Here is a 144179-nt window from a genome sequence, read left to right on the forward strand (position 1 = left end):
GAAAACTGGGATCGGAAGCACCATTTGACCCAGCTGTCCCACTCATTGGTTTATAACTAAAGGACTTAAAATCGGTATACTAAAAATTCATTAAATTTCATTTAAATTAATACAATTTAACAAAGTCAATTTAAATAACATTTAATATAGATTAAATCATTTAATATGAACTATATAATAAAAATATTAATAAGATTAATTTTAATAAAAATCCACTTAGTGGTTTTAGAAACTACAGGTATCAGAGAAATATTAGCTATATATTCTACTTTTGTCTGCTCTCTCATTTTGCCTAACTTAAGCTAGAAACTTTTGTTTATCTTTTCTCTTAATTTACCAAGATAAAAATGGGAAGACAAAACACCCAGTAGCTACACACATCAGCTTTTCCTTTGTTTTTTTCTAAATTTTGCCTTAACATTTACATTATTTTATCCAGTATCCAGGTATTTTCTTATGTTTTTATGTTAAAAGCATATGCCGTTTGATTTCAATCTCTTTTCAAATACATATATCTAAATCCCTGTTGCTTCTGCCATTATAGTATTTTAATTTAATTCCATCTTGATTTTTGCTTTAATCTAACAATTATTTGGAATTGTTTCTATGGCCCTAATTTCATTGTATATGGAATTTTTTTTTTTTTTTTTTTTGAGGAGTCAAAATTCTTCTAATTTTAGATGCACAAGGAATTGCAGCCTGTGTGATAACACCTTTACGGAATTGGCTGGCGTTTTCATTGTGGTCTAGGGCATGGTAAATTTTGGTGGCTGTAGCCTGTGTGTTTGAACATGATATGTAGTTTTGTGTGCATGGTACAACTTCTTGGTATAGCTCCTCAGTCAGGCTTCTTAAGTGCATTACACAGCTCTTCTCTATCCCTCCTCCCTGCTTGTTGGTGGTTCCTTGTTTGGGTTCTGAGAGAGGGATGTTCAGTTGATGCCTTTTATTCTGCAGGGTTTCCCATGTTTTTGCTCTATGTACCCCACGGTGTGGTACCCCAGATAACTATCTTATTGTTGTCCTGTGCTCTGTGATCCCTGGTATGTAATACTGAAAGCATGAAGCAGCCTGTTACCTCTCAGCTTCTGCAAGTGAACTGTTTCCTTGCACGTTCTATGTTTGCTTTTGTCTTTTCAACTTGATCTACTCTTTCATAATCTATTTTTGTGTTCAGTCCTTGAAATTCTCATTCTTATTTTGGATCACTGAGCATTTCAAATGTCCTTTTCTAACTTCTATGAGGATTTGGTGGTAGAAGGAGAAAGAGAGGTGAAACATGCTCATTTTCAGCCTTTAAGATTGAACCTCAAATCTTAGTGTAGTTTTGATTTTCACTTCTCTAAGTGCTAGTGATGATGAGCATATTTGCATAAATTTGTTGATTAATTTTATATCATCTTGGGAGAAGTGTCTGTTCAGGTCCGTGGCCCATTTATTGAATGGGTTATTTTATTTTATTTTATTTATTTATTTATTCGTTCATTCATTCATTCATTTATTTATTTATTTATTTGTGTGTGTGTGTGTGTGTGTGTGTGTATTTAGATTTGTGAGTTCTTTCTATACCCTAGAGATTAGTGCTCTATCTGATGTGTGATGGGGCAAAACTTTTCTCCCAAGATGTAGGATCCCTATTCACCTCCCAGATTGTTTGTTTTGTGGAGAAGAAACTTTTTTAGTTTGAATCTATCTCATTTATTGATACTTGATTTTAATTCTTGTGCTATAGGAGTCTCATTAAGGAATTTTGGGACTAATCCCATATGATTGGAATTAGGGCCTACTTTTTCTTCTGTTACATGCAAGGTCTCTGGTTTTATTCCTAGGTCCTTGATTCATTTGAGTGGAGTTTGGTGCATGGTGAGAGATAGGGGTTTAATTGCACCTCCCTCCAGTTAGAATGTCAGCGATTTTTGAAAATGGCAGCTATGATGAAGACAACAACAGTAAGTGTTGGTGAGGATTTCAGGAAAAATGTACACTCCTACACTGTCGGTGGGACTGTAGATTGGTGCAGCCAATATGGAAAGCAGTTTGGCGGCAATTCCTTGGAAATTTGGGAATAGAACCACCATTTGACCTAGCTATCCCTCTTTTTGGTCTATACCCAAAGGACTTAAAAACTGCATACTACAGGGACACAGCCGCATCAATGTTTATAGCAGCAAAATTCACATTAGCTAAATTGTGGAAACAACTTAGTAGATGAATGCATAAAAAAAAAAATGTGGCATTTATACACAATTAATATCACTCAGATACTTACCCTCTCGCTCAGTCCAGGAGACGCTAGTGCCCTTCACTACCTCTGTCAGAGCCTGGTTCGGACAGCTGGTGCCTCGGAGAGGACAGGCTGATCCTGCCTGCCTCCCATGTACCCTTTGTCACAGGGAGCGACATTCATGTGAGACCAAGTAAAATCCAGTCATAGACATTAATAGAATATCTCAAAAAAGTATTTAATAAAAAGGCTAGCAAATACAGGGTCTTTAATGAAACTTTAATAAAATTTATGAGACAAGGAAACTGAAAGCACAATATTTTCTTAGGAACTTTTCTGTTTGGTGTTATTCTTTACAATATAGCAGCTTTTCCTAAGAATGCAGGGAGTATGAAATTTCTAAGGCTATCTTGCTGTGTTCTCCATTAAACCCCTTGTCTTAAAAAAACCTTGGATCTAGATTAATCTTTGTAATTTTCTGAGTACCTGTATAACATATTTTTCTCAAGAATGCAGTGAGGTCGCCGTTTCCAAGAGCTCTTCAATTCTGAAATATAAGAAGTGTGTTTCCAGGCATTGAAACCCAAAGGCTCACCTAGACACAATGGAGTGAGCAGAATATATAAAAATCTCTCATGACAAATCTGAACTCTGCTTTTCCCAACCGTGTGAAGTCTACTGGAATAAGATTCCAAGTAATTTGGCAAGTCGAAGCCAAATATATACTTTGATATTCTTCTCGGGAGTAAGCCGTGTGATGTTACAGGAAGGCAGATTTTAGTGCTGAATTTCTGATCGTATCCCCCCAAAAGTTGTTCCATGCATATCATGCAAGAATGTAACCTCCAAAAAATAAATAAATAAAAGAGAGGACATTTGACGTAAGAAGGCTGGATAATATTTGCATGTTCGTGTATTTTTACCACACATCATACCTTCTTATTTCTTCCTTGCTCTGATTTGAAGCATATGCTTTCATTTTTCATTTTGGCTTACCGTGTTATCACTTAATAATAATTCAGTAAATTTACTTAGAACAAGAAAGTCACCTAATGACTCATGTCTTAGAGATGCTTTCAAATAAAAGTAATTGTGCATTTTGTACCATAGAGTATTCCCAGTGTTTCCTAGAATTGTTGCAACTGATGCTGGAGGCTTTGAAATAGAGCAGGAGGCATAAGGGCCGTGGCTTGTGACCCTTCCCAAAGTATGTAAGATTGATAGACATTGAATGCAAATAAACAACTATGCATCATTGAATTTTTTCCTGTCACTGAAATGCTAGTAGAGCTCAAGGAATTGTGAGCCTCTTTGTCTGCAGTACAGGAAAAATAAGAAATTTAAAGACTTGAGTTACATACAATTTCTGATAACATACCTTAGGTTGGTTCTCAGCTTAAAAAACACAAAAAGAGAAATGTCATCATTTTCCATAGCATTGGGAAACTTTTCATAGGTGGGAAACTTTACTATCAGAGCTCATCGGTTCTCAGACATTTATATGTTTTGAATACTTGGCCAATGTGCCTTTGGGATGCGTCCTCCAGTTGTTGTTTCAGTGATTTTGTTCATGCCTAACAACTGATGGCATCTTAATTTTGGTAAAATAATGTAAATGTTAAGGTGAAATTTAGAAATAAGAAAGGAAAAGCTGATATGTGTGTAGCTACTAGGTGTTTTTCTTCCTTTTTTTTTATTTTTGTAAAGTAAAGCAAAAGATAAACCAAAAGGTTCTAGCTTAAGTTAGGTAAAATCAAAGAGGAGAAAAAAGAAGATAATATTGCTAATACTTCACTGCCACCTGTAATTTCCAAAACAACTAAGAGCATTTTTATTAAAATTAACTTTATTGACATTTATATTAAATTATATAGTCAATATTAAATAATTCAATCTATATTATGTTAAATTTACTTTGTTAAATTGTATTAATTTAAATAAAATTTAATGAATTTTTAAATATAAATCATACTATAATTTAACATAAGTTAATAAACAATATCAATTAATAAAATAAACTTAAATCAAACCATCGTATTAATAAAAGAAATTTAAATAATACTACTAATAAAATTAATTTAAATTAGATTGATTTAAATTAGATTAACTTATATTAAATGATAGTATAATTTATATTTAAAAACATATTAAATTTTGTTTAAATTAATTTTAATAAAAACGTTCTGAATGGTTTTAGAAACTACGGGTGTCAGAGAAGTATGTGCTATGCAATCTGCTTTTTCGCTTCTCGGATTTCACCTACTTAAGCTAGAAACTTTTGATTCATCTTTTACCTTAATTTATCAAAAGGTTATAACTACTCCTGTTGTAAAGCTTTTCATCTTCCAAAAACTGTTGTCAGCTTATTTCTCTCCCCAACTTGTTTTGATCAAATGTTTTATAAAATGTGTTTATAAGAACGATTGTAGAGCCCCCAATAGTATGTAGATAAGCAGTCCAGATATTTAATGATACATTCTTACTAATTAACTTTTCCATTGGCAATGGATCATGTGATCCCACTTCGGGGTTGCCTCATAAAAATACTCTTCCTTCTGGACATATTTATCATCTGGAAAACTGAATTAATGTGAAGTGACTTTCGTAGAGAAATGGAAATCAGCAAAATGGATAGGGGTCATAGAATTTGGATTCAAAGCATCTTAGAATTTATCCACTAAGCTTCCTGTTTAGGTCCTCCCCATTGGAATTTTCGCTTGGTAGTTGTACAATGTTATCTTGGATAAACTAAATATTCTCAACGTTTTGCAACATTATATTTGGTTTTCATGTACTCTAAATCTGAGACATCCTTCTTATGGGTTGGATTTCTCTCGTTTCCTGTGATTGCATGTATCGTTTTTATCTTAATGCCATTAAGTGAGGTTGGAACTAGTGGTTCAAGAAGGCTGCTCTGTACAGTGGCTCACAAAAGTACATCAGAATTGATAACTGGTGATGATTATCTGCTACATTGGAACAAAATTCTATAAACAAAAAGTGCTACAAAAAACAAAACAAATTTTTTAAAAAGTACTATAGCAAAAAATCACAACAACAACAACAACTAAAGAAATAAAATAAAATACCTAGTAGCTATACACTTACATATACCAGCTGTTTTGCTTTCTCTTTTTGTCTACAAGCACATGCGTGCTTTTTCAAAAGGCCATGCTGTAAAACATCAAAAAGGGTTATGGCTTCTTTAGAATAATGCTAAATATTTAGAAGATCCTGGAGTACAGCTCTGGCCCTGTTGTGCAGGGACACTGGCGACGGTGTAAAGGTGGGCATGAAATCTGCAATGGGTGTGAAAAGAGGACGCCCAGGTCCACCAAGTCCAACTCCAGCGAGGTTACTAAGAGGCACCGCTGCAGAACGTGGGACCAAGAGTGGATTCCCGTTGGTGCTTCTGCCAGCTCTTAATTTGGCTCCATCTTTAACATTTCCTGGTAAAGGGGTTCTGAAAAAGAACTCTGAAGCACGGGTTGGGGTTGTTGATTTGGTTTCGGAGGTGTGCTGGGGACACTTGTTGAAGCCCCTCCAAGGCAACTCCTCATCCACTTTCTGACACCACCATAATCTTTATTCAACAAGTGCTCCATTTCGTCCTTTGGAACGTCCAGGATGCTCCCCATCAACTGCAATACTTCACGACGACGTTTGCCTTTTGTTATCTGGAAATGAGCGATTAGAAGGTTTCGCATGAGGACTTTGTCCACTTTTCCTTCTGCGCTGTTGACCAAAGTCGACAATTTCTGTTGTGCGTGGTCCAGCATTTCTTTTCGGAGCTCGTTTTGTTTTTTCAGTTCTGCCATCTGCTCTTCCTTGAGATCTAAGTCTTCTCTCAGCCTGGAAGCAGAATCCCACAGAGCATTCGCTTGATCCAAACGTTCCTGCAGTGATGTTACTTCTCCTTCTAGCTTTTCGGCCTTGTTCTTCCATTCAGCTATTGACTGTTTTTCTTTGGCTAGTTCAGCAGAATGCAGAGCTTTCTCTTCTTCTTGGAAGTGTTGAACCTCGTTTTCTCTTAGGATTTTTACTTTGGTCTCTTGAAAAATATCAGAATTCAGTGTTTGAGCGTCTCCTCTCTCTCCAGGCAACTGGGCTTTTAGTTCTTCAATAGTTTTCTGCAAGTTCTTAATTTCCTCCTCTCTTTCTAAAATTAACTGGCTATGCGCAGCATTCATCTGCTCATACTTGTACTTAAATTCATGCATTTCCTCCTTCTGCTCCTGTAAAGACTGAAGTAGTTGCATTTTATGCTGGTTTTGATTTTCAATTATATTCAGATGGTCTTGAATTTCATCTTCCAGATGATTTTTGACTATGTTCAGTTGAGATACCTCCAATTCTAGTTCTGTGATAGCATCAAGAGCTTCAGGCTCAGCCACTGGTGCAGCTTGATTGTGGTGTTCCGTAAGTATTTCCAGTTCTACTCGCAGATAGTTGTTTTCTGCTCTCATGTAGGTAAGACTTTTGTCCTTTCTTTCAACGGATTGCCTTAAAGTTTCATTTTCTCTTAAGGCCTGAGAACACTTATGTAAATCCTTTTGTAGTTGTGAAATTTTTTCTTCGAGTTTTTCAATAAAAACTTCTTTCTCATTTATGACTTGTGTCAATCGCTCCTCTTCTTCTATATAAGATGCCAAAATTTCCTCAGTTTCTTTTTCATCAGCAGTCATTTGCTCAATATTCTTTTTGAGTCCTGCTATTTCAAAGTCCTTCTCTTGATTGAGTTGAACTGCACATTCGTGTTTCAGCTTTAAGGCCGAGGTATTCCAATCATGTGCATTGGAGAGTTCCTGAATAGTCTGCCTGTGATTATTTGCTTCTTCCAACAGTCTTTTTTCTGCCTGGTGCAGTTTGGCTTCAGTCTCTTCTTTGTCTCTCTTGAGAGTCTCCGTGATAGTGTCTTTTTCTTGAGAGATTTGATTGTAAGCAGCAATAGATTCTTCCAACTTACGCCTTACATCGTCACGTGCTAAAATCAACATTTCATTTTCCGTCTTGAGTTCAACAGCAACTTTCGTTAAGTTTTCGTTGAGCTGTTCCTCTTCAGAAAGATTTTGACTTAGGTTGCTAGCTTCAGCTTCTCGTTCTTTAGGCATGTCATCCTTACAATGACTGTTAGAGTCTTCATTCAGAGAGGTTCGATACTTACTCTTAAACCCAGACAGCTCCTCTTCAAGTTGTCTAATGTGATCCTTAAGCCCAAGGTTTTCCTGCTGGATGTTTGAACTATTTTTTTGTGACTGATTTAGCTGATCTACTAAATCTTCTACTTTTCCTTCAAGCTTCTGCTTGGTTAAATGCAAATCACTGAGGCTCCGTGCATTCTCAGTTAACTTCTCCTTCTGCACATGCAGCTCTTGGGATATGTTCATTTGCTCATCCTCAAGTTGATGAACTCTCTCTTTTTCATCATCTAGATCTTGTTCCAACTTCTTGATGACAAGGTCTCCTTCATTTTGTTGTTTTGATAGCTCATCTTGTATCAAAATCATGTGCTCTGTAGCTTCCCGATTCCGATGATCCAGTTCTTCTAACTCAGCCATCAGCATTTTCTTTTCATTGATAGTCTGATTCAGTTCTTCCTCCTTTGCCTTCAAGTGAAGTTTTAAGTCTAGTAATTGTACATTCAAATTCATGTCCGTTGAAGCTCTGTTTTTCATGACTTGATAGTCACGGCTCAGTTTTGACAGTGACATCTGAAGTTCCTCTTTTTCTTGACTCAATGATGACTTCTCTTTTTCTAGAGCTTCAACATGCATTTTAAGTTTCAGATTGTCTTCAGCAAGACGGTTATCCTGGTTTAAACCATTTAGTCTCACGATTTCCTTCTCCGCATCAGCCAGGGCTCGTTGAAGCCTGAACACTTCTTCCACTGCTGAATGCTGAGGAAGGGTTCTTCCCTTTTCTGCCACAGTAGAACTCTGCTCCCAAACTGAAATTTCATGCTGATGATCATATATGTCTGGACTTTGGTTTGGTTGAAGAGTCTTGATAGTATTTAGTACTTTGCAGATTTCACTTGAGTCAGAATGGTGCGTTCCCTGAGCCTCAGCAATCTGCCTCGAGTGGCCAACTTCAGATTCATGTTTTGCAACTTCAGTTGGTAATCCGTTTGTTTCTTGTTGTGATAAAATTATGTCACTAAAGTCCGTGTCATCATCACGAAAGGCTGAAAAATGACTACCGACCAGGGAACCGAACGGAGCCGGTGCAGTTGTTGTTGGTACACCACAAGCTCCCGAGCGTACTGATTGAGCAGCTGCCTGTAGTTGGAACATTTGATCTTGCAGTACAATCTGTCCTGCTTTAGGATGGCTGATCTCTACCTCTTTCTGTGGCAGTTGATTCTGGGAACTTACAGACTGATGGTTTATTTGTAGCTCTGATGCTTCATGCTTTTCTTCCAGGTCAGTACAGCACTTTTTCGGTCCTTCATTCTCACATCTTAGTGTGGAATCAGTAGTTTCCATTTCCTTTCTCGAACAATGATGTAAAGCTGCTTCTGGGTCTCCTAAGTCATCCAGAAGCATTTCCCTGTTGAAGGTGGAGCTCTGGCCGGTGAGGAAAGCCAAGCTGCTCCCCACCTGACCCAAGAAGTGGCCCAAGCCTGAGCCCAGGCCTCCAAACCAGGACCACATCGTGGCCACTTCAGCGATCCATCGGACCAGCTCTGAGAAGCGCGTCCATCACCATCCACTTCTCTGCCCCGAACGTCCTCCGGCGTTGCCGGGGTCGATTATGACCCAAGCGCTCAGAATTCCTCAGAGCGCGGGGTTCCTGGGGCTCCACCAACACTAATCATCCCTTCCTGCCTGTAAACTCAGAAGCCTGTCCTGCGCTTTGACCAGGGACTGGCATCCAGTAGCACACTCACCCCCTGCAGGGCCTCTGCTTCTTCCCTGCACTTGCCTGTCAGCTATTGGCTCACAGGATTGGGCAGGGTTGGCTGGGAGGAGCTAGAGATCCAGGAAAGTGTCCCAGTTTGAGTCCCAAGGCAGTGTGCTGTGGAGCCAGGAAGAATCAATGTTGTAGATGAAATCCAAAGGTAGTTCACTGGACAGTTCCCTCTTGTCTGGGAGAGGTGGGCTTTTTGTCCCATTCAGTTGCATTCAGTTGACGAGGTGAGGTCTCGCTCCACATTAGAGAATGGAATCTATTTAACTAAAAGTCCCCGATTCAAAAGTAAATCTCACCCCATAACACCAGCACAGACACACCCAGAATAAAAGTTGGCCAAGTATCTGGGCATCGTAGCCCAGACGAGTTAACATATAAAATTAACCATCACAGAGTCTTAATCAGTCTCAGAATTCAAATTATAATACGGATTAAATTTCACTAAAGAACCATCTTTACCCTTTCCAAAAGTAAACTTTTGCTGTTAATCTATACATTTTCGAGTTCATTTTAATATTATTTGGTCCTTGTTGATTCTGATTGAAGTTTATTTAAGTGCTCAAAAATTCCGCTTAAATTTCACTTAAGAAAAATTTGTTTTAGAGCCAATAGGTTGATGTTCACTTCACCTATGGTTGTTTATCAGTGCCAAATATAATCCAGGTTTCAAGAGTACAGAGCGAAATAGAAAGTTGAGAAATTTTCTACTATGGAGTAACAATCCTAAATGTAATTCCCATACCTCTAAGGATCAGAAGGAGTTAAGATAAGGCCCTGCTTTCCAAGGTGTTTAAATTCCAACAAGTTAATGAGGAGGCAGTTTTGTAGAGTTGGGGACAAAGCAAAGAGAGGAAGCACGTGGGCTGTAACAGACAGACCAGTTGGGACCAAAGCAATTTTGGAGCTAAACTGACAGAATGCATTTATGAAACCTCTCTCACAAGCATGAGTTGAACAGTAAATGAGAACATAGTGTGTGTAGTTCTCACCTGATGGCTGGTGCAGAGAAAGTGGCCAACAAATGGAGCCTGCTGCCACTTTGTTCATATTTGCCTTTTTGTTTCCTTTAGGATCATTTTCCTTATTACCCTTTAGAAGGGGTTTGGGTTTGCTCCCATTACTCTCTTCCCAGAGCCCATATTCAGGAGACTCTTTTCCTTGAGCTGTTCTTTCTATATGTCTGTTCAGGAAACAAAACCCCAAGGTGGCAGAAATAAAATTTTAAAAAAGGAAGAATTTTTGGAAAATTAATGGTTAAATAGATTCTAAGGATCATATGAATCACCTCATAATGTCTCTTGCCTTCAAGATAGAGCAAGTAGACATAATTACTCAGATCGCTATAGAAACTAGTGACTGCATTTGTGTCCTGTGCTAGAAAAGGAAATCTTCTTGGTCCTTCTTATTCATCTCCAAATCTGAGAGAGAAGTCAGGCCTGTGTTAGTCAATGTCTCCTCATAAAAGACTAAAATAAAAATTTAAGCCCCTTTTAGCATCTGCTGAAGTGAGAATCCACGCTGTACCCCAGCTGTGTCTACTGTTGAAGAAGGCATCAACAATACCAAGTGTCCTTTTCTCCCTTTAGACCATTCCTCCTGTGTGTGTGTGTGTGTGTGTGTGTGTGTGTGTGTTAGAAGACTTTTTCATCACTTTGACAACATACCTGAGAAAATTAAATGAGTAAATATTTATTTTGGTTCAATTTCAGGCTCCATTGCTGTGGCCTGAAGTGAGGCAGATTACCATGGCAGAGAGCCTGGCTTCAAAACAGAGCTTCTCAACTCATGGAGATCAGGGAAATGGTGAGGGGAAGAGAGGACTGAGGAATATGATGTACCCTTCCAGGGAATCAACTCCAGTGGCCTACCCTCCAACTAGGCCCTACCGCCCACAGTTTTGACCAACTCCCGATAGTCCTGTCCAATCATGAACCCATCAGTGGATTGATCCACAGACGAGGTTAGAGCTCAGGATTCAATTCACCTTTCTGTAGAGTCCGTTCTGAATGCTGGTGGATTGGGGTCCAAGCTTTCAACACATGACCTTTGGGCAACATTCCAGATCCAAATTATAGCAGGGTGCCTCCTTCTCTTTAGGTGTTCTGTGTTTGTTTATTGTTTTAAATCACAAATAATGATCCTTTTTCAGTGTAAGACCTATCCCATTTGGCTTGAATCTGGTTCCAGTGGTTGTTGCTCCTCCTGCTGAAAGGCATTTCTGATCACTCAGATTCGGTCTTCTAGCATGGTTCACTCTGACCACAGCTGTTTGTCATTTTGTATTTCTATCTGAGAGAGATACCTACCTAGTGTATTCGAAACTGACCGTCCAAATAAAAGCATTTCTCTTCTTCTCAATATGTTTGGAATATTCCTGGAAACTATGGGGGATATGGAGGGAAAACCCTGGCTCATTCGCGAGCACACGTGACAAAAAGGATCCAGTAATCATAAGTGTATCCTTATACATATATTCAGCGCCCAAAAAGTACAAGGTATTGTGGTAGATATTGTGAACAACATAAAGCTGTGTTATATACATTTCCTGCTATGAAGTGCAATTGAATACAGTCAGTCAATGGAGAAGATGTTACATAGAGTGATCCTTGAAATATAATGCAAGGTCAGCCATTGACGACTGTGGTGGTGAGGATCTCATATGGGGGAAAAGACTAAGTAAGAAAGAATAAAGCCAGAAGTAGAGAGCCCTGAATAATGTGGCTTTGTTAAAACACAGTTGAAGGTTAAAGTAAGGAAAGCTTTTTGAGTCTATAAACACAGGGTGATAAATTCTATGCAAGATATTAAGTTTGTACTTCTTTTAATACCTCATGATTCATTCAAACATTTTCTTATAGATTTCAGTAGAATTTTTAAATCTCTTTAATATGGGCCTTGTCTCGTTTCTTTTTTTAAATTTTTATTGGTTGCTTAAAAAAAAATTACAATGATCTTGACATATCATATTTCATACATTTGATTCAAGTGGGGTATGAATTCTTATTTTTACCACGTGTACAGTTTGCAGGATCACATTGGCTGTACGTGCAGGTTTATACATACTGCCATACTAGTGTCTGTTATATTCTGCTGCCTTTCCTATTCCCTCCCTATCCCCCCTTCTGTCCCCTCCCCTCCCATAATCTCTCTCTACCCCAGCTACTGTAATTCATTTCTCTCCTTTTTTCCCCCCTTTCCCCTCACATCCTCTTCTATGTAATTGTGTGTAACAATGAGGGTATCCTTCCATTTCCATGAAATTCCCCTTCTCTCTCCCATTCCCTCCCACCTCTTGTCCCTTCTAATTGGTAGTCTTCTTTTCATGCTCTTCCAGCCTGCTCTGTTTTGAGTCCCCCTCCTTATATGAAAGAAGACATTCAGCATTTCTTTCCTAGGGATTGGCTAACTTCACTTAGCATAATCTCCTCTAATGCCATCCATTTCCCTGCAAATGCCATGGTTTTGTTATTTTTTAGTGCTGAGTAATATTCCATTGTGTACAAATGCCACATTTTCTTATCCATTCATCTATTGACTGGCATCTAGGTTGGTTCCACATTCTAGCTATTGTGAATTGTGCTGCTGTGAACCTTGATGTAGCTGTATCCCTATAGCATGCTCTTTTTAGGTCTTTGGGAATAGTCCGAGAAGGGGAATAGCTGGGTCGAATGGTGGTTCCATTCCCAGCTTTCCCAGGAACCTCCATAATGCTTTCCAAATTGGCTGCACCAATTTGCAGTCGCACCAGCAATGTACAAGTGTACCTTTTCCCCCCACATCCTTGCCAGCACTTGTTGTTGTTTGACTTCCTAATGGCTGCCATTCTTACTGGACTGATTTGGTATCTTAGAGTGGTTTTAATTTGCATTTCTCTGATTGCTAGAGATGGTGAGCATTTTTTTCCGTGTATTTTTTGATTAATTGTGTATCCTTCTCTGAGAAGTGTCTGTTCAGGTCCTTGGCCCATTTGTTGATTGGGTTGTTTGTTTTCTTAATGTTTACTTTTTGAGTTCTTTGTGTACTCTGGATATTAGGGCTCGGCACATTTGTATCTTTAAGAATTGGCATAATCAATGAAATGTTCCGCACACGTTTGTAGGAAGATTAACATAACACTCCAGTGACAATACAGTAGTAGAAGGATTGATTTGGACTGAGAAGTTGTTCAGTGAATGATATATTACCCATAAATTTGAATTCTCATTATCATAAAGAAGCAAGGTGGAAATAAGAATTTAAGAGAGTGTTGGGTCTATGGCTCAAGTAGTAGCTCGTTCACCTAGCATGCGTGAGGCATGGGGTTTGATCCTCAGCACTACATAAAAAAAAAAAAAATAAATAAAATAAAGATGTTGTGTCCACTAAAGGCTAAATAATAAATATTTTTAAAATAGAATTTAAAATAATAGTCCATAAATGTTATGTACAAACTGTGAAAGTAGATTCGTCAACAGATTAATTGTCTGCCTCGAACTAGAATCAGTTGCCTACTGATTTGCCTGGATGATGTTCTCAATTCTGGTTTTTTTTTTTTTCTTTCATTCCACTGGGCAAACATCTGCCGGGCTTTCTTGATGGCAACATAGTGATTACTGAGCTCCACCCTATTAGAAATACAACTAGTTTTCAACTCATGAAAGTCTATAAAAGCCACTTTTTTAGAAGTCTCTAAACTTTGGAACTATTCAATGATACTCTATTTTTGCCAGCAATAAACTATATATATATATATATATATATATATATACACATATTTATATATATATATATTTATTTTAATGTAAAGGGCAAGGTAGTGAACAGACACTTCACAGAAGAAGCAATACAATCAGTCAATAAATATATGAAAAAATGTTCAACTTCGCTAGTAATGAGAGAGATGCAAATCAAAACTACTCTAAGATTTCATCTCACTTCAATCAGAATGGCAATCATCAAGAATATAAGCAACAGTAAATGTTGGCGAGGATGTGGGGGAAAAAGGTACACGTATACATTGCTGGTGGCACTGCAAATTGATGCAGCCAGTCTGAAAAGCAGTATGAAAATTCCTCGGAAAACTGGGATCGGAAGCACCATTTGACCCAGCTGTCCCACTCATTGGTTTATAACTAAAGGACTTAAAATCGGTATACTAAAAATTCATTAAATTTCATTTAAATTAATACAATTTAACAAAGTCAATTTAAATAACATTTAATATAGATTAAATCATTTAATATGAACTATATAATAAAAATATTAATAAGATTAATTTTAATAAAAATCCACTTAGTGGTTTTAGAAACTACAGGTATCAGAGAAATATTAGCTATATATTCTACTTTTGTCTGCTCTCTCATTTTGCCTAACTTAAGCTATAAACTTTTGTTTATCTTTTCTCTTAATTTACCAAGATAAAAATGGGAAGACAAAACACCCAGTAGCTACACACATCAGCTTTTCCTTTGTTTTTTTCTAAATTTTGCCTTAACATTTACATTATTTTATCCAGTATCCAGGTATTTTCTTATGTTTTTATGTTAAAAGCATATGCCGTTTGATTTCAATCTCTTTTCAAATACATATATCTAAATCCCTGTTGCTTCTGCCATTATAGTATTTTAATTTAATTCCATCTTGATTTTTGCTTTAATCTAACAATTATTTGGAATTGTTTCTATGGCCCTAATTTCATTGTATATGGAATTTTTTTTTTTTTTTTTTTTTGAGGAGTCAAAATTCTTCTAATTTTAGATGCACAAGGAATTGCAGCCTGTGTGATAACACCTTTACGGAATTGGCTGGCGTTTTCATTGTGGTCTAGGGCATGGTAAATTTTGGTGGCTGTAGCCTGTGTGTTTGAACATGATATGTAGTTTTGTGTGCATGGTACAACTTCTTGGTATAGCTCCTCAGTCAGGCTTCTTAAGTGCATTACACAGCTCTTCTCTATCCCTCCTCCCTGCTTGTTGGTGGTTCCTTGTTTGGGTTCTGAGAGAGGGATGTTCAGTTGATGCCTTTTATTCTGCAGGGTTTCCCATGTTTTTGCTCTATGTACCCCACGGTGTGGTACCCCAGATAACTATCTTATTGTTGTCCTGTGCTCTGTGATCCCTGGTATGTAATACTGAAAGCATGAAGCAGCCTGTTACCTCTCAGCTTCTGCAAGTGAACTGTTTCCTTGCACGTTCTATGTTTGCTTTTGTCTTTTCAACTTGATCTACTCTTTCATAATCTATTTTTGTGTTCAGTCCTTGAAATTCTCATTCTTATTTTGGATCACTGAGCATTTCAAATGTCCTTTTCTAATTTCTATGAGGATTTGGTGGTAGAAGGAGAAAGAGAGGTGAAACATGCTCATTTTCAGCCTTTAAGATTGAACCTCAAATCTTAGTGTAGTTTTGATTTTCACTTCTCTAAGTGCTAGTGATGATGAGCATATTTGCATAAATTTGTTGATTAATTTTATATCATCTTGGGAGAAGTGTCTGTTCAGGTCCGTGGCCCATTTATTGAATGGGTTATTTTATTTTATTTTATTTATTTATTTATTCGTTCGTTCATTCATTCATTCATTCATTCATTCATTCATTCATTCATTTATTTATTTATGTGTGTGTGTGTGTGTGTGTGTGTGTGTATTTAGATTTGTGAGTTCTTTCTATACCCTAGAGATTAGTGCTCTATCTGATGTGTGATGGGGCAAAACTTTTCTCCCAAGATGTAGGATCCCTATTCACCTCCCAGATTGTTTGTTTTGTGGAGAAGAAACTTTTTTAGTTTGAATCTATCTCATTTATTGATACTTGATTTTAATTCTTGTGCTATAGGAGTCTCATTAAGGAATTTTGGGACTAATCCCATATGATTGGAATTAGGGCCTACTTTTTCTTCTGTTACATGCAAGGTCTCTGGTTTTATTCCTAGGTCCTTGATTCATTTGAGTGGAGTTTGGTGCATGGTGAGAGATAGGGGTTTAATTGCACCTCCCTCCAGTTAGAATGTCAGCGATTTTTGAAAATGGCAGCTATGATGAAGACAACAACAGTAAGTGTTGGTGAGGATTTCAGGAAAAATGTACACTCCTACACTGTCGGTGGGACTGTAGATTGGTGCAGCCAATATGGAAAGCAGTTTGGCGGCAATTCCTTGGAAATTTGGGAATAGAACCACCATTTGACCTAGCTATCCCTCTTTTTGGTCTATACCCAAAGGACTTAAAAACTGCATACTACAGGGACACAGCCGCATCAATGTTTATAGCAGCAAAATTCACATTAGCTAAATTGTGGAAACAACTTAGTAGATGAATGCATAAAAAAAAATGTGGCATTTATACACAATTAATATCACTCAGATACTTACCCTCTCGCTCAGTCCAGGAGACGCTAGTGCCCTTCACTACCTCTGTCAGAGCCTGGTTCGGACAGCTGGTGCCTCGGAGAGGACAGGCTGATCCTGCCTGCCTCCCATGTACCCTTTGTCACAGGGAGCGACATTCATGTGAGACCAAGTAAAATCCAGTCATAGACATTAATAGAATATCTCAAAAAAGTATTTAATAAAAAGGCTAGCAAATACAGGGTCTTTAATGAAACTTTAATAAAATTTATGAGACAAGGAAACTGAAAGCACAATATTTTCTTAGGAACTTTTCTGTTTGGTGTTATTCTTTACAATATAGCAGCTTTTCCTAAGAATGCAGGGAGTATGAAATTTCTAAGGCTATCTTGCTGTGTTCTCCATTAAACCCCTTGTCTTAAAAAAACCTTGGATCTAGATTAATCTTTGTAATTTTCTGAGTACCTGTATAACATATTTTTCTCAAGAATGCAGTGAGGTCGCCGTTTCCAAGAGCTCTTCAATTCTGAAATATAAGAAGTGTGTTTCCAGGCATTGAAACCCAAAGGCTCACCTAGACACAATGGAGTGAGCAGAATATATAAAAATCTCTCATGACAAATCTGAACTCTGCTTTTCCCAACCGTGTGAAGTCTACTGGAATAAGATTCCAAGTAATTTGGCAAGTCGAAGCCAAATATATACTTTGATATTCTTCTCGGGAGTAAGCCGTGTGATGTTACAGGAAGGCAGATTTTAGTGCTGAATTTCTGATCGTATCCCCCCAAAAGTTGTTCCATGCATATCATGCAAGAATGTAACCTCCAAAAAATAAATAAATAAAAGAGAGGACATTTGACGTAAGAAGGCTGGATAATATTTGCATGTTCGTGTATTTTTACCACACATCATACCTTCTTATTTCTTCCTTGCTCTGATTTGAAGCATATGCTTTCATTTTTCATTTTGGCTTACCGTGTTATCACTTAATAATAATTCAGTAAATTTACTTAGAACAAGAAAGTCACCTAATGACTCATGTCTTAGAGATGCTTTCAAATAAAAGTAATTGTGCATTTTGTACCATAGAGTATTCCCAGTGTTTCCTAGAATTGTTGCAACTGATGCTGGAGGCTTTGAAATAGAGCAGGAGGCATAAGGGCCGTGGCTTGTGACCCTTCCCAAAGTATGTAAGATTGATAGACATTGAATGCAAATAAACAACTATGCATCATTGAATTTTTTCCTGTCACTGAAATGCTAGTAGAGCTCAAGGAATTGTGAGCCTCTTTGTCTGCAGTACAGGAAAAATAAGAAATTTAAAGACTTGAGTTACATACAATTTCTGATAACATACCTTAGGTTGGTTCTCAGCTTAAAAAACACAAAAAGAGAAATGTCATCATTTTCCATAGCATTGGGAAACTTTTCATAGGTGGGAAACTTTACTATCAGAGCTCATCGGTTCTCAGACATTTATATGTTTTGAATACTTGGCCAATGTGCCTTTGGGATGCGTCCTCCAGTTGTTGTTTCAGTGATTTTGTTCATGCCTAACAACTGATGGCATCTTAATTTTGGTAAAATAATGTAAATGTTAAGGTGAAATTTAGAAATAAGAAAGGAAAAGCTGATATGTGTGTAGCTACTAGGTGTTTTTCTTCCTTTTTTTTATTTTTGTAAAGTAAAGCAAAAGATAAACCAAAAGGTTCTAGCTTAAGTTAGGTAAAATCAAAGAGGAGAAAAAAGAAGATAATATTGCTAATACTTCACTGCCACCTGTAATTTCCAAAACAACTAAGAGCATTTTTATTAAAATTAACTTTATTGACATTTATATTAAATTATATAGTCAATATTAAATAATTCAATCTATATTATGTTAAATTTACTTTGTTAAATTGTATTAATTTAAATAAAATTTAATGAATTTTTAAATATAAATCATACTATAATTTAACATAAGTTAATAAACAATATCAATTAATAAAATAAACTTAAATCAAACCATCGTATTAATAAAAGAAATTTAAATAATACTACTAATAAAATTAATTTAAATTAGATTGATTTAAATTAGATTAACTTATATTAAATGATAGTATAATTTATATTTAAAAACATATTAAATTTTGTTTAAATTAATTTTAATAAAAACGTTCTGAATGGTTTTAGAAACTACGGGTGTCAGAGAAGTATGTGCTATGCAATCTGCTTTTTCGCTTCTCGGATTTCACCTACTTAAGCTAGAAACTTTTGATTCATCTTTTACCTTAATTTATCAAAAGGTTATAACTACTCCTGTTGTAAAGCTTTTCATCTTCCAAAAACTGTTGTCAGCTTATTTCTCTCCCCAACTTGTTTTGATCAAATGTTTTATAAAATGTGTTTATAAGAACGATTGTAGAGCCCCCAATAGTATGTAGATAAGCAGTCCAGATATTTAATGATACATTCTTACTAATTAACTTTTCCATTGGCAATGGATCATGTGATCCCACTTCGGGGTTGCCTCATAAAAATACTCTTCCTTCTGGACATATTTATCATCTGGAAAACTGAATTAATGTGAAGTGACTTTCGTAGAGAAATGGAAATCAGCAAAATGGATAGGGGTCATAGAATTTGGATTCAAAGCATCTTAGAATTTATCCACTAAGCTTCCTGTTTAGGTCCTCCCCATTGGAATTTTCGCTTGGTAGTTGTACAATGTTATCTTGGATAAACTAAATATTCTCAACGTTTTGCAACATTATATTTGGTTTTCATGTACTCTAAATCTGAGACATCCTTCTTATGGGTTGGATTTCTCTCGTTTCCTGTGATTGCATGTATCGTTTTTATCTTAATGCCATTAAGTGAGGTTGGAACTAGTGGTTCAAGAAGGCTGCTCTGTACAGTGGCTCACAAAAGTACATCAGAATTGATAACTGGTGATGATTATCTGCTACATTGGAACAAAATTCTATAAACAAAAAGTGCTACAAAAAACAAAACAAATTTTTTAAAAAGTACTATAGCAAAAAATCACAACAACAACAACAACTAAAGAAATAAAATAAAATACCTAGTAGCTATACACTTACATATACCAGCTGTTTTGCTTTCTCTTTTTGTCTACAAGCACATGCGTGCTTTTTCAAAAGGCCATGCTGTAAAACATCAAAAAGGGTTATGGCTTCTTTAGAATAATGCTAAATATTTAGAAGATCCTGGAGTACAGCTCTGGCCCTGTTGTGCAGGGACACTGGCGACGGTGTAAAGGTGGGCATGAAATCTGCAATGGGTGTGAAAAGAGGACGCCCAGGTCCACCAAGTCCAACTCCAGCGAGGTTACTAAGAGGCACCGCTGCAGAACGTGGGACCAAGAGTGGATTCCCGTTGGTGCTTCTGCCAGCTCTTAATTTGGCTCCATCTTTAACATTTCCTGGTAAAGGGGTTCTGAAAAAGAACTCTGAAGCACGGGTTGGGGTTGTTGATTTGGTTTCGGAGGTGTGCTGGGGACACTTGTTGAAGCCCCTCCAAGGCAACTCCTCATCCACTTTCTGACACCACCATAATCTTTATTCAACAAGTGCTCCATTTCGTCCTTTGGAACGTCCAGGATGCTCCCCATCAACTGCAATACTTCACGACGACGTTTGCCTTTTGTTATCTGGAAATGAGCGATTAGAAGGTTTCGCATGAGGACTTTGTCCACTTTTCCTTCTGCGCTGTTGACCAAAGTCGACAATTTCTGTTGTGCGTGGTCCAGCATTTCTTTTCGGAGCTCGTTTTGTTTTTTCAGTTCTGCCATCTGCTCTTCCTTGAGATCTAAGTCTTCTCTCAGCCTGGAAGCAGAATCCCACAGAGCATTCGCTTGATCCAAACGTTCCTGCAGTGATGTTACTTCTCCTTCTAGCTTTTCGGCCTTGTTCTTCCATTCAGCTATTGACTGTTTTTCTTTGGCTAGTTCAGCAGAATGCAGAGCTTTCTCTTCTTCTTGGAAGTGTTGAACCTCGTTTTCTCTTAGGATTTTTACTTTGGTCTCTTGAAAAATATCAGAATTCAGTGTTTGAGCGTCTCCTCTCTCTCCAGGCAACTGGGCTTTTAGTTCTTCAATAGTTTTCTGCAAGTTCTTAATTTCCTCCTCTCTTTCTAAAATTAACTGGCTATGCGCAGCATTCATCTGCTCATACTTGTACTTAAATTCATGCATTTCCTCCTTCTGCTCCTGTAAAGACTGAAGTAGTTGCATTTTATGCTGGTTTTGATTTTCAATTATATTCAGATGGTCTTGAATTTCATCTTCCAGATGATTTTTGACTATGTTCAGTTGAGATACCTCCAATTCTAGTTCTGTGATAGCATCAAGAGCTTCAGGCTCAGCCACTGGTGCAGCTTGATTGTGGTGTTCCGTAAGTATTTCCAGTTCTACTCGCAGATAGTTGTTTTCTGCTCTCATGTAGGTAAGACTTTTGTCCTTTCTTTCAACGGATTGCCTTAAAGTTTCATTTTCTCTTAAGGCCTGAGAACACTTATGTAAATCCTTTTGTAGTTGTGAAATTTTTTCTTCGAGTTTTTCAATAAAAACTTCTTTCTCATTTATGACTTGTGTCAATCGCTCCTCTTCTTCTATATAAGATGCCAAAATTTCCTCAGTTTCTTTTTCATCAGCAGTCATTTGCTCAATATTCTTTTTGAGTCCTGCTATTTCAAAGTCCTTCTCTTGATTGAGTTGAACTGCACATTCGTGTTTCAGCTTTAAGGCCGAGGTATTCCAATCATGTGCATTGGAGAGTTCCTGAATAGTCTGCCTGTGATTATTTGCTTCTTCCAACAGTCTTTTTTCTGCCTGGTGCAGTTTGGCTTCAGTCTCTTCTTTGTCTCTTTTGAGAGTCTCCGTGATAGTGTCTTTTTCTTGAGAGATTTGATTGTAAGCAGCAATAGATTCTTCCAACTTACGCCTTACATCGTCACGTGCTAAAATCAACATTTCATTTTCCGTCTTGAGTTCAACAGCAACTTTCGTTAAGTTTTCGTTGAGCTGTTCCTCTTCAGAAAGATTTTGACTTAGGTTGCTAGCTTCAGCTTCTCGTTCTTTAGGCATGTCATCCTTACAATGACTGTTAGAGTCTTCATTCAGAGAGGTTCGATACTTACTCTTAAACCCAGACAGCTCCTCTTCAAGTTGTCTAATGTGATCCTTAAGCCCAAGGTTTTCCTGCTGGATGTTTGAACTATTTTTTTGTGACTGATTTAGCTGATCTACTAAATCTTCTACTTTTCCTTCAAGCTTCTGCTTGGTTAAATGCAAATCACTGAGGCTCCGTGCATTCTCAGTTAACTTCTCCTTCTGCACATGCAGCTCTTGGGATATGTTCATTTGCTCATCCTCAAGTTGATGAACTCTCTCTTTTTCATCATCTAGATCTTGTTCCAACTTCTTGATGACAAGGTCTCCTTCATTTTGTTGTTTTGATAGCTCATCTTGTATCAAAATCATGTGCTCTGTAGCTTCCCGATTCCGATGATCCAGTTCTTCTAACTCAGCCATCAGCATTTTCTTTTCATTGATAGTCTGATTCAGTTCTTCCTCCTTTGCCTTCAAGTGAAGTTTTAAGTCTAGTAATTGTACATTCAAATTCATGTCCGTTGAAGCTCTGTTTTTCATGACTTGATAGTCACGGCTCAGTTTTGACAGTGACATCTGAAGTTCCTCTTTTTCTTGACTCAATGATGACTTCTCTTTTTCTAGAGCTTCAACATGCATTTTAAGTTTCAGATTGTCTTCAGCAAGACGGTTATCCTGGTTTAAACCATTTAGTCTCACGATTTCCTTCTCCGCATCAGCCAGGGCTCGTTGAAGCCTGAACACTTCTTCCACTGCTGAATGCTGAGGAAGGGTTCTTCCCTTTTCTGCCACAGTAGAACTCTGCTCCCAAACTGAAATTTCATGCTGATGATCATATATGTCTGGACTTTGGTTTGGTTGAAGAGTCTTGATAGTATTTAGTACTTTGCAGATTTCACTTGAGTCAGAATGGTGCGTTCCCTGAGCCTCAGCAATCTGCCTCGAGTGGCCAACTTCAGATTCATGTTTTGCAACTTCAGTTGGTAATCCGTTTGTTTCTTGTTGTGATAAAATTATGTCACTAAAGTCCGTGTCATCATCACGAAAGGCTGAAAAATGACTACCGACCAGGGAACCGAACGGAGCCGGTGCAGTTGTTGTTGGTACACCACAAGCTCCCGAGCGTACTGATTGAGCAGCTGCCTGTAGTTGGAACATTTGATCTTGCAGTACAATCTGTCCTGCTTTAGGATGGCTGATCTCTACCTCTTTCTGTGGCAGTTGATTCTGGGAACTTACAGACTGATGGTTTATTTGTAGCTCTGATGCTTCATGCTTTTCTTCCAGGTCAGTACAGCACTTTTTCGGTCCTTCATTCTCACATCTTAGTGTGGAATCAGTAGTTTCCATTTCCTTTCTCGAACAATGATGTAAAGCTGCTTCTGGGTCTCCTAAGTCATCCAGAAGCATTTCCCTGTTGAAGGTGGAGCTCTGGCCGGTGAGGAAAGCCAAGCTGCTCCCCACCTGACCCAAGAAGTGGCCCAAGCCTGAGCCCAGGCCTCCAAACCAGGACCACATCGTGGCCACTTCAGCGATCCATCGGACCAGCTCTGAGAAGCGCGTCCATCACCATCCACTTCTCTGCCCCGAACGTCCTCCGGCGTTGCCGGGGTCGATTATGACCCAAGCGCTCAGAATTCCTCAGAGCGCGGGGTTCCTGGGGCTCCACCAACACTAATCATCCCTTCCTGCCTGTAAACTCAGAAGCCTGTCCTGCGCTTTGACCAGGGACTGGCATCCAGTAGCACACTCACCCCCTGCAGGGCCTCTGCTTCTTCCCTGCACTTGCCTGTCAGCTATTGGCTCACAGGATTGGGCAGGGTTGGCTGGGAGGAGCTAGAGATCCAGGAAAGTGTCCCAGTTTGAGTCCCAAGGCAGTGTGCTGTGGAGCCAGGAAGAATCAATGTTGTAGATGAAATCCAAAGGTAGTTCACTGGACAGTTCCCTCTTGTCTGGGAGAGGTGGGCTTTTTGTCCCATTCAGTTGCATTCAGTTGACGAGGTGAGGTCTCGCTCCACATTAGAGAATGGAATCTATTTAACTAAAAGTCCCCGATTCAAAAGTAAATCTCACCCCATAACACCAGCACAGACACACCCAGAATAAAAGTTGGCCAAGTATCTGGGCATCGTAGCCCAGACGAGTTAACATATAAAATTAACCATCACAGAGTCTTAATCAGTCTCAGAATTCAAATTATAATACGGATTAAATTTCACTAAAGAACCATCTTTACCCTTTCCAAAAGTAAACTTTTGCTGTTAATCTATACATTTTCGAGTTCATTTTAATATTATTTGGTCCTTGTTGATTCTGATTGAAGTTTATTTAAGTGCTCAAAAATTCCGCTTAAATTTCACTTAAGAAAAATTTGTTTTAGAGCCAATAGGTTGATGTTCACTTCACCTATGGTTGTTTATCAGTGCCAAATATAATCCAGGTTTCAAGAGTACAGAGCGAAATAGAAAGTTGAGAAATTTTCTACTATGGAGTAACAATCCTAAATGTAATTCCCATACCTCTAAGGATCAGAAGGAGTTAAGATAAGGCCCTGCTTTCCAAGGTGTTTAAATTCCAACAAGTTAATGAGGAGGCAGTTTTGTAGAGTTGGGGACAAAGCAAAGAGAGGAAGCACGTGGGCTGTAACAGACAGACCAGTTGGGACCAAAGCAATTTTGGAGCTAAACTGACAGAATGCATTTATGAAACCTCTCTCACAAGCATGAGTTGAACAGTAAATGAGAACATAGTGTGTGTAGTTCTCACCTGATGGCTGGTGCAGAGAAAGTGGCCAACAAATGGAGCCTGCTGCCACTTTGTTCATATTTGCCTTTTTGTTTCCTTTAGGATCATTTTCCTTATTACCCTTTAGAAGGGGTTTGGGTTTGCTCCCATTACTCTCTTCCCAGAGCCCATATTCAGGAGACTCTTTTCCTTGAGCTGTTCTTTCTATATGTCTGTTCAGGAAACAAAACCCCAAGGTGGCAGAAATAAAATTTTAAAAAAGGAAGAATTTTTGGAAAATTAATGGTTAAATAGATTCTAAGGATCATATGAATCACCTCATAATGTCTCTTGCCTTCAAGATAGAGCAAGTAGACATAATTACTCAGATCGCTATAGAAACTAGTGACTGCATTTGTGTCCTGTGCTAGAAAAGGAAATCTTCTTGGTCCTTCTTATTCATCTCCAAATCTGAGAGAGAAGTCAGGCCTGTGTTAGTCAATGTCTCCTCATAAAAGACTAAAATAAAAATTTAAGCCCCTTTTAGCATCTGCTGAAGTGAGAATCCACGCTGTACCCCAGCTGTGTCTACTGTTGAAGAAGGCATCAACAATACCAAGTGTCCTTTTCTCCCTTTAGACCATTCCTCCTGTGTGTGTGTGTGTGTGTGTGTGTGTGTGTGTGTTAGAAGACTTTTTCATCACTTTGACAACATACCTGAGAAAATTAAATGAGTAAATATTTATTTTGGTTCAATTTCAGGCTCCATTGCTGTGGCCTGAAGTGAGGCAGATTACCATGGCAGAGAGCCTGGCTTCAAAACAGAGCTTCTCAACTCATGGAGATCAGGGAAATGGTGAGGGGAAGAGAGGACTGAGGAATATGATGTACCCTTCCAGGGAATCAACTCCAGTGGCCTACCCTCCAACTAGGCCCTACCGCCCACAGTTTTGACCAACTCCCGATAGTCCTGTCCAATCATGAACCCATCAGTGGATTGATCCACAGACGAGGTTAGAGCTCAGGATTCAATTCACCTTTCTGTAGAGTCCGTTCTGAATGCTGGTGGATTGGGGTCCAAGCTTTCAACACATGACCTTTGGGCAACATTCCAGATCCAAATTATAGCAGGGTGCCTCCTTCTCTTTAGGTGTTCTGTGTTTGTTTATTGTTTTAAATCACAAATAATGATCCTTTTTCAGTGTAAGACCTATCCCATTTGGCTTGAATCTGGTTCCAGTGGTTGTTGCTCCTCCTGCTGAAAGGCATTTCTGATCACTCAGATTCGGTCTTCTAGCATGGTTCACTCTGACCACAGCTGTTTGTCATTTTGTATTTCTATCTGAGAGAGATACCTACCTAGTGTATTCGAAACTGACCGTCCAAATAAAAGCATTTCTCTTCTTCTCAATATGTTTGGAATATTCCTGGAAACTATGGGGGATATGGAGGGAAAACCCTGGCTCATTCGCGAGCACACGTGACAAAAAGGATCCAGTAATCATAAGTGTATCCTTATACATATATTCAGCGCCCAAAAAGTACAAGGTATTGTGGTAGATATTGTGAACAACATAAAGCTGTGTTATATACATTTCCTGCTATGAAGTGCAATTGAATACAGTCAGTCAATGGAGAAGATGTTACATAGAGTGATCCTTGAAATATAATGCAAGGTCAGCCATTGACGACTGTGGTGGTGAGGATCTCATATGGGGGAAAAGACTAAGTAAGAAAGAATAAAGCCAGAAGTAGAGAGCCCTGAATAATGTGGCTTTGTTAAAACACAGTTGAAGGTTAAAGTAAGGAAAGCTTTTTGAGTCTATAAACACAGGGTGATAAATTCTATGCAAGATATTAAGTTTGTACTTCTTTTAATACCTCATGATTCATTCAAACATTTTCTTATAGATTTCAGTAGAATTTTTAAATCTCTTTAATATGGGCCTTGTCTCGTTTCTTTTTTTAAATTTTTATTGGTTGCTTAAAAAAAAATTACAATGATCTTGACATATCATATTTCATACATTTGATTCAAGTGGGGTATGAATTCTTATTTTTACCACGTGTACAGTTTGCAGGATCACATTGGCTGTACGTGCAGGTTTATACATACTGCCATACTAGTGTCTGTTATATTCTGCTGCCTTTCCTATTCCCTCCCTATCCCCCCTTCTGTCCCCTCCCCTCCCATAATCTCTCTCTACCCCAGCTACTGTAATTCATTTCTCTCCTTTTTTCCCCCCTTTCCCCTCACATCCTCTTCTATGTAATTGTGTGTAACAATGAGGGTATCCTTCCATTTCCATGAAATTCCCCTTCTCTCTCCCATTCCCTCCCACCTCTTGTCCCTTCTAATTGGTAGTCTTCTTTTCATGCTCTTCCAGCCTGCTCTGTTTTGAGTCCCCCTCCTTATATGAAAGAAGACATTCAGCATTTCTTTCCTAGGGATTGGCTAACTTCACTTAGCATAATCTCCTCTAATGCCATCCATTTCCCTGCAAATGCCATGGTTTTGTTATTTTTTAGTGCTGAGTAATATTCCATTGTGTACAAATGCCACATTTTCTTATCCATTCATCTATTGACTGGCATCTAGGTTGGTTCCACATTCTAGCTATTGTGAATTGTGCTGCTGTGAACCTTGATGTAGCTGTATCCCTATAGCATGCTCTTTTTAGGTCTTTGGGAATAGTCCGAGAAGGGGAATAGCTGGGTCGAATGGTGGTTCCATTCCCAGCTTTCCCAGGAACCTCCATAATGCTTTCCAAATTGGCTGCACCAATTTGCAGTCGCACCAGCAATGTACAAGTGTACCTTTTCCCCCCACATCCTTGCCAGCACTTGTTGTTGTTTGACTTCCTAATGGCTGCCATTCTTACTGGACTGATTTGGTATCTTAGAGTGGTTTTAATTTGCATTTCTCTGATTGCTAGAGATGGTGAGCATTTTTTTCCGTGTATTTTTTGATTAATTGTGTATCCTTCTCTGAGAAGTGTCTGTTCAGGTCCTTGGCCCATTTGTTGATTGGGTTGTTTGTTTTCTTAATGTTTACTTTTTGAGTTCTTTGTGTACTCTGGATATTAGGGCTCGGCACATTTGTATCTTTAAGAATTGGCATAATCAATGAAATGTTCCGCACACGTTTGTAGGAAGATTAACATAACACTCCAGTGACAATACAGTAGTAGAAGGATTGATTTGGACTGAGAAGTTGTTCAGTGAATGATATATTACCCATAAATTTGAATTCTCATTATCATAAAGAAGCAAGGTGGAAATAAGAATTTAAGAGAGTGTTGGGTCTATGGCTCAAGTAGTAGCTCGTTCACCTAGCATGCGTGAGGCATGGGGTTTGATCCTCAGCACTACATAAAAAAAAAAAAAATAAATAAAATAAAGATGTTGTGTCCACTAAAGGCTAAATAATAAATATTTTTAAAATAGAATTTAAAATAATAGTCCATAAATGTTATGTACAAACTGTGAAAGTAGATTCGTCAACAGATTAATTGTCTGCCTCGAACTAGAATCAGTTGCCTACTGATTTGCCTGGATGATGTTCTCAATTCTGGTTTTTTTTTTTTTCTTTCATTCCACTGGGCAAACATCTGCCGGGCTTTCTTGATGGCAACATAGTGATTACTGAGCTCCACCCTATTAGAAATACAACTAGTTTTCAACTCATGAAAGTCTATAAAAGCCACTTTTTTAGAAGTCTCTAAACTTTGGAACTATTCAATGATACTCTATTTTTGCCAGCAATAAACTATATATATATATATATATATATATATATATATACACATATTTATATATATATATATTTATTTTAATGTAAAGGGCAAGGTAGTGAACAGACACTTCACAGAAGAAGCAATACAATCAGTCAATAAATATATGAAAAAATGTTCAACTTCACTAGTAATGAGAGAGATGCAAATCAAAACTACTCTAAGATTTCATCTCACTTCAATCAGAATGGCAATCATCAAGAATATAAGCAACAGTAAATGTTGGCGAGGATGTGGGGGAAAAAGGTACACGTATACATTGCTGGTGGCACTGCAAATTGATGCAGCCAGTCTGAAAAGCAGTATGAAAATTCCTCGGAAAACTGGGATCGGAAGCACCATTTGACCCAGCTGTCCCACTCATTGGTTTATAACTAAAGGACTTAAAATCGGTATACTAAAAATTCATTAAATTTCATTTAAATTAATACAATTTAACAAAGTCAATTTAAATAACATTTAATATAGATTAAATCATTTAATATGAACTATATAATAAAAATATTAATAAGATTAATTTTAATAAAAATCCACTTAGTGGTTTTAGAAACTACAGGTATCAGAGAAATATTAGCTATATATTCTACTTTTGTCTGCTCTCTCATTTTGCCTAACTTAAGCTAGAAACTTTTGTTTATCTTTTCTCTTAATTTACCAAGATAAAAATGGGAAGACAAAACACCCAGTAGCTACACACATCAGCTTTTCCTTTGTTTTTTTCTAAATTTTGCCTTAACATTTACATTATTTTATCCAGTATCCAGGTATTTTCTTATGTTTTTATGTTAAAAGCATATGCCGTTTGATTTCAATCTCTTTTCAAATACATATATCTAAATCCCTGTTGCTTCTGCCATTATAGTATTTTAATTTAATTCCATCTTGATTTTTGCTTTAATCTAACAATTATTTGGAATTGTTTCTATGGCCCTAATTTCATTGTATATGGAATTTTTTTTTTTTTTTTTTTTTTTGAGGAGTCAAAATTCTTCTAATTTTAGATGCACAAGGAATTGCAGCCTGTGTGATAACACCTTTACGGAATTGGCTGGCGTTTTCATTGTGGTCTAGGGCATGGTAAATTTTGGTGGCTGTAGCCTGTGTGTTTGAACATGATATGTAGTTTTGTGTGCATGGTACAACTTCTTGGTATAGCTCCTCAGTCAGGCTTCTTAAGTGCATTACACAGCTCTTCTCTATCCCTCCTCCCTGCTTGTTGGTGGTTCCTTGTTTGGGTTCTGAGAGAGGGATGTTCAGTTGATGCCTTTTATTCTGCAGGGTTTCCCATGTTTTTGCTCTATGTACCCCACGGTGTGGTACCCCAGATAACTATCTTATTGTTGTCCTGTGCTCTGTGATCCCTGGTATGTAATACTGAAAGCATGAAGCAGCCTGTTACCTCTCAGCTTCTGCAAGTGAACTGTTTCCTTGCACGTTCTATGTTTGCTTTTGTCTTTTCAACTTGATCTACTCTTTCATAATCTATTTTTGTGTTCAGTCCTTGAAATTCTCATTCTTATTTTGGATCACTGAGCATTTCAAATGTCCTTTTCTAATTTCTATGAGGATTTGGTGGTAGAAGGAGAAAGAGAGGTGAAACATGCTCATTTTCAGCCTTTAAGATTGAACCTCAAATCTTAGTGTAGTTTTGATTTTCACTTCTCTAAGTGCTAGTGATGATGAGCATATTTGCATAAATTTGTTGATTAATTTTATATCATCTTGGGAGAAGTGTCTGTTCAGGTCCGTGGCCCATTTATTGAATGGGTTATTTTATTTTATTTTATTTATTTATTTATTCGTTCATTCATTCATTTATTTATTTATTTATTTATTTGTGTGTGTGTGTGTGTGTGTGTGTGTGTATTTAGATTTGTGAGTTCTTTCTATACCCTAGAGATTAGTGCTCTATCTGATGTGTGATGGGGCAAAACTTTTCTCCCAAGATGTAGGATCCCTATTCACCTCCCAGATTGTTTGTTTTGTGGAGAAGAAACTTTTTTAGTTTGAATCTATCTCATTTATTGATACTTGATTTTAATTCTTGTGCTATAGGAGTCTCATTAAGGAATTTTGGGACTAATCCCATATGATTGGAATTAGGGCCTACTTTTTCTTCTGTTACATGCAAGGTCTCTGGTTTTATTCCTAGGTCCTTGATTCATTTGAGTGGAGTTTGGTGCATGGTGAGAGATAGGGGTTTAATTGCACCTCCCTCCAGTTAGAATGTCAGCGATTTTTGAAAATGGCAGCTATGATGAAGACAACAACAGTAAGTGTTGGTGAGGATTTCAGGAAAAATGTACACTCCTACACTGTCGGTGGGACTGTAGATTGGTGCAGCCAATATGGAAAGCAGTTTGGCGGCAATTCCTTGGAAATTTGGGAATAGAACCACCATTTGACCTAGCTATCCCTCTTTTTGGTCTATACCCAAAGGACTTAAAAACTGCATACTACAGGGACACAGCCGCATCAATGTTTATAGCAGCAAAATTCACATTAGCTAAATTGTGGAAACAACTTAGTAGATGAATGCATAAAAAAAAATGTGGCATTTATACACAATTAATATCACTCAGATACTTACCCTCTCGCTCAGTCCAGGAGACGCTAGTGCCCTTCACTACCTCTGTCAGAGCCTGGTTCGGACAGCTGGTGCCTCGGAGAGGACAGGCTGATCCTGCCTGCCTCCCATGTACCCTTTGTCACAGGGAGCGACATTCATGTGAGACCAAGTAAAATCCAGTCATAGACATTAATAGAATATCTCAAAAAAGTATTTAATAAAAAGGCTAGCAAATACAGGGTCTTTAATGAAACTTTAATAAAATTTATGAGACAAGGAAACTGAAAGCACAATATTTTCTTAGGAACTTTTCTGTTTGGTGTTATTCTTTACAATATAGCAGCTTTTCCTAAGAATGCAGGGAGTATGAAATTTCTAAGGCTATCTTGCTGTGTTCTCCATTAAACCCCTTGTCTTAAAAAAACCTTGGATCTAGATTAATCTTTGTAATTTTCTGAGTACCTGTATAACATATTTTTCTCAAGAATGCAGTGAGGTCGCCGTTTCCAAGAGCTCTTCAATTCTGAAATATAAGAAGTGTGTTTCCAGGCATTGAAACCCAAAGGCTCACCTAGACACAATGGAGTGAGCAGAATATATAAAAATCTCTCATGACAAATCTGAACTCTGCTTTTCCCAACCGTGTGAAGTCTACTGGAATAAGATTCCAAGTAATTTGGCAAGTCGAAGCCAAATATATACTTTGATATTCTTCTCGGGAGTAAGCCGTGTGATGTTACAGGAAGGCAGATTTTAGTGCTGAATTTCTGATCGTATCCCCCCAAAAGTTGTTCCATGCATATCATGCAAGAATGTAACCTCCAAAAAATAAATAAATAAAAGAGAGGACATTTGACGTAAGAAGGCTGGATAATATTTGCATGTTCGTGTATTTTTACCACACATCATACCTTCTTATTTCTTCCTTGCTCTGATTTGAAGCATATGCTTTCATTTTTCATTTTGGCTTACCGTGTTATCACTTAATAATAATTCAGTAAATTTACTTAGAACAAGAAAGTCACCTAATGACTCATGTCTTAGAGATGCTTTCAAATAAAAGTAATTGTGCATTTTGTACCATAGAGTATTCCCAGTGTTTCCTAGAATTGTTGCAACTGATGCTGGAGGCTTTGAAATAGAGCAGGAGGCATAAGGGCCGTGGCTTGTGACCCTTCCCAAAGTATGTAAGATTGATAGACATTGAATGCAAATAAACAACTATGCATCATTGAATTTTTTCCTGTCACTGAAATGCTAGTAGAGCTCAAGGAATTGTGAGCCTCTTTGTCTGCAGTACAGGAAAAATAAGAAATTTAAAGACTTGAGTTACATACAATTTCTGATAACATACCTTAGGTTGGTTCTCAGCTTAAAAAACACAAAAAGAGAAATGTCATCATTTTCCATAGCATTGGGAAACTTTTCATAGGTGGGAAACTTTACTATCAGAGCTCATCGGTTCTCAGACATTTATATGTTTTGAATACTTGGCCAATGTGCCTTTGGGATGCGTCCTCCAGTTGTTGTTTCAGTGATTTTGTTCATGCCTAACAACTGATGGCATCTTAATTTTGGTAAAATAATGTAAATGTTAAGGTGAAATTTAGAAATAAGAAAGGAAAAGCTGATATGTGTGTAGCTACTAGGTGTTTTTCTTCCTTTTTTTTTATTTTTGTAAAGTAAAGCAAAAGATAAACCAAAAGGTTCTAGCTTAAGTTAGGTAAAATCAAAGAGGAGAAAAAAGAAGATAATATTGCTAATACTTCACTGCCACCTGTAATTTCCAAAACAACTAAGAGCATTTTTATTAAAATTAACTTTATTGACATTTATATTAAATTATATAGTCAATATTAAATAATTCAATCTATATTATGTTAAATTTACTTTGTTAAATTGTATTAATTTAAATAAAATTTAATGAATTTTTAAATATAAATCATACTATAATTTAACATAAGTTAATAAACAATATCAATTAATAAAATAAATTTAAATCAAACCATCGTATTAATAAAAGAAATTTAAATAATACTACTAATAAAATTAATTTAAATTAGATTGATTTAAATTAGATTAACTTATATTAAATGATAGTATAATTTATATTTAAAAACATATTAAATTTTGTTTAAATTAATTTTAATAAAAACGTTCTGAATGGTTTTAGAAACTACGGGTGTCAGAGAAGTATGTGCTATGCAATCTGCTTTTTCGCTTCTCGGATTTCACCTACTTAAGCTAGAAACTTTTGATTCATCTTTTACCTTAATTTATCAAAAGGTTATAACTACTCCTGTTGTAAAGCTTTTCATCTTCCAAAAACTGTTGTCAGCTTATTTCTCTCCCCAACTTGTTTTGATCAAATGTTTTATAAAATGTGTTTATAAGAACGATTGTAGAGCCCCCAATAGTATGTAGATAAGCAGTCCAGATATTTAATGATACATTCTTACTAATTAACTTTTCCATTGGCAATGGATCATGTGATCCCACTTCGGGGTTGCCTCATAAAAATACTCTTCCTTCTGGACATATTTATCATCTGGAAAACTGAATTAATGTGAAGTGACTTTCGTAGAGAAATGGAAATCAGCAAAATGGATAGGGGTCATAGAATTTGGATTCAAAGCATCTTAGAATTTATCCACTAAGCTTCCTGTTTAGGTCCTCCCCATTGGAATTTTCGCTTGGTAGTTGCACAATGTTATCTTGGATAAACTAAATATTCTCAACGTTTTGCAACATTATATTTGGTTTTCATGTACTCTAAATCTGAGACATCCTTCTTATGGGTTGGATTTCTCTCGTTTCCTGTGATTGCATGTATCGTTTTTATCTTAATGCCATTAAGTGAGGTTGGAACTAGTGGTTCAAGAAGGCTGCTCTGTACAGTGGCTCACAAAAGTACATCAGAATTGATAACTGGTGATGATTATCTGCTACATTGGAACAAAATTCTATAAACAAAAAGTGCTACAAAAAACAAAACAAATTTTTTAAAAAGTACTATAGCAAAAAATCACAACAACAACAACAACTAAAGAAATAAAATAAAATACCTAGTAGCTATACACTTACATATACCAGCTGTTTTGCTTTCTCTTTTTGTCTACAAGCACATGCGTGCTTTTTCAAAAGGCCATGCTGTAAAACATCAAAAAGGGTTATGGCTTCTTTAGAATAATGCTAAATATTTAGAAGATCCTGGAGTACAGCTCTGGCCCTGTTGTGCAGGGACACTGGCGACGGTGTAAAGGTGGGCATGAAATCTGCAATGGGTGTGAAAAGAGGACGCCCAGGTCCACCAAGTCCAACTCCAGCGAGGTTACTAAGAGGCACCGCTGCAGAACGTGGGACCAAGAGTGGATTCCCGTTGGTGCTTCTGCCAGCTCTTAATTTGGCTCCATCTTTAACATTTCCTGGTAAAGGGGTTCTGAAAAAGAACTCTGAAGCACGGGTTGGGGTTGTTGATTTGGTTTCGGAGGTGTGCTGGGGACACTTGTTGAAGCCCCTCCAAGGCAACTCCTCATCCACTTTCTGACACCACCATAATCTTTATTCAACAAGTGCTCCATTTCGTCCTTTGGAACGTCCAGGATGCTCCCCATCAACTGCAATACTTCACGACGACGTTTGCCTTTTGTTATCTGGAAATGAGCGATAAGTATAAATAAAAAAATAGAATAAAAATACAATGTGTAGAGAAAAGGTATAGAGGAAACGTACCAAATTCGAGTAGGCTGGTTTTTGGCAGGGTGATGGTGGTAGAGATTGGATTAGATGTGATATTAACTTTGCCTAAAATTTGAGATTTTCTTTTTTTTTTCTGCAGCACTGGGAAATGAACCCAGGGCCTCATATGTACTAGCAAGGGCTCTACCACTGAGCCATACCCTGAGCCCTAAAACCTTTTTTTTTTTTTTTTCAAGCAGTCTTCCCTCTTTCTTTGTTCAGTACTGAGGATTGAACCCAGGCCTTACACGTGCTTGGCAAGCCCTGGACATCTCCATCTATCCCAAGAAAACAATTGTCTCCCGCATCCCCTGCCACCAGTGGAAGACGGCCCTCTGATTGGCAGGCAGCATGGCTGCGCAGGGGCCCTCTGGGCTTCACAGCAGCTCTGGGGCATGAGCAGGAAAAGCTGCCGGGCTCTAGGACAGTACAAATGTCCCTTCATATCAACACATACTGCGTCTGTGAATTCAACCCACTGTGGGTTCAACCAACCACAGGTCGAAAATGTTTGGAAAAAAACATTCCAGAAAGTACCAAAAAGCAAAACTAAAATGTGCTTCAAAGCAAGTAGTAATGCTGAATCCACTGAATCCGCTCCAACGGAGGCATGCAGGCATCCCTCTAGGTATTATGAATAATCTAGAGATGATATAAAGTATGTGGGATTTAGCTAGTGGTAGGGGGCCTGCTTGGGGGCCCTGGATTTGATCCTGAGCACAATAAAGCAAAAGGAAGGGAGGAAAGAAGGAAGGAAGGAAGGAAGGGAGGGAGGGAGGGAGAGAGGGAGGGAGGGGACACTCAAGGTTTTGAATGGGTCATATGCAAATGCTATGCCATTTTACATAAGGGACCTGAGTGTCTGTGGATTTTGGCATGGGCAAGACTTTGCCTCGCAATACCAAGGGGTGACTCTAACTCTGGCTGCTTCACCTGATCCTGTGTGGCGGAACGTGAGAGCTGAGAGGCGACATTCTTTTACTTACTTAGTTCATTTATTGAGCTCTTCCTGTGTCCCAACCCTCAGTCCCTGCTCTGAGGAATTTGTCCTAGTGGGGGCGTGGTCAGACAGCACATTATTAGTGATGCCTGTATGGAAACTATTTCAAATCGTGGTGTCCCCATGGGATGGTGACAGACCTGATGAGAAGGATGAGGAACAAGGACAGTAGATTTCCAGAGAGGGGGCATCTGGGATGGGCAGGTGCTGGGCTGCCCAAAGAAGTGACAAGCTGTCAGGGTGGCCATGGCCGTGAGCTGGTAGGGGACAGAGTGCATTGGGGATGTCAGCTGGGCCCAGACCCACGGGACCTGGGGAAGGAGTCTGAATTTGACTCTGTAGATGGAGGCTGGCCCCTGAAGGATTTCAGCCGGCGACTGGCAGCAGCTGAGTAAAGGTTTTAGAAAACTCACTTGGCTGCTTAGGAGGGAGGTTTGGAGGAGGGCGAGAGGTGAAGCAGGGGAGTGGCCGTGGAGACTATCCAAACTGATTGTTGCTGAGGTTTTTCTGTATTTTTTTCTTTTTCTTTTTTTGTGAGGAGGGAGTCAGGGGCACAATTTAAGAAGAAGAATTAGAATTGTTTTGTCATAATTTCTGGTAACATTTTACCAACGGAACAGAATTGCATTTAAAATGTGCATCGATTTTACTTTTTTAGATAATGTTAGCATATTACAGATATCAGGACTGATCGATTATATAGACATGCATATATTTTATACTAATGCTTGCAAATATTTATGGAAAAGTGGATTCTATCCAAAGAAATTTACCACAGTGTGCCATATTTTTATAAATTTTTTAATTGACACATAGTAACTGCATGTACTTTCATATGGTGCAGTGTGACATTCAGTGCATATATACAATTTGTAATGATCTGATCAGGGTAGTCAATATGTCCGATGACCATATCCCTGACATATATAAAGGCAAGCTCAGGGGATCCCAGTTTAGCAGCATCTGCAAGTTTGATTCATTTCAGAAATCTGAGCTCACCGTGTTGCCAAGGCTGGCATTTTCTTAGCTCAGAACTGCTTACCTGGGTGCAGAACATCTAATATTTTATTTAGGAAGAATGCCTCATTGCTTTAGGCATCTGGAATCCTGGGCTTCATCTTTCTTGTTGCCCAAGTTTGATTCAACCTTGGACAAATCCTTTTGCTTTGTATTTCTGAGGTGCTTCCTGTAAAGCTGGGTGACAGTAGTCTAGAAAGCCTGTCATCACAGTGGCTGGGTGAGAGCTCCCCTAGGCCTAGGAGAGACAATGGCACCTGCAAGGGCCCTGTGGTGGGAGGACGGGCTGGGGGTGCAGCACCCCCAAAACAGCCTTTGGCGCTGGAGAGCAGAATGCAAGGTGGGGCTGATCTAGGATCATGTGTGGAAGTTGGCTGGGATTCTAACCTTTATATGACGTGCAATGGGACACTGTTGGAGGGTTTAAATCAGGGAGCTCGATAAGGGTGATAGCTACGCCTCTCATTTAATCCCCATAATAAATGTCTGTGCTGGGTAATATTGTCCCCCATTTTAAACCAGCAAGACATTTCTGACCATGGAGATTAAGTAGTTTACCCAAGGGTACCTTGAAGGGGGAGCCAGGAAACAGACCCCAGGTAGCCTGAGCCATGGTCCTTTGTCCTCCGGGTCAGCCTACCTCCATAATAATATCACAGCAGCCACCGTTTTAGAATGCTTTGAACTCTTAAGATGAAAGATTTCCCTTAAATTACAGACTGGTATTATGCTGCAGAAACATGAGCGGCCACGGGAGAGTGGCTGAGCCTGGGCACTTTGGAAAGGCCCGAGTGTGTGGCTGCGCTCCAGTCCCCCCAGTGCCTAGCTGTCTGGTGGGGGCGTCTCATGGCAGCTATCAGCACAAAGAAGTTCTGGCTCCTCTGGCCGGTCATTTGACACTGCCATTGTTCATAAGGACACATTGTCCATGAAGCGTGCCCCCGGGGTTAGGGACTTGGAGTTGGGAAATCAGATCCGGGCAGTTCACGTGTGGTTTCCCCGGAGCATCCAAGGACAGGTTTCTCCTTCGTCCCTCCTGAGTACTCAGCTGGCTTCAGAGCATTCTTAGGGGCTGACGAAGGCATCGCTGTCTCGGTTGGGAACCCAAGAAGCGTGGGAAAACACCTGCCAGCCGTGGCCTGTGAGTTTCTTGAAGATGATGACGCGTGTCTCTTCTCTCCTAGTTGACCACGTTCTTCCCGAGCCTGGGACGAACCTGCTGGCCGCCTTCGACCAGTGGAGGGAATGGGCCGACAGCAAGTCCTGCTGTGAATACTCTCTGCACGTGGACATCACCGAGTGGCATAAGGGCATCCAGGAGGAGATGGAGGCGCTGGTGAAGGACCACGGTAGGTGGCGCTGCCCTGACACCTGCTGCTGATGGCTGCGCTTCCGCCCAGGCATTGGCAGGGCCCTGGGGAAACTCTGGGTACTGCCTCTGGATCCCAGTTGTGCTTTTTGCTGGTGCCTGGCCCTGAGCAAGGAGAGCGGGCCTTGGGCAGCAGCCTGTGCTCACTGGAGGGCCTAACCCCCTGCAGTCGTGGTTGGTAGAGAATGTGAGCCCTGCTACTGGCCTGTTTTTGGGTGGCAGCTGCCTACAGCTTGCTGGTCTCAGGGACCCTTGCTCTCTAGCCAGGCTGGGAGTTGGGGATGTGGTGAGCGTTGGTTGAGCCCCGTGAGGCTGCTGGGCAGTCAGGGTGCACCTGAGCCATGAGTCCAGGGTCGATGTGAAAGTAGGGGGACACTTCACACCTAAGGGGGCTTTTCTGTTTCACAATTTCCAGGGATTGGAGAGATTCACTGGGAGGTGGGAGGAATCCACCTTAAGGTGTCTCCAGGACTCCGGTTCACAGGAGCCTGGGGGCTCAGGGGTTTGGTGGGGAAGTCAAACCACTTGGTGTTTCCAGGTCTTCTTGAACTTGGCTGGGGACTGGGTTTCTGGGGCCACTTGTTGACCTCACTGGGTCTTGACCTTCAGGGAAGCATCATGCACGTAGGGGACTTCCAGGCTCAGGTGTGCTGTGTGCTGTGATCCACAGCAGGAGGGAAACCTGGACGTGGATGTGGATGTGGATGGGGTGGGGATGGGGGACAGCCACAGATGTGGTACAGAATCTGCAGGATGGAGAGCTAGAACCTCAGCCTTATTTCTTTGCCCTTCCACAGGCTAGCTCTGTGACCTTGGGCAAGTTGCTTAAAGTTTATGGTTCTCCCTTTAAAAAAAAAAAAAAAAAAATCTCCCACATGAGCATACTGCACTGCGATGTTTCTTTCCAGCCTGAAGATTCCACAAACAAGAAAGTGGGTAACCTTTGACCTTCTTCACATTTGAGAATAACCAGACTCCAATGGATTTAACTCTCAATATTTAGAGTGAATCTACTTTAAACCAGGCCTGAGAGTTACCATGACAACTGTTGCCTAGCAAGGAGAGAAGGGTCAGGATGTCCAGGAGCATTTAACTCAGGCAGCGCCCAGCACCCCAGGTGGCTTGAATTAAGCTCCAAGGCGAGGACGTTGTCAGGACGATTGTTTAACATTGTGATGGATGTTGGGCAGGGGTGTTTGGCCTGCTGCCTCGGGAGGCGGGGAAGCAAGAACTCCGAGAGGAGAGGATGGGCCCAGGATGTCTGCTTGTTGAGCCAATGGACCTTTTTTTATTTAAAAAAGAGTTTCTTAAAAATCGGCAAGGAGTATAGTCTGCTTGTCAAAGAGAAGACATTTGGTACTGATCTTCACAGACAGAAACTTCTAATTCATTTTCTTATTAAAGGCACGACAGACTTGTGTTGGGGGCAGCTTAAAAAAAAATATAGGAACTGTGGTAAAATACACATAACCCAGAACTCACCCTTCTAACCACCCGTCAGTGTCCGGGAGAGTGGCACGAAGCACATCCATCTCCAGAACCCTTCCTCTTACTACACTGAAACTCTGCACATTAAACAATGCGTCTCCACGTGCCCTTGTCTGTAGCCCCAGGCAGCCAGCCCCATTCCACTTCCTGTCTCTCCAGGCCCCTCACAGGAGTGGATCACATGGTATTTGTCTTATTGAAGGTGTCAGAATGTCCTTTTTAAGGCTCAGTGAAATTCTGTTGCATGTATAGACCAGATTTTATCTCATCATCCATTGGATAGCCACTTGGGCTGCTATGAACATGGGTGTATAACCACTTCAGCTTTTCATTTTGATATCATTTTAAGCCTCCTGAACAACTGTAAGACTACTCAAAGGAATTCTCATGAACCCTGTCCCCAGAATTCATTGGTTGTTTATGTTTTACCCGGTTTGCCTCTCTGTATCTCCATCTCTGTCTCTTTTCCTTTCTCCCCTCTCTCTGTCTATCTGTCTGTTTGTCTCTCCCCCCCCCCCCCACACACACACACACGTGTGGTAGCATCACTTTCTCATTCCCTTCCAGATTATTTGGTTTGGTTTGTGTATTAAAAGTCACGTCTCCCTCTCTATTTTGTCTGTCCCCAGGGGTCAACTCCTTCCTCGTGTACATGGCTTTCAAAGATCGCTTCCAGCTAACGGATTCCCAGGTACGCATCAGCTCTTCTGAATGGGCTGGTGGGCACGTGGTCACTGCTGCCCCCTGGGAAAGCATTCTCCAGTATACGTACATCCTTGGCTTTGTGGGGCTCGGCTGGTGGAGTCATTTAGGGATGTGATTCAGCCTTTGGGGAGAATGTGAGCCCAGGGCTTTAGCCCTGGCTTCTCGCTCTCATCCGTGTCCTTTCAGTTTGTGCTGCTTTGTAAATTGCAGAGTCCTTGACTGATCCCACCTTCCTCTCTCTCAGATTTATGAAGTACTGAGTGTGATCCGGGATATTGGTGCCATAGCCCAAGTCCATGCGGAAAACGGCGACATCATTGCAGAGGTAGGGGGCTTTCGTTTGCATCATTTCTGCATCTCCTGGAGGGTGACGCGGGTAGCTGAACACCACGGAGGGAGATCAGAGGGCCTGGTGTTCCTGGGCTGGACTCCGCTGCAGTCTCCCTGCAGGCATGAGCGTCCCGCCAGCCAGTCCCTGTTTCAAGGAGGCTGTTTCCCTTGGGACCGTAGTGCAGCTGCCTTGGTGGGGTTCGGAAGCTCCCTGGTCACGCCTGGGCATCTTACACTGTGGCTGAGGCTGAGGACCAGGAGCATATTGCTCTCAGCCTCCCAGGGGAAGGCTGAGTGGTTTGCAGAGGCTGGTCAGACAGGCCAGGGTATAGGGCAGTGAACCTTTTTCTTTATAAGGTCTTGGGACGAGGGCAGAGTGATCAGCAGAGCCAATTTCACATTTTGCTCGGGTCACCCTGGTCCCAGGTCTCTGTTGGTCAGACCTGAAGGCCAGCTTCCTGACCACCTGGCTTTCTTTACACATTTCAGGAACAGCAGAGGATCCTGGATCTGGGCATCACAGGCCCTGAGGGACACGTGCTGAGCCGGCCTGAGGAGGTGAACACCCCCAGATGGGATACGGGACTTGAGGTCCCTTGGGTGCTGTGCAGAGCATGCAGAGCCTTCTTTGTGCCAGTTGAGAACGGGGCTTTTGTCGTGCAGACTGGTCTCTCTGAGAAGCTATGGCTCACATGTGTGTGCAGGCGTGCGTTGTATGTCTACACAGGCAAAATGAAGTGTTCTACGGAGCCCAGAGGTAGAGGGTGGGATTGTGTGGCCTGAGTGCTCCTCTCTGGTTTTCCAAGCCCCTCCTTGGGAAGCTCTTGATTATCTTCCTGTCGCCTAGTAGTTTATAACCAGCAGCCAGTTACCAAAACAGGAACGCAGATCACCAAGCTCTTCTGTGTCTCTGGGGGGTTGTAAGCTTTTCCGTGGTAAGCCTGCACACAGCACAACACGATCAGCAGAGTTTGGTGGACAGACCCTTAAAACTGGGGAAGGAAAATTTAGAGCAGGATCCTGTTTGGCGCCACAGCCAAGAATCAGGGCCCTGGCTGGGATGAGTGAGTCACGATTGGGAACAGGAAGGGGGCTCACAATCGTGTAGGTGTAGGTGACGGACAATCTCTTCTTCCCAAGTAGAATTTTTGGCCTTTAAATGCTTTTCAGATTTTGGTCAAGGTCAAGCTGTGGCAGACCTGGCTAAGGCCGAGTCTGGCAGCTCTGAGCCAAGAGAACAATGAGGGAGTCTGAACAGATGTTCTCAGAAAGAAAGAAACAGATGTTCTACAGAAAGAACTGGTGGAAAAACAGAAGGTGTGGAGGAGGAAGAGCAACCGCCAAGGACCTGGGCAGATAGAAGCTTGAAATTAGGAGTTTTCCTCCAGAAACAGGAGAAGGAAGATGCTTGACCAGAGGGCTATAAAGGGGCAGGACCACTGAAGCAGAGCTTTAGGGCTGTCCCACAGCAAACAGGAAGGCAGCTCGCCTGGGTTTACTGGGAAGGAGAGCTGCAGGGGGGAAGCTGTTCTGGTTGCACCGGGTGCAGTGGGCAGGCACCAGTCAGGGAATGTCTTTTCATCTGACTTGGAGGCACCTGCACTGTGCCCGGGGTGTTTCCCCTGAGTAATTTCACCCTGTGACAGTCCTTCGAGGTGAGGAGGGGACACAGGGAGTCTTCGAGGCCTGATGGGTGGCACAGTAGAGTTCGAGCTCTACGCTCACTCCAGCTGCACCTCCTCTCCCTTTGTCAGTTTGCCAAGAGAGGTCTGTTGTGAGCTACCCCCTGAGTGGGCGGTAAAGGGAATGAAACATGGAAACATTCTGAGTGGCTCTGAGCACCCCCGTCCCATTGGGGAGAGCCCCCAACACATAGGAAGCAGCAGCTAATACCACAGTCCAGTTTCCATGCGGTTTCAGGGTCTTTCAACCACTCACATCATGATGTTAGCTGAGTTTGAACTTACCAACACCTTCCTGCCGCCATGTTTTTCTTCCCAACCCACCATGTGAGACCACTCAGTAGGGTTTTCCTTGGTCATTATCTGAGAAGATGGAGGAGATTGGAGAGAATTCTGGAGATCACTGTCTGTAATGGGCGAGAGGTGACTGAGCATGTGTTCTTTCTTTTTTTTTTAATTTAATTTTTTAAATTGCTTTTATTTTTTAAATACATGACAACAGAATGCATCACAATTCTTATTACACATGTATAACACAATTTTTTTTTATATCTCTGTATATAAAGTGTGTTCACACCAATCCATGTCTTCGTACATGTACTTTGGATAATGATGTTCGTCACATTCCACCATCCTTGCTAATCCCCTGCCCCCTCCCTTCCCCTCCCACCTCTCTGCCCTCTCTAGAGTTCGTCTATTCCTCCCATGCTCCCCCTCCCTACCCCACTATGAATCAGCCTCCTTATATCAGAGAAAACATTCGCCATTTGTTTTCTTTTGGGATTGGCTGACTTCACTTAGCATTTCTTCTCCAACTGCAAATGCCATGATTTTATTCTCTTTTATTGCTGAATAATATTCCATTGTCGAGCAGGTGTTCTGATTTGGGCTGTGCAGGCTTCTGCAGGGCAGAGAGATGAGAGAGATATGGTCCTTTCTGAAGGGACTCACGAGCTGGGGACAAAGAGGCAGATAGGAAGCAAGTACATAGGACGGAATGTGATGAGCTAGGAGCAAGGAGCGACCCAAAGACCCTGGTACTAGGAAGAGCCTGGGGACTCAGATGCAGGTGAAGAATGCCTCGTGGAGAGGGGAACTCCCGCCTGGGCCTCACAGAATGTCATGCACTGTGTCTGCCAGGAGTCCAGGGGGCCAGTGCGGTTGAGCAGGTGGTGTACTGACAGTGTGTGTCTCTGGATAGGTCGTCTCCTTTGCAGAAGGTGGGAATAGATGACTTCCCAGGTCCCCGAGAGCCCTATAACGAGGCAGAGATTTTACTTTTAAACTATCCTACTCTTTCAGCATTGTGTGGAGCAGTGTATGATTATGCACCAGAAGCCCACACCTAAGGAGGGTAAAACTCGTGGTACAGGTGGAATTTAACTGACTTCTCTTCTGAGGAGCGAAGGTTTCGGTTGAGCCTCTTGCTGGCTGGGGCAGGGGTGGGGACCAGCTCACTTCACACACAGCACATAGCACACAGCAGGTATGCAGATCCAGACAGAGCCCTGGACCTGGATTCTTCTGTCCAAGGCTGGTCCTGGTGGGAGTCAGTCCCCCAGGGGTAGAGCCCCTGGTTAAAGGCTCCTTGTCCCCCTAATTAGACCCATTGCACTCACTAGTTTGCTTGGGACAGTTCAGGGCTGGCCCTTCTGCAGAATGTTACTTTGCAAATGTGATCTCTGCGGGGTCGGTCAGAAAGCCTCCTTAGGGAATCCTTGATAGTGCCTCTTCCCCGTCAGAAGTGTCTGTGTGGGACATTGAACTGGGTAGCTTCTGGCATCCCTGGGGAGTGCTGAGGACCGAGGCAGAGCCCTCTTCATACTTCACTCTGGGGACTTGTGAAGCCCTGGAGAGGGGGGGTGGGTCCCTTCCCCAGCTATGCCAGGAATTAAAAAGATTTGGGTGCTTCATGAGCATGTTCAAGAGCCATTTGCCCTGCCTGTGGACCTCCAGACAGCCCTCTTCACATAGGTGGTGCCCAGACGGCCACATGTGAATGGAGCTGTCTTACTTCTTGCCATTAGTTTACCCGTTACAGCCAGCGGGGAACCTGAGCCCCAGGCCAACTTGGGGATTCTGGCTTAGCGACTCCAGGTGGAAAGTACCAGCTCTGAGGAATGCCCAGCTTTAAGTACCCTTAATAAAGTGAAGTCATTTATTTGTGCAGCAAACATTATCGAGCATCTGCTGCAAACCAGGCACTACCCTGGGAGAGTTGGGGGCAGGGCAAGGAGGAGCAGGCCACCCCTTCCCTCCCCTTGATGAGTGCACACCACAGGTTGCTGGAAGGAGCCCGTGACCTCTCGAGGCTGCATCGACACAGCCTTACCTGCCATTTTAGACACACATAGCTGATTGCCCTGAAGATAAACTGCATCTGGGGAGTCTTCCCTGATGGGTATTCACGGGGGATCTTTAAAATACTGTCCACTGAGGCAGCCGATGTGCAGAGCCAGGTTTACCAGTTACAGCCAGTGGGGAACCTGAGCCCCTGGCCAACTTGGGGATACTGGGTTAGTTTATGAGCTCAGTCCTCCCCTCTGGGGCTCAAGGGCGTACCAGGCAGCGGCTGGCCGGCCGTGTTGGTGTGTGCACACAGAGGCCCTTGGTGCTCACAGCTGCTGCTGCCTGTCCCTGTCCTGAGCCCTGTGAGGGTGCATTGTTTTGGGGGTGATGCTGGTTTCGTTCATGAGCTTTTGACAGAAGCCCAGTCCAGAGTCACAGTACTCAATGTCTTGGCTCAAGACTGGCTGCTGAACCAATGTACTGAATAGAGATCAGCCAGTTCCCTGGACGTGGTGGTTCTCAAATATTAGCATGTTTTATCCCCCATGGCTGGGCCCTGCTCCTGGAGTTCTGGTCCCCGGGTTTTGGAATCTGGTCCCTGGGCCAGGAATCTGGGTTTCTTATGGACCTGGTTGATGCTGATGTTGTCAGCTTGTGGAATAAGGCCCTATCCCTGCCACCATTCCTATTTTGATTGACACTGGGTACCCCCTGGGGCAGAACCTTGGGGACACAGCACTCAGTCTCTTGGTGGGTAGAGGATAAAGATGGGGGCTCTGGGGTGGGCTGAATTCTTATACCTCGCTCTTCTGCTGCAGGTGGAGGCGGAAGCCGTGAATCGTTCCATCACCATTGGCAACCAGACCAACTGCCCTCTGTACATCACCAAGGTGATGAGCAAGAGCGCGGCTGAAGTCATTGCCCAGGCCCGGAAGAAGGGTGAGTGCTGTGGGCTGGGCCACCTGGCTGTGGACAGGTTGGCGGGAGGGAGGGCTCCTCACCCAGGAGGGCTCCTTTTCTGACCCTCATGCCAACTGGGACACTTTTATCACGTTCCAGCATTAACCTAATTACAGCCCAGCGAGGCAGGGAGCTCCAGTTTCCTGCCTTTATTCCTCTGCTGTGGCCTTGTTCTTATCTATTTAAAGCCGCAGCCGGCTGGTGGGCGCCCCCCGCCCTGTAGAAAAGTGGGATTTAGTTTGATGCCCTCTAAATAAACTAGGCACATACGTGGGTGACGTCGTTTTTCATTTGCTACAGAGCCTTTCTGGGGAACGTTACTTTGCCAAGGTGTCTCCCCTTGGAGGCTGGTGATCTTGGCGGGGTAGGTCAGAAAGCCTCGTGGTGGGCAGGGGTGCCTTTCTGCCCCAGATAAGATCCTGGGCTTGAGTACACCCCCGCCCCTTTAATAAACTATGGATGCATCCTGGGCAAGGCTGGCTCTCTGTTCATACTAGGGAGTCATTGAGAAGGCTCTGGAAACTAATTCATTGAGTGCAGCTTCCAGCGCTTCCCTCAGGGGACGCTTCCTTGTGTGGAGCATCTTCTGCATAATGAATGCAGCAGAGACCTGTTGTCCCCAGCTTGGGAGCTCGCTCCTCACACAGGGAGCCTGAGAGCCCAGAGTTGGCTTTGATGGTGGGTCTTAGTCTGATCTGAAATGAACACGAGAAAAGGAGGCCCTTCTTCCTAACTTTTTTCTCTCTCCCTACCGCTTGCCTCTCTACCTGCCCATTTCTAATTTTCTCTTGACTGGGTCTTGTCTTTCTCAGCCTCTCTTTCTCTTAGTCTCTGTCTGTACCTGTGTCTCTCTCTGTTTCTGTCGGTAGGGAGCACTTGGACCTCTGCAGCTCCGTTTCCACTTCCCCCAGGAAGGTGATCCACACAGATCGGGGAGGGCTGTGGGATTTATTTCACTGGTGGGTGACTTCATACAAGCCCCAGAACAAATTGCTCAATGACCACTAAGTCAGCTGGTCCCAGGAGATGGCTTCCAGATGGACCTAGCACTGCCTGCTCAGACCCAGCAATTCCCAGCCCCTGTGCTTGGGAGCTCTCTGGGGCTCTCAAGGGGTTGCTTTGCTGGTGCGTTCTTGGGAACCTGCCCTCTCCTGGCAGGTTCAAGGAATTGCTTTTTTGCAGTCAGCATTCCCCTAAAGTGATATGATCTCCTCAGACGTAATATAATCCACCCAAGGAGACCTTGCGGATGATGTCTTCATCACCCAGACACACATTTGCACGACGGCCAGGTGGGGCTCAGCCACAACACTGACCACCTGTCGCAGTACCGTGTAGCGTGGGGGCTATTCACACAGTGTCCAAAAAGGAGAATCTAGAGGGCAGTTGACTTTTGTGTCTTTTATCAATTATTCTGTGCCTGGATGATGATAATTCACCAGTCAGGCAAACAGTTTAAAATAATCTTGATTTGTGGCCCTGTTATCTAGTGTGTACCTGAATTCAGACACTCACCTGCCCAGACTGGAGCATGGACCGTGTGGACCCTCACCAGACTGCACTCAGGGCAGGTGGTCTTGGGGGACCAGCCCCCTGAGCGGTGCTGAAGCCCTTTCTTCCTGTACCTGAGTTTTCTCATCTAAATGAGGGTCTGGAGTGTCACTGAAGCATCCAGGGGGCCGGTGCCCTCTATTGTTCCACTAACTTTCAGCTCTGTGTGTGTCTGCGGGGTGAGCACCCAAGGGAACGATTTCAGTCTTTTCTAGTTCCAGAACCTCCCAGGATCAGTCCAGCTGTACCCACACCATGGTTGCCAACGTGGCTTTTGCATTTGGACTTGTCACCCTTTTAGTCCTTGAAAGCCTTCGTGTCAGACCTGAGCTGCTGGAAGGAATTTCAGTGCTCTTGGGTGCTAACGAGCAGGACAGGAACCCTGGCCAACCACACCGGCCATTAAAGTTCTTTCCACCTTGTTGGGACTCCCTGACAACTTCAGGAGGCAGCTCAGGCAGCAACTTTTATGTTTTGTTTTCCTTTGCAGCTGAGTCAACAAGGTCAGGGCTATTAAAGTGTGGAACTGGGGCTCGATTGCCAGGCGTCTGACTTCAGCCCACAGATCTCCACGTTAATGTTTGACTGACTTACCTGCACACTGGGAGATTATGTTAGACTAGGAAATGCTGTGGTCTCCCTGGGCTGGGGCTTCCCTCCTCAAGAACCTGGTAGAAACTGGAGCCTGACACCTGGCAGAAGCTTGGGGAATGTGGAAGCAAGGATTCCCATGCAACCTCCTCCCACCTGCAAGGGGAGGGTAGTCATCCTCACTCATCTCCTGGGGCAATGATGCCGTTTAAATGTGATCATGTAGGTAAAGGTGTATACAATAACTTCTGCCAGTTATCCTCAGGATGAAAGAATGAAGGGCTGCTTTATCCTCAGACTTGTTAGGCAAGCAGAGGAAAGACACTGCCAACTCAGGGCAAAGGTTTTCTGCTAAGGATTGCTTTTCTGCCTCGGAGGGTTCTTCTGGCCCCCAGGTCTGAGGTCTGAGGTCTGAGGCTTTAGCCATTCCACTCCTTCATCTGTGAAATGGAGAGAGATTTCTTTTTTTTTCCTTCAGCAAACTTTTCCTATGTGATACTTTAGGCCTAGGTATCAGGGACAAGACACAGTCCCAAGCCTCAGCCAGCTCCTTCACCAGTAGGAAAGGGACTCTTGACCATAAAGTGACCATGGGACGTGGTCAGTGCTACCGAGGAGGTATAAGCCAAGCAGGCCTGGGGACCTACACAGAGCCTCAGGGGGCCAGAACTCAGAATTTCTCTACCAATGTGGACAGTTGGTAACTCATAACCAGCAGTGACAGGTGCTTCTCTTGTGAGCCCCTGTACCTCGGTGTCTCCCGTGTCCCCTGTGGTCCTTTACGACGTCTGTGTGTCTAGATGTTTAGGAAAGTGAGGGTCTGAGATAAAAGGGAGACGCTGAGATGAACATCGGTGAGGACTCTTTTCTCCCATGCTGGCCTGACCCGACCCGACTGAGCCCGTCTTTCCTGGACACAGGCTGCCTCCATCCTTCTGTGCCAGGCCATAGCAGGACAGATGGCGTCAACCCATTTTGCAGATTAGGAAATGAAAGCACAGCGAGGACCAGGATGCCTGGGACAGTTTTTGTGCTTGAAAGGATCTCAGACACTGGTCAGTTTAGTGCTTTGTTTCCTGGAAGAGGAACCAGAAGGCAGAAATTGAATCTTACCCCAGATCATGGGGCCTGGGGGAAGTAGTTCCAGACTCCCGGGCATCTTTCTGTCCAAGGGGTTCACTGTGGGTCTTTCTCTCCTAGAATGGTCTCCTTCCCACTGCCTTTGTCACTATGTGAAAACTGGTGTGTGAATGGCAGATTTCACAGGTGAATGGCGGCCCGTGGGCGGTGCCCAGTGACATCATTTGTGGACTTGCTATTTTTTCTTCCTCCTCAAACCACCCCCAGAACCCAGAGGCAGACACATTCAGCTGTGGCTGCTGAGGGCTTTTAAGCCCTGGGAACCCTGATTCAGGACAGGAGTTCTTATGCCCTGCGGGCCAATAGGTGTGCTCGGGCATCGGGAGGACCCCCTCAGCTTGGGATGAACCCTTAGGGCTCAGCTAGTGCACCACACAGCAACCTAGAATTAGAACTGAGAATGGCAGGTGGGTTGGGTTGTGAAATAAAATTTACCAAAGTCTGGATTAGTCAGGATTATCCAGAGAAACAGAACCAAAGGGGGTGGGGGATGGAGACAGACCTATTTTAAGGAATTGGCTCATGCAAGTGTGGGGCTGGCAAGTCTGAAGCCTGCAGGGTGGGCTAGCAGGCTGGAGACCCCAGGGAGGAGGTTTTCACCTGAGTCCACAGGCTGTCCAGAGGAGCCCTTCTGGGTCAATACTCTCTCCTTTGAACAACACGTGCCCTTGGATCCTGCTTTTGATTTTCAGCCATCTCACTTCTGCATCTGTGAGACTTAGGAGTCTCTTTCAGGCCATTTATGTGGTGCTTGATGTGGGAATTCGAACCCCTGAATCCATTGTTTTCTTTCCCCACTTGGTTCCAGCACCATTAAGAGCAACAGTCAATCTCATGACATTTTGTCAGTTTGACAAAAATGTTCTACAGTGTCGCCCAGAATCTTGCCTCTTAGAAGTGTTGATAGGGAGCATCAGGAGTTGGATTCTGTGTATCTGTCGCCCCATTGTGCCATCGACGGCAAGGGCTGTCTTTACTGGAAATAGAAACCTTAAGGCTTTTAAATTGAATTGGATTAGAAAACCAATTCCAACAACCTCAGAAGCAATCCTGAAAATCAGTCTTGAGATTTTTGTTTCCCTAGAACCACTCTTAGTACCAAAATCTGATAGCACGGTCCTAAGGCTGATGGGTGCGGCATGGGTTCTCTGAAAGAGCAAGTCTGGTGTGTGTGTATGTGTGTGTGTGAGTGGTGTGTGCCTGTCTCTCTGTCTTTCTGTCCCAGGCTCTTTTCTGTCTCTCTTGTGCTTCATTCTGAGTTATACATACATGTGATCTTCCATTGTTCCTCCTTTGGATTTGTCCTCCTGCTTCTCATTCATGGGAAATGATGAACTGTAGGAGCAAGGAGCTGTCAAACATTTTTAAACCCCAACCTTGCATTTATTCTTCACGAATGCACCCTGGCCCCAGGCTGGTTGTGAATAAACACCACCCGTGTGTCCCATGTGAGTCCCTGCATTTCCCAGGGTTACGAGTGAGCCTGCCAGAGGCTGGCTTGGGGTCACATCCTTCAGTTTAGACTTTCCCTGGAGAAGAAAATCATGAAGCTCCGAGGGCCGCCAAGAAAGCGTCAGCAGTGTGTTTAGAGAAGTGCAGAAAGGCCGATTAAGCCATTCCGTGGTTTATTATTATGAGTGGCAATTATTTCTGGCATGCAAGCTCCCTGGTGTCCATGGCCTGACTGAGCTCCGGAAGCTCATTCAGCGCTCCTTGTGCACGCTGTTTAGAGAATGGGGAGACGAGCCCTGGGGGAGGCACCAGGCCACTGGTGACCAGGCCACTGGGGAGAGCCTCATTCTGTAGACCCATGCTGCCTGGAGGTGGAGGCCTTGGACTGGTAATTAATCCCTGCCCTGCCTTTGGAACTGAAGAACAGAAATAAAGTCCAAAGACAGCAAGAACCTCTGAATCCCTCCGTGAATTAGAACAGAACAAAGCAGAAATGACCCTCCAGAGGCTCCCCTTTTCTCTTAGTGCCCCCTTTCTTGTCCATGCTGCTGCCATCTTGGTTTGGCTCAGGTTTAGGAGTCCTTGCTTATCCTGGTCTAAGCAGGGAGGCTCTGGTCAGCAGTGGCCTTGGGAGCCCCAACCCATCAAGTTAAGAGGTTTCCAGAGGCTGAAGGCTGAGTTTGTTCTCTTGTGAGGTGGGTGTCCTGGGTGCTGAAGGAAGAGACCTTTGAGCAGCTCCCTACCCCAACCCGAGTGGTATATCACAGGGAGAGATGAAGCCAGCACTCCTAGCACCATCCCCTCCTGGTGCTCAGTTTCCAAGGGCAGGACTGAGCAGCAAATTCAAGTGAGAGGATGAGTCACGACAAGTTACCTGGAACCCTGGGAAATGTGGGCATTGGTTCAGGGACCTCCAGGCCCTCCGACCATGGGTTTTTACTGGTTGTTGGGTTGGTTTTTATTACTCCAAGCACCCTTTCTCTCATGAACTTTCTCACAGCCGTGGGGATAGAACCAGAAGACCTTCAGGACTGTGAATCCTTGGTGTTCCTAGGGCTTACACAGATGTCACCTTTGGGCTCAGACAGGCAGGCAGCAGTAGGTGGGACGTCCAGACCTGGCTGGGCCGGGAGAGTGAGACTTAACCAGATCAAGTTAGACTTAACAAGATCTTTTGGATGCACCACCCCAAAGCTGGGAGCTGAGGTCCTGTGAGAGGCTGCCCCTGGGTCCTGGTCAGCTGTTGGCATCTGGTGAAGGACCTTGGCTGTAACAAGTCCTTGTCACATAGGCTGTTTTTCTGCTTTGGGGTGAGCTGAGTGGGCTCTCTGCACCAGCTTCTGGGGGAGTCCTTGAGTGGATCAGGAAGGCAGGGTCCCTTCCAGTCGTCCTGAGTGGCACTCTTCTTCCTGGGGGCTTTCTTCTGGGCAGGCCCCCTGGTCCTGGGGTCCCTCCTCCTGCTTGGGACTGGGACTGATTGCCCGGAGCCAGCGGCCTGCCGGAGCCTCCACCACTCCCAGCTGAACAGCGACTTCTTTGTGGAATTCCTGAGGCAGGAGGGGGCAGCTCCTCTGAGCCAGCTCTAAGTGGCGGGCAAAGAGGGTGCTGTGGAATATTATGTGGTGATAAGGCTTTGGAAGCTGTGGAGAGGAAGGGAAGCGCATTCCTGACCGGGCCCTGTGTTTGGGGAGAAGGGAATCTAGGCTGGCCGATGTGGGTGGGGGCGAACCCTGCTGTAGGAGAGGTGGATGTGGCTGGCCGAGCTCAAATTCCGGCTCTGATGCCTTTAATTAATACATGACTGGGCCGTTTGATCCATCTAACGTGTAGTTTTTGAGTGCCTACTCTGTGCAAATGAATAAATTGCCTTCAATGTGTCGCCATTGAGAGGAGTCAAAAAAATTCAAAACTGGGCATTCAGTGGAGCGGAGGATGGGATTCTGGGGCAGATGGTGTGAGGCCGAGTTGTTCTCGGCGTGGTGTCAAAGGGGAGACCTTTGGATAGTGAGGGCAGTAGATGTTTCAGTGAGGAGTGGTTTTTATTTTATTTTTACTTTTATTTTTTAATTTTAAAATTTTTGTGCTTAGGTCACTAACAGTTTGCCTTCCCGTGTATATAAATGATTCCCAACACCCTGGCTGGCTCTGCATTGACAGAGTTGGGGACAGGACTTGGGCAGCAGGAGCTGGCGTTCTTTCTTGGACATTGTATCAAATTCGCCAAGGCTTTGGAAGCTCTGAGACCGCACTAGTGTGGCTGTGGCCACTCCACCAAAGTCGGCCATGGGTATGGCAGCTGACATGGGCAGCTCCCCTCACGTGGCCACCCGGGTCCAGGCTTCCTCTCGGGAGGTCTGGAGGTGGTGTGTTTGCTGTCCAGGGCTTCGGCTCGTCCTGTCCTGGGTGATTTCCTCTCGCTGGCCTTGCAACAGAACTAGACAGGGCAGGGCACCGGCACGTGTGAGTGGAGAGGGCGCTTGCTGAGCCCCAAGGGCACGTTTGAGTGCATCCGAGAAGAGCCGAGGTGGCACTTGGGGCGGGGTGCTTGAAGCCAAGTAAGCTGGAGATTGTTCCCGGAGCTTGGGAGCAGGCGTGGGAGGCAGAAGCCTGGGGGCTGTTTGGGACCACCAGGAGACAATGCGCAGGCTTCACAGGGGGGTTCACAGGAAATTCCCGGGAGCACCTTCCCTATCTGGCTTTGGCCAGATGAGGGACGTGGCCTCCCTGGCATGCATTGCCTCACCTGTGACAAGGCTGCCGTCCCCTTCACAGGGCTGGTGAGAGCAGTGGGGGCTGCCAGTGTCCCCCAGTGAAGGTGGCCCCACTCCTCCTCCTGTCTGACTGAGCCACGTGTGTTCTGACCCTCAGGAACTGTGGTGTACGGCGAGCCCATCACCGCCAGCTTGGGGACTGACGGCTCTCACTACTGGAGCAAGAACTGGGCCAAGGCCGCTGCCTTTGTCACCTCGCCACCCCTGAGCCCAGATCCAACCACTCCAGACTTTCTCAACTCCCTGCTGTCCTGGTGAGTCCTGGCCCCCTGCTCACACTCCACATTCTCTGACTCCTCAGGCCAAGCTGACCTGCAGGTGACCATGCGGTGGCCCAGAGCAGGCTTGGAAATAGACCCTTATGCATGCACCAAACTGGGGTCGATAGATGCGAACAAGGAATTGTCATTGTGTCACTGTCCCTGGAGGGTGTTCCTGATAAAAAGCTGGGCCATCGTGACAGTCAGCCATGAGGCATGAGTTGGTATCCAAAGACCCCTCTTTGGCTGCAGGACTTGACCTCCCTGACCACAAGTTGTCTCACCTGTGCATCGAGGATGCCATCTCCTTAGAGGCCTGAGGAGAGTGCTGGTGGGCTGCCGGCGAGTGTCCCCTGGTGAAGGTGGCCTCCATACTCTTTAGTGTTGTTGGACTGAGCCCTGGGTGTTCTGATTCTCTGGTGCCACGAGTTCCCCCAGATTCCTCATAGGACAGATTGGGCACAGTGTTATCCGATGATATGTTTCCTTCCAGTGGAGACCTCCAGGTCACTGGCAGTGCCCACTGCACTTTCAACACTGCCCAGAAAGCCGTAGGAAAGGACAACTTCACCCTGATTCCCGAGGGCACCAACGGCACGGAGGAGCGGATGTCCGTCATCTGGGACAAGGCTGTGGTAAGGACCAAGGGCCTCACTCATGGTGCGCCTTGGTGCTCCCCTGCCTCCTCATCTGCAGGCATGGACTTGAGATGCTGGTTGAGAACATTCTAGAAGCTGGTACTTGTGTGGCAGTCTCCTACACAAGTAGGAGTAGTCTCCATGACTACTCCTGAAAGATCATTTCACCTTAAGTATTACATGTCTCTTATCATCATCTCTGGGACAGCGGAGCCTGAAAACATGTAGTCTTTAAATGTGACTTCTGTGCCCGTCAGGAGAGAACTTCCTCAGCCACCTGGTGACTCAATCAGCTACCTCTTGTCCCTTTGGAAATGGGCTCTCTGAAGGCTGTCTGGATTTAGCATTTCTGTCCCACCTCAGGCTTCTGGAATGCCCAGTTTGAACAGGCACTGAGCTTTGGGGAAATCTTTGGTCTATTTCATTTTAATGTTTTAAAATGTAACAGCAACAGGTTTTCTGTTTCTTGATGAATTTTTCGATTATGTAAATAAAAATCACCTTGTTTCAGACCCAACTACAGGGAGCATGCTAGCAAGTGCCTTTCCATTTTTAAGGAGTGCTTAAGTGCACGGATTACATATGTTATGTGAGAGTGTGTCGATAACATTAGCATCATGCATAGTATTTTGAGATCTGTTTTTTGGGCAGTTTTAATATACCATGAAAAAGTTTCCATATCCTTAAATGCACTTGGTTTTTGATAGCAGACTTTTCCATTTGGTGCTAAATGATGATTCACTGGCAATGCTTTGAACATTTCTGATATTTTTTACCGGGATAGGCATCCATGTAGATACATCCTTGGACACATCCTTAATAATGTTTCTAGGCATCATCAGGGAAAAGGGTGTGTGCATTTTTAAGGCTGTTGATGCATATTATTGTTAGCATTCCTTCTAGGAAGATTGCACCCCAGTGTTTTCTCCATGTCCAAATGGGTACTATGAGCCAAAAGCTCAAAGTAGTACTGATTTGATAGGTGAATGTTGAGTCTTATTGTTTGACCTTTAATTTCTTCAGCTACTGATTAGAGTGAATATTCTTTTGTGTGCTTTTTGGCCATTTGTACCTTTTTTACTCTCTCTTGCTGCATGATCATTTCCTGTGCCCATTGTTGTACTGAATTTAGAACAGATTTGGAAAGGAAAGGACTTGAGCTAATGTGATTGGCGCCTACTGTATTCTGTGGAGCCAGAGGCAGAGCTGAGACCTGCAGGTAGACTAGATGCGAGGCGACATCTATGCCTCTCTCCCTGTCTTTTTTTTTTGGTACCAGGTATTGAACTCAGGGGCACTTGGCTACTGGGCCACATCCCCAGCCTTATTTTGTATTTTATTTAGAGAGAGGGTCTCACTGAGTTGCTTAGTGCCTCACTATTTGCTGAGAGGCTGGCTTTGAACTCGCAATCCTCCTGCCTCAGCTTCTAGAGCCGTTGGGATTACAGGCGTGTACCACCCAGCTGCACCTCTCTTTTGTTGAGAGGCACATGCAACCTCTGTGTTCCAATGACATGTCCCTTCTCTATGCTGGATAGCATCCCACCTTGCAGCTCTCTGACCTGCTGTCGTGTGTGCTCTGCCCCTCAGGTCACTGGGAAGATGGACGAGAACCAGTTTGTGGCTGTAACCAGCACCAATGCAGCCAAAGTCTTTAACCTTTACCCCCGGAAAGGCCGCATCGCTGTGGGATCTGACGCCGATCTGGTCATCTGGGACCCTGACAGCATCAAAACCATCTCTGCGAAGACGCATAACAGTGTAAGCCTCACACCTCATCCACATGGATTACAGGCACACAAGGGGCAGAGGAAGGGAGAGGCCCAGGGGCTGTAAAAAGTACTTGCTGGGCTGGGAATGAATTTTCCCCAGGATGTGTGATAACTTGAAATTTGTTGAGGGAGCAAACAAAAAGAAAAAAGCCATTTCACTTTCTTCAGTGAATTCATTAAGAATGTTACTCTCACCCACATTTTAGAGTACGCTTTACCTTCAGCATCCCCAAGGTGATATTGGGTCCTAAGAAGCTTCTAGAAGTTGGGCATCATTCCAGCATCATGGTTTGCGGCAGCACCTCTTTTGCTGGTGCTTGGTGCCAGGGACCTGAATAGAGAAGTCACTGTACAGTCCTGAGAGTCACCGGGCACTTTAATTTTCACATGTCATTGTTTTCTGTGGGGGTGGTGTTACCCCGGAACCTGACGGAAAATGACAGCTGGTTTTACTGTCCTAAGTGAATTGATCAACCTTGACTTCGCCCCAAAGAGAAGAAATACGTGCAGCCGTTGGATGGTGGTTAGGACCTGCAGGTGTGGGGAGCTCTCGCCTCTCAGTTAGGCTCTCAAGCTTGGGAATGTGCTGTCTTTAAAGGTCTCGGTCTCCGCAGCAGCTGAGGTCTGTGTGTCCTGTGATGCTGTGGGGCAGTGGGCATGAGCACAATTCCTCTGTAAAAATCATCTGTGTGTAAAATCGAAAGAGCATGGACCAGGTGAGCTGTGGAAAAGAAGGGTGCCTCTGGCCGAAGTGTCTTCTCAGGACCTCACTTGAATCTTGAAGTGCTTCCTTAACGAAACAAGAGGAGGTTCTGGGTGCAGTTCTCGGTGGAGAGCTGTTGGCTCCAGTGGACCGGTTCTAGTTGATCTAGCCAGCACGGACCCCACCCGAGTGCCCCGAGTCATGGGGCATCTGGGATTCTGGCATCTCTCCAGGACAGGCTGGGGCGCTCACTTGGACAGAGGTTCTGGGGCTGCGGCGAGGCGGGCTCCAGTCCATGTGTGGGGCTGCCTTTCCTTCCCTCTGTCCCCGTTGGCTGGCCCACTTCCAGCCTCGATCCCGTCTGGGTGCTGAGTGATCCCCTCTGGGGAACCTACGTATCCTTGGGCACCTAGCTTGGCACTCCCGCCTGCTCTGTCATGTGACCCCCAGTAAAGGGCGTTTTCTCACCCCACGAGGGGAGATAAATAGATGGAGGCCTTGAGAGTGGAAGTGACTGGTCTATGTCACACGGCGATTTTGCAGTCGAGCCAGAATTGGAACTGAACATCGTCCAGGGCCCTTCACTGCCAGGCTGAGCACGCAGCCCGCGGTCAGGGTTGATGGAGACAGTGCTTCCCTCCCGCGCACAGTCCCTCCCCCAGAGGCAATGGAAAGAGCAGACAGGGTCCTGGCTGGAGGTCAGATGACCTGGGGACTCGCCTCTGGCGTGCTCCCTCTGGACCGTGGAGGATGAGCCTCAGGAAGACAGAGGCTGGGCTCCGTCTGTTCCCACTCAGACCTGTTAGAGGGTCAGCACTGCCTGCCTTTCCTGCAGGTGACCCTGTGGGGAAACAGCGGCTTTCAGATCGCCTCTCTTCTGCCCTCACCTGCCTCACAGCCCCGGCACTCAGCATGCCGTGTGTCATTAGTCACAGCAGGAGGTTTACCCTGTGTCACTGGTGTCTCCTGCCACGGAGCAATGAGCATGGGTTTTGGGGAGCTGGGTGGATATCGCGTATCGGAGCCCCTGCCTACAGGTGCCTGAAGGGCTGAGTACCCAGTGCTGTGACCCACCCCGGGATGCTTCGGTTTTATGGTACTTTGAGCCGTGGGGCTGGTCCCTCCATCCAGCGTTTGAAAGTGAGATGTCCCCAGAGCCCTTCCAGGGGCTCATTCCTAGGTGACAAGGCTTAGTACAAGTGTCACATGAGGCCTTGGTTGCCAAAGGGCTCACACCCTGGTAGGCAAAGCCCAGTAAAGAGCCAAATGTCCCTCGGTGCCAAGCCCCAGATAGCTGCTTTCATTTCATTTGCTCTTGGCCTCTGTCCTTTGAAGTGGGTCTTAGCCACTTATGGATGAGGAAGGTGTTAGGGACTTGTCCAGGTTCACACAGCTGGCAAATGGCAGACCTGGGGTGGGGACCCAGGAAGATGGCCCTAGGTTCAGTCTCTGTCTGGAAGGGTTCAAGCAGAGGTATTTATTAGACAAGGGGTTGTGGGATAATGTGGATGGCTTGACCCAGGTTGACACACACCTTCTGAAGGGCTTTTCAGAGATGTCAGGGTTCTCTGACGAACTACACAGGGATGAAACCTTTTGTGTTGTCATTGTCAGTGAAGACTTGGAAAGGTGACAGATGAAGAAACCAAAGCTCTGAGACAGGGTTAAAGTGACCTAGCCCAGAGTCACACAGCTCCTGGATGTTACTGTGGCTGAGATGCCATGGGTGGTAAGAGAGTCCCTTAGTTGATGATGGAGGAGAGCCAACAGGAGAAGTCTCATAGGAGACGCCTGTCAAAATGCTGGGCCACGCAGCCCAGCCTGGGCCTAGAGGGTCAGTGAGAGGTGGGGCTGCCCTGCCGGAGAAGGTGGCAAGAGACCTTTCGTGCCCCGACTCTGGCAGGGGCAAGGGGCGGGGCCTGCGCTGAACTTCCTGTGCTCCCCTCTTGCAGTCTCTGGAGTACAACATCTTCGAGGGCATGGAGTGCCGGGGCTCTCCTCTGGTGGTCATCAGCCAGGGGAAGATCGTCCTGGAGGACGGCACTCTGCACGTCACCGAGGGCTCAGGGCGCTACGTTCCCCGGGAGCCCTTCCCCGACTTTGTTTACAAGCGCATCAAGGCAAGGAGCAGGGTAAGTGCTTTTGTTCTTAGGAATTTCTTTTCTTTTTTTAAGTCTTGGATTAAGTTCAGTTCCACCGACATGTATGAAGCACTGACATCAGAATCCTGGGATAAGCACAGAGGGACGTGGGGATGAGGAGACCTGATCTTCTTATTCCTGGTGCTGGAGGTCCGGGTGGAGAAGCCTGCTCAGAGCCAGCCAGGGCAGCGTGTGCCTCCCTGTGGTCCTGCAGCGTGTGCTGTGGCGAGGAGCTGCCGTGAGCCCAGAGCAGGGAAGGTGTCCTGGGAGGGGGCATTTCGAGTTGGGTTTTGAAGGTGAAGTAGGAGTTTATCAAGTCAGAGAAGGGAGGTGCAGGAACTGGAGAGGGAGGCTGTCATGAGCCTGGAAGCCGACCGTGTCTGGGCACAGCTGGTGCTTGGGGTCTGGGAGGCAGGGGAAGGATGGAGCCCTATGAGAATTACAGGAAGAGAGAGATTAGAAAGAGCTTGGGGCAGATCTCGGACATGATACTGTAAGTTTAGGGGACTCTTCCAGGGTCTAAGGTTGAGGGGCCTTGGGAAGAAATCTAAAAAATGTTAGTTCCTGTGGAATAACCAGTTACCTGTAGCCCACCTCGTGGGAGCTGGGCCTGGAGCTGCGGGATCCTCCGCCACATGAGTCCCTGTTGTTCCCGTCTGTAAGGAAAGCCCTCCATCTCCTCACGCCTGGGCTCCAGGCCATGTTCCTTCCCAGCAGGGGAGGTGTCCTCTGTGGCCTGAGCAGAGGGGCTCTTGTGTTTTGCAGCTGGCAGAGTTAAGAGGAGTCCCTCGCGGCCTGTATGACGGACCTGTGTGCGAGGTGTCCGTGACGCCCAAGACGGTCACCCCAGCCTCCTCAGCCAAGACGTCTCCCGCCAAACAGCAGGCCCCGCCTATCCGGAACCTGCACCAGTCTGGATTCAGCTTGTCTGGTAGGTTCCCGGCTTGCCCCGGGGGCCCCTCTGCAGGCCAGCTCCGTGAGGTTGCAGTTGCAGTGGGAGGTGGGACACACTCCTGTCATCCGAGATGCATCTTTAGAGTCAGAATCTCCACATTCGTTTATGCCACCTGTGGCACTACCAGGCCCCTCCTAGGTCCAGGGTCTAATAGATGGCAAGGACATTTTTTTTAGTTGTATCCATCCTCAGGAAGGACACTGCTATTCCAGGGGGAGTAGTCCCGGAGTCTGGAGCAAACTCGATAGCCCAGCTCCACGTGGGCCTCAGTCTCCTCTTCCGTGGAACAGGGACTACGGTAGCAGCTCCCTTATGGGATTGTGAGGATCAGTTGAGTTGACGTTTGACCAAAATGCTGAGATCAGAGCCATTGGAGAGCTGTTAGCTATTTGCTGGGATAAAATATGTGATGTTCCCTTGGTGAGAGGAAAGGTCTAGATTTTAAGGTTTCCTTCCTTGAAACTTCCTTCCCCTCTTTCATTGGGACTGTGACCAGAGCTTCCCACCCTCCAGAGTCCTGCGATATGTTAAAGAAATAACTCATTAGATGTTTTTCTTGTCAGGTCTCTTTTTTTTTTCTAGAAAATTGCCATATAGGCCATATATAGATTACCCATTTTCAAAAAATTTAAAGAATGAACCTTGTTTTTGTCATGCAGTTATATAAAAGTGTAGGTCCCTCATCCCAAGTACTTGGAATGAGAAGTGTTTCAAATTTCAGGTTTGTTTTTTTTTTTTTTAAATATTGGGGATACTTGCGTAGACATAATGAAATATCTTGGGGATTGGCCCCGAGTTTAAACATGAAGTTCACTCATGTTTTGTATCTACTGTCCACGATCAGAAGGGAATTCTATATGCCATTTTAGAGTGCATGTGTTCCGACTGCAGCCCCCACACGAGGCCAGCTGGGGAACTGTCCACTAGTGAGGTCACGTGGACTTTCAAAAAGTTTCAGATTTGGGAGTGTTTCGGATTTGGGATTTTGGTTCCCAGATGCTCCTGTGTTCCTGCTCCTCATTGCGTGTGTAGGACTAGGAAACACGATACCAGAGGGGGAGATTGCTGTGTCCTCAGAAAAGCTGCCCCCCTAGGAACCAGGACAGGCTGCAGGGTGAAAAGTCGGGGTCTTATCTGTGGTTTTACTTCCCCACTAATGGATCCAGCCAGGCCCCCACGAGGACTGCTTGTCCTGGATGTAATTCTTGGGCTAACTTTGGTCCATCTCCTTTTTGGGGTTTGAGCTCATGTTTTTAAAAAAAAAAAAAACGGAGAAGGCTGTGCCCGGCACCCCTTCTAGACTGCTTTTTGGGTTTAAAGCAGGAGACTGTTTTACTGCTGTGTCCCCTCACCCCTGTCTTCTCTCCCCTTCCCTCCAGGCGCTCAGATTGATGACAACATCCCCCGCTGTACCACCCAGCGCATCGTGGCGCCCCCTGGTGGCCGTGCCAACATCACCAGCCTGGGCTAGAGCTCTGGCCTGCAGGCCACTGGGGAATGGGGGATGGGACACCTGAGGACATTCTGAGACTTCCTTCCTTCTCCTTCTCCTTCTTCTTCTTCTTCCTCTTTTTTTTTTTTTTTAAAGAGCCTGTGATAGTTGCTGTGGGCAGCCAGTTCCTGGGGCTCCCTCTTGGGCCCTGCACTCCGTCTCTCACTTGGAGTTACGAATTTGTCACCTACATCCCTGTACATGAGTACCACACCCAAGCCTAGCCACCCGTCCCCACACGGAGCTGCACCCAACACTCAGACATGCTACAAAGCAAACCCCAGCGAGGGCGCCCTCCACGGCGCCCCCCTGTGCCCGTCAGCATCTTTCCTTCTCATGGGGGGAGATACAGTGAATTGCCCAGAGCTGCCTTTTTTTTCCTTTTCTTTTAATTTTTTTTTTTTTTTTTTTTAATATTTATTTTTTAGTTCTCGGCGGACACAACATCTTTGTTGGTATGTGGTGCTGAGGATCGAACCCGGGCCGCACGCATGCCAGGCGAGCGCGCTACCGCTGAGCCACGTCTCCAGCCCTCTTTTAAAATTTTTTAAAAAGCTTTTTTTTTTTTTTTTTTTTTTTTTGTGGGGCTGGGGAGGGGTAGGGGTGGGCTAGAGTTTTGTTCTTTTTTTTTTTTAAATACTAAATTGGAAAGTCTGATTCAATATTAACACACAGGGTTTGAACTGGACATCCTAATGATGCAATTATATAACCATCATGCTGACTCAGGGGGGTTGGCAGACTCGCTTTGTCCCTCCTGAGAGGCTCCAAAGTGTCCACATCGCCATTCTGTAATCTTCTGGGTCAACTGTTGAGAAAGGGCAAGTTTTCTTTTTGGGCCTAGATTTTGCAGCAGATTAGATCTTTTGAGGATTCTCTTTGCCATTTTTCTGCTCTCTCTCTCTCTCTCTCTCTCTCTCTCTCTCTCTCTCTCTCTCTCTAGTGTTGTCAGTCATGAGTACCTTCAGATATCTGGCTCTTTCTCCATGTTTCCTCTGGCCCTTGTCTCTGAGATGGTATTTTTCCCCCGTCCCCGTTGTCTTTTCCGATTGCCAGGGTAACAGTTTTACTGAGGCCAGAACCTGTCCAGCAGGACTTGAGCTTTGCCCTTGTGACCATAGTACATGTTATCCTGGTCCTGGAAGAGTGGTGCTACCCGCCCACCGTCACGAGGAGGTGTGTCTGACTTTAAGACTCTTACCAGGTGCAGGGATGGGCTGGGTTCTCACCCACACTGTCCAGGACGGGCCCAGTATGGAGCCACACAGAGCCGAGCATTGGAGAAAAATGCAGAGCTAACTGGCCCAATCCATAAATCCAACCCAGTAACCCGGTGAACCAGCCAACCGCAAGCCATCTACCACCTTAGAGGGGCCTTGCCCATGGGAGTCTGGCCCTGAGGGTCAGATCTTTTTTCTCCTGGAAAGTTTCTATATTGGGCCTTTTCCCTTAGGGGGAAAAGACCATTTTTTTTTCCCCGTTCAATTATTTCAAAAGATGTAATGCAACATAGGGAGAACTTGTCAACCCAGAAAATCCCTTGGAACTTTGACTTCAAGACCTGTTCACTTTGCAAGAGGAAAGAAAAATGTTGTATGTATTGTATGTCACATCAGGGCTGTTGTGGGAGAAAACCTTTCAAGTCCAGCATGTGGCCCACTTAGACCACGGTGGCCTCGTGTCTCACACTCCTCCCTTCCCTTGGCTCAGAGAACTCCCCTACACTAGCTGGCTGCTTTCTGTCCCTGCTGAATTGTGTCGCATTTCTTTCCAAACCTGTTTCCAGGTCCTTGTAAGCAGTGTCAGGTCTGCAGGCTTCTATGTTGCTTTTGTCAAGTGCAACATCAAAACGTAGGTCATCACATCTTGACGCTTGTCTATCCACACATTTTGCCTTCGGGGTTATGGTCGGGGTTTTGGTTTGTTGTTGTTGTTGTTTATTTGTTATTTTAAAGGTGAATTGCACTTTTGAAAAATTAATTGGTTGACTTAATATATTTGTTTCTTTTTTTTTTTCTTTCTTACCTTCACTTAGAGGAAATTTGAACAAGTTGGAAAACATTTTTGTTTCAATTCTAAGAAACACAAGCAGCTCGTCAGTATTCACTTGTCTTCCTGTTTTTCCTGTACCAGGTCATGGTAACTTTGGTTGTTTGATTGTTTTCTTAAAAAGAAAAGAAAAGAAAAGAAAAACAGTTTAAAATCTGAAGATTTCCGCAGGCTGTGTAAGCATGTTTACCTGTTGGCTTGCTGTGTGTGTCTGTTAAACGAATGTCATATGTAAATGCTAAAATAAATCGACAGTGTCTCAGAACTGAATAACTGCAGTGACTTGATGCTCTAGAACAGTGTAGGACTTAATAATAGATGGTTTTTAATCCTTGCGATTGTGATTGTGACCCCTGAGTGGAGGACCTTTCAGTGCTAAAGCTGATCATGTGTGTAACCAGAAGAGACTTTTGTTTTTGTTTGTTTTTTTTTTTTTTTGTAACCACTGTCTTAATGGCAAAATAATTATGGTAAAAGACAAGTCTCGTGTTTATTATTCCTTAAGAACTCTGTGTTATATCACCATGGAACACCTAATAAAGCAAAATGTGGTTGTTTCAGGGTTGTGTCTGTGTTGGGGTGCTCAGGAGGTGGCTGCTTGGTTTCCAAAAATGCTTCTCCCCTGGATATTCACGGAAGCTCTGGCTTGGCTTGGTTTTGGTGACTCTACCAGTTAAGGAGCTCTCGGACCACATCACGGTGGCCATGTCCAGGCCATAGGATAAGGTCTCATCCCAAGCAAAACTATATCCTGTGGGGTGCACGGAAGCCGAATGTCAGAATTTTTTTTTAAAATAGCATCTTTTAGAAATATTTTTTTAGTTGTAGATGGACAAGTGCAGCATCAAAACGTAGGTCATCTCATCTTGACACTCGGTCCCCATCACGGTGGCCATGTCCAGGCGACCTTTATTCTATTCATTTATTTTATGTGGTGCTGAGGATCCAACCCAGTGCCTCACACATGCCAGACGAATGTGCTACCACTGAGCCACGACCCCAGCCCACAAACGTCAGAAATTCATAGAACATGTCCCAGAGAGGCCAGAGGTCCCCAGGAACCTGCTGTGGACATACGACTGATCCTGGGAGTCAGTGGAGCACCTGAGGTTCAGGTGGGGTCCCTCTGTCTCAGGGTCTCCTCCTTCTGTACCGTGGAAAACCCTCGTGCTGCCTGGGTGCGTTAAAGGTGGGTGACTGAATCACGCTGACTTGAACCCACCCTTCAGCAGAGGAGCTGCTAGGGAACCAGAGAGAAAACCCCAGTGCTTCCCTCTACCCTCAGCCAAGGGCCAAGGGTGCGGCTCAGGGCCAGGTCTTGCTCCTGCAGTCGCCGGTTAGCCGACACGTCGTGGGCATCGCCGCTCCTGAGAACTGCGTGAGGTGCTGGCCTCGGGTTCCGGGGCCATCACAGGGTCGAAGTCGTTTTCTCTGTTTTCCCCCTTCCTCCTCTTTCCTTCCCTCCCTTTTGGATTTCTGTCCAAACTTATCCAAACAGGAAATGAGTGACTTACAAAAATATGTACCTGGTCCCAAGATTTCATAAAGACTCATCGGGCGAAGGGAAGATGGGGCCACAGGTGGGGCGTCCTTCGTCCATCTGTTCTCCAGAACTACCTCCTGTTGGCTCAGGCGTCGCCTCTTCCAGGACTGCCTTCCACTGCCCCGAACTTTCTCCATCCTCATCTTCTGGAATGGCACCATTTCCGGTCTCTCCTCTTCTACTCCATCACCCTCCATGTTTCCCCATTCTCTCTACCCCTCTTAAAAGTTAGCATCCCTCACCATAGTCTCTCTTCTCCCCTAGAGATTCATCTCTCATGATGGATTGTTACCATCCACAAGTGAATGGCTTCTACCTGTGTGTCTCACTCTGTTCTCTCCTGGGATTCATATACTTCTGTTCAGCTCTCACTGAACTTGTGTGAAGTCCTTCCATTTCAACGCATCTGAAGCCAACCTGACTCTACGCTCCTCCTTGCTTCCTGGGGTAGCCTTGCTCACAGTCTTTGACGTCCCATTTGCCATTCCTTCTTTGGCACCAGACCTATAAATACCTCCTCTCTAGAATGCCCCCTGATGGTGTTTTCCTATAATCTACTATTTCTACTTCGGCACATTGGGTCTCTCTGAACTCCAGATAAGACCATCTCTTACCTGGTATTTCTGCCTCTAATCTTATGCATTTCTAGCCCATTCCAAAATCTGTTGTTAGAATGAATATTCAAAACTTAAAATTCAGCCATGTTGCTCTCCTCCAGCACCTGACAGCCTTCTCTTATGCAGGGCCCTCCAGTGTCCTGTCAGCTTGCCTTGAAAATGTCACAGCATCACCTACACAAGCCTCAGCTGCTGCTATGAATCACCCTCTCTCTTTGCAACTCTGTTGGGCTTCTCCCCATTTACTCCACACTCCCACATCTCAGAGCTTTCTATAAACTGTACCCTCTGCTTGGAGATCTGCCTTCCTCTGCCAAATTAATAAATTCCCAATCATGTGCAAGTCCTTCTCAAATCCCAGGAACCCTTTCTTGATTCTCTTATATTTGTCTGCTGCATGTTTTTCTTGGCCTCCATCCACATGATAACATATGCAGCATTTTATTGTTTTTAAGTATTTAGGAATTTGTTTCCCCACATCTTCTTCAGGTTCCTAATTTACAACATTTCTCAGTGCCTAAAGCAAAGTAAGTACTCAGCAAATACTTATTAAATAAAAGAACACATTGCTTGAAGCTTTTCCATGAAACTTTATTACCTCCACACCCACCAGCACACAATTGTGATTTTGAACATGTTGCCCATCTCAGGCTGTCACCTTCTGTAAGGTTGTCTGTTGGCATCTATTTTGCTACAAGAAAATGTTTAGCTGGTTTGTTGCTCTTGGCAATGCCTCAGATCCTGTCTTCTGAGAAGCTTCTCCAAGAAAAACCTGCATCTGTATTGACCTCATGGCCCAGAGGGCAGACAGGTGGACAGAGCATCCCTGTTTCTGCTTTGGTGACATCAGTTCCTGGGTAAACAGCAGGCATCTTTCTTTTTAGAGCAGTAGCCAACTTGTGTTTCCAGATAATTACAATATTCTTGACAGAGACCTTCAGCTTTCTTGCAGTTGACAACTTTCAGAGCTGGTTCAGGTTCTGCATAAGAAACATCAGAGTCAGCCTCTAAAGGTTGTCTCAGGAATTGAACAGTGGCCATGTTAGCTCTTAAGGACAGGGTGGGAGATGGCAATGGGTATAAAACGTCTTCCTGTCATCACACTTTCACTTTCTGAACTGTGGACACTCCAGACCTGTTGCTCCAGACCTTCTGGGTCTCCTCAGCTCTCTCGTTAGCCAAGTAGGAGGAACGGTCCTGTTACGTGAAGCCCTGCTAGCTAAATGCCTGGAATTGCACCCGTGTGTATTTGTGCTAGTCTCCTTTCCCTTCCCATGGGAGGAGAGCCAGTCCAGTAAGTCCTTTGAAATTGGAGGCCACTTCCAGAGCAACTGAGGTGAGGATAAAGCAGAAATTAAAGCTGGTGGGACCGTAATGCTGAATTTATCAGAAATCTGACAACACCCTCTTGTCCTCCTCCACTAAGATGCTCATCTGGTTTTTCCTGTTTCAGGGTCAGCAATGAATCTGGGAATAAGAGTAGCCCAGAAACTAGTGTTTCTTCCAGGCCTTGTGGATATGCAAGTGGTCCTGGGCAGGGAGGGCCCTGGAGACTGACCAGGGCTGTCCTGAGAGTCCAAAAGGGTGGCCTGGGCTGTGGTTCCATGCCACTTCCTGTTTCCTCCTCACTCAAGGAGATGGCATACAGTGTGTGCTGTGTCCCCATCCCCAGGAATCAGTCCCGGAACTCACTTCACACCTGGCACTTAGAGGTGTCCAGTAAATTCCTGTGCAGTGAATGACCTGTGAAGTCTCCTGGCAGGAGGAGAGTGATCAATCAATAGTGTCTCCTCTGGCTACTGTATTGTGTGAACTCAGACACTACAGAAGAGCCTTAGAGAATTCACCTCCTGGTCCCACAGTATGTCCATATTTCATGAGGCCCTCAGTGATCGCCCCAGAAGAGGCTGTAAGACCTCCACAGCCCACAGTGCAGAGTAGTGCCTGCCTATAATCCCTGCAGCCTCAGAGGCCAAGGCAGGAGGGTTGCAAGTTTGAACACAGGCATGGCACTTAGCCAGACTCTGTCTCAAAAAAATAAAAAAGGAGGGTTGTGAATGTAGCTCAGTGGCGGAGTGCCCTTGGATTCAATCCCCAGTGCTTCAAATGTGCGAATCCACACTCCCCGCCCCACACCGCGCGTGGGATTCCAGGTAGGACAACAGAACCACACACACAACACCTACTGTCCACCCAGACCCATTCACAGTCGCCTTCCCATCTCATTCATTCAGCATTTCCTAAGTGGTGAACTTGTCACGCACGTGGCACCTGACTCACCAAGAAAAGGGGGAGTTTGCGGTTGGAAGTAACGCCTTACTTGGTGATGCACCGCAGGAGACCCGTTTGCTCCTTGCCCAGGAGCTCCTTCCTGGGGGCCGCTGGGGACCTCAGTGCCTGAAGAGTTCACAGAGAGGGCTCTGGGCGAGCCTGTGAGAATGCAGATGCAGAGGGGTTCAGTGCTCTCCATTCAGCAACCCACGAGGACAGGGCCCCTGTAAGGGGCAGGGAGGGTGGGCAATGGGATGGGGTAAGGTGGAAGAGTACCCGGTGCTACCTGAGCGTGTGCACACTTGTGTACATGTGCATGAGTGTGTGTTGAGGGGAAGAAGAGAAGAATGGTGGTGAAAAGCTATTTGTGCAGAGACGTCTCCAGTGCCGTTGCCGGGATTCCCTAAGACTTAATGTCTTCCTCCATAAGGGGAGAGGAATGTTTCAGAAATAAGAAAGCAAAGTGAAAGGAAGGACCTTCTTGCTTGGGAAATCAGTGCCATCAGCACATTCAAAGTGTCTGAGAACCCATCTCAGAGACTTCTGCCCAAAAGTCCCATCAGGAAAACGTGCTCCTGGGACTTAGGGTCTCACTGGCCAGCCTGGACTTCCAGACCTCAGCAAAGACTTTTGCGGGAGAACCTGGCTCCCAGGAAATCTTTCTCTTTTACCTGGGAACAGCAGGGCCACAAGGAGAAGGCTGACAAAGGGAGTGCAGAATCGCTGAGCCATGTCTGCCATGGGGACTGCGACCTGTGGGCCCCAGAGTGGGCAGGCGGGTGGGTACCTTTATGGAGCTGGCCGGGTGAGTGGGCTGGGAGCATGGAGAGCTGTGTTCCCGAGTCCTCAGTCACAAAGGGCACAGAGGACACATCATATTCCCAGTGTTCGCAGAACAAACACTGAGTCCTATGTTCTCCCCTCACCTTGGGTGGGTTTGGTGAATTAGAACAGAAGGACAGAGGTGGGAGGAGATGAAAGGCATGGAAAGGCGGAATAAACATGCTGTTATTCCTACACCATCTCCCACTAGCTCTGCAGCCCCTGAAGTTCTTTAAAACAATGATACAACCAGGCCGCCATGTTGCTTCTGTGCGTCTGTGGCACCTGCTTGCCTTAGTGTGGACAATCCTGTGTGAGGACATGAAGCATGTCAGGTGTGGCCTGGCTGTGGGAGCTCTCACTTAGACTTGGGTTCTAGAGCTGTTCCAAAATAGTAGAAATTCTGCTGCCTGGTCTTCCTCCTCCCGGGGCTCTCTGTTTTCTTGTCCTCTCCCCTTCCCTTCTCTTCTCCTCCCTCCTTTTGTTTTAGTTTAACTGAATTTTCCTCATGTTCCTTCCCCTTTTATTCCTGCCTTTCTTTGGGCATCTCCTGGTGATGCTTTTGGGTCCAATTCGATTCTACTAAGAAATGGTTTTACAGTTGAGCCTGAGTTTCTCTTGCCACCATGATGGAATGGATTCCAAGGAAAGAAAGACATGCTCAGGGCTGAAGGGAGAGGAACCAAGTTCATTTGGAAAAGAGTAGGATCTCACAGAAGTAGAGAGTGGAAGAGGCCGATGGAGATTAGGAGCGGAGGGAGCCAGGGAACAGAGAGGTTGCATAAGGGCTGCGAAAACGCAGCTGGAGAGGAGAAACCAGTCCTAGGTGCCACATGCTCTAGGGAGACTATGGTTTACAAGAATTCATACATATTTTATCGAGAAATAGACAAGAGGAGTGTCAGGCTCCCAACACAAAGAGGATAGAGGTTGCAGGAGATGGCCCTGCTAACACCCTGATTGTAGGATACACACTGTACGCGTGCATCAGTTATCACTGGTGCCACCTAAACATATACCACTTGGTGACAACTGAAAAACAGAACAGTAGCAATTCTTGGTGGTCACAGGAACAAACATAAGTTTTTGTAGGAGTGGTACCTTTTCTCTTTGCCTGCTGCTTTTATTCTTTTTGCCCAAATTCTCTGTACTGAAAAGTGTTTTGGCCCCTTGTCAGTCCTCAGGGGATGAGTTTTTTCTCTTGGACTCAGTCCTGAGGCAGCTCCGCCCTGTCCACTCCTGCTTTGAGCCTACTGTGCTGACCAGACCAGGGGCCTCCCTGCTCTGTCCTAGACAGCTCGTGGGCCCAGGGAAATGAGCGCGTGGGAATATTTGCCTCCCTTATCTGTGATTCTTATCCAGGGTAATTTTGTTCTGGAAACAAAGAAATAGGGTGACGTGCCTTTGTTCTTGCCCAGTCACAGCAGAGAGTCCAGTGGTGTACTTGGTGTTCCCTTGGTGCTGAGGCTGAGTTTGTTCGCTGCCATGCACAGGGTTGGTCCCACAGGTTGCGTTTCAGAGTTCAGCCCCTTTAGAGAGTGAGGGGAGGACAAGGGGCAGGGAGCAAAGCCTGGGCTCTCCAGGGTACAGGCGCATGCTGCCACCTGGTGATGAGTTAGTTTTTCTTTTTGCCTGGGGTCACCCCACCACTGTTACTGGTGGCACTGATTCAAGTCTGTAGAAGTCCCTTGCTTTGCTGTGCTGTTATGCTGAGAAGGATGAGGTGGCCTCTCTCTAGAAAGCATCACACTGAAGTCAAGAAAGGAGGCAAAGCGTAATCGTAACACGGGGCCAGACGCTGGGTCTGTGCTTGAGTCTGCCGTGTAGTAGGAAGGCCGGACTGCAGATGCGGAAATCATGGCGCAGGCCAGTTAAGCAACCTCCTCAAGGTGACAGCAAGAGGCAGGGGCCCTGGGCTTCTGACCTGTGAACACCCCATGCTGTGCTGCCTCTGATTTGCACTGGAGGTGCAGGGTCTGGGTCGGATCTTTCCCAATAGTCTGGGGAACTTGAGGAAAGCCTTAGTCTCCACATGTGCAGGGTGAAGAAGATGCCGTTTGCCATGTCTCTTTCAAAAGCTTATTGTGAGGATTAGAAGAGATCATGGATGTGAAAAGCACTGTGTAAAACAGGAAGTGTGAGAATAAGGAAGGGACTCCACACAGCGTGAGGGGCAACCCAATACAAGCTACACCGTCCTGGAACGTACTCTGCTCCCCACTTTGGAGTGTGGCTTCTCTGGGTGTGAACAGGTTCCTGTGCCCCTGGCACCACAGAGGTGAGGTGCAGAGGTTCATCCCAACGTGCAGTTGGTCTTGCACAGTGTGTTTTAGGGGGACTAGCCACAGACAACTCCACCATGCGGGAGGCCGGGGAGACCACTGTATAGTGTGCGAACCTTGCAGAATCTTCTAAGAAACGAGCTCTTAAAAGATATTTGTGAAACAACCAGGAAAACTGATCAGTTATCAGATTTTATTACAGAAATTGTATTGACTTTTTTTCCCCTTTGTTGGTAATAAGTAGAATAGTGTTGTATTTTCTAAAGAGTCTTTTCTCTGATTCTAAGTTCCAAAATATGTTTAGATGGACAACCATGAAATATTGTGTCCTTCTTTGAAGTAATCTAGGAGAGGGGAGACGACCAAGGATCGAAACAGGCTGACCACCTGCTGAAGCTGGACAAAGGCTGTGTGAAGCTTCTCTGTACTGTTTTGGGCACAAGGGACCCAATCTGGCCTTGGTTTCTGCACCTAAAACGTGAGGCCCATGCCTGGTGGCTCACATGTGACACTGTGCCCATCAGTAAGGAGACATGAGCTGTCACACTTTCTTTCTTCCTTATTTTAGTGGTGGTTGACATTCATTGAAGGATCATCATGTGTCCATGGTTTGTCATGGTGGCACCCTACTTCTTAGCTGAACGACTTTGTAGAGCAAAACGTTTCCTCCTATGCCATCTGTTACCCTGAAATACAGTTTGGACAGGAAAATGTGTTCACATGCTTCACTACCCGATTTCTTCACCAGTTTTCAGGATCAGGAGCAGAAAGCAGCCCTGCGCTCTCTGCTGTGCTCTGCTGGACGTGGAACCCCACAGATGCCCACCTGGTCAGCCCCTCAGCTCACCAGGGGTCCCTCAGGCTGCCCATCCCATTTCGTCTCTTTTGTTTTTGTCCCCAGAGGTCTGCATTTTGAAATATAGTACATTCCAAACAAGATTCAAATAATATTTATTTGGGTTTTATCCTAATTAACAATAGATAGATAACTTCTTTTCTGATCGGAATAGAAGAACAGTATTTTCCAGTTAAATTTGTATTTCAAATGACAATAAACTCATGATGTTTTATTTAGGCCAATGGCCGATGACATAACAACATGTGTATATATTTTGTCCAGTGTTTAAAGTGCCGAACTCCTGGTTAGCCTGCATTGCCACAGCCCCTCACTGCAACCAGAAGGGCCCCTGGGGCTCAGAGGGCTTCCAGCCTGTCATCCTGCCTCCCCTGCTGTGACCTGGGCAGCGGCTCAGCAACCTCCTTTGATGGCTGGGTCCGTGGTCTTTCTGGGGACCTCCTTGCTTCAGGGCTGAGGAAGGGAAGACACAGGGGTTCTGTTGCTGGCGACTCTAGTGGGTAGCAGCACGGGTTCAGAACTTGGTGTTCGGTGAGCAGTCCACCCTTGTTTCCATGTTTTCAAACAGCAAACGTAGGTGTTGGGGCACTTTCCAATTTCGTGTTCCTGTGTCTTACATTTCCATCGGCAGCGAGCAGTCCCATAGCCACATATTCTGTCTGTCTCGAGGTGACTTCTCACTGGACATCAGGAGAAGACACTGTGGTTATTGAGCTCGAGGAGGGAAAGGCCAGACTTGCAGTGGGGTCTGGGGCAAGGGTTTCAAGGAATTGCACAGACTGCTAGGGAGGGGCTCCGAGTGGACACGGGCTGGTCTCCCCAACACTCCTACCCTGATCCACTGTCCTAGGAGATGGACATCTGCTCCCATCCAGCATGATCTCTTTTCTAAGAAACAGACCAGTCCATGTCCCGCCCCTTCTTACAATCCCTGTGGCAGCTCCGCTGACCATCACAGTTTGACCAAAGGTAACGGAGCCCCTCACCAGCTCCACAGAGTCTCCTTGATCTGGTCCTGGGCCGCATCTCCCCAGCCATGCTGCTCTGCTGTGGCCTTGCCTCTGCAGACCTGCTGCAAGGCTCCCTCCCGACCTGTGCATCACCTCTTCGCTCTCTGGGTTCCTCCTCTGGGGCTGTCCCCCCTCTTCACTGGGGCTGCTTTTCCCCCCTTCCCATGAGTGACCTCTCTGAGCTTCATCTCTGAACCTAAAGATCCCAGTGTGCGGCACTTCCCACGTCCTCCTGATATAGGCCATGCCCCAGTCTAGTTTTCTCCCCACCTGTTTTTTCCCTTTTTGCTACTGGGCACTAACCCCAGAGATGCTTACCCACTGAGCCACATTCCCAACCTTTGTTTCTATTTTATTTGGAGACAGGATCTTGCAGAGTTGCTTAGGGCCTTGCTAAGTTGCTCAGGCTGGCTTTGGATTTGTGATCCTCCTGCCTTGGCCTCCCCAGTTGCTGGGGTTACAGGCGTGGGCCATCATGCCTGGCTTCCCTGTATTCTTTAACACCATCCATGCCAAATTGGATTCACACACTTTTTTTTCTTTTTTCATTCTTCTCAATTGAACTGCCAGGTCTCTTAGCATAGGGACCATGTGTGTGGGGGCTTGCCACTGCCCACCCCATCCTGAGCCTATGAAGTCCCTGGTGAGTGAAGGGATGGGCTGGGATAGGTGTGAGTAAAGGAGATGGAGACAGAGGGCATCCTGGTCCTTGGCCCTCCTCCCAGAGCTGTGCAGGAGGGTGGGTTTGGTTGCCTGGTCTCAGGTGTGCCATTTGGAAAGCAATTTTGAACCCAGTTGCCTCCTGTACCTAGCTGGTGTCACCCTAGAGCAGTACCAGGCGAGCCCCGAAGCCGGGCTGGTGGGTGAGGAGGGACTACAGAGTGAAGACAAAGGGCCTCTGCAGAGGGTGGCTGGGGTTTCTCCAGAAAGGCCCCTCCCTGCACCTGCAGGAACCAGGTCTGGTGAGGAAGAGCCCTGTGCTCGGGAGCCAAGGGCCTGGGGCACAGTCAGGGCAGAGGTCTGACCTCAAGGACCTCTGTTTGCTCTGAGTCCTTGCCCTCCTTCCCATCTCTCCATTTTCACAGAGCAGAAGGGGCAGGAACACCCAGAGACTGCCTGACTGGGGCAGGTTTTATGTTTGTCTTTGTCCTGGTGAAGAAAACCCTCTTATTTCTAATGCTTTGGTGTCAGGGTTCTCGGGTCAGGGTGCGGTAGGAACCAAGAAGCAATTAAATTCAGCGGAATCCTGTGCTGCCTGATCTTGACGAGGCCCCAGGTTGGCTGTCCCCACAGTTGGTGTACAGGAGCCTACTTCACTGTGGCTGTGACTGGCCCTCAACAGCAGCCCATGGCAGAGGAAAGGACAAGACGGGGGTGCAAGGGAGCTGGCACAGTGCTGTGCTGAGCGACTGCATGAAGGCTGTCTCTCAGTTCTGCCTCAGAGCCAGCCACTGCACTCCCGGAGTGAGGGGAGGGAGGCAGCTGTGCCAGTGGAGAGGGGGGCAGCAGCAGAGTGGACCAGAAAGAGAGAGCAGGCTGCAGACTGCCAGACCTTCAGTACTGAGAAAGCCTGCAAAGGCCATGGGAATTAGGGCCCAGAGAAGGAAAGCCCCCAACGCGAGATTACACAGCAACATCAGTGTTCAAGCTGCAACAAAAACCCAGTCTGAGGTGACAGAATGCAAAAGCAAGAACAGGAGCTACCTACCAGGCAGTGAATGAATCCTAGTGACAAATGTACTCCAAGTAAGCCAGATCACACCAGGCAATCCAGATCACGCCTGATAAACCAGGTCACACTTGGTAAACTAGAGCACACCAGGCAAGCCAGGTCACACCTGGCAAACCAGGTCACACCAGGGGAGCCAGATCACACCTGGTAAACCAGAGCACACCTGGTAAACCAGGTCACACCAGGGGAGCCAGATCACACCTGGTAAACCAGGTCACACCAGGGGAGCCAGATCACATCTGGTAAACCAGAGCACACCTGGTCTCTTTCTTCTGTAACCAGCTGCCCTCCTGGGCACTCACCCCCAACTATGTGGGAATGGAAGAGCCTGAAAGTGTGTGGAAGTCAAAGTCACCCACAGCAAGAGCAGGAGGTTAGGGGCAGTGGACACATCCTGCAGTCCACTGTCACCTAACTGCATCTGCCTCTCTCCTCCCTGTCAGCTTCCCCTGGATGTGCCCTGAGAGTGGACAGGCATGGCCACCAGCTCGGCAGGTGCAGCTGTGGTCCTGGAGGTGTCCCTGAGCTGGGCTTTCTCCCTGGATGGGGTCTTGGCCTTGTGACAAGACCAGATCCAGATCTTGCGACAGATTGAGGGGAAACTGATTCCTCCTCCTCTTCCTCCTCCTCCCTCCTCTTCCTCCTCCTTCTTCTTCCTCCTCCTCTTCTTTTCTTTCTCCTCCTCCTCTCCCTCCTCCTCTTCCTCCTCCCCCTCCTTCTTCCTCTGGATAAATACATTATTTTCATATTTTGACCAGACATAGAATATGGTGATAGCAGGTTTTACACAAGCATCTGTTGGAAATGGCCAGGAAGAAGGACAGCATTAGAAAGTGGGGAGGGCAGGCTGTGGACCCTCCTGAGACTGGGAACTCAGCTGGGCAGCGTGGCAGAGAGGGTCAGTGGGTTCCAGGAGTGGGCACTGTTGGTTTGGCCCCAGGGCTGCTGAACTTGTTGAGTTATAGAAAATTAATTGTTTTTTAAACCTACTGAAAGTGTGGCATTCGTCTTGATCCTAACATTCTGACCTGGTAGGAAAAGTTGTCTAATTTAGGAGGATGAGGAGGTCCTCTTTCTGTGATGATGAGCAAAGCTGTTCAGGAGGCCGGTGGAAGAAGGCATCTCCTCTCACAAAATCAACACTGAATAATTGCAGGAGCCCTGGTAAATAAGTTAGTGATGCCCTCACCCAGGAGTCCCAGGGGAATGCCCACGGTGGAGGCTAGGGACTGTCCATCACATGTGAGTCCTGATCCCCACCTTTCTGTTGTGCTTCTCTCCTTGAGTGGGTGAGCATGGCTGCCAGGGGTAGGTGAAGGTGCCATTTACAGTCCTCTACTGTGGGTTCAGCGAAGGCAGAGGAGGCTACTGTGATTGAGGAAGGTTGCGAGTCCCTCAGAATCTGTTTGCAGCAAGGTCCCCACCTCCCGTCCTCTGCAGCTGTGTGATTCTAGCCCAGAGGCTCTTCACCTGGACGGTCTTGGTCAGGGAAGGGAGAAATGGCCAAGAGCAGCACAAGGTCCTCCTAGTCTACAGCTGCTGGAGAGAAAGAAGCAGGACAGGCAGAGTGAGCCACCTGGGCACAGGGGCAGCTCTGATTATGGGTGACGGGCTCCTAGTTACCCACGCTTGTCCAAGGCCAGCGTTCCTTGGAGGCCTCTCCAAGACACAGTGGAGAGCGAAGCTGTGCTGGAAAGCCGAGCGCTCCATTTGCTTCTCCACCTGAAGCAGTGCATGAGATGACCTCTGAGGTCCCTTCAGCCACTGCCCCCCATGATGCTGGTGAATGTCCTTTCAGTTCTGCACTTAAACTAGCATTAAATTGCTCCAGGTAAATTTCAGAAAGGCAGCTGGGGTGCATGTCCTTCCCTCCCTGCACCCCTCTCATATAGACAGAAAGACATGATAGTAGCAGGTCAGAAAGAGGGCTGGCATGGCATGCGAGAGGTGTGAACGCACAAGGGGGTCTCTGCACAGCTCTGCATGAGGAGGGGCAGGTGGAAGGACAGTAAGCTTTATGGGGATCCTCAGAGGGCCTGGTGTCTGACTGCAGAACATCAGACCAACTTGGGGTTCACGGGGAAAAGAACTGGATTAAGAAGAGAGGTCAAAATGGAAGATTTGTTGAGTTGGTTTATTTCTACCAATGGCACCAAATACCCTGCAGTTTTACTCTGAATCTTTCTGGAAAACATGGACACTTGTGCTTAAGCCCCACCTCTACCTACAGACCAAACAGGGCTTCTGCCATCTATCTGCCCCTTAGGCAAAACATTAGATGATTACTTTAAGAAAACTTAAGGAAACTTCTGGAGAAAGTGAACATATACAACTTTTATGTTGGAGCACCGGTCAGACAGCGCTTGGCTCTCAGCTTAAGCAAAATTCAGCATCAGTGTGTCCTACAGAGCAACCACTGAGAACCAGTATAACTTACACAATAGCATGGCAGACAATCAGGGGTCCCCAACGGGCCCATGTGGTCCTCCTGAAGTAGACAGCACACAAGCAACACAGGAAAACCCCTTTGGGGAAAGCCTGGTGAAAGAGAAAGGGAAGGAGCCAGACTGGGCAGGGCAGCCTCAGGCCATGGTGCAAGGTGCCACTGGTGGGAGGGCTGGGGCTGGCAGAAAAGAGCCCCAGGCTGTGGGCACAAGCATGGCCCACAGGGACCCAGGGCACAGACAGTCCCTCATCTGCAGAAGTGCCCAGCCTATGCCCAGTTCTGCTTGTCCCCCTGGAAGCAACCCTGAGTGACAGTGATTCTCATGTTGAAGTGTGCAGCAGGTGGGGGCTGTCAGGCCCTGTCCCACAGCAGACCTCTGGAAGCACCAAAAAGCTTCAGCAACAGCCTGGAGTCAGGCGCTATGGGGCCAGTGGTGGGGCCGTGCAGGGGGCGGAGATTCCTTTCTGCATGTGCACCTGCTGGCACAGTGCCTGGGGTGACAGAACTTTCTGGTTTAATGCTTATTGGCTATCAGAAGGATGTTCTTTATCTACTACCATTTTAGAGAGGGGTTGGGAGAACAGTTTTAAAATTTCACTCCCCCTAAGACACCAATATCGCTCAGCACCATCTAGGTATCAATCCTCAACTGGAAGTTACAGTGAGCGCAGCAAAACACGAAAAGGAAATCAAAGGCACACACACTTGGAAGAAATGAAAGTGTCTCTGTTCATTTATGTCATGATGATCTATGTAAAAAATGCCCCAAGAATCAACAATAGCAAACAAACAAAAACCCTGGAAATAATAATCATGTGTAACAAAACTGTAAGATACAAGGTTACAATTAAAAAGGTAGTTTCCTGGGACTGGGGTTATGGTTCAGTGGTAGAGCACTTACCTAGCATGCGTGAGGTACTGGCTTCTATCCTTGGCACCACATTAAAAAACAAAATAAAATAGAGGTATTGTGTCCAGCTACAATTAAAAAATCATTTTTTAAAAAAATATAGTTTTCTATATACTTTGAGAAAAACTTATATAAAATACACAGTCTCACAACAGTAGACATCTTTGAATTCTTAGGGATAACTCTGCAAAAGATGTCCAGGAGCTATATGCAGAAAAATCAAAACTTTAAAGAAAGAAGTCAAGAACTGGAGTAAATGGAATGCCAGAATATCAACTTAGGTCCTTAAAATTTTAAATTTTATTCACACAGACAGCAATTCATGGACCACAAGTGTTTCTGCGCTGCACCAAGGGGCACAGGGGAAACCATTTACAGGGTGAATGTGGTAATAAAGCAAAGGAAATATTTGCTGATAAAAGTGGAACAATAACCTTTTGAGATCATTTCAGTGGAAAGCCCCTAGAGACTTATGATCTGAATCTCAAATCATCAAGATTCAGTACAAGTTATCAGAAACTTGTACTTTTCCACAAATTTCCTTCAAGGCAAGACTTTGAGAAATCTTTCAAGAAAGCATCAGAGTAAAACAACTTTTGTGGATGAAAAAGTCTTAAAATGGCCAGGACTAAATAACAGATCACAGTTCATTATAATGAAGTTGACAAGGAAATGTGGTTGTTTTATGCTTTAAAACATTGAGGATAATAAATATGACTAGTAACATAAAAAGCAGACGTATCAGATTTCTAGACATTCCATGCAGTTTCCAGAACACCTATTAGTAATATGTATCCATGAAAATATAGCCCAGAGGCCACATCATCTCTTCTTCACTGTTTCCCATACAGTTTGACCCATCAGGTAAGTCCAATTAGTTTAATCTCTCTTTCTTTCTTTGTCTGTCTAGTCTCTTTCTCACTGTCTTTCTCAGTACCAAGGATTGAATCCATAAGTGCTCAACCACTGAGCCACATCCTTAGCACCTGTTCATTTTTTATTTTGAGGCAGGGTCTTGGTATTGCTTAGGGCCTTGCTCAGTTGCTGAGGCTGGCTTTGAACTTGCAATTCTCCTGCCTCAGCCTCTGGAGTCTCTGGGATTGCGACTGCACCAGGCTAATATATATATATATATATATATATATATATATATATATATATATATATATATATATATTTATAAAAAGATGAAACAAATTCTTCAAAGTAGTCCAGGGATCTATGTAGAAAATCCTACAGTTAGTTCGAGGTCAAAACAACTGTAGTTTGGAGTTTGATTTTGAGAAGTTTGGACAGGGTCGTATTGACATTTTTTCACACCCGATCTTCCTGTCTGTAAACGTGGCGGTGTGCTTCCATGTATTTGTGTCATCTTTAACTTTTCACAGTGCTTTGAGTTTTCCTGTTATGTCTCTCATGAGGGAGCATGACAGTAAAGCAAAGGAAGCAGCCTTGGGCTTGAGCCACCTGGGAGGGAGCAGCAGGGCTCTCCTGGCCTCCACTCTGACACTCTCTCCTGGTTAACTGGGATTCTGTTTGGGGAGAAAGGCCGCGGAGGGGAGGTGCCATTCCTGTCGTTTATCAAAAGTGCTGTCCACAAGGCTCCACGGCTGTTGCTGTCCTCCGTTGCCAGATGGAGAGTGTGCCAGTGTCCCCCACCACAGTCACTCTTTCCCCTTCCTATGGGGAAGGTCACAGCCAGCCCTCAGTAAGGAGTGGTGAGCAGCGCCACCTTCTGGAGGCCAGAGTATACTTATACTCATGAGTTATTTGGAGCTCTTCTGCATGGCAAAGTTGTCTTTTCTCCCTAAGTGGCTTATTTATTTACTTTATTGCTGAGGGCCATTACCAAGTAGGTATTGACGCATCGTAATCCTTGCCAGTGTACCCCATGTTAAATGGACTTGCCTTGGAAATTTGCTGCGACCTTGCTTGTGTGTTTGAGAAAGATGACCCTGCTCAAGGTGATCGAGGGTGGATCCAGGTTTGAGGAAGTATCCTGCAGGTTTGAGGAAGTATCCCGGTCCTTGGGCTTAGGGTGTTCCCGGTTTAAGGCGTTTCCCGGTTTAAGAATATGGGTTTTAGGGAAGTTGAGGTTGAAGATTATTGCTGCTGGGATTAGGGTGTTCCTGTTGCTTGTTCCCGTTGAGTTCTCGTGAGATTCAAATGGGATTTTGGAAAAAGCCTGGTGGAGTAGGTGAAGTGTGCGGCAGAACGAGACGGCCCCTGAACGTGTGCGGAGGCTGGTGTGAGATCCGGAATAAAGAATTGCTGTTTGAACCTACAGAGCTGTGTGGTGGCTCGTGATTCTGGTGCCCCCCAAGACATCGGCACTTTATCTATCTATCTACCTATCTATCTATCTATCTATCTATCTATCTATCTATCTACTATCTATCTATCTATCTACTATCTATCTATCTACCTATCTATCTACCTATCTATCTATCTACTATCTATCTATCTACTATCTATCTATCTGTCTATCTATCTATCTATCTATCTACCTATCTATCTACTATCTATCTATCTATCTATCTATCTATCTACTATCTATCTATTTTATCAGAATGGAAGTTTGATTTTGGTTAGGATTCCCTGTTGTCTCATTGACTTGTTGGCCCCGGTTAACCCAGCCATGGCCACTGGGAGCTTTTCTGCTGGTTCTTGTGGTGTTTGGCGCCTCCCATCATCCTCTGTTTGTTTGAGCACCTCCACATGCTGTTTAGTTGGTGGGCATTGGGGGTGTGGCTTGGGGGTGTATCTCTGTGTCTGCCAAGAAGAGAGTGCTCCTCTGCTTCCTGATCCTCATGTGAGCTGCTTTCCCCTGCCACACTCTTCTGTCATGATGTTGAGCCTCACCTTGAGCCCCAAGGAATGGAGGCAGCCACCTATGGAATGAGATGTCTAAAACCATCAACCCTTAAATAAACATTTCCTCCTCTACCATTGTTCGGGTGGAGTCTTTTTGTCACAGCAGCAAAAAAGGCTGACTAAAAACACTATGATTAGGATAAATTGAATAAAAGATATCTGTGGTATTTTTATTGAAAACTTTATATAAATTTACAGTTATCTTAAAACAAAGTGCAAATAAAAAATTCTTCTCATAACAGTGTCAATGATTCCAACATGATTAAGTGCATTACCCTTGGGAATTGAGAGGGAAGTAAAATAAGATTTAGGACCCACAGGAATCCAAAGCTGGTTTTTAAGTGTAAGGAACATGATGGGAAAACGTCACTTAAACCAGATAATGGTCACTCTGCTCAGGCTGCTGTAACAAAATACTGCAGACTGGTTAATTTACAGGTAATAAGCATTTGTTGATCACAGGTTTGGGGGCAGGAGGTCTAAGGTCAAAGCATGAGCATATTGGGTATCTGGTGGGGACCTGGTCCCTGCTCCAAGATGAATCCTTACATGGCAAGCTGTTTTCACGTGAGAGAGGGGAGAAGTGTCCTCTCCATCTCTTTTACAAGGGAATGAATCCCAGTCCTCAGGGTAGAGTCTTGAAGACTGAATCACCTCTGAACACCATCACAGTGGGGATCAGATTTCAAAATGAATTTTGGAGGCACTCATTCAGACAACAGCAGTGACATTTAGGCTGAGACTCAGAAGGTCATTTGCCAGCTAGTTCCAGAAAAATGGTAGATAGTGAGTTTGTGAAAAGGATCCAGGTCACAGGGGCTCCTGAGAATGACAGGGATGTTTCTAATCCTCTAACCATCTGCAAAACCAGTGTCAGAGTTATAGGTAGCAGGCAATCCTCATGGAATGTTTTAATTTAGCATGTGGTGACCCATGAAGGTCCTTGATATATACCTATTTATGACAGTCTCTGATAAATCATAGTGAATGTTATCAATATTATAAATAATAGCTAATTCATCCAGCAGCATGTTCGTTTCTCTACTTATCCATTTCTTTCCTCTTTCCCTTCCCTTCCTCCTTCCTCTTTCTCCCTCTTTTGTTAATGCTGGATGAAGTCCTCTGCCTGGGAGAAAGCCAGAGGGTGGTTGCTGGTTTCTTTTGGTCAGCCTGTAAGATTGATAATGGATGGCTTTGAGGGCAGTGGCCTTACCACAGAATTTCAGGAAAATAAGCCAGGAGGGAGAGACCAGCAGAGTCGGCTAGGTATGGTTTCCCTTCCAAATGAAGCACTTAACAAGCTGATCAAAGCAATCATTTATTTTTGGTGAAGAGTGAAAGCAGCAGCCCGGCTGTCCATGCTCCTCCGAGAGGCCCAGGTCTCCAGATTCAGTCATCCAGTCTAATCTTCCCACAAGGTTGGACCGTCAGACAGCATTTCAGGGACTTCTGGCACAGAGCCACAAGCTCTTCATTTTTCTGACAATGACACATGCATTTCCCTTTAAGCTGGTAGCATTTCTCATCAAAAAACTCATTCTTGGCTACACAAGGGAAAGAGCCACATGGGTCAGTTCTCTTTCAGCTGTGACCAGATAGTCACAGACATCAGCCAAGAGTTCTACACCATTGTCAGAACGCTTTACCCTGCCAGGAGATGAGGTGGCAGGGAACTATTTTCTGTGTGTTGTTTCTGTCTTTTTGTTACATGGGGTGAACGACCAGGAAGAATCCATTTGTCTTGCAGCATTTGCATTAGGCTATGTGGAGTCTTCAGGAAACAGATGCCAACATTCTTTTATCCAAATCTATTAGAGTAATGAGCAATTTGTTCCTATAAACTTCCCTGGAGTCAGGAGTTTCCTTCATACACTCTAAGATTGCCACCTGGTGAAAGTATGGCAAGACATGAGGTTGAAGAAAGCGCTCAAGACTAGAGCAGAAAAGGATAGAAAGAAAGAAAAGAAACAGCAAAAGAAAACCCCTAAAGCTTACTGTGGTAGATAGAGTAATGTGGCTGCTTAGAAAGACTCGATCTGGGCCAGGCACAGTGGTGCACGCCTGGAATCCCAGCTGCTCAGGAGGCTGAGGCAGGAGGATCATGAGTTCAGAGCCAGCCGCAGCAACTTACCAGGGCTCTGAGCAACTCAGTGAAACCCTGTCTCTATGTAAAATACAAAATAGGGTTGGGGATGTGGCTCTGTGGTTAAGTGCCCTTGAGTTCAATCCCTTGCACAAAACAAAACAAAACAAAAAAAACAAGCAAAAAAACAAACACAGACATAATCTGATTTCTCCTCCACAAGTCAACCATGGAAAGTAGGCACTTTAGGGAAGGAAGAGGGAATGTGTTGGTACTGTTTCCTTAAGTCTTTCTCTCTCTCTCTCTCTCTCTCTCTCTCTCTCTCTCTCTCTCTCTCTCTCTCTTTAGTATGGGGACCCAACAGAGGGGTGTTTAACATTGAGCCACATCCCCCTTTTTATATTTGTATGTAGGGACAAGATTTCTCTGAGTTTCTCAGGACCTTACTAAGTTGCTGAGGCTAGTTTTGAACTTGTGATCCTTCTGCCTTAGCTTCCTGAGCCGCTGAGATTATGGCATGCACCACTGTGCCCAGCTCCTTAAATCTTTCTCTGTTATTTTGCATAGATTCCAGTTCTTACCTTAGTACTTATAGCAGCAGTAAGATCATCTTGCTTCAAGGACAGACAGTTCATCTTATCTGGGTTAACATTTTAGAGTTGACTAATACAGATCTTTGCAATGTTAGTGTCAGATGTAGGCAGATTACATTTAATGTCAACATATTAAAGTGTCTAATTCACATTAGGATAAGCTTAAATCTAGATGGATGAGTGCCATCCCATGCACCAACCATTATCTAGCATCAGCACATCTGCTCAAATAGAAATACCCCCCCCCCATTTCAAAGCCCAGAGAACTCTGGATGACACCACAGTGGCATACATATTCTATTCTCTTCTCATACTGCAACGTCATCTCAGGCTAAACGTAGAGGACTTTGTTTTGAAAGAGTCCTCCTGCTGAATCCCCTTCATAGTAATGGCCCGGGAGCCTCCAGAGGGAGAGAGCATCTATGCCCACAGGGCTTCTAATGGACCATCACAGATAGCCATGTGGGACTTAGTGCACACATAAAGTGCATTAAAAGTTGCTTTAATTTAGATACGTTAGGTAATTTTATTTTATGCAACCTTGCATTGTGTTGACTAGTCATGGAATAAGTCTGTGTGACCTGAAAAGAATACCTCTGATCCGTCTCCACTGTGTGCATTAAATCCAGTGAAGTAAGTCCCCTGCAGGCCCAGATCCTCACATCCTAACACAGAATCTACTTGCACAGGTTTGTTGCAATTCAAACCAGAGGGCACAGGAATAGTTGGCATGAAAATTCTGAGCAGAGCACATGGGGCATATATCTTTGGCTTCTGGCACAAATTCAACTCACTGTGACTTCTGAATTTGTGCCAAAAGCCAAAGATATAAAGATATATAGCTCTCTGGTACAAGCTCTACCTGATATTTGTGCCAGAAGCCAAAGATATAAAGATATACAGCTCCCTGGTACAAGCTCTACCTGGTACAAGTTGAGCCTTGTGCCCTGATTTGGGGGAGGTACAGCTGGAGCCACTGCAGCTGCACAGAAGCAGGAGAACACGGCAGTGAGCCCTGGTGTGGGAGGAAATCACAACTATCTTTCATGGAGGCAAAACAGAGCCAGGCTCCAACCCTGGCTCCCTCCTGCACACACGTATGATTTTTGCCTTGTTCAAATTTATGTCTATAAAATATATGTAAAACAGACCCCCCCCCAAAAAGCTCTGAATTCCATTGAGTAAGAGGTGGGGTCCCACTTTTCTTAAAGTCACTGGCTTTGGAGAACTGCATACGTTTTGTCATTGAAGCATTCACCATGGTGTCCAGCTTGTAGTTTGCTAATGTAGGTTAACTGACAGCAACCTACACCCTGCAGTTTGTCCTAATGCCATGACATCAGAACGTGAATACATGCTTCTAATCCTATCCTCTTCCATTTCTCCCTCTCTCTAGCTCTCTTTCTTTCCTATTTTATTTTATAGCCTAACCAGATTTTAAAAGGCCAGAGTATTAAAATCTTTTTTAGACATTTTTGTGATTTTTTAGCATGGAATTGTGAACCAAAGGCATCTTTCCTGACTTCCCTTAATTTATTCCAACCTGTGACAGCACTTCATGGACAATAATGGAAAATGCAAAGGATTTATAGAGGGTGCAATTATAGAAGGAGGCATCGCCTTCTGCAGCAAGTGTTGCCACGCAGGGCCACCAGCCCACAGGGGCCCTTGCATTTGAGTGGTGATCAGCCTGGGTAGTCACACAGAGACCCTCTGTCAGAGCCACCTCCTCTGCTCACATTCCCTCCAAAGATGCTCATTTACCTGGAGCCAGAAAGAAGAGAGCAGCAAATAGAAAGAGGCCAGTCTTCATGGCTAGGAGAGGGTTGAGAGATCAGCACGATGTTCACGAGAAAAGGGCAGCAAACACCCCCATTTATCCATTTCTCCAGAGCGAATGGCATCTTGATCAGTGAGGCTTATCAAAAGCAGGCGTCTCTGTGCTCTGCCAGGTGCAGTCCACAGACCAGTGGGTGTCAGTCTGCAGCTCATCATTTCTCTGACCCTGGGAAGTTCCCAAGAGGGAAAATGGAGGTGAGGGGAGAACAGAGCAGGCACACGTGGATGACCAGGTGTAGATACCTGAGGCAGAAACACAATAGCTCTGTGGCTGGACATTCAGCTCCCATGCAGACTGTGCTCCTGATGGTTTCACGTGCAGGTGTGGGGTTGGGAAACGGGTGCTGTGGGGCTTCAGCTAAGAGCTGGTGCTTGGTAAAGTCCAGACTCAGTTTCTGTGCACTGGGCAAAGAGCCTTATCTAAGCACATTCTTCATTACTGTTTACGAATGCAGACCTTGCTTAGTGCTTCCTATTTTACACGTTATATGCATCCCAGACAACTTTGAGACTATTGGGTATGTGACTAAGATTTTTTTTGTGTGTGTATGTGTGTGTGTGTGTGTAGTATTTTAATTGTCCAAATATTAAGCAAAAACAATGCCTTTAAGAGTGAGATCATCTCCAATGAGGAAAAGCACTCCAAATGTTTTTTTTTTTTTGAGAGAGAGAGTGAGAGAGAGAGAGAGAGAGAGAATTTTTTAATATTTATTTTTTAGTTCTCGGCGGACACAACATCTTTGTTGGTATGTGGTGCTGAGGCGTGCACTACCGCTTGAGCCACATCCCCAGCCCAAGCACTCCAAATGTTAAAGTGCCGCAGTCTGGCTGGGCACAAATCACGAGCCACTGAAGCAGGAACAAACTTTATTTCTGAACTCCATGAGCGCACTCCACACACGCTCCTCAGCAATTCTCTCGAACACCACGAGGCTAGTCCAGGAACCAGCAACTGGAAATATCCCTCCTCGGCACTTCCCCCAACCAATGGGAACTCTCCAGGAATCCCCATGAGAATTCACCTGGAACACAATGGGAACTCTGCGAGAACTCGCTGGCATCACCTCTCAACCACTACTTCTGGCAAAAATGCCATGCGTCATCCCGACTCGGCCGTGGCCCTCAACATCTCCACCCTTCTGTTTAATTAAACAACAAGCAATGTGGCTTAGGGATCATGCCTGTTAGGCTGTCCAATACTACACCTGGTCCTTGGATGAGCTGTCATTGGATGAGCTGACCTCTAGGTGTCAGTCTCCAATCTTAGGTTGGTACCACTGCAATTGGATCATACCCATCACTGACTACTGGTCCAGCATACAGCCATACTTGTGGATAGGCCTTTGCACCAGTGTGTGTGGGGGTGAGGTTCTTTGCCTCACCTCTGTTGGCCCCCAAATTTTAGACCATCACTAGCAGAAGGGAGGAGGATACAGAAATGCCATGACACCAAGCCAATTGACGGCTCCTTTGGAAAAATTGTATCACCGGTGACACCATCAGCAAAAATACACCAACACTACCACAATTTGCTGCACCAACAGATAGTTCACAATGCATACAAGTGATACATAGTCCAGGCAAGTTCTGCAAGCAGTTCAAAGCAAGGAATCCATCAATATGTCCATTTCTTCCCAAAGTAAATCGACTCCTTGATTGAGCATTACTTGTTGAGTTATTATTCATTGATGCATCAGTTTATACAGTTTGTTGTGATAACTATCGAAGAAGCTGTAGTTTGGTTTTATCTTTGTCTTCACCGGCACTGGGATGAAGATAGGAATTCTGGCAATGATGCTAAAAAAAAAAATATGTAACATTCCAACAGGTACTAAGAAAACAATTTTCTGAACAATTTACATTATCCTGAACAGAATTATTAAATATAATGAAAAGGAAAGGTGAAAGTAAACAAACAGATCTCTTAACCTCCTTATTTGTTCACATATTAGAACAATCCTCAACAGCTGTTTACCTGATTTAAATTAAATCATTAAAATCAAGTGAATAAAAAAAATTTGGATCCATTTTTTCATGAGCAGTCCTCATATATGATATATGGACATACGCACACACAGACATACAACACAAAACACAAGTGTGCATACATAACATACAACACATAAGACAATAGCAAAGGCCTTGTAGCTTTACACAGGTGAAATCTCCATTGCAATGTTTAAAAACTCCACAGCCAAAAAAATAAAAATGATCAGAAAAACATTAATCTAGGTCTGTATGAGCTCAAAAAATAAAATAGAACTTTATGATGTGGGAAAAGGCAATAATAAAATAGATATTGAAAAAAGCATCCTGGTTACCACCTGGGTTTGACTCTTTTTTGGATATCCCATCCTTTTTTTGTAACTTGCATATGGGTCTGAAGGTATTCCCACAAGCAAGCCTCAAAGTTTTTTACATTTGAAATAGGCTTTAATGGTGTTCATTATTCATTAGCCTCCAGGTGTGGGAGAACCACTGTTGCAGATGTAACAATAGCCAAACTGGAGCTCTGGATATCAGCTGTTATGGATTTTGCCGCAAACTGCCCGGCCCCGGGCCGGCTGAGTCCCGCTCCTGCTGCTGAGCACTGCCTGCGGCACCCCTGCTGAGCGATCCCCTGCTGAGCTGTCAGTGCACACGGGCTTGCAATCTTGCAACCCGGTTGGGCACAAAAACACAAGCCAGTCAAACTGAGACAAAGTTTTATTTAGAGAGAGGCCGTGTGCGTCCCCTAACAGGTGGGTCCGCCACGTGTGTGTCTACCTGAGCCGGGGGGGTTTCCACTTCCCCCGGAACACCCTCCTACCATCCTTTTCCAACCAATGGGAACTCTCCCATTACAAGAGTGACATGAGTAACCTGAGTCCTGAAATGGGCCCAGCTGAACAGCATGAGTCCAAATACCATATGAATGTGAATTGCTGGCTGGCAGTCAATAAAATCCAAAGGTGCCTGTATCAATATTTTTGCTGTGGCTCCTAACATCTGCCCCCTACTGTTTAAATAAACAACAGGCAAATGTGGCTAAGGACCGTGCCTGTTAGGTATGTCCAATTCACATATGGTTCTTACCCGTCATGGGAAAACTGACCTTATTGCGTCAGTCTCCTGGCTTAGGTTGATACCACTGTAACCGAATCATACCCGTCACTGACTACCGGTCCAGTATATAGCCATACCTGTGTAATAGGCCTATGCACCAGTGGGGGGGTGAGGTTCTTGCCTCACCTCTGTTGGCCCCCAAATTTAACCTTGGTGCCAGTGGGGGGGTGAGGTTCTTGCCTCACCTCTGTTGGCCCCCAAATTTAGACCATCACTAGCAGAAGGGAGAAAGACGCAGAATTGCCACGACACCAAGCCAATTGACGGCTCCTATGGAAACACTGGTGACACATCGGCTAAGATATTTAGCACTACCAGTTCGCTGTATCAACAAATAGAACACAATGTATACAGGTGATACATAGTCCAGACAAGTTGTGTAAGCAGTTCAAAGTGGAGGAGTCTATCAATATGTCCATTTCCTCCCAAGGTAAATTAAGTCCTTGATTGAGCAGTTCAAATTGGAGGAGTCTATCAATATGTCCATTTCCTCCCAAAGTAAATTAAGTCCTTGATTGAGCAGTCTTATTGAGTTATTTTGATTGATGTATCAATTTATACAGTTTATAGTGATAGCTATCATAAAAGTTGTAGTTTGGTCTTAGTCTTCACCGGCACTGGGATGGAGATGGGAATTATGGCCATGTTGCTAAAGAGACATTATCCTGAACAGAATTATGAAATATAATGAAAAGGAAAGGTGAAAGTAAACAAACATATCTGTTAACCACCTTTAAAAACAAAATTTAATAACAGCTGTTTACCTAAAGTAAATTAAACCATATAAGTCACGTGACTAAATTTTTTTTTTTTTGAATACTTGTATCTATATATACATGAGCGCTCCTTATAAATGAAATATGGACATACACACATACAACACAAAACAGCATACATAACATAGAACATATAAGACAATAGTAAATAAAGGCCTTGTAGCTATAGTTAGGTGAAATCTCCATTGCAATGTTTAAAAACTTTACAGTTAAAAAAAATAAATAAATAAAACACAGTCAAAAAAATAAAACTGATCAGAAAAACATTAACCTAGGTTTGTATGAGCTTAAAAAATAAGGTAAAATAAAATAAAATAAAATAAAATAGAACTTTATGATGTGGGAAAAATGCAAATAATAAAATAGATATTGAAAAAGGCACCGTGGTAAATCACTGTCGCAGATGCAAGAATAGCCAGGCTGGAACTCTGGATATCAGCTGTTATGGATTTGAGTCAAATCATCTTCTTTTTCTGTAGAAATTGTTTTAGTTAATCTCTCTGGAATCCAAATTGGTTGCTGTTCCTCCTGTGGAAAAACACAGACGGAGCCCCGACTCCAGACTATTACTGGGTCCGGACCTTTCCATTGTCCTGTTAGAATATCTTTCCAAAGTACCTTAGGCTTATGTACATTTTTCGGATACATATGTCTTTCCGCAGCACTAAGTCCTGATGAATCCAAATTTAGAAAGTTTAGAGTAAAAAGGGTTATTTTAAGTTTATCTTTGGGGGATATATACCCCTTACTAATTCCCTCCCTTTGCTTTAATAAGTACATTTTTATAGTTTGATGAGCTCTTTCAACTATGCCTTGTCCCTGTGGGTTGTATGGGATTCCTGTTATATGAGTAATGCCAAATGATGAGCAAAATTGTTTAAAAGACTTGGAGATGTAACCAGGACCGTTATCGGTTTTTAACTGTTTAGGAACACCCACAGTGGCAAAATTTTGTAAGCAATGAGCTATAACATCTTTAGTTTTTTCTCCGGGATGAAGGGAGCCCATCAAAAATCCAGAAGAAGTATCAACTGTAACATGTAAATATTTTAATTTTCCAAATTCTGGCAAGTGTGTGACGTCCATCTGCCAAATATGGTTAGGTATCAGTCCTCTAGGATTGACTCCAAGATTAACTTGTGGCAAAAATGTCACACAATTTTGACATTGTTTTATTATATGTCTGGCTTGTTCTTTAGTTATTTTAAAACGTTTTTGTAAAGTATTAGCATTGACATGGAACCTTTTATGAAAATTTATAGCTTCTTCTATTGTGGAGAAAATATGTATGTCATGTGTAGATTTATCTGCTAGTTCATTACCCAAACTAAGGGCTCCAGGCAATCCTGTATGTGCTCTGATATGTCCTATAAAGAATGGATCCTTTCTATCCCAGATTAGACTTTGTATAGCAGAGAACAAAGAGAAAACAGTAGAGGAAGGAGAAATCCTACCAGCATCTTCAAGAGATACGATAGCATTAACTACATACTGACTATCAGAAAATAAATTAAATGTAGAATCTTTGAACATCATAAAAGCTTGCAATACTGCATTGAGCTCTACCTTTTGAGCTGATTGTTTGGGTACTAAAAATGTAAAAGTTTGATCAGGAGTAACTACTGCTGCTGTACCATTATTTGACCCATCAGTGAATATATTTGGAGCATTTATGATAGGGGTTTTTCTTGTCATTTTTGGAAAAACTACAGGATGCTTAGACCAAAAGGACAACAAAGGATTAGATGGCAAGTGATTATCAAATGCAACACTAGATTTACACATGATTATTGCCCAAGTATTTAACTCATTAGCTAACTCATCAATTTGATCCATAGTATATGGAGTAATAATTTTATTGGGAGAAATCCCAAACACTCCTTTTGCTGCTTTTATTCCTTTGAGTATTAATTGCCCTACAGCCTCAGGATATCTAGTAAGAATAGTATTAGGAGAATAAGATAAATGTATCCATAATAATGGACCTTCTTGCCAAAATACCCCTGTAGGAATATTTTTTGTCGGTAATACAATAAATAATAAAGGCAAACTTATATCAATTCTATCCAAATGCATATTTTCCATATATGTTTCAATGATTTTTAATGCCTTTCTAGCTTCAGGCGTTAACATGCGGGGTGAATTTGGATCTGATGGACCTTTTAAAATATCAAATAAAGGTCCTAATTCTCCTGTTGGTATGCCTAGATAAGGCCTTATCCAATTTATATCTCCCAATAACTTTTGAAAGTCATTAAGTGATTTGAGTTGATCTACTCATATTTGAATTTTTGGTGGACGGACCATGGTTGAGGATAATAGAACTCCTAAATAATTAATTGGAAGATTTAATTGTACTTTATCTATTGCTATTTCTAGATTATAATTTTTTAATAAGTTTGTAAGCGTGGCATAACATTCTAGCAATGTGTTTTTATCTTTATGTGCCATTAACACATCATCCTTATAGTGAAATATCTGTAGTTCAGGGTTTTGATTTCTAAGTGGCTGGATTGCTTTATCAACATAAATTTGGCACAAAGTTGGGCTGTTAGCCATCCCTTGAGGGAGTACTTTCCATTCATATCTCTGATCAGGACCTTCATGATTCAGTGCAGGGATAGTAAATGCAAAATGTGGACTATCCTCGGGGTGAATTGGAATTGAGAAGAAACAATCTTTAATATCTATAGCTAGAACATGCCACGTTTTTGGTAAAGCAGACAGTTGGGGAATCCCTGATTGAGCAGGTCCCATAATAACCATCTCATTATTAATGGCTCTTAAATCTTGTAATAATCTCCATTTACCAGATTTCTTTTTAATAACAAAAATGGGAGTATTATGGGGAGATACGGAAGGTTGTATATGTCCTTCCGCTAATTGCTGTTTGACCAGATCATGGGCTACTTGTATCTTTTCTTTAGTTAGGGGCCACTGAGGAACCCACACTGGTCTTTCTGATTTCCAAGTAATTTTGATTGTCTCAGTGGCCCTTTTTGAAAACCCAATCCATGTTTATCTATCTCTTGATCTACTTGAATTGGTGCTGTTATATCTTGTTCTTGATCTCTTAATCTCTTTTCTTTTCTAAAGCCTTGTTTTGCCCTAGTAGTGGGCGCGTTAGGATTGACGTTATTTGTTAATGTCAATCCTAATTGATCTAGGACGTCTCGTCCCCATAAATTTATGGGGAGATGGTCCAATACATAGGGCTGTATAGTTCCTTCACATCCTTCAGGATCCCTCCAATCTAATACCATTGCACTTCTATGGGGATTAGTTGCCACTCCTAGGCCTCTAATCGTTTGGGTCGCTTGCTGTAATGGCCAATGCTTAGGCCATTCCTGGCGAGATATGATGCTGAGGTCAGCGCCTGTGTCCAGCAGTCCATTAAAATCATGCCCTTGAATATTTAATTTTAGCATAGGGCGAGAATCTAAATTTAATGATAGCATAGCCCAATCTACACCTGTGGAGCCTAATCCCTTGGAACCTCTTTCTACATTACAACTGGAAAATTTATCATGTAGGCTTGGTATTATTAATAACTGTGCTATTCTATCTCCTGATGAAATTACTGATATACCTCTTGGAGAACTAGCTATGATTTTTATTTCACCCTCATAATCGGGATCAATTACCCCAGGACTTATCATAAGTCCTTTAAGTGTAGAAGAACTGCGTCCTAATAATAAGCCTACTGTTCCCTGGGGAAGAGGTCCTTTTACTCCTGTGGGAATGATTTGAACTCCCATCTCTGGAGTTAATACTGCTCTGGCAGAGGCACAGATGTCCAACCCTGCGCTCCCTCTAGTCTGTCTGATGAGGGATCTGATGGATAATGCGTCCTGGGCACCACCTTGATGGTGCTGCTGGGTTCCTCCATTGCCCCGTATATTTGTGGTTTTGGGCCCCGGGGCATTGGGCCCTCCAATTCGTTTTTTGACAACGGGGCCTTATGCCTTTCTCCACGATATCGTGGGTAGACACTTGGTCTTTGTCCATTTTTTGATAACGGAATACCCTCTATGGTGGTTTGAGAATGGCATTCATTAGCCCAATGTCTCCCTCTATGGCATCGTGGGCAAATACCCGGGATTCTACTCTTTTGATAGCTAGCTTTGTTAAACCCTCCTCCTATGGGGCAATTTCTTTTAAAATGCCCTTCTTGATTGCAATTATAGCATGTTTTTGGCTTGGTACTTAAAGCCTGTTTTACTTCAGCTGCCATGACTTGTCCTTGTTCATTAATGTCTCTACATAATTTAATATATGTGTTTAAATCTTCCTGTTTCCACGGTCTAATGACCTCTTTGCAGCAACGATTTGCTTGATCGTAAGCCAGCTGTTTTATAAATGGCATTGCCTGTTCTGTTTTTTAAATGTCTCAGAGGCTGCTTCAATAAGTCTAGCTACAAAGTCAGCGTAGGGCTCATTAACTCCTTGTATTATCTTAGATAGTTGACCTTGAAAATCCCCTTGTCCCTTTAAAGTTTTCCATGCCTTAATTGCATTTATAGCGACTTGAGCGTATACGCCAGGATCATATCTGAGCTGTTGCATCTGTTCTTGAAACTCCTCTTTTCCCAGTAACATTTTCAGGCCTCGTTCAGGGTAACCTGCTTCTGCATTTTGCCTAGCTGTCTCCTTGCAAAATTCCTCATTGGCAATTTTCCATAATAAATACTGTCCTCTATTTAGCACAGAATTACACACGTTAGCCCAATCTGCTGGTGTTAAGTTCCAGCCGGTAATAGATTCGACCATACTGACTGTGAAGGGAGCGGCCGGGCCGTAGGCTGCTACAGCTTCCTTTAATTGCTTTATTATTTTGAAATCTAAGGCACGGTAAACTCGTTCTTTTTCTTCTCCCTGCTCAACTACAGGGCATGCTAGTTTTTGGGGTCCCGCCTCAGGATTCCGTTCATCATCTATGGAGGCAGGTAAAGCTGTTGGTTGAATTATGCCCTCTGGTGGTGGAACGGAGTTAGTAGCAGCCTCCCTATCTGACGACCGTTTTTTCCCTGAGCTTGCCTTGTTCAAATTTTCTTCTATCTGACTAGCTTGAGAGACCTTTTGTTTTGCTTGACCTAATATGTTTTCTGCCATGGCCTGGACCTCTAACAATTTACTTAACAGTTTTTCGGTTTGTTTTTTACTAGATTCTAATCTACTATAAAGGTAACGTAACCCAATAAGATAGGATAGAAGAAAGCCAAAACAGAATGAAACAGAAACGGAGAGGAGGAAAATGATTATGTCAATTTTCTCTCTCTCAGGGCCGAATAACTTCAAACCTTGAGTTAACCATTTATCCCAACTCGTCTGTAAGGCTAGAGAGCCTGAAATAAGAGCAGAATAAATCAAAACAGAAATACCCATTCTGTCGCCTTTCCTTAGGGGCGAGCGATATTACTCACCTTTAAATTTTGGGCGTTCCCAGTACAGGGCCACCAAAATGCCGCAAACTGCCCGGCCCCGGGCCGGCTGAGTCCCGCTCCTGCTGCCGAGCACTGCCTGCGGCACCCCTGCTGAGCGATCCCCTGCTGAGCTGTCAGTGCACACGGGCTTGCAATCTTGCAACCCGGTTGGGCACAAAAACACAAGCCAGTCAAACTGAGACAAAGTTTTATTTAGAGAGAGGCCGTGTGCGTCCCCTAACAGGTGGGTCCGCCACGTGTGTGTCTACCTGAGCCGGGGGGGTTTCCACTTCCCCCGGAACACCCTCCTACCATCCTTTTCCAACCAATGGGAACTCTCCCATTACAAGAGTGACATGAGTAACCTGAGTCCTGAAATGGGCCCAGCTGAACAGCATGAGTCCAAATACCATATGAATGTGAATTGCTGGCTGGCAGTCAATAAAATCCAAAGGTGCCTGTATCAATATTTTTGCTGTGGCTCCTAACAGGATTTGAGTCAAATCATCTTTTTGGTCTGTAGAAATCGCTTTGGTTAGTCTCTCTGGAATCCAAATCGGCTTCTGTTCTCCCTGTGGAAACACACAAACAGAACCCCTACTCCAGACAATCACTGGGTCAGGACCTTTCCAATGTCCTGTTAGAATATCTTTCCAAAGTACCTGAGGCTTAGGTACACTTTTTGGACACATATGCCTTTCCGCAGCACTAAGCCCTGATGAATCCAAATTTAAAAAGTTTAGAGTAAAAAGGGTTATTTTAAGTTTATCTTTGGGGGATATATACCCCTTTCCAATTCCCTCTTTTTGCTTTAATAAGTACATTTTAATAGTTTGATGAGCTCTTTCAACTATGCCTTGTCCCTGTGGATTGTATGGGATTCCTGTTATGTGAGTAATGCCAAATGATGAGCAAATTTTTTTAAAAGAGGTAGAAGTATAACCAGGGGCATTATCCATTTTTAACTGTTTTGGAACACCCACAGTGGCAAAATTTTGTAAGCAATGAGCTATAATATCTTTAGTTTTTTCTCTGCCATGAAGGGAGCCCATCCAAAATCTGGAAGAAGTATCAACTGTAACATGCAAATATTTTAATTTTCCAAATTCTGGCAAGTGTGTGACATCCATCTGCCAAATATGGTTAGGTATCAGTCCTCTAGGATTGACTCCAAGATTAACTTGTGGTAAAAAGGTCACACAATTTTTACATTGTTTTATTATTTGTCTGGCTTGTTCCTTAGTTTTTTAAAAATGCTTTTGTAAAGTATTAGCATTGACATGGAACCTTTTATGAAAATTTGTAGCTTCTTCTAGTGTAGAGAAAATATGTATGTCATGTGTAGTTTTATCTGCTAAATCGTTGTATCGTTGCCCAAATTAAGGGCTCCACGCAATCCTGTATGTGCTCTGATATGTCCTATAAAGAATGGATCTTTTCTGTCCCAGATTAGACTTTGTATAGTGGAAAACAAAGAGAAAACAGTAGAGGAAGGGGAAATCCTACCAGCATCTTCAAGGGATACTATAGCATTAACTATATACTGACTATCAGAAAATAAATTAAATACAGAATCTTTAAACATCACAAAAGCTTGTAATACTGCATTAAGCTCTACCTTTTGAGCTGATTGTTTGGGTACTAAAAATGTAAAAGTTTGTTCAGGGGTAACTAATGCTGCTGTACCATTATTTGACCCATCAGTGAATACATTTGGAGCATTCATGATAGGTGTTTTTCTTGTCATTTTTGGAAAAACTACAGGATGCGAAGACCAAAAAGACAATAAGGGATTAGATGGTAAGTGATTATCAAATGAAACATTAGATTTACACATGATTATTGCCCAAGTATTTAACTCATTAGCTAACTCATCAATTTGATCCATAGTATATGGAGTAATAATTTTATTGGGAGAAATTCCAAACACTCCCTTTGGTGCTTTTATTCCTTTGAGTATTAATTGTCCTACAGCCTCAGGATATCTAGTAAGAATAGTGTTAGGAGAATAAGATAAATGTATCCACAATAATGGACCTTCTTGCTAAAATACTCCTGTAGGAATATTTTTTGTTGGTATTACAATAAATAATAAATGCAAACATATCAATTCTATCCAAATGCATATTTTCCATATATGTTTCAATAATTTTTAATGCCTTTCTTGCTTCAGGCATTAACATGCAGGGTGAATTTGGATCTGATGGACCTTTTAGGATATCAAATAATGGTCCCAACTCTCCTGTTGGTATGTCTAGATAAGGCCTTATCAAATTTATATCTCCTAATAACCTTTGAAAGTCGTTAAGTGATTTGAGTTGATCTACTCATATTTGAATTTTTGGTGGACAGACCATGGTTGAGGATAATAGAACTCCTAAATAATTAATTGGAAAATTTAATTGTACTTTATCTATTGCTATCTCTAGATTATAATTTTTTAATAAATTTGTAAGTGTGGCATAACATTCTAGCAATGTGTTTTTATCTTTGTGTGCTAACAATACATCATCCATATAGTGAAATATTTGTAGTTCAGGATTTTGATTTCTAAGTGGCTGGATTGCTTTGTTAACATAAATTTGACACATAGTTGAGCTGTGAGGCATCCCTTGAGGGAGTACTTTCCATTCATATCTCTGATCAGGACCTTCATAATTCAGTGCAGGGATAGTAAATGCAAAACATGGACTATCCTCAGGATAAATTGGAATTGAAAAAAAAACAATCTTTAATATCTATAGCTAAAACGTACCAGGTTTTTGGCAAAGCAGACAATTGAGGAATCCCTGATTGAGCAGGTCCCATAATAACCATCTCATTATTAATGGCTCTTAAATCTTGCAATAATCCCCATTTACCAGATTTCTTTTTAATGACAAAAATGGGAGTATTATAGGGAGATACGGATGGGTGTATATGTCCCTCCGCTATTTGTTGTTTGACCAGGTCATGGGCTGCTTGTATCTTTTCTTTAGTCAGGGGCCACTGAGGAACCCATACTGGTCTTTTTGATTTCCAAGTAATTTTTATTGCCTCAGTGACCCCTTCTGAGAACCCAATCCATGTCTATTTATTCCTTGATCTATTTGAATTGGTGCTGCTATACCTTGTTCTTGTTCTCCTAATCTTTTTTCTTTCCTAAAACCTTGTCTAGCCCTAGTAGTGGGCACATTAGGATTGATGTTATTTGTTAACGTCAAACCTATGATCTAGGACATCTCGTCCCCATAAATTTATAGGAAGATGATCCAATACATATGGCTGTATAGTTCCTTCACATCCTTCAGGATCCTTCCAATCTAATACCATTGTAGTTCTATGGGGATTTGTTGCCACTCCTAGGCCTCGAAGCGTTTGAGTGGCTTGTTGTAATGGCCAATGTTTTGGCCATTCTTGATGAGATATGATGCTAAGGTCTGCACCTATATCAAGTCGCCCATTAAATTCATGTCCTTGAATATTCAGTTTTAGCATTGGGCAAGAATCTAAATTTAAAGACAGCATAGCCCAATCTACACCTGTGGAGCCTAATTCCCTGGAACCTCTTTCTATACTACTACTGGAAAATTTATCCTGTAGGCTGGGTATTATTAATAACTGTGCTATTCTATCTCCTGGTGAAATTACTGATATACCCTTTGGAGAGCTAGCTATAATTTTTAATTCACCTTCATAATTGGGATCAATTACCCCAGGACTTATCATAAGTCCTTTTAGAGTAGAAGAACTACGTCCTAACAATAAGCCTACTGTTCCTTGGGGAAGAGGTCCTTTTACTCCTGTGGGAATGATTTGAACTCCCATCTCTGGAGTTAGTACTGCTCTGGTGGAGGCGCAGATGTCCAACCCTGCGCTCCCTCTGGTTTGTCTGATGAGAGATCTGATGGATAATGTGTCCTGGGCACTACCCTGATGGTGTTGCTGGGTTCCTCCATGGTGTTTCTGGGTTCCTCCAGTGCCCCGTATATTTGTGGTCGTGGGCCCTGGAGCATTGGGCCCCTCTGTCCATATTTTTGCAATGGAGCCTGATGCCTTTCTCCACAATATTGTGGGTAAATACCTGGTCCTTGTCCATTTTTTGATAATGGAGTAACCTCTATGGTGGTTTGAGAAAGGCATTCATTAGCCCAATGTCTCCCTCTATGGCATCGTGGGCAAATACCTGGTATTCTATCCCTTTGATACCTAGTTTTGTTAAACCCTCCTCCTATGGGGCAGTTCCTTTTAAAATGTCCTGTTTGTTCACAATTGTAGCATGTTTTTGGCCTGGCATCTAAAGCCTGTTGTACTGTAGCTGCTAAGACTTGCCATTGTTCATTAATGTCTCTACACAACTTAATATATGTGTTTAAATCTACATGTTTCCATGGTCTAATGACCTCTCTGCACCAATGATTTGCTTGATCATAAGCCAGTTGTTTAATTAATGGCATTGCTTGCTCTGTATCCCCCAAAACTCTGGTAGCTGTTTGAATAAGCCTATCTACAAATTCAGCGTAATATTCATTAGCTCCCTGTATTACCTTAGATAATTGACCTTGCAAATCTCCATGTTCTTGTAAAGTCTTCCATGCCCTAACTGCATCTGCAGCAATTTTTGCATATATAGCAGGATGATATTCAATTTGTTGCCGTTGACCCTCATAAGGTCCTTTTCCTAACAACATATCTAGATTTCTTTTGCATTTCGCCTAGCCGTCTCCACGCAAAATTCCTCATTGGCAACCTTCCATAACAAATATTGCCCTCTATTTAGCACAGCTTTACACATGCTAGCCCAATCTGCTGGCATCATGTCCAAGTTGGTAATGGATTCGACCATGCTTACAGTGAAGGGTGCTTGGGGACCATAGGTTGTTACAGTCTCCTTTAACTGCTTCACTGTTTTGAAATCTAAAGCACGGTGAATTTGCTGGCCTCCTACCTGCTCAAGTACAGGGCATGCTAATCTTTGAGGTCCTGTCTCAGGATCCCATCTATCAACTACGGGGGTTGAGGGCCACTCAACTGTCTCCATAGGTGGAGCTATTGGTTGAATTATGCCCTCTGGTGATAGAATGGTGTTAGTAGCAGCCTCCTGTTGTAGCTTTTTCCCTAATAGCCCCTTTTCCTTTCAATTTTCTTCCTCTGTCTGACCAGCTCGAGAGACCTTCTCTTTTGCTTGATCTAACATGTTTTCTACCATAGTCTGGACCTCTAACAATTTACTTAACATTTTTTCATGTTTTTTACTAATTTCTAATCTACTATAAAGATAACACAACCCAACAAGATAACACAAAACAAAACTGAAACAGAATGAAACAAAAACAGAACAAAAAATCGTTGTATCAATTTTCCTATTTTCTCAACATGTACATTTGTGGTCTATTTCTATCTCTTCCTCAGGGGTGAACACCTTCAAACCTTGAGCCAACCATTTTTCCCAGTTTGCCTGAGAAAGTTCTAGGGATAGGCAGCTTGAAACAAAAACGAAACAAATCAAAACAAGAACACATTGTTTTATGAAATGGTCACCCATTCTCTCGCCTTCCCTCAGGGACGAGCAACTTCACTTACCCCTGAGCTTCAGGCGTTCCCCGCACAGGCCACCAAATGCTGCAGTCTGGCTGGGCACAAATCACGAGCCACTGAAGCAGGAACAAAATTTATTTTTGAACTCCACCAGAACACTCCACACATGCTCCCCGGGAATTCTCTCAAATGCCACGTGGCTTGTCCAGGAACCAGCAACCAGAAATATCCCTCCTCCGGCACTTCCCTAACCAATGGGAACTCTCCGGAAATCCCCGCGAGAGCTCAACTGGAACTCAATGGGAACTCCGTGAGAACTCGCTGGCATCACTTCTCAACCACTCCTTCTGGCAAAAATGCCATGCGTCATCCCGACTCGGCTGTGGCTCTCAACCTTACAGGATCCCATCAATTCCATTAATTACTTTCCTTAATTTGGATTAAAACAGTTATAAGTTATGCAGAGAAAGGCCTGAATTATGCACTCTAATTCTTCTCCTTTGTGAGAGAGAGTGTGAGAACATAAAATCTATTTTTTAAGAGAACATGAAATCAGGATGATAAGTGATCCTGCTTCTTCTTACCCTATTATGGCTGCTATTACAAGCTGGGATACCTTGGAAGCATTTGTTAAAATACTGAACTCTGAAAAGCAACAAATGAGTGCTGTGTTGATGAAAGTATAGTTTTCATACACGATCTGTGTGAGATCATCAATTTGTTTATATCATATTATATCAATACATGATTAAATATGGAAAGAAAAATATAATCATTCTACAGTGATTATTTACACTGTATAGAATCTGTGCAGATAGCACCATAGCCAGAAGATTGAGGTCAGCACTAATAGTGTTGAATCATATACTACAGGTACACCCTGCAATCACTGATGGTAAAAGGACACATCAGCCCTTTGTATCCCTTCTGCCAAAGTCTAAACCCCAAATCCCAGTTTAATCACTTCAATACAGCATATAAACTTAAATTTGCTATTTTAGTTAGTAGTCGTGTACCAGTTTGCATTTCTTGGTTTTCACAGCAGAACACTGTTTCTATAAGATGCTAGCACTAGCTCCCAGTGACTAAGGAGGCTGAGGCAAGAAGATTGCAAGTTAAAGGCCAGCCTCAGCAACTTAGTGATGGCCTAAGCAACTTTAAAAAAAGTTAATAAAAGGGGCTGGGAATGTGGCTCAGTGATAATTGCCAGGACCAAAAACAAAACAAAACAAAACAACAACAACAACAACAAATGTGAGCAATAAGAATAGTTTGGGGAAGGGTATATGGAAACTCTGTACTCTCTGTAATTTTTCAGTAAATCCAAAAAAAATTAAGTTTCATTTAAAGAACCTAATATGCAGTATTTCCAGTTATTCTTTGCTATGTGGGTTTGCTATCTTTTGTGTGCATGGATTGTACTCTATGAATGATTTAGCTGGGGATGACATAATAACAAGTGCACATCTTCCCCATCTCTTTCCAAACCTCACTTAAAAAACTTAAATCCAGGAGAAATGTAAGGGTTCTGTGTTTGGGATTCCGGTCTCGGATGACTCCATGGCTGTGGCATGCTTGGTGGCTGGGAAAGCTTCTGTGCAAAATATAGGATGTCTAGCTGCTAGGAAAGCTTCTGTGCAAAGGTGAGGGATGCCTAGCTGCTGTGCAATGCCCTGCATGAGGAGGCTTTGTGCTAGAGTCTTATCAGCCTTGACCTTATTCTCAGGCTCTCAGTTGCTGGAAATGAAGAAACTCTCTTGTCAGACAACCACTATGTTTCACCAGCTCCACTGCACCTGAACCTGTCCCCATAACAGTCACTTTAAACAATGGACTTTCTTGAGAGCTACACAGGATCCTAATATCGCACATTGCACATATAGTATATAACTGAGGAATAAGCTGCATAATGTTGCTAACTCTGTAACCTGCCTAATGTCACAATGAACAATAATGCTCTACTGATGCCAGTGACCTAATGTAACATGTTGATACAAATAAGCTGGCAGCTTGGACAAGGGGCCATTCTGTTTCTGTACCTTGCTTCTGTTTCCTTTTGATTTCTTTATAAAGAAAAGACAAACTTTCAGCCACTTTCAATTATATACTATCTTGTTTGTAGACTTTGTCTCATAACTTGTTTTTGTTTCTAATAGAATGCGTCTAATTCACCAAGAGTGACAGAGCCTGCTTTGTTGAGCAGTGGTTGACCAAGGTTGCATGAGAGGGGTGTCCCTCCCAGGAGACCATCTGGAGACATTACCACCAAGGGGAAGAGGGCAAGGCCATACCCCAGGGAAAGGGGGATCCAAGGGGCTTATGTGTCTAGATGTTTCTACTCAACAGCAAAGCAGGGAGTCTTTGAAGGGCAGGAGTGGGTTGGGGTCTTGTAGCTGCAGGGTTTGTCTAATGTGTGGTTATCATGTGTTGGATGCAGTTTTGGGGGTATGTAAAGCAGGCAGGCTCTAAAGGGATGATTATATGCCCATTTGAGCTGTATTTAAACTAATTGGAGATGACAAAAATTTGAGTTTGGGGCCAGGAAGCTGTAAGCTACAGGGACCAGTAGACAGGGCACACGTTGGACCCACTGAAGTAGCAAAGAGACCCTGCCATTCCCAGTGTGAGGACAAGTCTTTCATTCAGGCAACACTAAGGGGGTTGTGAGGATGGCCTTACTCCATTTTAAAAACTCCAGTCTAAAACCTGCAGTCTCACCAGGCACACCCACAGAGCGCTCCAGTAAGGCCTAAAACAAGTTACTTTCCCTCACCCTGATAAACAGAGTGAAGCCCCTGGCAGGTTGTCCTCACCTGATGAGAGGGAAAGGTGAGAAGAACAGGGTGGAGACCACCAGACCAGATGTTTCTGACCCCAGAGTAAATGATGTCACTCTGGTGGTAGCTGATAAGGATTGAAAGGAGGGTCAAAACCCCCCAAAATTTAGTATAAATAATAGAGCTGATGAACAGGGATTCAGCCAGCCAAAACAAGGGTGCACTCGAGCTGGAGAGCTTGATGAGGATCTGACATCCCATCACTTGTCATCATTTCCTGAGCCTCTGAGTGATCCTCACTGCTCTCAAACTCTACCAGCCTCGACAGGACCTTGGTGAGAGCCACAACTTCTCCCTACGACCCTGTTCTCAACCAGTCATCCACTCCACTGCCAGGAAAAGCCTGCCTTGTTTCCAGACCTGATCACCGTGGTGTGGTCTGAATGAGTGTGCATCTGCTGGACTCAAAGCCTAAGACTTAAGATCTTTGAACTTAGCATGCAGAGGGAATGTATGTCATTAGCTTATCATGATTAAGTGTGTTTTTCAGTGCTCAGAATTAATCTAGAATTGTTTGCTGTGAATTGATTAATCTAGAGTTGTTTGCTGTGAATTGATTATGTCTATTGCAGTGCCTAGCATTAGGAAGTGTCATTTTCTTGATTAAGAACCTATAGAGTGAAACTTTGTATTCAGTAATTTGAATGAATAAAGCATTGAAAGGGGCAGAAGCACATGGATGTTCTTTATTCCTCCCCTCGACTGCATACATCACAATTTTGCCCCATTGCAACAGGGGTCAATCACCATGTTATTTTCCTAAAACTGGATGTTTACTCCAGTTTAAGAGCAGCTTGAATGTATGTGGCTTATTAAAAAATTAAAATGCAAGATCACTTGTTCAAAAAATGCAGAAAAATATTATCTTAAATCTACCAAAATGGTTATTGAAAAGGAGATACAAACAATGATTTATTATTTAGCCAAAAGAAGAATGAAATCATATCATTTTTGAGAAATGGATGGAACTTGATATTATCATGTTAAATATAATAAGCCAGACTCAGAAAGATTGCATGTTTTCTCTCATGTGGGGAATCTAAAAAAATAAAATAAAATAAAATAAAGACAATATAAAAGAAGGGGCTATTAGGGAAGTGGAAACCCAGGGGAGGTGCCAGGGGAGGGTAAGAGAGGGTGGATATGATGGTCAAAGTATATTGTATGTCCATATGGAAATGTCACAACCAAACTCATTATTTTACACAATTGACATATGCTAATATAATTTTTTTAAACTACCAAAATATAAAGCTTTTTACTTTTCCCACAGGTCTTACAATATGACATAATATCATTTATTTGCTATTTGCTTTCTTGGACACAGGAATACCAGAGGCCATCGCAGACCCTTGCAGAGGTTCTTTGTTGATTCTCTACATTGACCAGGGGCTCTCCCCATTACGTTAAAATAGAAATGAGCCTTTTGTCCTCTCCAGGAAATCTTGAACCCCTATCCTGTAGATCTCTCTTCAAAGAGAGCGTGTAAAGTACAATGGCACTGTCCCATCAGACGTTTAAAGACAAATTTGTATAAATCTCAACACAGCAGCTTCAGAGCATTAAGTCCTAGTGGGTGGGCAGGGGACTATGTGACTTGGTCATATGCCCATGAAGTTGGGACTGCTCCAGGTTATTAAAAACATCTAAATGGTGAAGTCCTTTGGCTCAACCCTTTATCTTCTATGCACACAAGTGCCAGCCCAGCTCCCGAAGATGAACTGCTACAAGCCACAGAAGCAGACATAAAAATATCATCACATGTGCCCTTTATAGGTCAGGGAAGGTTCACTATGAATTAATGCACTTTAAAAAAAGTGTTTAAAAATAGTTAGGCAAAGGTGCGGAGATGAATATGAAAGGATAGCAGTGGAACGGGACAGACCCTGGTGCTCCAATTCCTAGCCAGGCGTCCACTCCAGGACACTGGTCAGACCTTCAGACTCCCCCAGTGGAAGGCTGATGGGTGCCAGCGTTTTTATCTATGCTCTCCAGCCTTGGTCCTGGCAAATGGAGCATGCAATTGTGCTTTCTTTGTTGATTCACTTCATTGACCTAGGGCACACCCCATTACATAAAATATAAATGAGCCTTTTGTCCTCTCCAGGAAACCTGGAACCTCTGTTCTGAGGAGTCTCCCTTCAAAGATGGCTCCACGCAGGAAGATGTTCTATTTTGTCATTGCTTTGTTCTTTGTTTTGGCTCAGTTTCCATCAGGTAAATTAAAATGGATAGAATTTTGATGAGGCAGATCATGAAGCTTGATTATTCCTCTATGTCCCACCCTAAAATCATCTAAGAGCCAGGTACACCTGGCACCAGTTTGGTTTTTGTTTTCTGTAACTTGGTCTGACCGGTTACAGGAATCCTTGTCCTAGGAAACAAAATGCAGATTGCCTCTTTGTCACCTGTAGACACTGATGTGCAGCCTCCAGGGTGGGAACCTGGTTTTATGTGATGTTACTTCCTGTGTTGATATTTGTTTCTATTATGTATTTTGTTTTAAATTTAGGGTGCCGAGTGGGTCTTGATTACTACAAGTCACTTCCTGGAGGTAGGTGAAATCCTTTGAGTATAGTTTCTCCTTTTCTCTTGGGAACTCTGGCTCTGGAGCTCTCTCTGCCTTGAGAAACCAAGGAAGCCGTGTAGGAGTGGAAGAGAAGGGCCTGAATTCCAGTCCTCTAATTCTATCATTTCTTCCTCTTGTTCCCAGCACCACATTTGGATTTTTCCATTTCACAGAACCATATCTCTGTTTCTGGACTGTATTACTTTGGCCATGAGGATTTGGACCCAGGGACTTTTCCCATATGCTCGTGAAGCCTGGGTTCAATCCCACACCAGCCAATGAGCAGTGCCTGAGATCAAGCTGCTCGCCTCTTACAGTCCAGATCTAACAAGGACTGTCACAAACACATGTTTCTGGTGAATGGAGGATGGACTAGATAGAGAGGACTGGTCAGTGAAAGCTGACCCTCACTCAGTAGAGCATTCAAAATGAGGAGCCCAGACCTCTCCCTGGGGAGTTGTCTCACACAGGAGGACAGCACATTGTGAGCAGAATTGAAGAGTATTCCTGGGAAACTGTCACAAGAGTTTGGATGGCATTTCAGAGTGAGAGGTGTTGAGGGTGCTGCCCACTGAGTGCTGGGTGTCCGTGTGCCAGGCACTCTGTTGTGACAAGGATTGTGTCATTTAATCTCCAGCCCAGAGGCAGGCGTACCACCACCCAACATCCTCACATCACTCATTTCATTTAACCACTAAACAAATAAAAACTGCAGGCAGGTGTTTCTAGAATGCCTGCAGGACAGATGAGCCACTTATTGAGGATGCTCTGTCTTTATGAAGCCCCAACAAGAATCCAGCCTGAAACTCTGCATTCTGTTTTCAAAGACCCTTCCCAACCACAAGATAGCCCCTCCATTTACACCTAGCAAACTCTCAGTGTTTCAGGTGGGTGTTTTTGAGGTCTCTAACACTTTGCCTATTGCTTCCTTTTGATGAGAACAAGACTGGAAATATTTGGACAGGAGGGATCCTGGTTCCTCTTCCTTATAATCCTCCCCACTCCAAACTACAGAGAACACAAGCTCTTTGAAGAATCTGGGCGAGGTCTTGGAGATACGCCTTATGACCACACATCTGAACCCTTTCTCCTTTTGGTGGCTTTGACCTGTTCCCTGTTCCACAGATGACCACTATTTCTTGGCACAGGTGAGTTTGCCGTTTGTGAGACCTGCAGGCTTGGTCGTGGCAAATGCAGGAAGATGTGCCTGGAGGGTGAGAAGATTTATGGAAACTGCAGGTTGAACTTTTTCTGTTGCCGACCCAAGATCCTGAGATAGCAGACCAAGCTCTGGGCCTTGGAAACAGAACACGATGGATGTTCAAGGAAGGTCAAGAGAACTATGAGGCCTAGTCAAGTCATATTGTGAGTGTTTCAAGATCATGCTCATTTCTTTCTCTCCTTGTTTTGGTTTCCTTGTCTAGGTTTAGTTTTCAGAAGATATTTTGTAAAAAAAAATCTAGACATGAGCCAGGCATAATGGTTCACGCCTGTAATCCTAGCAGCTCAGGAGGCTGAGGCAGGAGGATCATGCGTCCAAAGCCACCCTCAGCAATGGCAAAGCACTAAGCAACTCAGTGAGAACCCTCTCTAAATAAAATACAAATTAGGGATGGGGATGTGGCTCAGTGTTTGGGTGGCCCTGCATTTAATCCCCCACCCCACAGAAAAATCAAGACATGAATGAATAAGGAATAGCTACTCACTGAACCAGGCACTGGTATGTATCATGAATGATTTTTCTGTACTTTCTCACTGGAGTCAAGATTATATTGAAGGGTATTTTTTATTATGCTAATTTGTATTGAAAGAAATTGATACCTAAGGGAGTTGTCTTTCGCTCAGAGATATAGCAGGGAGTCAATAAATGATGTGGGCACAACAGTCAAGTCCTGCATATCCAGCTACATGGACTAGTTTCCATAGAATTAATAGGTAAATGGAAGTAGATGCACATCTGTGAGTGAGTAATGAGTCTACATAATAAAATAAGTTACTTTTATCCAGTGCATTTTTTGGTATTATAATATGTGGTCTTCATTGATTCTAGTATTAAAGTGTATTTTTATAACAACACCCATCTATTCAGTTAATGCCAGTGGCACAAATTTTGTTTTTTCGTTCTTACTTATGAAAGAAAGTGGTCAGAGATTGATTTGAAACATTCAGCACAGCAGGTAAGGAAATGAGTGACTGTGTACAGTGTGTGATACAATTCGTTACTTCACTAAATAAAGGTCACAATTACCAGCCATGGCACTTGAGAAATTGCTCAGTTTTAACACTCGAGTCTGAACCAGTTTCCTGGAGTGTTTTTTGGCCATTTGTCTTTTTCTGCTCAGGTCATTCCTTGTCATCTGGACTTTGCTCCGTGGCTTGGGCTCTGTCTTCTGTGAACTGCCCTCTCCAAGCCTCCAGCTCTGGGGTTTCAGTGGACGTGGGTGTCAGTGGGGAGGTGGTCGTGGGGAGAGGCAGAACTCAGGGCACATCGCCCCCACTCTCTCTTGCCCTTGGGCTCCTCCATCTCCCAGGGAAACTGCTTCTGCCCCCCACCCCCCAGCCAGGACTTGCTCCTGTCTCCCGTCTCCTCCTGGGTTCCTCCTGGGTTCCTCCAGTGGGGACTCCCGTCGTGGCTGTCCCCGGGTTGCCTCTGCACGCTCACCTGTCCAGGCCTCGTCTTCAGCTGTGCACGTCCCTCCTGTGGAACTAACTGAGCGGGACTCTTCTCACGCCTGGGTGTCACCAGTCCACAGTCAGGTCTCTTACTTGGAGGAACTGGTCTTTAGAACACATCGGAAGTGCAGCTGTCCTGAGCCATCTGCACAGGAGTCGCCTGCAGAACGAGGCAGGTGGAATTGCCTTAAGACTCTATAGCTCCAGAGCCACCAGGCTCACAATGCTCTATGAGCCATCCCTGTACCCCCTGTGTGTGCCCACCTCGGGTCTCCACAGGAGGGACAGCCAATGGCCTACAGAGCACCATGAGACTGGGGTACTTCCTATTCATTCCAAATACTGCTTTGCTTGATTTAAAACAAACAAACAAACAAAGAAAATTGAAAATAGCCTGCCACCTTTCTGAAGCTTTTCTTTTCAATACAGAAAGACCTGTGTGTGTGTCAGAGCTCTCCAGAGTGGGGGCTGGTGGCTGTCTCCTGACACTACTTTCCAGTTATCCTGTGCACAGCTGGAGCTGGGAGGCCTACAGCCTTCCCTCTCTCTCTCTGACTCCATCCTTCTTTAGCATGAAGCTCCTCTTAGCCCTTTCCTAGGCTGCTCTCTCCTTCCCTGAGCGCCCAGTTCTTCCCAGAGAACAGTCTTGCTCACAATCGTTAGTTGCTACTTGAAAATTCAGCTCTTTTTGGTGCCAAGAGGAAGGCGGTTGTTGGCTCAGATCAGCTTTGTTGCTTTGTTGGGACTCTGGGACCTCAGGAGTCTGTGATAGGGAAAGTCCTCTCGGGGGTGGATGGGTGAGCAGGAAATGGCCAGGGAGAAAAGATCCCCGCGCACCTGCTTTTGCCTGAAGCACTTGCACCCTCCACAGTCTCCACCACTCTCCTAGTGAGCGTGACTTTGACCCTATTGATATTTAAAATCACACTCGGGACCTTATTACATTATCGTCACATTATTCCTTCTTGTATCTGGGTTATACTTCAAAATTCCCTCACCTGAAATGGAATGACAATGTCTTCAGAGCAAGGTTGATCAGTTTTGGTGGAAGTTTCAAATGATACAGAATAAAAAGTAAATGTCGTTAATCCCCCCTGGCCCAGCTGAGGCACTGGACCACAAATGCAGGATTAGCAAAAAGGCTGATCCCATCCCAGATTCTGGATCACTCAGCCTGGCACTTACTTAAACCTGGAGGAAAGAACACCCAGGAAACACAATCTCCTTGGAAATGTCCTGGCATGCTGAGATGCACCTCGGCTGTGCCTCTGGAGGAGGAGGCTGAGGTCAGCATCTCACACCAACCCTGTCCGGTGGGCTTCAGGAAGACGCCTGGGAGAGCCTAACGTAGATCCCTGTGGAGCTCACATAGGGCTCCCACATGCAAACATCCACAGGCAGAAAGCCCTGGCTGGAGTGGCCTGAGGGGAGGAAGGTGTGGCTGCAGTTAGGATCTGGGCAGCACAGCAAGCTGTATGATCCCTGTGGCCACGTGAACCCCATTCAAGTCACTGGTCTGAAACAGTCCAAGCCAGAGAAGAGCCAGAATGTGGCCTGTTGTGGCAAAAGAACCAGCAGAGAGAGGTTTTAGGATATAGCTCTGGGGAGAGAAGACTTGAGGGAAACTGGTAAAAGGTCAAGAAAGCACACTAAGCACTTAAGAAATCACACAATGCTAGGGGCTGCACAGGAGCCTTGAAATGACATGTAAATTTGTCCAAAATATGTCCACTTAAAATACTACTGTAGTCATTTTGCTGTTAAATGAAAAATCATAAACAGAACAGTTTGAAACAGCACATATTATCTCACACTTTTGTAGGTCAGAATCTACACTGGGCACTTGTTTCTATGCTCAAGATTTTACAAGACTAAAAGCAAAGTGTTACCAAGTGTTCACTAGGGGTGTGATCTCACCAAGGGCAAGTGGTCTGTTTCTAACTCACACAGGCAAGAGCCATCTGACCAACTCTAGCAACTAGAGGCTTTGTAGAATCACCTGCTAGGGTTCTTTCCAAAAATGGCAGCTTTGCCCCTCAAGATCAGCAAGGAAATCTCCTATCTCAGAACTCTTCAATTTCTTCTTACAGCACCAATAAATGGAGTTAGAATACAATTAAATACAATTAAAATTGAATTGGTATTAATATAATCTAAGTATCTATAGATTATGATATCAATTATAATCACCAAGGCAAAAATTTATACAAAACTAAAATATATACCAAACAATGATAAAGGAATTAGAGTAGCAAGTTGCATATCTACTTAAAACAAAACAGAAACAAAAAAATGGGGAGATAACCTGATCACCTTTAAAGAATAAATTGTAAAGTGGCAGACATAAATGCCACTTTATAAATAAAAATGGATTAATTACTCAATTAGAGATTGGCAAAATGAACTTTAAGTAACATTCAACTGTATATTGTCTACAAAAAAATAACAAAATACTTTGGATTAAAAAACCAAAGAGCTTAAAGTTAAAAGAATCAAAAAGTCTGTGTCATATATAGTGTAAGCAAAAGAGAGCTACAGGGCCACACTAATAGTAAGCAAGGGCACATTTAAGATAAAATGCTCTTAGAGACAAAGAGTGCATGTATAATGATAAGTGAGTCAATAGATAATCAAGATGATAGAGCAATTATGAATGCATATGCACCTAATACCAAGCTACAAAATACTTGAAGGGAAACCTGAGAGAAGCAAAGGGTGAAATTGGTGAATTAGCAGTAATAGTAGGGTAAGCTGGGAGTGGAGCAAAACCACTCACCTCCTGGTCAGGAAGCAAAATTGAGGAAAGGGGGAAGGGACTGGGGGCCTATGTCCCCTTCAAAGGCATTACCCCAAAGACATAAGGGCATTGCACTGCCTCCCAGGTGTGCCCCTTGGTGTGCCAAGCTTGTATCACATGTACCTTCAGGGACACGGAACCCAACTTATCATGCATGTCTTTCACAGTGGCCACCTTTACCCACCAAGCGTGTGTCATCAAAGATGCCTTCTCAGCAAACCCACCTTGGTGCACCAATCATATTTTTGTGATTGTTTGGGGATTATGTGGACAGGAAATTAGAAGTTGTCGTGAATTTCCCTTTATATTTGTGGATCCAGGAGTTTCATATTAGTTTGTAATTGCTGGAACAAATGATTTATTGGCAGTATGTGAGGTCATTTTAGCAGCATCTGGTGCAATAGGCCTGGGGTTAGCAAGTGCTCATGTCCTACCTTTCTTGGAGGTTCCTGTGTTTCCTTGCAGATGATGATGTTTTGCTGCCTGTGACCTTGGATTTCTAAAGAATCTGAGAAATCTAATATTTTAAGGAAACTTCATATTGTCTTACAATTTATTATATATCTCAAAAAACTAGAAGAGAGGAGTTTGAAGATTCCCCCCAAAACAGGAAATACCAATTCCCTTGATGTGATTACTGCACACATGTATCAGATGGTCACATGTACCCCCCACATATGTGCAACTGGTATGTGTCAATTAAAAATAACAATGAATGAAACTGTATGTTGTAGCTGGCTCTGCATCTTGATGTGCATTTGCTTGGGGTGGGAAGACCCTCTTTCCATGTCCTTCCTTTTTTACAATCATATGGGAGGTACTGACTTCATCACATGACATCGTGTAACAGAAGCCACGTTTGCAGTTTTCCAACCACACAGCCTAGCTGTCAACAGGAAAGATGGCTCATAAATAATAATACTAGTGATTCAAGTACGGATCTTTATAGAAAGAACATCATTTTGACTGATTTGCAGGAATTTTAAAATACATTTTTATTAGCTAGAATTCCTTCATATTTCCTTTAAAAACTGCTGTATTGAACCATAAATAAAGGAGGTATAGTTCATTCACGTAGCACTCCATTTGAAGACAAGCCTACAAGTTTCCTGTGGAGTCCATTTTCTGTTTTCAGCATTACTGCAAATGCCACACTCCATCATCACGCTGGGCTCTTCACCACATCCAGGGGACTCTCTAGGAGGTGGTGGCACCCGTCTTCCTTGGAAGCACACTGGAAAACCCCTTTGCACAACTCCCACGTACTTCTTTTTGAAATTAACTTCTTTTGGGAAAACCAGAAAAAACAAACACCCAAACAGTAGGATTTTAAAACCCTAAATTCCAATCCTGGGGTGTCATAAATACAGTTGTTTAGGTTGTGTATCCTCAGGCATGTTCTCAACTGAAAAAAAAATTGTATTTGCTTGGTTTTCTATTGTTCTTTTCTGTTTCATTCATCTTCACAGTAACCCTTCAACTGACGGCAGCACTGTATTCATTGTATAGTAGAAATTCAATCTCAAGAGCTCGCGTGATCTACCCACGATGTCACCTGGGGCGATCTATTAGGCTGAGCTCCATTTCCACACTCTCCCTTGGATCCTGCTACAGACACAGGCCACTCTCCTGCCTTATTGCATTAAGGAGCAGCAGATCCCAGCTCCCTTTCAATGATCCCATTTTGGGCTTCCACTTGCTATGTTTCTTCTTCCAACTAGTCTGAAAGTTGGAAAGCATGTATAATTGATCACTGAATTCCCTTATCCTGGTTCTTTGATCTGTTTAAAATTTCTTGTACTTCTAAATTAAACCAAAAGAAAAGTTATTTCTATAAATAGTTCCCAGGGCTGCTTGCCTCTCTGAAAACGTTGGCCCTACCTGTTTCCATGTGTCAAGGCAGAGATTGCTCACATTTCATAGACATCATCAATCAATTACTTCTTTTGCCTTTAAAGACACCATTCCACACTTAGAACCAATTGAAAACAAAAGAAATCCTTGCCAGTGCCTTTTCACAGAACAGTCCCCACAATGTACTTTCAATGACTTTGTACTCAGTTGCCTGCCTGATTTTATCTCGGAAATGCTAGGATGCTACTCTCTTTCCCTAATAGGAAAATGACATAAAGAGTCAGGAAAACCCTTCTTCTTATTATCTTCGACAAGAATGAACTAACCGCTTAAATTAGAAGGCAAAACTTTAAATGTTAAATGTGAGATACAGGTCACATGACCAATTTAATAGATTATGTCATATGCCTAAAATAACACAATATCTCTCATTTATAGTAAGTTTGTAGATGTGCTGATTAGATGTGCTGACATACTCTTAAGGAAACCAAATTACTTTAGGAGAAAAAGAGTAAATTCTATGGCCAATCCTGAGAAGTCAATAGAGATCCATAAATAGTGTGTTCTCAAAGAGGGTAGCATTATACACTCAATAATTTGTGTAACTTAATACACTAAAATGAGGAAATAAACAGGATATGGGGATAGAAAGTGATCATAGGAAAAATAATTCTGTGACTTCATTTCGATGGTATGGCTCCTTGTCTTTAGGAGGGAAGATTTCAACTTAAAAGGAACAAATTCTTGAGAAGGGAGTTTTCATCTTTTTGTTCTGAATGCTATTCTTGTGCTACCTGATCAGCAGTCCCTATTTCTGGAGGAAGTTCACAATTGAGAGAATGTTCATGCTCCTACCATGGAAATGCTGCCACACAGGAGCTTCTAAACACTCATCGTATCAAATGCCATCATCTAGCAATCTGTACTCCCCTGGCTCTTTCTGCTTTCAGCATCTCTTACCTGCAGGGGAGATACAGGATCTTTGGAATCAATGATTTCATTTTGCAGATAAGTTAGTAGTGGCAGCAACTGGTCATCTTTTCTGGAAATTTCTCCATTAATTTCTAGATGGTGGCTTATCTGCTCTTGCAGGAGGCTCTTGGTGGAAGGGTGCCTGGGAGCCCTGGAGGGCTTTGTCTTAGTGAAGCCATGATGAAAAAAGAGGAAAAACAACAGATGCAACTTCCTGCACATTACTTTCAGCACAGGAAGAAGAAGCAAGACTGCCAGATGGTATTCCAGGAGATGAAAGTTTCTGCACAGCAAAGGACTGTGCATAAGCAGACTGGAGAGAAAAACCTACAGAGCGGAGGGAAATCTTTGCAAAGTATTTATCCAATAGGAATTTATAAAATGACACCAAAGAAGCAATCCAATTAAAAATTGGGCAAGTGATCTGAATAGCACTTCTTAAAACAAGAAATATAAATGTCCAATAAAAAATATATGAAAAACTGCATCAGTGAAATGCAAATCAAAACTGCCCTGAGAGGGCTGAGATTGTGGCTCAGTGGTAGAGCGCTTGCCTAGTATGTGTGAGGCACTGGGTTGGATTCTCAGGACTGCATTCAGATAAATAAAGGTGTTTCTAAAACAAACAAAAAACCTGCCCTGAGACTCCATCTCACTACAGTTACAAAGGCTGTCATCACACACACACACACACACACACACACACACACACACACACAAAAGGGTGTCCTGGTAATGATGTGAAGTAAAAGGATCCCTTAGACACTGTTGAGGAGAATGTAAGTTAGTTTAGCCATAGTGGAAAACAGCATGCAGGTCCCTCCAAAAACAGAACAGAGACTACCAAGTGATCCCCCTCTCCAGCTTCATGGTGTGCATCTGAAGGAAATAAAATCAGCATATAAAAGAGATACTTGGCCCTAATGGTGGCACAACTGTAATCCCAGGAGCTTGGGAGTCTGAGGCAGGAGGATCATGAGTTCAGAGCCAGCCTCAGCAACAGAGAGGCACTAAGCAACTCAGTGAAACCCTGTCTCTAAATAAAATACAAAATAGGGCTGGGGATGTGTCTCGGTGCCTGAGGGACCGTAAGTTCAATTCCTGGTATCCACTCCCAATGAAAAAAAAAAGAGATACATGTATTTTCTCAGCTGTCTCCATAGGTGGAGCTGTTGGTTGAATTACGCCCTCTGGTGATAGAATGGTGTTAGTAGCAGCCTCCTGTTGTAGCTTTTCCCCTAATAGCCCCTTTTCCTTTAAATTTTCTTCCTCTGTCTGACCAGCTCAAGAGACCTTCTCTTTTGCTTGATCTAAAATGTCTTTCTCCATGGTCTAATGACCTCTCTGCACCAACGATTTGCTTGCTCATAAGCCAGTTGTTTTATTAATGGCATTGCTTGTTCTATATCCCCCAAAACTCCAGTAGCTGTTTGAATAATCCTATCTACAAATTCAGTGAAGGTTCATTAGCTCCCTGTATTACCTTAGATAATTGACCTTGTAAATCTCCATGTTCTTGTAAAGTCTTCCATGCCATAACTGCATCTGCAGCAATTTGTGAGTATATAGCAGGATCATATCTAATTTGTTGCTGCTGATCTTCATGAGGTCCTTTTCCTAACAACATATCTAGATTTCTCTGAGGATAACTGGCTGCTGCATATCGCCTAGCCATCTCCGTGCAAAATTCCTCATTGGCTACCTTCCATAGCATATATTGCCCTCTATTTAGCACAGCTTTACACATGCTAGCCCAATCTGCTGGCGTCATGTCCAAGTTGGTAATGGATTCGACCATGCTTACAGTGAAGAGTGCTTGGGGACCATAGGTTGTTACAGCCTCCTTTAACTGCTTCACTGTTTTGAAATCTTAAAGCACGGTGAATTCGCTGGCCTCCTTCCTGCTCAAGTACAGGGCATGGTAATCTTTGAGGTCCTGTCTCAGGATCCCATCTGTCAACTATGGGGGTTGAGGGCCACTCAACTGTCTCTATAGGTGGAGCTATTGGTTGAATTACGCCCTCTGGTGATAGAACGGTGTTCCTAGCAGCCTCTTGTTGTAGCTTTTTCCCTAATAGCCCCTTTTCCTTTCAATTTTCTTCCTCTGTCTGACCAGCTCAAGAGTCCTTCTCTTTTGCTAGATCTAACATGTTTTCTCCCATAGTCTGGACATCTAACAATTTACTTAACACTTTTTCAGTTTGTTTTTTACTAATTTCTAATCTACTATAAAGATAACACAACCCAACAAGATAACACAAAACAAAACCAAAACAGAATGAAACAAAAACAGAACAAAAAATCGTTGTATCAATTTTCCTATTTTCTCAACACGTACATTTGTGGTCTATTTCTATCTCTTCCTCAGGGGTGAACACCTTCAAACCTTGAGCCAACCATTTTTCCCAGTTTGCCTGAGAAAGTTCTAGGGATAGGCAGCTTGAAACAAAAACAAAACAAATCAAAACAAGAACACATTGTTTTTTGAAATGGTTACCCATTCTCTCGCCTTCCCAGCCAGACTGCGGCACTTTAACATTTGAAGTGCTTTTCCTCAATTTCACTTACCCCTGAGCTTCAGGCGTTCCCCACATAGGCCCCCAAATGCTGCAGTCTGGCTGGGCACAAATCATGAGCCACTGAAGCAGGAACAAACTTTATTTCTGAACTCCACCAGCACACTCCACACACGCTCCCGGGAACTCCCCCAAATGCCACACGGCTCCTCCAGGAACTCACCAACCCGAAATTCCTCCTCCAGAAATCCCTCCTCCTGCACTTTCCCAACCAATGGGAACTCTCTGGGAATCCCCACAAGAACTCCAAAGTAGCAGGGGAACTCCAAAGTAGCAGGCGAGGTGGACAGTAAAGGTCTAATATACAACCGAATCAATCCAGCATCATCTTAATGGCTTACCTCTCAACCAATACTATTGGCAAAATTCCAGGGGCCATTCCAACTCTGCTGTGGCTCTCAGCACATGTATATCTGTATTTTATGTGCTTCTCTTCACAATAGCCATGATATGGAATCAGCCTTGGTGCCTATCAAGAGAAAAATAGAGGGGTGGGTGGTAGTGCAGTGGTAGAGGGCCTGCCTAGCACATGTGAGGCACTGGGTTCTATCCTCAGCACCACACAAAAACAAATAAGTAAAATAAACATACTAAAATGAGAGAGAGAAATGAATGGAGAAAGAGCCTATCCTACATATAATACAATGGAGTATTCCCCAGCCATAAAGAATAAGGAAAGTGAATGGAACTAGAAGATGGCATGTTAATCAAATGAGCCAGACAGAAAGACAAGTATCATGTCTTGAGAATTAAACAATAATGAAAGAAAAATAAATGAAAATGATCATAAAGAAGAGGAGTGGTAAGGCCCTGGGAAGTGGGCAGGGGCAGGAGAGAAAGGGGATGGGAGGAGCAGAAGTAAGGGGATGGGCTTCCCATCACAAGGTCTGTGCAGATATGGAAGTGAACCCCACATTTCTTCCCTGAATACATGCTAATAATTTTAACATGTAAAAATAAGAAGAGCAAGTCATATGTAGAATCTTAAAATGAGAAGAAAATGAGTTGGGTTTGTAGGTCTTATGGAATAACTGGTGGTCCTCCAGATGGGGGTTGAAGGAAATGTGGGAGAAGTCTAGACAGAGTCACAGAATAGAGTATTCCAGACAAGGTTCCTTCTTACACTCTCATAATGTGACTAGGCAAAGTCTGACCTGTCCTCCCACACGCTACTCACTGGAGCATGAAAACAGTGTGTTCCCAATGAGCATTTCAGACCAAGGCTGACTTAAAGCCAGTTCAGAGCAGTAGAGTGAATCTTTGCCAACTTCCCTTGACTGAAGAGCTGGACTCCAGCTACTGCACCTCCCTCTTCCTCTCTCCACAGGTGTCTGAAGCCATGAGAATATTTTCCTTAATTTTTGCTGGCCTCATTCTTGTTGCTCAAATTTTCCCAGGTAAGAGGAAAGTGCTTAGAGAGGCAGAAGTGGCAACTGGTTCAGGATCTGTCTTTGGATAAGAAAGGTCTGCTTTTTACAAAAGTTTCTCATTCATTCTTGTGTCCTATAAAGGTCCCAGGCCAAACTAGTCCCTGGGATTCTGTCCTGTGCTCAGAAATAGAGCCAAGGGACCCACTGACCCATGTCATCTCTCACCAGGAGTTATCTCATTTGTTTTCCTAAAACCTCTACCAAGGGGTTTGGGCTTCTTTTTACTTTTACATCTCTTTCCGAGTTTGTAGCCTTCAACCCATCCTCAGCACAGGCCACAGTGATTGAGTATTATAAGAGGAAGTCCCAGAGGTACCCTCCAAACACATTGCTAATTTAGGAAAATAAAGCCTTTGTAGTCTAAGCTAAGTTAATAGCTTGTAGCTGGCAGTTTTCTGTGTTTCCTTAGTTGGTCCAATTCTCCTATCCTTAGATTATTTCAGACATTCTTTCAGTCTCACATAGTGATTAAAAAAAATGTATCATTAAAACCACTAACATCTTGATTCACTTTCTCTTGAGCCTTTGGTTCTTCTAAAGGATCATTCTTGAAAGCAGGTAGGGTGAGACCAAAGGGCAGTCAGGAGCAACGTCCTCATGCCAGGTTCTCACTTGCAGAATCAGCCCCTTAGCTTCTGCTCCCAGCCTCTTTCCACAGATGTCAGAAGGTGGATTCCAGCCAGGAAAATATGTTTTAAACTGTTCTCTCCGCCCACAACCAGGACTCCACATTAGTCACGTCAGTATGTAGAAGGAGATTCTTAAGAGCTTGCTATCTCCAGAGCTGAGCCCGGGCGTGCTTGAATCCCAACAACAAGCACAACTGGGACCCAAATTATGACTCTATGACCACAACAACTGTGAAGAGTCTCACAGATGAGTACGCATCTAATGGTCAAATAAGGGGACAGAGATCAGGAGTTTCAGCTACTCAAGGTTAAATCTCCATTTCAATCCTCATCAGCTGTTTGAATTCTGTACTTCAGTTTCCTCTCTATAAGTGGAAGAGATAATAGGATTTCTTTTAATTTAAGGAATTTGCTACATTAATTACATGGTGACTTGTTAAAATAAGGAAACTTAAAAATAGAGTGACTAACAAAACATGGAAATCTGTTTTGTTTTTATACAAAAGTCCAAAAAGCCCCCAAATTCAACTAGGTTGGGCTAGAGGCTCTCCATCAAGTTATGCTGAGATTAGGCTGAAGTTCAACCTCGACATCCTAACCATGCCACTGTATGATCAGGTTCAAAAGACGCTCTAAAAGTCGAGCATGAACTCTCAGTAGAGACATTGAGGGACAAGTTTAAACACAGGCAGTGCTTGTCATTCCCCTCCTTCTTTGGGCCCAACTTAATAACATGGCCATATTGACAAATGAAGCTAGAAGCTGACATTCTAAGTTAAGTATCTCAGTGTCCAGCAAAACCCAAAGGTTCTGTAACTAAACACCTGACTGGGAAGGTGACTGCTTGGGGGCAATCTCTATATTCACTTAACTGCTTGAACAGGGCCAGAAACATACCCTGTGTGTTTACAGCTGGCAATTATTATTGCTTTATTGTCCCTATTGTTACTTTTTATTATTCTCTGCCCCAATTCAGGGTTTGAACACCTCAAACATATGTCATGTTAATCATATGTTCAGATGTTTATATCCTCAGTTGCATATCGGACTATTTAAAATAGTCCAATTTGAGCAGATTTACATTGGTCTTAACCCTAACTTGGGCACTACCAACGTGGTAATATTTTATGTACATTGCAGTTAATATGTACCCTTTCCCCTTGGTTTACTCTTTCTAAGAATAAGCATTACTTTCAAGAGTAACTGCCAATTCCTTCAATGTTTCTCCTGAGTGTTCATATTCCCATTTTTAAAAAAATCATTCAAAAATAAATTGTATTCTTTTCTAATAAATTCCTATTTTGGATGAACTCTTTTGCCTATCCTCTCTAAATATGTGTGCCAGAATTAACTGCAAGTTTCTAGTCCTGTTCTTTGAAGGACAGAGTGAGAAAGACTAGCACCATATTTCTTTTATCTTTAAAGCTATGAAACTGTAAGATCACATGACAAGGCACATTAAGGTCTATCAGTAAGCTGCTGATTCTGCCAATAGTAGAGTCTGCCTTTCCCCCTGTATTAGACACTATTAATTGGCGATATTAAAATAACTTGTTGGAAACAATTGTTTATTAGAGTTAGAAAAAAAAGACTTTTTGTTTCTGGGTAAGCTATGCATAATCTTGGCAGAGGGAACATTTTTTGTCCTTCCTAATTGAATATCTAGTAAGGACATTGCATGTACTGCCCCAGGGCTCTGAGCTCAGGCATGGGTGTTCAGGTAATAGCCAATTTTTCGAACTTTAGATTCATACTCTATCTCTAGGAGACTTTGTAGTCAAGAATTCTGAATTTGGCTTAGTGATGATTTTTCCTTCCAGTCGCTAAGTATAGCTAACTGAAGACTAACTGCTTTCTTCACTTAGCAGGGGGAACATTTCGTAGAAGAAAACTCTGTGCAAAACTGAACGGTCGCTGTGAAGCAGAATGCCTTTCCTTTGAAGTAAAGATTGGGGGCTGTAGAGCTGAATTAACACCTCTTTGCTGCAAAAAGAAACAGAAACATTAAAAGCTAAGCACCAGCTACAAAAATTAAAAAGGGGAAGATACACTGGAAGGAGCTGTGATATCAGTGGGGGCAAACCTCTTGGGATCTTCTCTTTGACCTCCAAGATTTGGATAATCTGGAGCTCTGTCAGTCAACCCCAGGGCTGAACACGCCCCAGGCACACTGTTGACTGATCCCAAAGACAGAGCTTGGAAGACTCAACAGAGGAGGTTTGGACACTTTATCCCTCACTCCCTCCTTAGTGGCTGCGTGCCAGGATACAAGGGAGGGCAGCACCATGCCTAGAGCCGGGGATTCATAGATAGGAACTGCAGTTGCTTTGGGACTGGTAAGCTCTCCCATTCCTCTAACTCTCCTCCCTGAAGAGTGGCAGTGGGACTGCACAGGTAGTGCCCCTACTCTTATGGATGCTACTCAAGGACCTGGCTCCTAGGTTGCGTGTCTCTGAAAGTTGCCAGGGATTGGCCCTCGCTCGTCCCCCTGGACCATGCAAACACAGAGGAGATTATAAAGGGGCCTGACAGCACTCCCTGTGCCTCTCTCCACTGGCTCAGAACAGAGTGAAGAGGCTGTGAGGTTCAGCTCCTTACCTCTCCCTGGAGAGGGTCAGACTGCTCACCTAATGTCCCAACTCTGCCAAGTGTCTGGCTTCTATCTATCCTGTACCTGGGACAGGCAATCATTAGTTCTACAGGGTCTTGGATGGGTATGTGGGTGCTTCTGGTGGCTTCTTCCCCTAGCTTGCTCCAGCAATAAAACCAAGACTGTGGCTTCTTTCTGGGTGGAGTTAGACCAAATGTCTCATGCTCCAGCTTTTCCAGCTACTACCTGGAGACCTGGCTTCTAACCCAACTCTCTCTGGGAGTTAATGGGCCTGGCAGTCAGGAGTCCTCTGCGAGCTGAATGTGGGGGGGGGGCAATCATCTCACTTCTTCCCTGTACTCACATTTTAAATAAAAACAAAGCCTCCATTTTCTCCTAAGGAGGTGGACCACCCATCTAGCCCCTCAACTTTCCTGGTTGCTATTTGAGAGATGGGCCTCCACCCACTTGTCCCTGGAATTCACTAGGTCCATGGGGACACTATGGCAAAGTTCAAAAGAGCTCCCATCCTGACAGGTCTGCAGGAGGTTGCACTACTCCTCTCCTTGGCTCTGGGGGCGATTAACTTCAGCTGCCAGCTTCCCCTGAGCAGAGAGGAAACTCAGCCTTCACCTGGTACCCCAATTTTTTCAACTGCTACTCAATGAACAAGTTCCCCTATGGGCAGGAGGGTCTTGTGTGCAAGCCAGGAAGCAAGAGAGCAGGGAGGGATCAGGTTACTCTTTTATAACAACCTGGCTCACAGGAACTCACTCTGTCCCATAAACTCCATCCATCCTTCCTGAGGGTGGTCCCCTTATGACCGCATCATCTCTTAATGGCCCCTCCACAGCAGTACCATTATATTGTGGGCCAGATATCCAGCATGGGAACCTTGAGGGGATTTACTCAAAGAAGTTTCAAACTATAGGAGATGGCAGCACCTGGGGGTGTGACAGTTTTGAAAGCCCCAGCAAACTCTCCTACAGGAAAATGAGACTGGGAAGACCACAGGGTAAGAATGAAGTTTTAAAGTAGAGATTCACATAGTAGATGATTTATGGTTGAATTTAAAGTAAGTACATATAAAATGATGAATGTTAAGAAGAAGAAAATAGCATCAGGGCAAACCTCAAACTGGGCAGGACAGAGCTAAGTAGGCCATCTGTGCGTGGCCCGGCAGCCATGACAATGTGGCCCCTGAATACTGACCTATGCGGGGTATCGAGGGATAAGGGTGGAAGGCATGCTTGTGTACTCATGGCAGTAATGTTCGCTGAAAGAGAATGAAATCCTAATTGCTCATGTTGACAAATGAATCTGTCTGGTTTAAAATGGAAAAATCAAGACACAACATTATTGTAGTCAGCTATTTCACTGCTGTGACTAAAGGACTCAACCAGAACATCTGTAAGGAGGAAAAGTTCATTTTAGGGTTCTCAGTCCCTGTGGTCTCCATCCATGGACAGCAGCTTCATTCCTCAGGGCTCTAGGGGAGGCAGGAACAACATGGAGGAAGGGTGTGGCAGAGGGAAATGGCTCACCTGGTGGTCAGGAAGCAGAGAGAGAGACTCCACTGGCCCGATAAGCATGTACACCACAAAGCCATGCCCCAATGCCCACCTCCTCCAGCACACTCTACCACTTCAGTTTCCACTCTGTTAATCCCTGTCCGGGGATTAAATCAGGGATTGGGGTTAAGGCTCTTACAACCCAATTATTTCTCCTCTGAACCTTCTTGCACTTGAGCTTTAGGGGGACACCACATCTGAACCATAACAAACGGTATTATATGGAAACTTGAGAACTCAGTAAGTACGAATCAGTGAAGAATCACACTTTCTTCTGAAGTAAACGAGGGGGATCTCAGGTAAGTTTGAACCCTTACTCTTTCCTCTTTAAACCATTAAGATCCACTCTCCTTAGAGGCCCTCTGTCTCCCAAAGACGCTGAGCAGTGGAAGGTATCTCTAGCCCCGCCTTTCACTCAGCTCCGAGGATAAGCACACCTGTTCTTCCTGCTGTAGAGGGACATGTATGGGTAGGGTGTGCCTGCAGTTGTAGCCGCTTGAGAGGCTGAGGCAGGAGAGTGCTAGAGTCCAGGACTTCAGGGCCAGCCTAAGCAACATAGACAGACACCCTGTGTTAGCCAGCTGTCTCATCTCTGTGGCCAAAAGACCTAATGAGAACAACTTTAGAGGAGGACAGTTATTTGGAGCTCACAGTTTCAGAGGTCTCAGTCCACATACAGCTGACTCCATGGACCTGGGCCCGAGGGTGGGCAGAACATCCTGGTGGCAGGGTGTGAAGGAAAGCAGCTCAGGATATGGCGATTAGGAAGCAGACACAGAACTCCACTCACAACCCAAAGGCACACCCAAGACACACCTCTTTAGGCCACACCCTGCCAGGCTTCAGTTTCACCCAGTTAATACCTACCGTGGGATTAAGGCACTGGTTAGGTCAAAATAATCTGCACATTTCACCACTAAATGTTCTTGTATCTTCTTACACAGGAGCTTTTGGAGGTCACCTCATATCTAAACCATAATGCCCTCTCTGAAAATCAATCAGTAGTTCTGTGTTACTTCACCACAGGGATACGTTCTTAGAGATGCATCATCAATTGGTTTTAGCATTGTGCAAGTGTGACATGACTGTCCAAAGCCAAATTAGAGACCTAGCTGGTGGCTCTACCAGGAGTCCACACCTGCCGTACTGTGTCCCCAGTTGGTTCTGGTGCCTGCTGGGAACAGAGCTTGTTCTAGTTCTGGGGACTTCTAGGACTGCCCTCTTCTCAGAAGAGCTCATGTCCTACTGGGATTCATCTACAGGGACTGTGTGAAATCATTCTGGGCCACTGTAGGGAGTCCTAATGTAGAAGTCTGCCTGGAGACTTTCCCACGTGGGTGCTATTCATGTGCTTTCTCTCTGCTGTGAGGCTCTCCTGTCCTAAGGATGAAATGTTGAGCCAAGGCTCTTGGGGAGTTTCCAAGGAAAATTGTCCACAAGGTGGTAGAATCACAGAACCAGGGATGTAGGAAGGGTTTACCAACAGGTTGCCCATGAGGGGCAGTGCCTCCCAGGAGGCCACCTTTCAGAGTCAGCAGCCTGGGCAATAATAGGCCTAGTCTGCCCAGAGGAAGAAAGCAGCCTAGGCCTAACATGCAGGACCATCTGTGAGCAGTGGATGGAATTCCACTGAAAATTTCACTTCATTTTTCTGATGCTCACTGATGATTTCTTTTGCCTCCTCCATTTTGATATTGGAATCCTCTAATAATTTTTCATTTTAGCTATTAAACGTCTCCATTCCAGAATTTTTGTTTTATTCCATTTTTATACCTTAAATCTTAATTTTTTAAAATTGAATTTTTCTCCACTTTACAAAACATTTTTCTGGCTTTCCTTTAGTTTTTAGGCCATGGTTTCTTCAAGTTGTCTGGGCATAATTGAGACAGTTTTTAAAAGCCTTAGTCTACTGTTAAGTGAAAACATTATTCAGTGACACTTTTCAAAGTTCCTGGAGAGCTAGGCTGAAGTCCCTGGCTCTGGGGGCCATTAAGCTAGGTTCTCCTAGCTGTCCCAGAAGACTAATTGAAGAATCCAGCCATGGTGAAAGTAGGAAAAGGACCTTCATCAGTTCACCCCGAGTAGGGAGATGGGGGGCTTACTTCCTGAGCCTTGCCTTGGGGTGCTTACGTGAGCTCCTGGAGTGTAGACAAGGGGAGCACAAAATCACAGTCAGGCAGTCTTGGGCCAATGGTGGATGGCTTGGTGGTTATCTTGGGAGTGGACTGCCGCCTGGTGGTAGTATGGACTCATCACAGGGTGTTTATCCATCCGACCTCTTCCTGGAATCCAGGAGTTGCCTGAAGGAATGACTCAGAGCAGTTAGAGTAAAAGCCTTTAAGTCTTTGGCATGTTTTCACATACTTCTTCTTAAATGTATGTATTAATGGGTTCTGTGTGATTGTACTGTACACGCACATGGTGTGCCCACATCAAATCCAACCCCCTTCCCACCATCTCAAACACACCCTTATATAACTAATAATCACTGGTCTTTCTATAAAGGAGAAGCTCAGAACTTGAAAAGAGAACTTGAAGTACTGTTTCAGGATCATATAACTTAACATAATGTCCTACAGATCACACTTTTTGCTGTGTATGACAGCTCTTTTTCCTTCTCTATGGCTGAATACTACACCACTGTATATATGCATCATATTTTCTGTATCCAGTCCTCTGTTGGTGGGAACTGGGCTGATCTCTTGTCTTAGCTAGTGGGATTGAGGTGCTATAAACATGGATGTTCAGGTATCTTATTGATGTGTTGATGAGTATTACTATGGATTCAAGCCCAACCTGGGGGTACCCAGATCACATGGGATATCTATTTTCATCTATTTGAGGGAACTCCATAATGTTTGGCATAATGGTTAATTAATTTATATTCCCACCAAAAGTGAATAAAAGTCTCATTTCCTCCACATCCTCAGGGAGAAACAACCTACAGAATGTGAGAAAATATTAAACAACCCTTCATCTGACTGTGTTAATATTCAGAGTATATGAGAAAACAGAAAATCTTAATAACCACAAAACCACAAACTTTATTGTAATAAAAATGTATGGATGACATGTATAAACACTTTCCAAAAGAAGACATAAAAATGACCAAAAAAATGCATGAAAAAAATGCTTAGTATCATCAGTTGTCAGTTACATGCAAATTAAAGTCACAATGTAATACCCTCTTGCTCCATTAGAATGGCTCTTCTCTAAGAAAAAGACAGAAATACAAGCAAGGATGTGGAGGTTGCTCATCCTTCAAGTCAAAGCTGAGAGTTGTGAGGCCACTGGTGCTGTGTTTAGAAGATACATTTTATGTCCTTAAAATATATTTTTAGATGTTGGTGGACCTTTATTTTATTTATTTATGTGCAGTACTGGGGATCAAACCCAGTGCCTCACACATGCCAGGCAAGTGCTCTACCATGGAGCCACAACCCCAACCCTAGCAGACACATTTTCTTCTTAACAGATCTCAAACTCTTGAAGTCTCTATTGTGTATGGGAGCAGGTGGAGAAGTGTTCAACAGGCCTGGGGAATCAGGAAATTTGGATGTCAGGAATGGGTGGTGGATCAGAACCGTGTGAGTCTCTGGCCATTGAAATTGGTTTTATTTTTGCATGACTTTTACAGTGGGTGTTATACCAATACCAAAACCCTCAAATAACTCTCAGGCCACACATTGCCATTCCAATTAAGCCTTTATTGCTGTCCAGAGGTGAACACTCTACTCTCTAAATGCGAGATAGTCAGAGTGGTGCCTCATATTTAAGCCAAAAAAACCACAAAAGGGATTTTAGGGGGATCTAGCCAATGCAAGCCAGCCAAGTTACAGAAGCGGGAGATTGCAGTCAGGTGGTAGGAGGCTTAGCCAATCAGAATAAGCCCAGTTACCCCAGTTACAGAAACAAAGCCCAGGTAGATAGTTCCATGGTTTTGAGGGTTTCTACAACAAAAGGGAACAAAAAACAAAAAAACAACTTGCCCCAGTCATGACCTTTCTACATGTCATGACTGTTTCACAAAATGGAGTCACTAGAGTCAAGACTTCCGCCTCATCACAGTGGAAATTAGTAAGTGAAAACTCTTTGTGGATTGAAGGCACAAATTCCATTTTGATTTGCCATTTGCAAGGGGGACTGAAACATGTGTTTGAAACCAACTTCTGGGACTCCACAGGTCCAGCATCTGCGCTGTGAGGATGGAGAGCTGAGGCTCTGCTTTAACACAACAAAATCACTCCCATTTTGTATGTAGCTTATTTCACTAAATACAATGTCCTCTAGTTCCACCCAGGTGACTACAATAATGTTTCTATGTCTTGAAATAGAAAGAAGACATTGTTTGTATATTCTCACCCAAATGAAATGATAGACATCCATAATACGTACAAGTATCAAAACATTGCAAAGTACACTCTAGGTAGAAACAATGATCATATCTCAATTAAAACAAGATAAAAGGGTACACAGTTACAGCTTGCATATGAGTTCCTTTTGAAATTTACATTTAGTTTGCTCTGTTTCACAAGTGAAATAATTTACAAATTCAAATGCCTTTGAAAAAAGTGTCTCAGATCCAACAATCTAATGAACACATTAATTGTACAAATGTTGCATTTTCCCACTGGTTTATCTCTGATCTCAGAATTATCTGAAAATTATATTAGGTTTGAAATATATGACATATTTTATCTAGCTTTTTTTTCTTTTTTTTTTTAAATATTTGACATTTTTATTTTAGGCTGCAAAAACAAAAACAAGCAAACAAACAACAAAAAACTTGCAATAGGCTCATCACATGATGGAGATTCATCGTTTCCAGGAAAGCAGAAGGTAGATCGGTGCAGGTTATTCTCAAGGCACATACATCTTGCTTCACTGTTGCTTGCATTCTGCTGGGTTTTGATCCTTTTTGAGTCATAGTCTGGATTATTTTCCTCATCTCCTTCGTCTTCCCCTTCCTCATCCACTTCTTCACCTTCTTCATCATAATCATCATCATCATCTTCAATAGCTTCTCCAGTGAAGTAGAACACTGATGTTGGGATTATATGCTCTCATAAAAAGTGACCAATTTCAAAGTCTACAGCAAGAATAGCTTCAGCAGCATCATCCAGATCTCCACTGTCAGGAACTTCAGGAGGGGCGAAAAATTAAAGAAAACTGTTTTAGTCACAGTACAAACTGCCCCATGTCTCTTGTGTTTCTGCTTCTTCTTAATAGTTTTCAAAGTGACATTCTTTCCTTTTCCCCAATCTATCTGGCACCCTGTGCAACCCATAATTTTGGGCCCATCAAAAGAAAAGGGATCAGGGTTATCTCATCGAGGGAAAAGACCAAGTCATGAGTCATAGCCCTACCGCCCCAGACTACAGTGGTCTTTCAGATCCCCGTGGTGCTTCAGGACTTAAAGTGTGGCATCAGTGTGACCCCATCACACCCATGGTGGAAACTGCAGTAGCTCCAGTGGCAATGGTTTGGAGCCCTAGAAGCTATGGCTCCACCCATCACTTTTGCACTCCAGTTAATTCTAATTAATGCAAGATGTACCTTAATACTCAACGGTGACCTGGATCCCCAAATATGCATGCATACTAAAATCGAATTGGTACAGAGAAGAATAGGTGACACACAAATTCATGAAGCATTTCACATTTATTCAATGGATCAATGGATAAAGAAGTCAGACTGCATTTCCAGTGGATGAGAAAATGGACCACACAATGGAATGCTATTCATCTATAAAAATAATGATATGCTATCAATTTAACATGGATGAACCTGGAAGACATTGTGTTAAAAGAAATAAGCCAGGCATGGAAAGACAAATGCATCATGAGCTCATGTGATATAAAAACATTCATATCATAGAAATTGAGAATAGAATATTAGTTATTAACGGCTGGGAGGATAGGAAGAGATTGGTCAATGGATACAATGTTACAGTCAGTAGGAGGAACAAGTTCTGATGTCTTATTGTATAATTGGGTGATTATAGTTAATGATAATATATCATCTATTTCAAAATAGCTAGAAGAAGGGCTGGGGCTGGGGCTCAGCGGTAGAGCGCTCGCCTAAGACAAAATAGCTAGAAGAGAGGATTTTAATTTTTAATTTCTTTCATCACAAAGAAATGATTAAATGTTTAAAGTGATGGATAAGCTAATTACCCTAATTTGATCATTACACAGTTGTATACATGTATCAAAATATCACATGGTATTCCATAGATATTTACAACAATTGTGTCAGTCAAAAATAAAACTTTAACATAGAAAAAAAAAAAGAAAAGGGATCAGAATCATCTGGTTCTGACCTTATCCTGTATGTCTTTGTCAACACTTCACTTGTGAAATATTCTTTGGGTTCAAAGTGAAATTCTAAGATAAAACTCAGGCTGGCCAGCATCTGAGAACTTCACTTTAATATCTTTCAAGTGCTTCAGAGTAGTTCATCATGTTCCTGAACCATGTCACTGAGCAAGTCAATGTTCTTAAAAACAGTCCACCAAAATGCAGGAATTCCTTTAGGGTCTTCTTTTTCTTCATCTTTTTTCTCATCTTTTAGTTTGGTCTTTTATTTCAGCTCCTCTGAAATTTCCTCTTCTTCATCTGGTTTCCATTCAGATTCTTCTTCTGGATGTTCATAAATTGCATTAATGATCTCAAATCGCTTATCAAACAGAGGCTGACAGAGAACAGCATACTTCCTTTAAAGATCATGAACTTCCTCATAGAATTTGGCTTCTATCTGTGCACATTTAACTTGAAGGTTTTTGAGAGCACTCACTCATCTTTTGACCACCCTAGGCAAGCTTTCAGTGTATCCTGTTGGAGTTTCTACCAGACCATCAAGTCTTTCTTGAAGAACTGCAAGAATCTGAGGATTTTGCATCATCTGAACAGTCAGTTGATGCGCTTTGATTTTTGTTTCTTCACCAGTTTCTTCTACTACTTCTTCAACATCATCCAAATCTTTCTTTCTTTATTTATTTCTTTATTTATTTTATTGTTGGTAGTTCAAAACATTACATCTATTTTGATATATTTCACAGTTTGATTCAAAAGGGTTATGAACTCCCATTTTTACCCCGTATACAGATTGCTGAATCACATCAGTTACATCAATTACATTTCCATTGATTTACATATTGCCATTCTAGTGTCTGATGAATTCTGCTCTCTGTCCTATTCTCTACTATCCCCCCTCCCCTCCCCTCCCCTCCCCTCCCCTCCCCTCTTCTCTCTCAACCCCCTTTACTGTAAAACACTTCTTCCACTTGTATTATTCTTTCCTTACCCCTCACTTCCTCTTGTATGTAATTTTGTATAACCCTGAGGATCACCATCCCTTTCCATGCAATTTCCCTTCTCTCTCCCTTTCCCTCCCACCTCTCATCTCTATTAATGTTGATCTTCTTCTCCTGTTCTTCGTCCCTACTCTGTCCTTAGTTACTTCCCTTACATCAAAGAAGTCATTTGGCATTTGTTTTTAAGGATTGGCTAGCTTCACTTAGCATAATCTGCTCTAATGCCATCCATTTCCCTCCGAATTCTATGATCTTGTCATTTCTTAATGCAGAGTAATACTCCATTGTGTATAAATGCCACATTTTTTTTTTATCCATTCATCTATTGAAGGGCATCTAGGCTGATTCCACAATCTTGCTATCGTGAATTGTGCTGCTATGAACATCGATGTAGCAGTGTCCCTGTAGCCTGCTCTTATTAGGTCTTTGGGGAATAGACTGAGAAGGGGAATAGCTTGTGGAGGGCTCTGAAGGAAAGCATGGAACCCACCTCTCGGCCCAGGTGGGGACCAAGTATTGACAGATATAATCAAAATCTGGAAGCCAGAGAAGAATTTCAAAGAACAGATTGCAAAATGATTTCTCAGTGTACCACCAATGGTTTATTCATCTCTATATTTGAGTCTTTAACAAAACTTCTAGACAATTATGTACATGTGAGGAGTCCACCACCAGTTTTCAAAAAAAAAATCATCATTTTCAAGTCACAAGTTATTTATTCCAAACTCTAGAGGGGAAGAGAAAGACCTGGACTTTTAATGGAAAAAATATCGTATCATTCATCTCACAATTATGTATTTCTTACAAACACTTGAACCACACAAATGTATTTCTTTTAACAAATACATCTTTAAGTGTAGAGACATAAAAATCATCCTTCAGACCACAGTAACCCAAATTCATAGAAACTCAATATTATCTTTCATTTCTTATCTACTAAGTGCCTGAGAATCATTTAAGTGTTGTTTTTGTGAACCTGTATATAAACAAGTATTAGCTCAGAAAGGTTTACACAGATCTCCAGGTAAGTAACATTGATCCAGGACCCAATGATTTCCAAATCAGATACATGGAATACAGAACTGTGATGCAAATGTGTGAGTCATTTTTTAACAGGAATGTCCACAGGGATTAGGTTGATTGCATTAGACAAGGCATGTGATCCCGTGGCCCCAGGGCAGTATCCAATGTCCCTCCCTTTTCTCTGACATCTAGGAAGCTGACTCTGCTCCTGTGGTGTTTGCCCAGCAGCCACCTTCCTGACAACCTGCTGACAGACCAGAGGTGGACAGATGGACCTCAGGTTGGATTCCCTTCCCAATGAGTTCTTCAGATTATGGCTGGGGAAAAGAGTAGAGGAGAAACAGGAAATGATGGAGGTGTAGGTCCTTGGGTAAGCCTAACTTCATTGTAAACAGAGGGTGTTTGCATTTAGAAAGATAATATTAATCATTCAACATTTTAATGACTGCAGGAAGATTCAAATTTCAGAGGAAACCTACTCCACCATTATGAGTTCCATGGGCAGGTGGAGGAGTCCTATGGAAACTGATCATTTTCGCCATGGGCATTTCAAACTGTAAATTGAACAAATTAATGGGCTTCAACCTGGTAGTTCCATCCATGCACATGTCAAGCCTTCCCCTGTTCATCATCCACCTTCTACCCATTTCCCCTCCCCTCTGTCTTCAATTTCCATCTCTCACCCTGGCCACACCCTTCCCAGTCCTAGCGGATCCCTCTTCTACCTTTGGGTCATCTGTTTCCTTCAGTTTCCACACATGAGAGAAAACACTGGAGCCTAGGATGACGGATCTTCCAGTAGCAGGCAAGCTCCTAACAATGACAGGATTTCCTTCCTAATGGCTGATATGAGTGGTTAGTTTACTTTTTGCTTTTTCTCTTGTGCCCTCCTCAGTTTGGGTAAATATAAAGGTGAATGCTGGCTCCACAGAATAGGTTTCTAAAAGTCCCCCCCTTTCAATTGCACAGAAGCATTTTGAGAAGCATTGTTTTTAGAACCTCTTTAAAATTTACTAAAACTCAGCAGTGATCCTATCTACCCATGGATGTTCCTTGGGAGAATCTTTACAACAACTGGTTCAATTCCATTCTTGTTTTTTCAATATATACTGAGGTTAATTTTGAAAGGTTATGTTTTGCCCAGAAATTTGTCCATTTCCTCAAGATTTTCAAATTTATTTTATATACATATATTAAAGAATTCCTCATGATTCAGGATTCTCTGAGTTTCTAGGGTGTCAGTTGCAATGTCTCCTGTCATCTCTGATTTATTCAGGTCACCTGCCTCTCCCCTGTTATTTTTGTTTATATTTTCTTGTTCCTCTAGCAAAAGTTTTTTCATCTTTATTTATGATTTCATCACAACAGTTCTTTGTGTTATGTATCATTGTTCTTGTATGTTCACTTCTTTCTTTTGTGATATTTATTATTTAATTTGTACTACTGTGTTGGATTTGGGTGTTTCCTTAGACTGTTTATTGGAGATTATACACACACACACACATATATATATATATTTAAATGTATATATATATATATATATATATATATATAACTAGGCACTCACTGCTAGAAGCTTCCCTTTTAGTGCTCCCTATTGTGGCATCCCACAAGTTTTGCTATATTATAATCCCATTTTCATTAGGTTAGCAACATTTTTTAAAAAAATTCTCCCCTTCACTTTTCAAACATTTAGTGTTTCTTGAAAAGAAATATAGAATCATCTGGCAAAGGGACATCACATTGTGGGTAACAGACTTGACTCTGTGGTCATGAGTTCTGCTCAGTGTACAGGGGAAAAGTATTTGTTTCTCTGTGAATATGATATCTTTTCTATTATTTCCCTTGTAATTCAGAAAATTCTAAAAGCAAGCCCCTGAGGAAGGCAGACCTGACTCCAAGGAGATGAGACAGTGGACGGGTCATTCCCCACAGCCTCAGCCACACAGACTCATGAAACCCAGAATGTGAAAGGCAGCAGTGGGTCCCAGGGCTCCCCCACCAGAGGAGGAGGACCCCAGGTAAGTGGAGGCCAGGGGGTGACTTGGATCAATGAGCCTGGGTTAGGTCCTGCATGCTTCTGTCTCTGTAACTGAATTGTCCATCCCAGTCCCCTGAGGGCCTAGCCTGGGAACTCCTCACCAGGCCAACTGGTCTGTTGAGATGCTGCCAGAGTCCACTGTATCTCCAAATAAGTATCATATCCAGCCAGGATGTTGTGCATTGGTTGAAACCTGACTCCATATCCTCTCTTTCAGGATCTCCAGTTCTTCCTATTAGTGCCCTTGTCAAATCTGTGCTTTGGGAATGACCCTACAATCTCAGATAGCATAGTAATCAATAGGTCCCCCATCTGAATCCCTCCTAAAAATGCAGTACTGAGCTCAGACTAGAAAATCTGTCTTTTCTTGGTAATGGAGCCATGGCTGTGGTTCTGCTGATATACCGAGAATTTCATTTTCCACCCACAGGTGAAGGGCAAGAACTGTGGGATTTTTGGACACAGAGCCAGGATCAGAAGATGCCTAATGAAGTGCTGGGATGGGGCACTTTTCCCCACAACCCTTGGGCCCAAAGGAGAAAGAGAACCAGGAACCAAAAAGCCTGCAAATCTCCAGAACACAGGGGAGTTTAACCAGCCTGTGGGCAGAAGGATCCATGCAAAGGTGAGCATTGGAAGTGTGGTAGTCTCCCTCCAGCATTGCAGCCCAAGCTAGCTGTCTCTCCTTCTCCACACCACTGCACTTCCATCTCCAGGCAATTACAGAAAAACTGGAAAAACAGTCAAGAGGTCTAGGGTTGTGGCTCAGCTGTAGAGGGCTTGCCTAGCATGTGCGAAGCCCTGGGTTAAATCCTCAGCACCATGTAAAAATAAATAAATAAAATAAAGGTATTGTGTCCAACTACAACAAAAAAATGAATATTTTAAAAAAGAATAGACAAGAACTCCATACAAGAAAGCCAAGCCCAGGAACTCATTTTTTTTTTCTAGTGTCAATCAGTAATTGGGAGGGGTCAGAGCACCTGTAGGTGATTGGCACATCACAGACACAAAACGAATGAAGAATATATGAAACTGCTTAGATGGACCATGAGAAGAGCTGCCTGAGGTTAGTGATAGGGTGTGACGTGAGCGAAGGCACAGACCTAGCAAAGGTCACAAGGCTTCAATATGTGTATTACCAAGCACTTAATAGGACCAGGATATTATACTCTGCTTTTCCACTTGGATACATATAATTGCCACTGTTTGTTCTGCAGAGAAGAGGAGCAACAGAAGAAGGCTCTATTCCAGAAATCTTCCCAGAGGCCCCAGGGGAAGCAGCCACCTAATTGGGAGGAAGTGGCAGAGTCCTGATCCTGTCTAAAGGTGAGTTTCCTCCAGGTGCCCTGCTCCTTTTCCCCTCTGGGCAGCACTTATTTACTTCACTTCCATGTCTCTTCTGCTTGGGAGATCTGTTCTAATCTGATCTGGACAATGTGACTGTTGTTTGTGTATTTTTCAGATGTGGCATTTCCAGTGCTTTGTAAGAGGACTTGCATGTCTCTCAGTAACATGGCAGGTGGGTACCGTTGAATCAAATCACTCCACAAGACCAAGTCCTACTGCAGGAGATTATTTACAGTGGGTAAGGCCCTCGACTTGTCTCCAAAACTCTTCAGCCATCAGAGTGCCCTCAAAATCACACTAGCCAATTACACTCTGTGGGAGTGAGACACTCCATGGAAGGGAAGACCACGCTCATCACACACAGGTGACTAAGAGAGCACTTTTGTCCTGAGGAGGCAAAGACACAGGGAACAGGCTGCACTTAGTGAATAGATGCCTTCCCAGCAGCGGAGTGGGTGAATCTGCTGAGACCCCCAACTGCTGGAAACAGACACAAAGACATTGACTCCATGAATTAAGGGAAAGTAAATTGACCTTAACATTGGCACTCAGTAAATCAGCATGTAAAGGGTCTTACATGAAGTCAATTCTAGGAAAACCTGAATTGATATGCATGTGTCTATAGTGAGCTGTAATAGAAGTGTAGGATTAAATTAATCCCTGTGGTCCCAGTGACTACCCTGGGGGATGTCTGGATGATCTCTGGGATCTCTGTCTTCTCAGCAGTACACTGACCTGAGAACATACCCCTTGACCCTGGAGTATGTCAGTGGAATCCAGTTTGAACAAAATATAGTACATGCATTTATCTTTCTCTATAGTGTGTGTTTCCACATGTCACAAAGCAGTAGCACATTAGCAAGAACATTTCTCACACAGATGACTTTCTCATGGTTTATCTCCAGTGTGGTGTCTTTGAAGCTGTCAGCAGCAATAAGATCAAATGAAGCCTTTCCCACACAATGACATCCATATGGTTTTTCTTTAGCATGAGCTCTTTCATGCTGTGTAGGATTAGAATATCAACTGCAGGCTTTCCCACACAGGTAACATTCATGTGGTTTTCCCTCAGTATGGATTTTCTCATGCTTTATAGAAATAGAAATTTAACTGAAGGTTTTCCCACACATGTAACATTCATATGCTTTCTCTCCAGTGTGAGCTCTCTCATGTTTTCTAGGACAAAAAGGACTAGATTTAAATGAGTCTTTCCAACATATGACACATTCATTTATTTTTTCTCTCCTGCTGTCTAGGACTGGAAGATTCTTATGTTGTTTATGCAAATGTTTCTTTCTCCAAACTTTAAACAGTTTTTGTCAAAATCCATATCTTAGTTAGGTATTGCAGTACATGCCTATAATCCAAGTGAATCAGGAGGCTGAGGCAGGACGATCCCACATTCAAAGCCAGCCACAGCAACTTTGTGAGGCCCTAAGCAACTTACTGAGACTCTGTCTCAAATGAAAAATAAAAATGAGTGGGAATTTGGCTCTGTAGTTAAGTACCCTTGGATTCAATCCCAAACTTACAAACAAACAACAAACAACAAACAAATCCATATCTCAAGCAAGTCTTGTGAGAACTGCAAACACAACTTGATACCGAGCCTCATGTTGGAGACTTTGGTGATAGATGCAGTTTGGGACATCTGTGGGTGCTGTAGTATGACCACTTGGACCCACCCCCAATGTTTTACCCAGAAAAGTCATTTCTATTTCTACTGCCCATGTGCATATCAATACCCAACAATGCCAAACTGAAAGTGAAGAAACAAAATGTTCCAAAAGCACAGTGTGAGGAATGAACTCAAACACCAGGCTGGGCTGTTGAAGATCCATTGGTAGGAGACCCCCTCAACTTGATAAGGTACACATTTCATAGTTGCAGGCTTTTCACCATGGGGTAACTAGAGTGACTTACATGGTAGAGGCCTTGCAGGAGGGAACAGAACCACCACAGACAGCAGTTTGCTTTGGCCTGCAGCACCACATCCAAAAATAAGATGCACTGAAGGCTTTCCTGCCCACATGACATCCCTGTGGTTTCTCTGCAGTGCAAGCCCCATGATGCTGTCTAGGACTAGAAGATTGACTCAGGCTTTCCTAGGCATGTGACATTCATTTTGTTTCTCCCCAGCGTGAACTTTCTCCCGCTGTCTAGAATGAGAAGATAGACTGAAGCCTTTTCCATGAAGATGATGTTCATATGGTTTCTGTCCAGTATTAGTGTTCTATGAGGCTAGTGGTATTAATAAAGACTTTATCACCTAGAGTAGCATCCCTCCAGGGTTGTCTAAGGGTGGAGTATGGCTAAAGGCTTCCTCACACATATGGCCATCATGTGGTTCTCTAATGTGGGTTCTCTCCTTACAGCTAAGTTTCCATAATGGACTGAGCCTTTTCCACACAGATGGAATTTATATGGTTTCTCTCTAGTGTGAGTTCCCTATGGGATCTAAGGTCAGAAACATCACTGAAGCCTTTCCCACCAAAATTACTTTGATGCAGTCTCTCTCCTGTGTGGGTCTCTTGTGTTCTCCCAGATCTTAAATTTGAATAAAGTTTTTGCCACCTAGTTGATATTGAAATAGCTTCATTCCAGCATTCTCCAGGGCTTGCAGCACTTTATAAGCCCTATCCTGCATACTTGATAGTCATATGATTTGCCTTATTTATGATTTTTCTGATGCTCATTATGATATAAGTTGACACTAGATGATGGTCCATACTGTTTGTGGAGATTGTATTGATTTCTTTTATGAGTTAACAAATGTTGAATCATTGCAGAGTTGTAAGTTGGTCCTTCCTCAATATCATCCTGTTTAAATGAATTTTCCTGCAGATACGATTTCTGCTTTGGTAAGAAATAGTAATTTGGTAATACCTCACCTATGTAAAGTCATATATTAATTTCTCTAGAAGAGTCTGAGACTAAACAGTCATAGTCTAAAGACAACAATCTTTGTGGTTTTACTTCTGTTTATACAGCACATTATGCTCAGGTAGACCAAATATGTCACATTTGGTAACATTCTCATTATTTGGCCCACAGATTAATTTTGAGGATTTTATTATGTTTCCAAAGCTAGGCATATGGGCAATGTTTATATGATTGTCCATTAAAAAAATATTCAAGTCCTGGTTTTGCATGTAAAACTTTAACATTGTCAGAGTTATTAGGAATGTAGACACAACATTTAGTTAAGTTCGTTAATGTCATCTGATTTTTTTTAAATTACATTTATTGGAATGACATCTGTGTTCAGTAAAGATCTCTTTGTTACGCAGGAATAGACAATTATACTAGTAAACATTGATAAAGTGTACCTGTGTAGAAGGTTAGGAAGACCTGTAGGCCTTAAACTGAGTAAAAACTTCTGGCTCTGGCAGTTTCTATTGATGGTTATCAGACATTCTTGCCTAAGAATCTCTCTTCTGTTGCCTCCAGTCTTACTTATTCTTGGGGGTGCTAACACAAGTGTACATCTTAAGTTACATTAAAATACTTTTTTAAATGCCCAGGAATAACTGTGCTTTGGTTTTTAACTGTTTTTGCCAGGTTTTTAAGATCAAACAAGGTCAAACTGACCTTGCTCCTATCTATTGGTAAGAGTCAGCTGAGTTCCCTTGGGGCACACTCTTGGGGAAGTCGTGAGCAGCATTTTAGCTCTGTAGTGCCATCTGCCTTAGGATGGGTCAAGGTCTTGCTGACCATGTGGCTTCCCTTGGAAGCATCAGGTATGTTTCCCCCTTCCAATGACCCTCCTCTTTGGCAGCATGCACACTGATTGGCTTTCTGTTCTCCAGTGGTCTCATTAGTCTCCCTAATTGGGAGGTTATGTGGCCCAGAGTGGCAAAGTTCTTCCTCTTTTCCTGGGTTCAGGCTGACTCAGAGAGCAAGAGCCAAATATTAGTTTTCTTGGCCCCTTTATTTTAACCTAAATTTTTAAGTTTGGCCTTAAACACCCAGCAAGTCAGTCTTATCAGTCTTAAAGTAAGAGTACTGGGCTTTAACTTTAATGTTTATAACTTTACAGTAAATTTTTTTAGCTGTATAAATAAACAAAATAAAAGTATTTAAAACAATACTTTTATTTTGTTTATTTATGTGATGCTGAGGATCGAACCCAGTGCCTCACACATGTAAGGCAAGCAGTCTACTGCTGAGCTGTAACCCCAGCCCCTTTACAGTTAATTTAATCCCCTTTAATCACTATCTGTCCACAGATGATGGCTTAATATCTCAAATTAATTTAGATATGTGTTCTTGAAGTATACCTGTTTAAAACATTAACAGTATCAGGTCTAAGGAAAATATAAATATAAAGTGAAACTAACAACAGTAAAAACATGTTAGCTTCTATATAATCTTGAATCTTGGCTGAGTTATACATAATATACTCTATTTGATATCACAGTAATATTTACAATAAAATCAATCTTTGAATACAAATTTAAATGAGCTGAAGTCTGGCTTACTTTGAAGTCATTCTGATATGCTGTAAGGTGGGAGGTAGAGCCTTATCTCAGATAAGGTGGGGTTCTTCATAAATCTTAGGTAAAGTATTTTAGTTCTGAAGCTGATCTTTGTCTCTCTTTTTAGATATCATTTTATAAAGTTTACATATATTATTTCCTGAGTGTATGAATATTTGCTAATTCACTATGATATTACATCTAACATGTGAATCAGGGAAAGGCTGAGAGTTTTTAACTTTCTTCTTGTGTGGAAAAGTGGCAAAAATGTTTTATAATATTAACCTTTAAACAGATCAGGCTCCCATTATCTTTTAAAATACCTTTAAAATTTCATATCCCAGTGTAAAAGGTAACATAAGGTTTGGTTACAAAACATAAAATGATATAAATAAATCCCCAATAAAATCTGTTATCCTTATAAGTTTAAAATTACCATTACAGACAACTTTAGTTTGGAAACACCAGGTTGATAAAATGTTCCTTTAACTCTTTTAGCTTAAAGACTTGTATACCTGAAAGATATGAACACATTTAATATGTAAAGAAGAGAAATGTACCACAATTACATTGCTGTTTTTATATTAACCAAGTTTAGCTTTAAAGAAAAATATAGACTTTGCAATGTAGACAGTACTCTAAAATAACAGTTGCTATCTAACCACAGATGTACAAACCTTAATTTCTCCAAGATTAGTTGCTCTAGAGAATAAAACTTAACAGACACAATGTAATTAATATTTTAAGAAGTTTTTATCATTTTAACATATAAATCAACTTTGGTTTATATCACCACATTAATATTTGTTTTTAGAGAACAACCTTGAAAGAGTTTTAACTATTTGTGTTACATATATAACCAATTTAGTTATATACAAACCTTTTAATATTTATCCTTTATTTATAGATCTTTATATTACTTAATTAGTCCCTATTGTTTACTTAGATGTATTACAATTTTACTTTACCACATTAAGACTTTTTTTTTAACCTGGAAACATGTTTTTTACTCAAGCTTTTTTTTTATATTTAGAACCTTTTAATAATTTTTAATCCATTGATCCCTCTTTCTGTTTATACTTTGAAATAAACCTTATAAATTTCTAAATTTAGGTAAATTAATCCATTTTAATAACATAAAATACTTTGAGCAGTTTAACTTTGTAAACCAACCAGATCTCCATAACAAACACATCCATGATTAATTTTATACATGTCAGATCTAATTTATGTATTTTTTTAAAAAACAAGGTATCAGACAAGTGCACTGAATAGCATTAGTAATTTTTTTCCTGATGAAGAAAAATCCTAGAGACAATGATATTAGACACTTTATAGACATTAACATTTTATTAGCAACTGTTCCACCACCTAGAAACAAAACTTCATTAGAATCGTTAAAGACATTATACTTTCATTATTTTTCCAATTTAAATTGAACCTTTTAAATCATATGAACCAAAGTTATTTAGATCCATTTTTTTATTTTAATTTTGAGCTCATATGTCAATTTTTGCACCAAAGATATGTAGACATGGCAAGACATGTAGACGGACAGTCCACTGGTGCACCTACACAAAAGAAACAGAAAAACAAAAGCCTTGTAGGTTATTTTTTTTTAAAAAAAAAACCTATTAGATTAAGAGTTAACCCTTGTAAATTTGCCTTAGAACAAAGCAGAGTGTAATCAGAGAAACATATTAACCTACACCTGTGAGATAAAAATCATGAATCTAACAAATATAGAATTTTAAAAGCCTTCTTGGCTATTGTACTGAGAGGTCCTGCTCATCAAAGCTGAAAAGAGTTCAGAGAACATAAACAAATGACAGGGCCTGAACTCTCAGTTTTGTGCCGATTAAGCCTTGATTGCTGGCCAGCATTGGACACTCTACTCTCTAAAAACAAGATGGTCAGAGTGATGCACTCCCTTCAGTTTGGCCTGGTATTTAAGCCAAAAAAAAAAAAACCCACAAAAGGGACATTTGGGGTTTAACCAATGCAAGAAGCCAAGTTACAGAAGCAGGAGATTGCAGTCAGGCGGAGGGAAGCTTAGCCAATCAGAATAAGCCCAACTTTCTGTTTCTTCTCAAATCAGAAACCTCATACCCAGAAAGATGCATGTGAAAGAAACGGTTTAAAGGCAGGCCTAACTTACTATTTTACATTGACTCCACATTTGTTAACTCAAAATGCAAAGAAATGTTATGTCAACAGTGAGGACAATCCTTTAGTAACTACTCAGACCTTAATGGACATGAGGAAAAATCATGACAAGATGAATCTTATGATTATTATGTATGCAGAAATGGAGTTTAATGTGTTCAAAACTCCTACAATGCAACATGACTGACTCTGCAGACAATCCATATGAATGTCATTTATATTTCTAAGTGTTCATACAAATCTCTTAGAAAACACAACAGACTCTACAGTAGAAAAACATCATCAATGTCATTTTTGTGGGAAAGACTTCAGTTACATCTCTGAGCTTAGACCCAACCAGAGAATCCATATAGGAGAGAAACCATATGAATGAATGCCGTCTGTGTGGAATAACCTTCAGTCAATAATCTAACCTTAGAAAACACCAGAATACCCACAACAGAGAGAAAACATTTCAATGCCTGCTGTGTGGGAAAGTCTTTAGGAAATTATCTCACCTTCGGCAACATGAGTGAGTTCCCATTGGAGAGAAACCATACATATGTCATCTGTGTGGGAGAGACTTCAATGTATCTTCTCATTCCTGACAGCAAGAGAGAGCTCACAATGGGGAGAAACCACATAAATGCTCTCTGTGTGGGAAAGCCTTCAGTCCATCTTCTAAACTTAGCCTTCATGAAGTAACGCACAATAGCAAGAAACACACGTTGACTGTGGATAGGGAAGCCATTCGCCATCACTCTACCCTCAGGACACAAGATGCCTCCAACTGGATAGATGCCATTCAGATGTAATCTACATGAGAAGTTTTTATGATGCCTCTGAACTTACAGAACACAATCCTTCTAACACTGGAGAAAAGCCGTAGGTATGTCATTTAAGCGCAAAATACTTTAGTCTATCTTTAATCCTAATATTTTCCTCCTCCATTCTTGTAACTTTGTATTTTATTTTTGCATCAATTTTTAGTTAATAATATTTCATTATTTCAGTCAAATCATTCTGTGTGTATTGCGGTTTTCATATTTGGCTACCTTTCATTTTATTATCAAGCCAGTTTTCCTCCATGGTGTTACAAAATTATGTCCCATTGAGAAGAAAATTCCTTAGACCAATTAAGTTGAGTAAAGTTTATTGAAATAAAGCAAAAAAAAAAAACCATAATTCATGAATTAAGCAGCAACTACATGCAAACTTGTTCTGAGATGGCTCAACAAGCACCAAATGGGTCAGTGTTTATGGAGGACTGAGAGGCATAGAAAACAACTTCATTGGCTACAGCTTAGTCAATTTAATACCCAGTTGATTAGAGCTTAATTAGCTAAATCTTTTCAGCTTAATTAGTAAAATATTTTCAACCTCGTTAATTGGTTTCAGGGGTTCCCACCATCAACCTCAGTTCAGTTACCACCATTAAACTCTATATTGGTATGTTCTGTGGAACCCAGTTCAGGGGCCCAGTCCAAATTCCTGGCTGCTCACAAATGTTATTTAAAAGTCCATGGATTCCTATGGTCCTCAAAGCCTGGAATGTTTCTTATACCTGAGAAGTATGTGAGAGCATTTGTAAAAGAATAGAAAGTTGGTTGAATTTCTCTAAGTCCCCTTTATAATGGCCTAATGTCTTCATTCTTCACTTTGTGTGAGGATGGTAGCTGTAGAGTTGTCTAGAAATTCTAATAAAATGCACAGGGTATGTTTCCAGGTAAGACCTCATTAGATTTAGTGTTTTTCAATCAGGGTATATCCCCTATAATGTGGTCCTGATTAGCTTCATCAACTGGTTTTCCCTTATAAAAGGGAAGCCAAGTGGAGAATAAGTTTCCCAGAGAAGAATTCCCATGCTGGGAGAAGAGCCTCTAACAGCTCACTTGTGGATCCTGCCTCGGAAATAGGGATTAGCTGAGGTAGCACTTCTCTTAGCTCTGCTGCCCAGACCTGAACATCAGGAATACCTCCTGAGCTATTCTCTTCCTGAGGCTTAGTGAAACATCCCGAGTCTGGAGGGGCAATCTGCCTAGCCGAACCACGGACTGACTCATTAGCCAGATCTTTAAAAACCCTCTGCACCAGAGTTTATCAGAGGTGTGCTGAGAGTGGATCCAGGAGACACCTTGGGATGGCAGAGGGGTGGAGCCTACGCTGGAAAACCAGATCTGTGGGTTTGCAGCTAGGTCGCCGTGGGCCTGTGGGAGTGAGGAACTGGGAGCATTGCGACAGGGGGACACGGGTTAGGAAGTCTTGAGAGGGTTAGGCTCTCCACAGCTCCATGAGGGTACTGCTGGGGCTGCCTTCAGGGGGTCAGAGGGTTGGAGAGTGGTGTGAGGGCATTTGCTTTCAGCTCATACAGCCTGAAGTCCGGGCACCCACTGGGTGCCCTGGACCCACCTAGGCCTGCACTCACCTTGTCCAGACTCCCTCCACAGTCCAGCATCCACTGCTCCCAGGATTGCCAGGTGGGCTCCCCGGCCTCCAGTCTCCCCACCTTCCCTGGCCCCTTCACAGCCAGCCCCCAGTTCCAGGCATAAGGCCCTGATCCACCTGGTGGCACAGAACAGCTGGGCCCTAACTTGCCCCAAGTGCCGCTTAGCTGTCAGCCCCACCCAGTGGATCACACAACTTCAGTCCACCAGGCTGCTTTGCTGCCAGACCCTCCTGGTCCAGCACACAGCCTTCTTGCTGGCTCACAGGATCCAGTGCCAGGGCCTGATCCACCTAGCCCCTGGTCCTGGCCAGCAGCTTTGTCGTCCACCTGCAACCCAGCTTCCCCAGCCTCCCACTTCACCTCCAGGTCTGCAGCCCCTCACTAATCCCCCAAGAAGGGAAATTAGGAATCCTTAAACCCAACCTCAACTCAGTGAGCAACCCAATAAGAGGAAGGATGCACAATCCACGGCCCAGACTCGCTTAGATCACACCTCGAGAAGAAACGGAAAGAAAACCAGGTGGGCAGACGGTGAACACGTACACTCACTGTTTTGTCCTCTGTAGTGGACACGACTCCTTGATTTCTTAACATTTCACCAAGGTTCTTTTTTTGTTGTTGTTGTTGTTTGTTTGTTGTGGTAGTTATGTTTCCCTTTTTGATTTGAGGTTTTCATGTTGGATTCTTGTTTTATTTGAATGTGTACTGACTGATTCAAAGACTCTTTCACATGTTCATATTTGTTTCCTCTCATTTCTAGCCTTGTTTTTTCTTTCTTTTTTTTTCTTCAATTTTTTTTTTTGGTGTTAGAGTTTTTATGTTTTCTTGATTATTTATTGAAAGGTGTGGTTTCCCAATGCTGTGTATTTTGATGTTGTTTTAATTTTCAAATGTCACCAAAACATGGCATCAAGTTATATGTGAAATCAATATTTATTTATTTTTATTGACAATTGAAATGTGAGTTGATCATAGAGCTACAGGTGTTTAATATGAATATTTTGTTCTTGGCACAGAACTTTCCTTTTGATGCTTCTCATGGTTTCATTTTATCCTGGGTTTAAGGGGCTCACGATAGTTGGTATAGATAACTGGTGTTGGAACTGGTAGAAGAATCCACCACTTTCTGCAGCATCTAATCTTTCTTTGGCAGAAAGAAATTAGCTCTTCTATTACTTTGCAGGTAGGTCTTCTGCAGACGCCTCCAAGGCCAATACAATGGCCTTCACCAGAACCTAAGCCACTTCTTACTGCTGAAGAAGAGAATCAATGAGATAATTAGCTCATGTAGGAAATGTAAAGCCAGCAACACTCTGAAGTATGCTGTTGGGGTACATGCATTGCGTGCCTAAAAAAGCTAACAAGGGACATGGAGAGGGGGAGCTGGCCCTTCCCCCTAGTCCCAATCCTTTGGAGAAGATCTGGAGGGAAT

General features: G+C 43.2%; 3 protein-coding genes and 2 pseudogenes across 3 annotated transcripts; 3 read left to right on the forward strand and 2 right to left on the reverse strand.

The window, feature by feature from the left end:
• Positions 1-30276: 30276 nt before the first annotated feature.
• On the forward strand, positions 30277-61071 carry LOC144250102 (dihydropyrimidinase-related protein 2-like). Its single transcript, XM_077792490.1, has 12 exons — positions 30277-30362; positions 37599-37763; positions 39901-39962; positions 40221-40301; positions 40796-40864; positions 45096-45216; positions 52840-52996; positions 53496-53637; positions 55231-55401; positions 58068-58247; positions 59022-59187; positions 60591-61071. The coding sequence occupies exons 1-12, from the start codon at positions 30317-30319 to the stop codon at positions 60680-60682; spliced, it is 1452 nt and encodes a 483-aa protein (XP_077648616.1). The 5' UTR covers positions 30277-30316; the 3' UTR covers positions 60683-61071.
• Positions 61072-81504: 20433 nt separating this feature from the next.
• On the reverse strand, positions 81505-84604 carry LOC144250071 (beta-defensin 106A pseudogene; annotated as a pseudogene).
• A 19831-nt stretch (positions 84605-104435) lies between these two features.
• On the forward strand, positions 104436-106136 carry LOC144250072 (beta-defensin 105-like). Its single transcript, XM_077792468.1, has 3 exons — positions 104436-104505; positions 104801-104842; positions 106006-106136. Exons 1-3 carry the CDS (start codon positions 104436-104438, stop codon positions 106134-106136), a joined length of 243 nt encoding a protein of 80 aa, XP_077648594.1.
• A 10932-nt stretch (positions 106137-117068) lies between these two features.
• LOC144250052 (beta-defensin 13-like) lies at positions 117069-119796 on the forward strand. The gene is made up of 2 exons (XM_077792417.1): positions 117069-117126; positions 119654-119796. Exons 1-2 carry the CDS (start codon positions 117069-117071, stop codon positions 119794-119796), a joined length of 201 nt encoding a protein of 66 aa, XP_077648543.1.
• Positions 119797-126830: 7034 nt separating this feature from the next.
• Positions 126831-128933, reverse strand: LOC144250074 (nucleosome assembly protein 1-like 1 pseudogene; annotated as a pseudogene).
• Positions 128934-144179: the final 15246 nt, after the last annotated feature.

Source organism: Urocitellus parryii, chromosome 14 (genome assembly GCF_045843805.1).
Source record: "Urocitellus parryii isolate mUroPar1 chromosome 14, mUroPar1.hap1, whole genome shotgun sequence".
Classification (NCBI taxonomy): Eukaryota; Metazoa; Chordata; class Mammalia; order Rodentia; family Sciuridae; genus Urocitellus; species Urocitellus parryii.

Coding starts and splice junctions, on each gene's coding strand:
- LOC144250102 (XM_077792490.1), top strand. CDS start 30,317: ATGTCAGCGATTTTTGAAAATGGCAGCTATGATGAAGACAACAACA. Junction 40,865..45,095: donor TGCTGAGCCGGCCTGAGGAG/GTGAACACCCCC, acceptor CTTCTGCTGCAG/GTGGAGGCGGAAGCCGTGAA. Junction 59,188..60,590: donor GTCTGGATTCAGCTTGTCTG/GTAGGTTCCCGG, acceptor CCTTCCCTCCAG/GCGCTCAGATTGATGACAAC.
- LOC144250072 (XM_077792468.1), top strand. CDS start 104,436: ATGGCTCCACGCAGGAAGATGTTCTATTTTGTCATTGCTTTGTTCTTT. Junction 104,506..104,800: donor TTTGGCTCAGTTTCCATCAG/GTAAATTAAAAT, acceptor TTTTAAATTTAG/GGTGCCGAGTGGGTCTTGAT. Junction 104,843..106,005: donor CTACAAGTCACTTCCTGGAG/GTAGGTGAAATC, acceptor TTCTTGGCACAG/GTGAGTTTGCCGTTTGTGAG.
- LOC144250052 (XM_077792417.1), top strand. CDS start 117,069: ATGAGAATATTTTCCTTAATTTTTGCTGGCCTCATTCTTGTTGCTCAA. Junction 117,127..119,653: donor TGTTGCTCAAATTTTCCCAG/GTAAGAGGAAAG, acceptor TTCTTCACTTAG/CAGGGGGAACATTTCGTAGA.